This window comes from Scyliorhinus canicula, chromosome 13 (genome assembly GCF_902713615.1).
Source record: "Scyliorhinus canicula chromosome 13, sScyCan1.1, whole genome shotgun sequence".
Lineage (NCBI taxonomy): Eukaryota > Metazoa > Chordata > Chondrichthyes > Carcharhiniformes > Scyliorhinidae > Scyliorhinus > Scyliorhinus canicula.
In genome coordinates this window covers 82,710,805-82,837,143 of record NC_052158.1, presented here as the reverse complement: position 1 = coordinate 82,837,143, position 126,339 = coordinate 82,710,805, and the positions used below count along the sequence as shown (strand labels likewise).

Here is a 126,339-nt window from a genome sequence, read left to right as displayed (position 1 = left end):
TGCCTGGTTGGTTGCATACACTGCAGAGCTTTTGGCCATTGAGGGCACCACACATGACTGTGGCATATAGGGACCAATCAGCACGTTTACACTTGGTGGTGGTCCACAGTGGAGGATCCAGCTTACTGGGCCACGATTGGCTGTGCCATTTGTTGGATTGGCAACATGTCTGCCGCATGTATCCACAAGGCCTGGAAGGAGTGCTGGAGACATTTTCTGGAGTCTTCGCTGAAGGCCTTAATACGATGAAAGTTGCCAAAATCGGTGTGGACAAAAACGCACCCCCCCCCCACCTCCGTTATTTCCGTGCCCACCCAGTGCCAATACCCGCTACTGCCCAGAGCTGGATCATTTGGGCATCATCCATTCCATCCACTTCGCCGATTGTGCGGTGCCAGTGATCCCGGTGTTAAAACCCGATGGGTGTGCGGGGACAGTGAACTGGGTTTCTCGCTTTTCCCATTACCTGGCCCCACATCGAGGACTTGTATGCCAACCTCAGCAGGGAAACGACATTCACAAACCTCGATATGAGCCATGCATATCCTCAGCTGGTCTTACATCTAGGCTTTCGGAGGTTTGTCACAGTCAACACCCACAGAGATAGCATAAATGCTTCACAGCTCCAGGGTCCCAGGTTCAGTTCCCGGCTGGGTCACTGTCTGTGCGGAGTCTGCATGTCCTCCCCGTGTGTGCATGGGTTTCCTCCAGGTGCTCCGGTTTCCTCCCACAGTCCAAAGATGTGCGGGTTAGGTGGATTGGCCATGATAAATTGCCCGTAGTGTCCTAAAAAAAGTAAGGTTGGGGGGGGGGGGGGGGGTTGTTGGGTTATGGGTATAGGGTGGATACGTGGGTTTGAGTAGGGTGATCATTGCTCGGCACAACATTGAGGGCCGAAGGGCCTGTTCTGTGCTGTACTGTTCTATGTTCTATGACTGTACGAATACACCCGGCTGCCATTCGGGGTTTCATCGGTCTGAGATTTTCTAAAGTGTGATGTAAAACATCTGGCCCAGGGTGGCCCTGTACCTAGATGACGTATGACGTACTTCGGATAAAGAACGTTTGGAGAACCTGGCCAAAGTCCTCCGGCATTTTGAACAGGACAGCGTCCATCTCTGCAGAGAAAAGTTTGTTTTTAACACCACTGAGGTCACCTATTTAGGGTACCGGGCAGACAGGCACTGCTTTCACCTGGTGGAAGACAAAGTGCGGGCTATCTGGCAGGCTCCTATCTCTCAAGGTTCGACCGATTTCCACTCTTTCTTAGGGCTCATAAATTACTAAGGGAAATTCATCCCCAACTTAGCCTCGCAGCTTAGCCCACTCCACCAATTATTGAAGAAAGGACACCAGTGGGAATTCCTCCTCTTTCCCCCCCCCCCCCCCCCCCCCCCCACCCCCCTTCACCACATGGCAGAAGGCATTCCAAGAGGTTTTGTTTTCTTCACTTATGGGTTGTGGGCGTCACTGGTCAGGCCAGCATTTATTACCCATCCCCAGTTGCCCTTCAGAAGGTGGTGATGAATTGCCTTCTTGAACCACTGCAATCCTTGAGGTGTAGGCACACCCACTGTGCTATTAGGGAGGGAGTTCCAGGATGTTGTCCCAGTGACCGTGAAGGAGTGGTGATATATTTCCAAGTCAGGGTGGAGAGGAACTTGGTGGGGAACCGCCAGGTGGTGGGGTTCCCAGGTATTTGCTGCTCTTGTCCTTTTTGATGGTCATGGGTTAATATTTCATTACATTCCTGACTTGTGCCTTGTAGATGGTGGACAGGTTTTGGAAGGTCAGGAGTTGAGTTACTCGGCACAGGATTCTTATTCTTTGACCAAGGTTAAGCGGCGGTTCTCATCCGAGAAACTGCTGACACACTTTGACCCAGAAAAACCACTTCTCCTGATGTGCAACGCTTCTCCTTATGGTGCCGGGCGCCATTCATGAACACCGGATGCCCTACTGCCGTAGCGGCCCATAGCTTGCGCATCACTGACACCGAGCGAAACTATGCCCAAGTCAAAAAGGCGGTCCTGGTTGTCGTGTTTGACATGAGGAAGTTAATAATAATAAGTTCTTATTGTCACAAGTATGAAGTTATTGTGAAAAGCCCCTAATCGCCACATTCCAGAGCCTGTTCGGGTAAGCTGGTACGGGAATTGAACCCACGCTGCTGGTCTTCTTCTGCATCAAAAACCAGCTATCTAACTCACTGAGCCAAACCAGCCCGTAATAATCGCAAGTAGGCTTCAATGAAGTAACTGTGAAAAGCCCCTAGTCGCCACATTCCGGCGCCTGTTCGGGGAGGCTGGTATGGAAACTGAACCCGCACTGCTGCCTTGTTCTGCATGCCAAGCCAGCTGGGCATTACAAGCCCACTGTGCTAAACCAGCCCCTTCCAATCCACCAGTATGTCGAAGCCCACGCATTCACGTTCTACACAGACCACAAGCCTCTACTTGGGCTGTTCAAAGAGGATCAAGCGATTCCCCCATTTGCGTCTGCCAGGGTTCAGCCGTGGGCTTTACTCCTTGCGATGTACCAATAAACACTGGAACATGGCCCAAGCACGTGGATCCCGCTTGCCGAAGCATTGGGCCACCTGTCCCTCTCCACTAGGCCACCAACACCCGCCTCGGTCGCACAAGTAATAGCGGCACTCCACTTCATGGACTCTTTGCTAGTCATGGCAGCTCACATGAGTGGACCCAGACGGTCCCACAGTTATCCCGGGGCGGCACATGGTCCAGAAAGGGGGCCAACACAGAGCCCTGCCCGACAAGCCCCCTCCCCCCCCTCTGTGAAACGTGTCTCAATGAGGGCGTCCCATGCGTGCTAGCCCTGTTGATAGCATTGTTTGGCCTCGCGTGCCTGGCCAGGCCCCATGTTCCGCTCATTGTCCCCCTCCTCCTCGTCTGACGAGGCCTGCCCTTCTTCCTCATCCTCCTCGAGCACATCCTCCTTGAGCACATCGCCCCTTTGCTGCGTGATGTTGTGGAGGACGCAGCAGACCACCACAACGTGGGCTATCATCCGGGCTACATACTGGAGGGCCACTCCACAGCAGTCCAGGCTCCTGAAGCGCATCTTCAGGACCCCAAAGCACCACTCTACCGCACCCTTGGTCGCTGCATGGGCATCACTGTAGCGGGTCTCCACGTCGGTCTGCGGCCTGCTTATGGGCGTCATCAGCCACAACCGCAATGAGTAACCCCTGTCTGCCAGCAGCCAGCCCAGCAGCCGGGGTTCTGTCCCTCGAACATGTTGGGAATCACCGAGTGCGCCAAGATGAATGATTCATATACACTGCCCGGTACCGGGCGCAGACGTGCATAATGCGCATCTGATCATCGCACACCACCTGAATGTTCATGGAGTGTTACCCCTTCCTGTTTGTGAACAGCGGCCTGTTATCCGCCAGTGGCCGTCGGGTGACATGCATCCCACCTATCACCCCTCGAGACCCGGGGCATCCCGGCGATGGCAGCAAACCCCTTTGCCCGGACATCCTGGTGCGCACAATCCACAGGGTAGTCCATGTGCTGCTCTGCCTGGGAATACAGGGCTTCCGTGATGGCAAGGATACACTTGTGTGCCGTGCCTGGGACAAGCCGGACAGGTTCCCACTCGGCGACTGTCGTGTAAACGTTCAGCACGGTCGTCACCTTGACGGCCACCGGTAGTGGGTGTCCTCCCCATACCTACAGTGTGCCAGGTGTGCCATCATTTGGCAGATGTGTTGCACTGTCTCCTTGCTCAACCGCACTCTCCTTCTGCATGCCTGGTCTGGAAGGTCCCCAAAGGACATGCGGTTGCGCTTCATGGGTGTCTTCACCTGGCGCCTCCTTGTTGGGCGGCCGGGCCTGCAGCGTGAGCGGCTGTCACCTGCCCTTCTGCAGCCCACTCCTCTGCTACAGCCTCTGTCTCCTCTATGCTGATCCAGCCACAGAGCTTCATGCAGGGCAACGGCTATCGCAACGGCGGCCAGCATCGCAGGTTGATGCCCAAAAGCCATTATTTTCTGCAGGGGGTGAAAGGCAAACATGTTATCATGGCAGACACCTGTGCCCAATCAGGTATCATAGGCTACACGGTGGCCCCAGTGGGCACCGAGCGCTCCAACTACGCATGCGCCCCGGCCCCTTCGACACCCCCGGTCCTGACTCTCGTCCCTGCTGCCAGGGGCACCGTTGGATGGCACTGGCCTCACTGGGGGCTGCCGTCGGTGTGGCCCTGGGCTGTTCCCCGGTAGGTGGCTGCCAGTTGGGTGGGGTGGCACGGGGGCGGGGGGGGGGGGGGGGGGGGGGGGGGTGGGGATCCATACGCCCGTTGTCACTGCATGCACCCAGGGGCCAGCGTGGATGGCCAGCAAGATGGCCGCCGTAATGGCGGTCGGTGTTTGGGCACTGCCCCTGTCCTGTTGAGGGGGGCTCCCCAGCTGCTCAACCTGTACCCTTCCCCTCCCCCCTCCCCCCCGCAGAAAGCATGGCCGGTGTCCGGGCTGGAAGTCCGCAGTCACCCCACGCCACTTCCTACCTCCTCTCCCTGCCGCCACAGTCAGCACGCCAAGTTCACAAATTTTTATAGCACATTAGAAACACGGCATTGGGAATTCAGCCCATCTGAGGCGCTGAATCGCTGAGGCCATGGAGAATCGGTCGTCAGGACCGCTAATGATATGTCCACTGTACTTTCCAGGCGCTGCATTTTTGGGGGGCTGGAGAATGCCGATTTGGCGTGAAACCGCTGTTTGGCTCGATTTTCGGCATCGGAACCAATTCTCTGCCTGATTGCGTTTCGCAATTTAGGCATCAGCTAACCCTAGGGCCGGCGCTGACTCCAGCGTGGGCATTGCAGCCTACACGATAATCAAGGAGGAGAAAGATTATGATGCCGCCATGCTTAAGCTGAATGGACAATTCCTTAAACAAGTCAACAGAGTATTCGCCCAACATCTGCTGGCCACCAGACAACAGCTCCCGGGTGAGTCATTAGACCAATTTTACCAGGCCCTCGCTATCCTGGGGAGGAATTGCTCCTGCCTCGCAGTTTCAGCTACGAAGCACATGGAACTACTGATCAGAGATGCTTACGTGGCTGGGATGCAGTCCACCGCTATCCGCCAGCGGATGCTGGAGAAAGACGACCTCAGCTTAACTGAGGCACGGACTCTCTCCACCTCCCTGGAGGTCGCCGATCAAACCGCCCGCGACTATGTCCCCAGCCGCGCTGCACCATCCTGGGCCTCCTGGCACGCTTCCCCACCGCCATCTGCCGCTCCCGACCCCCATCAGGCCTGCGCCGTGGGACGCCCCGACAAGTCCACGGGGCCCCGCTGCTATTTTTGTGGGTTCGTGAAACACCCTTGCCCGCGTTGCTCAGCCCGCTCCGCCCTCTGTAGGAGCTGCGGGAAGAAGGGCCACCTCCACTGTCTGCCAGGCCAAAACGGTCTCTGCGGTTCCGTGCAGCGACCAGGGATCCCCCCCTCCAGGCCCTTGCTGCCCACTCCTGGATGCCGCGCCGATCTCCCCCCCCCCCCCCCCCCCCCCCCCCCGCCCCCGGGCCCCTGCGCCCGGCCTGCGTGCCTCTCTCTCTCCTCTGGGCCCTTCCGGGCCCCTCCAGCGCACCGCGCAACTCTCCACCCGCCGCCCCCGGGCCCCGGCGCCTGGCCTGCGCGCCTCTCTGCCCCCGCTCACAGCCGCTCCGGTCGGCCCGCCGGCACCGCTAACTCCGCCCCCAGCAACCACGAGGGCCAGATGGGCGCCGCCATCTTGCGGCGCCGACTCCACGTGCGGGTCCTGGGCGCCGCCATCTTGGGCCCTCGACTCCATGTGCGGATCCTGGGCACCACCTTCCGGGACTGGCACGCGAGGTTCTTCCAGCATCTACTCGGACGACGACGACGAATATGGATTTTCTCCATGGCTCGCGGCCATTCAGCTCGACCAGTCATGTCCACGCACGCTCGCCAAAACGACAACGCTCATCTACCTCAACGGCCACGAGACAGGCTGCCTGCTGGATTCCGGGAGCACGGAAAGCTTCATTCACCCTGCCACAGAAAGGCGCTGCGCGCTCCCTATCCAGCCTGTAAAACACAAAATCGGGTTAGCCTCAGGTTCGCACTCCGTCCGCATCACCGGGTGCTGCATCGCGGACCTCACGGTCCAGGGGAAGGTTTTTAAAAATTATAAACTCCTCGTCCTCCCTGACCTTTGTGCACCGGCAGTCCTAGGACTGGACTTCCAGTGCAACCTGCAGACCCTATACCCGCCCTCACTGTCTGCAGCCTCGCGTCCCTCAAAGTGGACCCCCCCTCCTTGTTTGCTAATCGCACCCCCGATTGCAAACCCGTCGCAACACGGAGCAGACGGTACAGCGCCAGGACCGGACCTTCATCAGGTCCGAGGTCCAGAGGCTGCTGATGGAAGGGGTCATCGAGGGCAGCAACAGTCCCTGGCGAGCCCAAGTGCTGGTGGTCCGGACTGGGGAGAAAAACCGGATGGTCATCGACTATAGCCAGACCATCAACCGGTTTATGCAACTGGGCGCGTATCCTCTCCCCCGTATTTCCGCCATGGTAAACGATATCACGAAATACAAGGTCTTCTCCACTGTGGACCTTAAGTCCGCTTACCACCAGCTTCCCCTCTGCGCGAGTGACCGCAAATACACCGCGTTTGAAGCAGATGGGCGCCTCTGCCACTTCCTTATGGTTCCATTTGGTGTCACAAATGGGGTCTCGGTCTTCCAACGGGAGATGGACCGAATGGTCGACAAGTACGGATTACGGGCTACCTTCCCGTATCTTGATAATGTCACCATCTGCGGCCATGATCAGCAGGACCATGACGCCAACCTCCAGAAATTCCTCCAAACCGCAAAACTCCTTAACCTCACATACAATAAGGATAAGTGTGTGTTTAGCACCGACCGTCTAGCCATCCTCGGCTACGTAGTGCGTAAAGGAGTGATAGGCCCCGACCCCGAACGCATGCGCCCCCTGATGGAACTCCCTCTGCCCAATACCCTCAAACGCTGCCTGGGTTTCTTTGCTTACTACGCCCGTCCCCTCATTCAAACCATGACCTTCCCGCCGTCGACAGAGGCCTGCCAGGCCTTTAGCCGCATCAAAGCGGACATCGCAAAGGCCACGATGCGCGCCATCGATGAGTCCCTCCCCTTCCAGGTCTAGAGCGACACATCAAAAGTAGCTCTGGCGGCCACCCTGAACCAAGCGGGCCTTCTTCTCCAGAACCCTCCAGGCTTCCGAACTCCGCCACCCCTCTGTGCAAAAGGAAGCCCAGGCCATAGTCGAAGCTGTGCGACATTGGAGGCACTATTTGGCCGGCAGGAAGTTTACCCTCCTCACAGACCAATGGTCAGTGGCCTTCATGTTTGATAATGCACAGAGGGGCAAGACTAAGAATGACAAGATCTTACGGTGGCGGATCGAGTTGTCCACGTACAACTATGAGATCTTGTATCGTCCTGGGAAGCTCAATGAGCCTCCTGATGCCCTGTCCCGCAGTACCTGCGCCAGCGCGCAGATAGACCGCCTCCGCTCCCTCCACGCGGACCTCTGCCATCCAGGGGTGACCCTTCTCTACCATTTCATTAAGGCCCGCAACCTGCCTTTCTCCATCGCGGAAGTCAGGACAGTAACCCGTGACTGCCACATCTGTGCAGAGTGCAAACCGCACTTCTAGTGCCCCGAACGCGTACACCTGATCAAAGCATCCCGCCCCTTCGAACGTCTCAGCATTGACTTCAAGGGGCCCCTTCCCTCTAACAACCGCAACATTTACTTCCTGGCGGTAATCGACGAATTCCACAGCTTCCCCTTCGCCATTCCCTGCCCCGACATGACCACATCGACTGTCATTAAGTCCCTCCTCTCCATCTTATCCCTGTTCGGCTACCCCGCGTACATACACAGCGATCGGGGGTCCTCCTTTATGAGTGACGAGCTGCGTCAATTCCTGCTCAACAGGGGCATTGCCTCTAGCAGGACGACCAGCTATAACCCCCGGGGTAATGGACAGGTCGAGCGGGAGAATGGTACCATCTGGAAGACCATACTACTGGCCCTCCGGTCCAGAGATCTCCCTATTTCCCGATGGCAAGAGGTTATCCTCGATGCCCTACATTCTATCCGCTCACTCCTCTGTACCGCAACAAATCAGACACCTCATGAACGTCTTCTTGTCTTCCCCAGGAAGTCGTCCTCCGGATCCCCTCTCCCAACGTGGCTGGCCGCCCCCGGACCCATCTTGCTCCGGAAGCATGTGCGGGTGCACAAGTCCGACCCGTTGGTGGAACAAGTCCAGTTACTCCACGCTAACCCGCAGTATGCGTACGTGGAGTACCCCGACGGTCGGCAGGACACGGTCTCCCTCCGGGACCTGGCACCCGCCGGCATGCGGCCTTCCCCCCCTTCACCACAGACCCCCCCTTTTTTTCCCCCCAGCGCCCCACCCAAGTCACCCCTTCCCCATCCATGGCGTCTCCACAGCCAGCTCGGGTGTCGGAGACTGTTCAAGGACTCCAGGACGTCAGCGGAACCACCACCATCGGCTGAACCGACGTCACCTACTCCACTGCGGTGGTCTGCCAGAACGTCACGGGCCACGAAAAGACTGATCGAATCGATTTAAATTTCAACAGCTCCATGGACTTTGTTGGGACTTTGTCTACTACTGCTAATTGTCTGGGCCAGTGGGAAGCCAAAAATCTAATAAAAGAAAAGGAGAGAAAATCTTTGTTCTCCCGGCTGCTACTCATACCACCAGTTCTCTCTCCCCCCCGCCCCCCCCCCCCCCCCCCGCGCCTGGCTCTCTTTGATCCCCCCCGGGCTTCTTTCTCCGCAAGGGGTGAATGTGGTGGTATGATTTGCATAGCTGTCTGCCATTGGTGCAGAACACCGGCTTACCATTGGCCCTGGTTGGTCATGTGCCTCTCGACCGATTGGTTGAGACCAGTCATGTGACGGCTGTCCGATTGGTCGAGAGGCTGAGGTAACCACGTCTCCATACCGAGGTATAAATAGTCAGAACGCCCGGCGGTCGTCCATTTTATTATAGTCGACCGCAGGGCTAAGTTCTAGCTTATTAAAGCCTAACTTTTGTATCGCAACACGTCTCTCGTGCAATTGATGGCTCATCAGTGGCTCTCCTCCATAAGACAACACATCCCCTCACCCTCAACAATTACACGGACGACAAAAATGGTAGGACGTTCTAGCGGCCACAGGGACACCAGGAATTGGGACACCAGGAATTGTAGCAAAAGACAGGAGCGGCGAGCAAGTGGGTCAGCTGGCTACCCCTGAGAGACCGGAAAGTGAGCTTCCAACAACGCCCCCCCCCCTGCCACCGCTATGAAGGAGAACATCAAGACCGAGATGAAGGCGGCAGTCAAGGTGGCGGAGGTGCGGGCCGCCATGCAGTCAGCACGTAACAGCATGGGAAAGAGGCTGAAAGCCCAGCGGAGCATAATACGAGAGCTGGAAAAGGCATCGACTGACCAGGACGACCGAATTGTCTCCTTGGAGGCCGAGATCAAGGGGTTGGTGGTGACCCAGAATAGCCTGACAGGGAAGGTCGACGACCAGGAGAATCGGTCAAGGCGGCAGAATATTCGAATAGTGGGCCTGCTGGACGGGATCGACGGCAGGGGCCCAACTGACTACGTGGCCCAAATGCTGGGCAACCTTGTTTGGAGGGACAGCTTCCCTAAACCGCCGGAGTTTGACGGGGCTCACAGATCGCTCCAACCAAAGCCCAGGGCCAGCCGAGGGCAATAATAGCCATGCTGCACAAATATCAGGACCCGGAAAGGATCCTTCGATGGACTCAACAGCCAAAGACATGCAACTGGAAGGGACATAAAATGGGAGAGACATAAAATCAGAGTGTATCAGGACATTGGGTGGGGGGGGGGGGGGGGGGGGGGGGGGGGTGGAACCTGGCAAAACGCAGGGACAAATTTGACCATGCAAAGTCAGCCCTATATAAGAACAAGGTCAGATTTAGGACGTTATTCCCAGCCAGGCTCTAGGTAACATAGCGGGGCAAAGAATATTATTTTATGGCCCCAGCAGAGGCAGATGAGTTTGTTCATAAGAACGGTCTGGACAGGCAGCAAGAGAGGCAGCCGTGAGGAAGACACAGAGGAGGCGAAGGACAAAAAAGGAAAGTTTTGCGGACTGCATCGCCTCACTGCGAACAGGGAAGCCAGCTCATGGGAGGGAGGGGCGAGGGCAGCAGAGCGCATGAGAGGGTGAGGAGGAGACAGAAGGGACACCAGCAAAGCAGGCATACAAGAGGGTTGGATCAACCCTGAGAGGGGGGCCACCACACTAGCGGGAATGCTAGTGCCAGGAGGTATAAGGGGGGGGGGCCGAGGTGCATCTCCCACCGGGGAGAGAGCGTCTGGCGGAGGGGGGGGGGGGGGAGGAGGCACTGGGGTAGGTAGAAGAGTGGGCAGCAAGGAGGGTAGGGGAGAATCAAAACCACGAGGGGAACAACTTGACAAGATTGGCTCTGGACGAGAACCAAGATGGCACCATAAGCAGCCACTTTGGAGGGTCTGGAAACAAACCGGAATGCAAAGGCGTGCCCACATGGAATACACAGTTGGCGGCCATATTGGATGGCCCCTGGACAAAGGGAAACCCCGGAATGCAGGGACGCGTCTGCAAGATAAGGCTGATCCCGCAGGAAGTTGGGTGGCGGGTACAAAAAACCCCCTCCCATCATAATAGTTACCTGGAACATCAGGGGACTTAAAAGTCCAGTGAAAAGATCCAGAGTCTTTGCCCACCTGAAAGGTATGAAAGCGGACATAGTCTTCCTCCAAGAGACATACATGAGGGAGAAGGACCAACTGCGGATTAGGGAGGGCTGGGTGGGACAGTCCAACCATTCCTGTTACTGAATAACAGCCATGGGGTAGCGATTCTGATAAGTAAGAGGACGGTTTTTACGACGACGGTTATGGACTAAGGGGGGCAGTACATCATGGTCAGCGGTGTCCTGGACAGGGTACCAGTGGACCTGGTGAACGTGTACTCCCAACTGTGATGACGGAGTTTATAAAGAAGACCATGGCGGGAATCCCCGACATTAACACACACCGACTGATCATGTGGTGGGGGGAACTTCAACTGTGTACAGGACTCACGGATGGAGAGATCAAATCCCAGAACGAGGAAAATGGCAGGCATGGCTAGGGAATTTAGAATGTTTATGGAGCAGATGAACCCATGGCAGTTCATGCACCCGGGCAAGAAGGAATTCTCTTTTTTCTTGCCAGTACACACGGTCTATACCTGCATCGACTTCTTAGTGGGGAAATCTGTGCTTCCAGAGATAGAATGGAATACTCCACGATTTTAATCTCCAACCACGTTCCGCATTATATGTATGTGAGGTTAGACACGATCCTCTTTGCCGACAAGGTTTTCTGCCAGAAAATATCACAGGCAATCGGTGAACAACCAGAACGGGGAAGCCTCAACTTCCACCTTCATTCTGGGAGGCACCGAAGGCTGTGATGAGAGCAGAAAGTATTGCCGAAAAGGCTCGCAGAGAGAGAGAGACTAGCTCTTAGCCACATGCTGGAGGTGTGATACTGTAAATACACCCTGACTCACTCTGTAGATGTTCGTCAGTGGAAAGAGGCTGAGTGTGAGTGCCTCGTGCCTTTTATAGTCAGATACCACCACTTAGTGTCCTGCCTGCTCATTGGTCACGTCCTGTTCTCTGTGTTCATTAGCTGCCTGTCTGTGCCTGTCTGTATATCATTATCTGCATGTTCGCATATCATGACACCTCCCCTTTTTTTAAATGTTTTGTTGGCATATGGGAACGTACTTGCATGTGGTGGCATATATTAACATATTTACAATCAGTGGCATATGTGAACGTATTTACATGTGAAGATAGCTGTCTAATGTGCGAAAACAGAACATAGCAAACAAAATAAATGTTCATAAATCTAGTCTCTGGGGCTTGCGCCTGATCCTTTTCGACTGCCGGAGAGGTGGTGGCGGGGATGACGGCGCCTTGACAAGCGGGATGGAAGTCTGACTGGTTGTGCAGACCTGTACAAGGCTGCATTGTGTCCAGGCTTCCCACAGTTTAAACATCACCTGCCTCTTTCAGGGCAGCGTTTCTTTAAGTGGGCGTTGCCGCAGTTCGAGCACGCATGACGTCGGCGTCGTCGCACATACGCAGTGCGGGTGTTGGCCACTTCGTTATCCCGGTTGCATCGCGCATGCGTGGGGGCCTGGGAAAAGCGCGGGTAATGGCCACTTTTATCAATGCTGAGGCGCTGCATCCGGAAGATGGCCTGCACACTCTGTGCCCCATAGGAGGCAAATCTATCATTTTCAGCCGATTTGTACTGGGCATAGCTATTTTTTCTGTGCTCATGCACTGCGCATGTTTCAATCGTGACTGCCAGGGTCATATGCTTGATTTTCAGTAGCTGCTCTCTCAGAGGATCAGAGTGAACTCCAAAAATGATTTGGTCTCTGATCATGGAGTCAGCAATATCACCAAAGTTGCAGGACAGCGTTAGCAGGCGGAGGTTAGTTAAGGAGTTGAAAGGTTCATCTTTACCTTGCAGACGCTGTTTGAATATGTAGCGCTCGAAGATTTCATTGGTGTCCACTTCACAGTGACTGTCAAACTTGTCCAGGATGGTCTGAGACTTTGTCTTGTCCTGGCCTTCGGTGAAGTGAAAAGAATTGAAGAGTTCGATGGCTTGATCACCCGCCGTTGAGAGGAGAAGCCCGATCTTCCTTGCATCAGACACACCCACGAGGTCTGAAGCTTCGATGTACAACAGAAACTTTTCCTTGAATGTCTGCCAGTTGGCACTGAGATTGCCGGAGGTCCTGAGCTGGTGAGGAGCCCAAATCTTCTCCATGGTGCCGGGGTGCATTCGCTGGTCGTCACGGAATGGACTGAGGTAAACCACCTAGATTAAGTAGTCTCCTGGTAGCATGTTGTGTTATGTGCTCTGGGATAACACAGGATTCAACTGGATGCAGCTTTAACCAAAAGATACTTCAGACCTTGAAGTTAGTTCAATCTGATTTATTGAACCTGTCACACAGTTAGCATAGTTCTCTGTGAGTTCGACTCTCTGCTAACCTAAGTGTGGTTACTCTGTCTGACTGAACCAGACTAGCTCTTAGCCACGTGCTGGAGGTGTGATACTGTAAATACACCCTGACTCACTCTGTAGATGTCATCAGTGGAAAGAGGCGGAATGTGAGTGCCTCGTACCTTTTATCGTCAGATACCACCCCTGAGTGTCCTGCCTGCTTATTGGTCATGTCCTGTTCTCTGTGTTCATTAGCTGCCTGTCTGTATATCATTATCTGCGTGTCTGCATATCATGAGAGAGATGGGATGTGCTGTCGCTGTCGCTGGCAGGGTGGGTGCAGACAGTTAAAACGACGGTGCTGCCAAGGCTTCTGATCGTCCCAATCTTCGCAAAAAATTGTTTTTTAAGAAGGTTAATGCACTGATCTCTGGGTTTGTGCGGGCGGGGAAGACCCCACGGGTTAGGAGGCTTTTCTTGGGGAGGGAGGAGGGGGGCTGTCGCTGTCGAACATGATGACCTACTACTCGGCGGTGAACATCGCCATAGTTAGGAAATGGGTTGTGAGCGAAGGTCGGCGTGGGGTTGGATGGAGACGGCATCATGCAGGGGAATGAGTTTCAGGGCTTTGCTGACAGCACCTCTGCCATTCTCGTTAGTCAGATACTCCGTGAACCCAGTGGTGGTGTCGGCCAGAAGGGCATGGGGGAGTGGATGCAGCATTTGGGTCTGGTGCCTCGGTGTAGGCACTGATCTAATAATAATAATAATCGCTTATTGGCACAAGTTGGCTTCAATGAAGTTACTGTGAAAAGCCCCTATTCGCCATATTCCGGTGCCTGTTCGGGAGGCCGGTACGGGAATTGAACCCGCGCTGCTGGCCTTGCTCTGCATTACAAGCCAGCTGTTTGGCCCACTGTGCTAAACCAGCTGATCTGTGACAATGTAGGTTTGTGCCAGTGAGGTTGAACGCGAGGTTTCGGGGATGGCGGTGAGCAGGGATCGAGCAATTCGCCTATCTGTTTATAGGGGGCAAGTTAGGGAGGTTGGAGGACTTGGAGGAAACATACGAGTTGCCCAGGGGAAATGGTTTTAGGTACCTGCAGGTCCGGGATTTCGTTTTCCAGAGAGGTGCCGTCCTTCCCTAAGGTTGCAGAATAAGGTACTGTCGAGGGATCAGATAGGGGAGGGGAAGGTGGCTGTGGTCTACAAGGAGTTGATGGATTGGGAGGGGACCCTTGTGGGGGACATAAAACGTAAGTGGAGGAGTTGTTGGGAGGGAGGGGAGATGGAGGCCAGACGTGGGCAGAGGCTCTGCGGAGCGTCAATGCGTCCTCATTTTATGTGAGGTTAAGCCTCATTCAGTTTAAGGTATTGCATAGGGTGCATCTGATGGTAACAAAGATGAATAGGGTCTTTGAGGGAATAGAGAATAGGTGTGGGCGGGGTGTAGGGAGGCCCACGAAATACGTCCCCATGTTTTGGGCATGTCCGGAGCTGAAGGGATCTGGCGGGGGTTCTTGGAGGTGATGTCCGAGGTTCTGGGGGTTCAGGTGGCCCCGAGTCTAGCAGTGGTGATATTCGGGATGTCGGAAAACCCGGGAGTCCAGGGGGTGAGAGAGACCAATGTTTTGGCCTTTGCCTGCCTAGTAGCCCGGAGACGGATCTTGCTCGAGTGGAGGGACTCAGAGCCACCGAATGCGGGGGTGTGAGTGAGCCTCCTGGCGTATTTCCTGATGCTGGAGAAGGTCAAGTTCGTCATGAGGGAGTTGGTGGATGGGTTCACCCGGATGTGGAAGCTGTATATTGATTTCTTTAGGATGTTTGAGAGGTCCATAAGACCATAAGACATAGGAACACAATTAGGCCACTCGGCTCATCGAGTCTGCTCCGTCATTCAATCATGGCTGATATTTTTCTCATCCCCATTCTCCTGCCTTTTCCCCATAACCCCTGATCCCCTTATTAATCAAGAACCTATCTACCTCTGTCTTAAAGACACTCAGTGATTCGGCCTCCACAGCCTTCCGCGGGAAAGCATTCCACAGGTTCACCACCTTCTGGCTGAAGAAATGTCTCCATTTCTCCTTCCAAAGTGCATAACCTCACACTTTTCCATATTGTATTTCATCTGCCACTTCTTTGCCCACTCTCCTAGCCTGTCCAAGTCCTTCTGCTTCCTCAATACTACCTGTCCCTGTACAGATCTTTGTAGCATCTGCAAACCTAGCAACAGTGCCTTCAATTCCTTCTTCCAGATCATTAATGTATATTGTGAAAAGTTGTGATCCCAGCACAGACCCCTGAGGCACACCACTAGTCACCTGCTGCCATCCTGAAAAAGATCCCTTTATCTGCCTTCTGCCAGTCAGCCAAACCCCTATCCGTGTTAGGATCTTACCCTTAACACATGGGCTCTTAACTTATTTAACAGTCTCCTATGCGGCACCTTGTCAAACGCCTTCTGGAAATCTAAATAAATCACGTCCACTGGTTCTCCTTTGTCTAACTTCCTTGATACTTCCTCAAAAGAACTTTAACAGATTTGTCAGACATGACTTCATCTTGACGAAGCTGGCTAATGCACTTCCAAGTACTCCACGATTTCACCTTTAATAATGGACTCTAAAATCTTACCGATGACCGAAGTCAGGCTAACCGGCCTATAATTTCTCGTCTACTGCCTCCTTCCCTTCTTAAACAACTGTGTTAGATTAGCCACTTTCCAGTCCTCTGAGACCCTTCCTGCATCCAGTGATTCCTGAAAGATCACCACCATTGCCTCCACAATCTCCTCAACTACCTATTTTTCATCATACCGGCCAATTTCAATGTGCGCAACAAGCTCATTTACCTTGTTCCGTATACTGCGCACATTTAGGTACAACACCCTAAATCCTGCACTGACCACCTCCCTTCTCACACTTGTCACCTTTTTTGCTCTTCCTGAGGTTAATGCTGTTCTCTTATTTGGGTTCTCTATTTCCCCTTCAGTTATTACACCTTCTAAGCTAACGCACTGGTTCCCATCCACCTGCCATACTAGTTTAAATCCTCCCGTCAGCAAAGGGGAGAGTGGTGGGGGTGTGAGAGGGTTAAAATGTGGAAGGCAGGGTGGGAGATGGGAGGGGAGTGGGTGTTGGTTGTTATAATGTTGTTTGATTGTTCTTCTGTTTTTGTTTATATGAAAATGCAAGTGCTGCCATGAATTGTTTATAGAAGCTCGCCGTGAACCCATCTGTTCCCAGCGCCTTCCCTGCCTCCATGGAGTTAATGCTCTCCATGACTTCTTCCAATTCTAGTGGTGCTTCCAGCCCACTCCTCCCATCATTCCCCACGACTGGTATGTCCATTCCATTGAGGAACGGTTTCATCTCCGAGTCTCCATGGGGGGGGGGGGGGGTTTCAGAGGTGTACAACCCTCGGTAGAAGGCCTCTAATGCTTCATTTACTTCACTGGTAGGCAAACCTTTTTTTGGTTCGCCTACCAGTTCGTCCTTGCTTTCCTTCACCTGCGCTATCTCCCCCGTGGCTGCCTGCTTTCTCAGCTAGTTTTTTCTCCGTGCTCGCAGAACGTCCCCCGTTTTTGGCAGAGTTGGTGCACTGCTTTAATGGTGGATAGGAGGTTAAAGTCCATTTGTAGCTTTTTCCTCTCCACTAGAAGCTCTATGGTTGGGGCCTCCGAGTATCGTCTGTCTATCTCCAGAATGGAGTCGATCAGTTGTTGCCGAGCAGCCCTCTCTTCCTGTCCTTACATACCTTCGAGATGATAATTTCTCCTCTGACACAGCCTTCAGCGCCTCCCAGAATGTGGAGGGCAAGACCTCCCCATTCCGCTTGTTAGAAATGTACCCGTTAGGGCAGCACGGTGGCGCAGTGGGTTAGCCCTGCTGCCTCACGGCGCCGAGGTCCCTTGTTCGATCCCAGCTCTGGGGCACTGTCCCTGTGGAGTTTTCACATTCTCCCTGTGTCTGCGTGGGTCTCGCCCCCACAACCAAAGATATGCCGGTTAGGTGGATTGGCCACGCTAAATTGCCCCTTAATTGGAAAAAATGAATTGCGTACTCTAAATATATATTAAAAAAAGGAAATGTACTGGTCTAAGGCCTGTGATATTTTCTGTCAGAAGGCTTTGTCAACAAGGAGGGCCGTGTCCAACCTCCATGAGGGGCATTGGACTTGGCCCGTCTCCCCTCTCACATCCATGTAGTATGGAGCGTGGTCGGAGATGACGATCAAGGAGTGTTCCACTCTTACTATGCCTGGAAGCACTGCTTTTCCCCACTACAAAGAAGTCGATATTAGTATAGGCCCCGTGTACTTGCGAAAAAAATGAGAACTCCTTCTCATCCGGGTGCATTAATCTTCATGGTCCACCAGCCCATGTGCTTCATAAATGTCCCTAGCCATATTTGTCTTTTTCCCCTGCCTGTCTGTGAGTGTGTGTGTGTGTGCGCGCGCCTTCCTGCCTGTCTGTGAGTGTGCGCCTTCCTGCCTGTCTGTGAGTGTGCGCCTTCCTGCCTGTCTGTGAGTGTGCGCCTTCCTCAGTGTGTGTGTGTGAGAGTGTGTGTGTGAGAGAGAGAGTGTGTGTAGCTTCCTGCCCGTCTGAGTGTGCAACTTCCTGCCTGTCTGTGAGTGTGCACCTTTCTGCCTATCTGTGTGTGTGCGCCTTCCTGCCTGTCTGTGAGTGTGCGCCTTCCTGCCTATCTGTGTGTGTGCACCTTCCTGCCTGTGAGTGTGCGCCTTCCTGCCTGTCTGTGAGTGTGTGTGTAGCTTCCTGCCCGTCTGCGAGTGTGCGCCTTCCTGCCTGTGTGTGTCTGTGAGTGTGCGCCTTCCTGCCTGTCTGTGTATGTGCACCTTCCTGCCTGTCTGTGAGAGTGTGCCTTCCTGCCTATCTGTGTGTGCGCCTTCCTGCCTGCCTGTGTGTGTGCCTTCCTGCCTGTCTGTGAGTGTGTGCGTTCCTGCCTGTCTGTGAGTGTGCGCCTTCCTGCCTGTCTGTAAGTGTGTGCAGCTTCCTGCCCATCTGTGAGTGTGTGCCTTCCTGCCTGACTGTGTGTGCGCCTTCCTGCCTGTCTGTGTGTGTGTGCCTTCCTGCCTGTCTGTGAGTGTGTGGGAAACCGTCTTTTTAATTTTTCCCTCTGTGGTGGGGGGATGTGACACATGGTCCCAGTGCCGGATGTTGGTGGGCAGTCACCCCGCCTGTCCTGGCGAATTAGGGGGGGGGGGGTGTGTCAGTGGAAGGGGGGGGGCCATGGGGGAGGGCGGCAGCTGTTGAAAGGAATATTGTTTTTCTGAGAATAGACGATATTATCCTTTGGCTCACAATCCTGTTTGTGTGATTTTTCTTTTTTGTATATCGGAGGGAGGGGGGATTATGTGGGTGGAGTAGGAGAGCCAAAGGAGTAAAGAGGGGTGGTATCCTGTCAAAGTGGCGGGTTCTGGCCCTGGTTACTGTAAGGCGGGGCGGGGGGCATCCAGTCCTGCCTCTCGCAGACCCACATAATCCCCCCTCCCTGTACACAATTACAGCCCCCCCCCCCCCCCCCAATCCATAATTATTCTGTGGCTGTCTATGTCCGGGATTTCTACCGTGGTCTTCTTTTTTTTAAATTTAGATTACCCAATTATTTTTTCCGATTAAGGGGCAATTTAGCGTGTCCAATCCACCTACTCTGCACATTTTTGGGTTGTGGGGGCGAAACCCACGCAGACACGGGGAGAATGTGCAAACTCCACACGGACAGTGACCCAGAGCCGGGATCGAACCTGGGACCTCGGCGCCGTGAGGCGGTTGTGCTAACCACTAGGCCACCGTGCTACCCTACCATGGTCTTCTTTACAAATTCCGTGTCGTCCCAGTTGGGAGCATACATGTTCACCAGGACCAATGGTGCCCTGTCTAGGTCACCGCTGGCCCATGACCTTCGGTCTGTAACCATCTTCGTTGTGGTAAATGTCATCCTCTTGCAAAGCTGTATGGCTACTCCCCCCAGCTCTCGTTCAGTAAAATGAATGGCATGTCTGTCCCATCCAGCCCTTTCTTACCCGCAGTCGTTCCTTCTCCCTCAGGTGCGTCTCTTGGAGGAAGACTACTTTTCAGGTGGGCAAAGACTCTGTATCTTTTCACTGGGCCGTTAAGTTCCCTGATGTTCCAGGTGACTATCCTGATGGGTTTTTTTGTTCCACCGCCCTTGCAGGATCAACATTCTTACCTTGTGGATGCGACCCTGCACTCCAGGGTCTCCCGGAGGTCCAGGGACCACCCAATATGGCCACCAATTGTATGTACGCCATATGGGTGAGACGCTGCACTCGCGGATTCCCTTTTTTCAGGGACCCTCCAAAGTGTCTGCTTACAATGCCATCTTGTTCCTTGTTGCCTGTTGAAGCCAGCCCACCCCCCTGTGGTTTTGCTCCCGCCCCCTCCTGCTACCCCCTACCCTACTGTTGCCCCCCCCTTCTATTTCCTCCCCCATTCGCCCCCCTAGTTTTCCACCCTTCGTGGTGTACCACCCTCTCGCCAGGTGCTCTTTCCCCAGCGGGAGATGCGATGCAACCACCACCCCCCCCCCCCCCCCGCCCTCATTCATACCTCCTGCCACTAGTTTACCTGTTAGTGTAGTGGCCCACCTCCTGGGGTTTGCCTGATCCCCTCCTAGGCCCGCTATGTCAGTTTTCTCTGTCTCCTCCTCACCCTCTCCTGCGCTCTGCTGCCCCCTCCTTTCTGCGAACTAGTTCCCCGGTTCAGAACAAAGCGGTACAGTCCCACGCAAATTATCCTTTAATTCTCTCTGTCTCCTATGTGTCCACCTCATCGCTGCCTCCTTTATTGCTTCTCTAGTCTATTTTGTGGATGAACACTTTCATATCTGCAGGAGCAGCAAAATAATGTTCCCTGTTCTAGTATGTTACCCAGAGTCTGGCTGGGTACAGCATCCCAAAATTGCTGTTGTTCTTGTACAGGGCTGACCTTGCCCTCTTAAATTCTGCCTGGCGCTTTGCCCGGTCTGCCCCAATGTCCGAGCATACCCTGGTCCCAGCTGCAGGCCTTCGTTTGTCGGGCTCAGCGTAGGATCTTTTCCTGGACCTGGTACCAGTGTAGTTTGGCGATGATCGTTCTCGGCTGTACCCTCGCCTTGAGTTTTCTCTGGAGCGACCTATGGGACTTCTCCATCTCCGGTCGGTTGGGGAAGCTGTTTCTCCCCACCAGAATAATTTTATCCCTCAGAATGTTTTCCAATGATTTCCCTACCATTGACGTTAGACTCACTGGCCTGTAACTATTTGATTTTTTTCTTCTTGAATAATGGTACCACATTAGCCATCCTCCAAGCTTGTGACACCTCTCCTGTGGCCAGAGAGGATCTGAAAGTTATTGCCAGAGCACCTGCAATCTCCTTTCTTGCCTCACAAAGTAGCCTCGGATACATCTCATCTGCTCCTGGGGATCTATCCATTTTTAAACCCACGAACACTTCTCTCAAGCTAAACTGTTCAGTATCATAGTTCCCCCTCCCTGCTTTCTATATCTACATCATTCTTCTCCATGATGAACACAGATACAAAATACTCTTTTAGTACCTCACCTACATCTTTCAACTCCACACACTGGCTGCCACTTTTGATCCCGAATGGGTCCTACTATTTCCCTGGTTACCCTCTTGCCCTTATTATGCTTATAAAACACCTTGAGATTTTCCTGAATTTCGTCCCCTAGGGTTTTTCCATGCCCCCTCACTATTCTAATTTATTTTTTAAGTACCCCCTGCACTTTCTATACTCCTCGAGGGCATCCACTGTTTTCACCCCTCTGTATCTGCCATAAGCCTTCACTTTTTCCATATCCAATCCTGTATTTCCTTTGACATCCAGAGTTCTCTAGACTTTTTGTTCCCATCTTTTAGCTTTATGGGAGCATCTCGGCTTTCCTTTTTGAATGACTCCACTGCTCTGTGGATTTTTCTACAATAACTGCTCCCTGTCCACTTTGGCCAGATTCTTCTCCCATTAATTGGTCTTCCTCCAATTCAGAACCTTTATTTCTGGTCCAGCTTTGTCCTTTTCCATAACTACCTTAAAACTTACCAAGTTATGGTTGCTATCACCAAAATGCTCCCCACTGGCATTTCTACCACCTACTTGGCTTCATTCCTAAAAATTAGGTCAGGTTCTGCCCCCTCTCTTGTATGACTTTCTACAGGCTGACTCAAAAATCTCTCCTGGATGCACTTGAAGAATTCAGTCCTGTCTAAACCTTTCACACTTTGCCTATCCCAATTAATGTTGCGGAAATTGAAATCCCCGACTGTTATTTACCCTATTGTTTCAAAACTTTGTTTCAACACTTCTGAGATTTGCCTCCATATCTCTCCCTGTTTGGGGGCCTATATAGTACACTCCCAGCAACGTGATTGACACCTTTTTGTTTTTAAGTTCCACCCATATAGCTTCAATTGAGGAGCCTTCTCAGATATCATTCCTCCTCACTGCAGTAACTTCCTTGATTAATATTGCACTTCCACCTCCTCTTTTGCACAAACCCTGCCCCCCCACCCCCCCAGGAAAGGCCACTCTCACCGTTTTCCAACACAGAAAAGCAGTCCTTGAGCGAGATGCACTCTCGGGCTTTCCTGACTACCTGCCTGCCCCCTTTTCTGACTGGTGGTTACCCATTCCCTCTCTGACTCCTTCCTTAAGCTGCGGGGTGACCACATTTACAAATATGCTATCAATGTAATTCTCAGCCTCGGGGAAATTATTTGAACATGAATTAATTTATCTTGGCAGCACATGTCATATGGTTAAAACTTTTTCCTTGTTCCCACCTGCTACTTATTCCCACTGCCTCCTGAGCAATTGGATGGAGGAGGGCCTTCTGCCCAGTTGCAGACACAGCCTGGGCTGCAACCTCCGTTCTGGAGACTAAGTCCCCATGCCGGCGTGAAAACGGTGTAGTTTCACGACGGAAAAATTGTCGTGAAACAGCTGCCGATTCTCCGTTCCGAGGGGGGCTAGCAGCCAGGCAGCGTAGAGCTCCCAGCTCTAGCTACCGATGCGGCTGAAGAATTGCTGGGTCCATGGCCGTGCAGCATGGCGCCAGCCACTCACGGACCCAGCCTGCCATATAGTGCGTCCGCTGAAGACCCCCTTCGCCACCCCCGGATGACCCATTAATGTCCCCAGTCTGTGCCCATGTCCCCCCGCTGTCCGCGGACCAACCTTTCCCCGACTGTGGCAGTGCTGGACTGAGTCCGCAGCTGCCACGCCGAGTTCCCGACCAAAAATAGCACACGTGCCCCACGCCATCGGGAACTCGGCCAGTCGGGGCGGAGCATCGCAGGGCAGGCCTCAGCCAGTGTACACAGGCCCTGGATACGGCATGCGACACCGCCCCCGATTTTGGCATCATCTGGGATTCTCTGCCCTGTTGGCGAACGCAATTTCACCGTCGGGGATCAGAGAATCCAGCTCAGGATATCTCTCCTTTCCATCTCTTCCATTAAGGATGCAGTATGTTAGGGCAGCACGGTGGCCTAGTGGTTAGCACAACCGCCTCACGGCGCTGAGGTCCCAGGTTCGATCCCGGCTCTGGGTCACTGTCCGTGTGGAGTTTGCACGTTCTCCCCGTGTCTGCGTGGGTTTCGCCCCCACAACCCAGAAATGTGCAGAGTAGGTGGATTGGCCACGCTAAATTGCCCCTTAATTGGAAAAAATAATTTGGTAATCTAAATTTTTTTTAAAAAAGGATGCAGTTTGTTGTTTGAAAACCTTGGTGCACTTTCTCTCACATGTTCAGCCATTGTTCAAGGAATTATAGACTAGATTGACTTTTGAAAATCCTCCCACCACATCATACAGCAACATGCATCTCTCCTTTAAATGGTAAAAGCTGTGTTTAAGTCATGCCAGTCATTTGCCATATCAGATCCTTGATGCATACAGCCGTTGAACAGCATAGCTGGCACTGGCTGCAGGCAACGCCACCCACCATTTTGCCTCAACTGGATGACCTCCAGGTTTTGCCTGCAGTTGGTCATTTAGTTATACTTGCAGCCCTCTGCCTGTGTCAAGTCAGCAAACCAACATCCCAGGCCTACTCGGCACTCACTTCCCAAAGTGTTTTCTGAGATTAAACAGCGTTTTGAGCTCATTGTCCACCCCTTGCTATTTACCAACATAGATCTAGTGGATCCAGGGTTGCCCCGCCAGCACCTCTGGACTCGGTTCTCTCCACTGTCAGTGTTGCTTTTTCTCAAAGGAGGGGGAGCTTGAGACTTCAAGGGTGATCTTGGTGGTCACTCCCCACGGTTTGGGGTCAGGTGATTTAAAACATTTAATATACTTGTGCCAAATTTCTTCCCTTCATATCTTTAATTTTAAGAAACCAAACATTACAAAGAAATAGAATACAAGTCAAAGCAATACAATATAAATGCATAAAAGCTCAGATATAAATGGAATTAAAAAACAATTAAAAATTGCCCACTGCCTAACATACTGATAACCATTGATAAATACTCTCAACGCCTCTTTTACAGGACAGTTCACCAATAACCTATTTGCACAGTAATTGCCCTTCAATTTTTTTAATGCTTGGCTTAAAACTTTTAAAATTTAATGTTGATTTTAATAGTTTAAAATTAAGAAACTAACCAAATTAAAAATTTGGGCAGTGCGGTAGCATGGTGGTTAGCATAAATGCTTCACAGCTCCAGGGTCCCAGGTTCGATTCCCGGCTGGGTCACTGTCTGTGTGGAGTCTGCACGTCCTCCCCGTGTGTGCGTGGGTTTCCTCCGGGTGCTCCGGTTTCCTCCCACAGTCCAAAGATGTGCGGGTTAGGTGGATTGGCTATGCTAAATTGCCCGTAGCGTCCTAAAAAGTAAGGTTAAGGGGGGGTGTTCTTGGGTTACGGGTATAGGGTGGATACGTGGGTTTGAGTAGGGTGATCATTGCTCGGCACAACATCGAGGGCCGAAGGGCCTGTTCTGTGCTGTACTGTTCTATGTTAAACAACAGAGTAATTTAGTGCAACTAAATTAAGCATTCATGTGAGAACAATGCAACAGCTGAATCATAGAATCATAGAATTTACAGTGCAGAAGGAAGCCATTCGGCCCATTGAGTCTGCACTGGCAATTACAAAGAATACCCTACTCAAGCCCGTATCCCCATAACCCAGTAACCCCCATCTAACCTTTCTGGACACTAAGGGCAATTTAGCATGGCCAATCCACCTAACCCGCACATCTTTGGACTGTGGGAAGAAACCCACGCAGACACGGGGACTACGTGCAGACTCCGCACAGACAGTGACCCAAGCCGGGAATCAAACCTGGGACCCTTGAGCTGTGAAGCAACTATGCTAACCACTATGCTACCGTGCTGCCCTAAACTCAGAGATGAAAGTATTAGGAAAACATTTTCTTGGAAAAATGAAATTCCAATTCTAATAATTATTTGTTTCCTTCATAACACCTCTAACCAAAGTAGCATCAGAACAAATCATTATATCTTTAGGTTATCAAATCCCTCCTTACAATAATTAGCAAAGTCACATAACACTAATAACATAATTGCCATGCACTTTGATACTAATTGATTTACATGATTAGCCTTTTCATGGAACTTTAGACTCCGATTATTTGCTTAATTTATGAAGGTAGCTAACAGGAAGATTAATCAGAATTTGGATTTCAAGTGCGATTCCACACAGGAATACTTGTTTGCTTTGGAGCCACAGGTTTAGCACAAGCAGCAGAATAGTTAGATGATTTGTCACAAATTTGTTTGGTTTGAAGGCACGCAAAACAAAATTCCACATGACATCTAGTGCAAATAATATATTTGCACATATCTTTATGCTCTATGAGCACCCCGCATGTAGGACATGCACGAATCTTGGGACACTTCTGAATATTGCTGTAGGGTAAAACCTTTGTGTCACAATTTTTTAAGGTATCTATTTGGATGTTGGTGCACCCTTCATTGTCACATCGATCAGAGCGTGGTGCTCGGCCCTTCCATTGCTTCATACATTGCCAGCAGAATTCATAATTCTTTCCTTTCTCGGCCTTACAGATTGTACATCTCACAGACAGGTTTGTCAGATCTTCTCGTTCAACACAACTTTTACATCCAGGACACTTTTAAACAAAAATATGAAAGAAATTAAGTAAATATTGTCATGGAACAGGGTTTAGAGAACCCCAAAGTGTATCATGGAGTTCACCTGACCCACAACGTTTAATAGATGACTTCCGGTTGCGGCTATGCGGAGCTAAGCTGCACGTTCGGCAGCTCCCGCCAGGAACGGACTTTTGGGCTCTTTTTAGGACCCCCAGCGGTACTTATTCGACGATTCCAGACGTGGGAAGGAGTCAGCAGTAGTTCCCCATCGGTATATGGCCTGGACCAGGAGTGGGGCGAGCAAGATAGCGGTGGCAGCGCCAAAGCAAAAGCGAGGGAAGAAGCACAAGATGGCAGCCGGCGGAGACCTATAGGCATGGAGGCAGTGGGCGCAGGAGCAGCAGGAGACTCTCCAGCGCTGCTTTTGGGAGCTCAAAGCGGAGCTGCTAGAGCCGTTGAAGGCTTCCATCGACAAGCTGCTGGAGACTCAGACAGCCCAGGGGGTGGCAATCCGGGAGATCCAACAGCAGGCCTCTGAAAGAGAGGATGAGGCCTCAGCCCTCGCAGTAAAGGTGGAGATGCACGAGGCGTTCCATAAAAAGTGGCAGGAGCGGTTCGAGGAGATGGAGAACTGGTCAAGGCGGAAAAATTTGCGGATCCTGGGCCTCCCGGAGGGGTTGGAGGGGTCAGACCTGGGGGCCTACGTGGTCGTCCTGCTGAATTCGCTGACGGGAGCTGGGTCCTTCCAGGGGTCCCTGGAGGGGGCCCACAGAATACTGGCAAGGAGGCCCAAACCGAATGAGCCGCCACGGGCGGTGCTGGTGCGGTTCCACCGGTTCGTTGACCGGGTGTGTGTACTCAGGTGGGCCAAGAAGGAGCGGAGTAGCAGGTGGGAGAATGCGGTGTTAAGGTGGATAAGCGGAGGGCCGGGTACAACCGGACGAAGGCGGTGCTACACAGAAAAGGAGTGAAGTTTGGCATGTTGCAGCCGGCGCGTTTGTGGGTCACCTACAAGGACCGACACTTTTACTTCGAGTCCCCGGAGGAGGCGTGGGCCTTTGTGCAGGCCGAAAAGTTGGACTCAAACTGAGGGTTGGTTGCGGGGGTCTGTATGTAACAGTGTTATTTTCTGAGAGGGAGCTTTCTGTTTAATGCTGGTTCTGTGTTCTCAAGGCAGGTGGGGCACTGTTTTTTGCATGGGTTTGGTGGATGGGCTCCAGGCGGGGGGTAGACTTGCAGTGTGGGGAGCTGATGGTGGGAAGGGGGCTGGGGCCCGGCGACGGGCTTGGACCGACAATGGGTGCTGCTTTAGAGGAGGTGGGGTCGGGCAGGTGGAAAGCGCAGGCTTTTTCCCACGCTGAGGGTTGATGGGGGCGAGGTCGGAGCTGAGAAGCGCGGGCTTTTTTCCCGCGTGAGAGATGGAGAGGGAGGAGGAGAGCCTGCTGGTGGGCACTGGGGAGGAGGGGTAGCCCCACGCTGGGAGGTGTCGGAGGAGTGGCGGGAGTTGCCGGGGTCAGCAGGAGTCAGCTGGCTTATGGGAGTACTATGGAGGGAGTAACGCGGCTAGGAGGGGTCCTAGCTTGGGGGGGGGAGGGGGGTACCGGATTGCTGCTGAAATGGCCAGGACGGAGCTGGAGTATGCGGGGGGGGTCAAGATGGGGGTTTGCCGCCGTGGGGAACGGGCCAAGCAGGGGGCGCGGGCCAGTGGCGGGCAGAGGAAGGGTTATGGCTTGTCGGCGGGGGAGAGGGGCAGGGAGCCCCCTGATCCGGCTGATAACTTGGAATGTGAGGGGACTGAATGGGCCGGTCAAACGGGCCCGTGTGTTTACACACCTGAAGGGGCTGAAGGCGGACCTGGCCATGCTTCAGGAGATGCACCTGAAGGTGGCGGACCAGGTTAGACTGAGGAAGGGATGGGTAGGCCAAGTGTTTCATTCAGGGCGGGATGCAAAAAATCGGGGGGGGGGGGGGGCGATCCTGGTGGGAAAGAGGGTGTCGTTTGAGGCGTCAAATGTGGTGGCGGGCAGCACGGGTGGTACGTGATGGTGAGCGGCAAGCTGCAGGGGGAGCGGGTGGTGCTGGTGAACGTATACGCCCTGAACTGGGACGATGCGAGTTTTATGCGGCGCATGTTGGGCCGCATTCCAGATTTGGAGACAGGGGGGCCTGATAATTGGGGGGGGGGGGGACTTCAATACAGTGCTGGATCCCCCATTGGATCGATCCAGGTCCAGGACGGGTAGGAGGCCAGTGGCGGCTAAGGTGTTGAGGGGGTTTATGGACCAGATGGGAGAGGTGGATCCTTGGAGGTTTGCGAGGCCGAGGGCCAGGGAGTTTTCATTCTTCTCCCATGTGCATAACGCCTATTCCCGGATCGATTTTTTTATTATGAGCAGGGGGCTGATTTCGAGGGTGGAGGATGCCGAATATTCGGCGATAGTCATTTCGGATCATGCCCCGCACTGGGTGGACCTCGAGCTGGGGGAGGAGAGAGACCAGCGCCCGCTCTGGTGCTTGGAGGTGGGGCTACTGGCAGATGAGGAGGTGGGCGGGCGGGTTCGAGGATGTATTAAGTGGTACCTGGAGGCCAATGACAATGGGGAGGTCTGAGTGGGGACGGTCTGGGAGGCATTGAAGGTGGTGATTAGAGGGGAGTTGATCCCCATCCGGGCCGATAGGGAGAGGAGAGAGCAGAGAGAGAGGGAGAGGCTGGTGGGGGAGTTGGTGAGGGTGGATAGGTGATAAGCGGAGGCTTCGGAGGAGGGATTGCTGGGGGAGCGGCGTAGTCTTCAGGCCAAGTTCAATTTACTGACCACCAGAAAGGCGGAAGCTCAGTGGAGGAAGGCACAGGGAGCTGTGTATGAATACGGGGAGAAGGCGAGTAGGATGCTGGCGCATCAGCTCCGTAAGCGGGATGCGGCCAGGGAGATTGGTGGAGTTAAGGATAGGGGAGGGAATGTGGTGCGAAGGGAATGTGGTGCGAAGGGGGGTAGACATCAATGGGGTCTTCAGGAACTTTTACGGGGAATTGTATCGGTCTGAATCCCCAGCGGAGGGGGGGAAATTGGGAGCTTCTTGGTCCGGCTGAGGTTTCCGAAGGTGGAGGAGGGGCAGGTGGAGGGACTGGGGGCGCCGATTGAGCTGGAGAAGCTGGTCAAAGGAATAGGGAGCATGCAGTCGGGGAAGGCGCCAGGGCCAGATGGGTTCCCGGTCGAATTCTATAAAATGTATGCAGACCTGCTGGGTCCCATGTTGATTAGGACCTTCAACGAGGCAAGGGAGGGGGGGGCTTTGCCCTCGACTATGTCCCGGGCGCTGAGTTCCTTGATCCTTAAGCGGGACAAGGAGCCCCTGCAGTGTGGATCATACAGGCCGATCTCGCTGTTAAATGTAGATACCAAGGTGTTGGCGAAGATCTTGGCCACAAGGATAGAGGACTGTGTGCCGTGGGTCATCCACGAGGATCAGACGGGGTTCGTGACGGGAAGGCAACTGAACACCAACATACGGAGGCTCTTGAATGTTATAATGATGCCGGCGGTAGCGGGGGAAGCGGAGATAGTGGTGGCGCTAGACGCGGAGAAGGCCTTTGATAGGGTTGAGTGGGGGTACTTGTGGGAGGTGCTGGAAAGGTTTGGGTTTGGGGAGGGGTTTGTCAGATGGATGAGGTTATATGAGGCCCCGATGGCGAGCGTAGCGACGAATAGGAGGAGATCGGAGTACCTTCGGTTATACCAAGGGATGAGACAGGGGTGTCCTTTGTCCCCCTTGCTCTTTGCGTTGGCAATCGAACCCCTGGCCATGGCGTTGGGGGAGTCGAGGAACTGGAGGGGACTGGTGCGGGGTGGGGAGGAGCACCGAGTGTCTCTTTATGCAGAGGACTTATTGTTATATGTGGCGGACCCAGTGGGGGGAATGCCGGAGGTGATGAAGATTCTCAGGGAATTTGGGGACTTCTCAGGGTACAAGCTCAACCTGGGTAAGAGCGAGCTGTTCATCGTGCACCCGGGGGATCAGGAGGAGGGGATTGGTAGGCTCCCACTAAAAAGGGCGGAGAGGAGCTTTAGGTACCTGGGAGTCCAGGTGGCCAGGAGCTGGGGGGGCCCTACACAAACTTAACCTTACAAGGCTGGTGGAGCAAATGGAGGAGGAGTTTAAAAGATGGGACATGTCGCCACTGTCGCTGGCGGGCAGGGTGCAGTCAGTCAAGATGACGGTGCTCCCGAGGTTTTTGTTCCTGTTCCAGTGCCTCCCCATCCCTAATCCAAAGGCCTTTTTTAGGAGGGTCAACAGGAGTATTACGGGATTTGTATGGGCGCACGGTGCCCCGAGGGTGAGAAGGGTGTTTTTGGAGCGGGGCAGGGATAGCGGGTGGCTGGCGCTGCCCAACCTCTGTGGGTACTACTGGGCTGCCAACGCAGCGATGGTGCGTAAGTGGGTAATGGACGGGGAAGGGGCAGCATGGAAGAGGATGGAGATGGCGTCCTGTGTGGACATGAGCCTGGAGGCGCTGGTAACGGCACCGTTGCCACTCCCTCCAATGAGGTATACCACGGGCCCGGTGGTGGCGGCTACCCTCAAAATTTGGGGGCAATGGAGACGGCATAGGGGGGAGGTGGTGGTCCCGATGGGGTCCCCGATAAGGGGGAACACCGGTTTGTTCCAGGGAGAATCGATGGCGGGTTCCTGAGTTGGCACAGGGCAGGTGTTAGGAGGTTGAGGGACCTGTTTGTAGATGGGAAGTTTGCGAGCCTGGGTGAGTTAGAGGGGAAGTTCGGGCTCCCCCCAGGGAACATTTTTAGGTACGTTTGCCAGGCAGCAGGTGGCAGGGCTCCCTCTGTTGCCCCCATGTGGGGTCCAGGACAGGGTGCTCTTGGGGGTGTGGGTTGGAGAGGGGAGGATTTCGGACATATACCAAGTGATGCAGGAGGTAGACGAGGCCTCGGTGGAGGAGCTGAAGGGTAAATGGGAAGAGGAGCTGGATGAGGAGATTGAGGAGGGGACATGGGCGGATGCTCTGGAAAGAGTGAACTCCTCTTCTTGTGTGAGGCTTAGTCTCATACAGTTTAAGGTGCTACATAGGTCTCATATGACTGGGACAAGGATGAGTAGGTTCTTTGGGGGAGAAGACAGGTGTATTAGGTGCTCGGGGAGCCCAGCAAACCATGCCCATATGTTCTGGGCATGCCCAGCGCTGGGGGAATTTTGGAAGGGGGTAGCAAGCACGGTGTCGAGGGTGGTAGGATCCAGGGTCAAGCCAGGGTGGGGACTCGCAATATTTGGGGTTGCAGTGGAGCCGGGAGTGCAGGAGGCGAAAGAGGCCACTGCTCTGGCCTTTGCGTCCCTAGTAGCCCGGCGGAGGATTCTTCTTCAGTGGAAAGATGTGAGGTCCCCAAGCGTGGAGGCCTGGATCAATATGGCGGGGTTCATCAAATTGGAGAGGGTGAAATTTGCCCTGAGGGGATCAGAACAGGGTTTATTCAGGCGGTGGCAGCCTTTCCTAGATTTCCTGGCAGAACGGTAGGGAAAGAGGCCAGCAGCACCCCGGGGGGAGTCATTTCGGTGGGTTGGGTTGAAGGGACGTGTACATGTGTTCTTTGTTTATGACGGGTGTTAACCTTTTTTTTTTTTGCATTTACCCGGGGGGGGGGGGGGTTTGCTCTTTCTTGTTTTTCTTAGTTATTAATATTTTTTGTTAATATTTTCTGTTATTGGTATTTTGTGAAAATCTGAATAAAAATTATTTTTTTAAAAACTTTTAATAGATTGTGGTATGGGCAGCACACGACCCACTCTACAGACGTAGTACAGCAAAAATCGAAAAGTATTTTTTAAAGCAAAACAATGTTTGTTCTATGAACTCAAGTTCACCTCTTTAAAACATGCAGTGACCATCTTAGCAACCATCAATTCAAATACAACCCCCAAAGAATACAACACTAAGTAATCCTTAGTAACTTCCCAAACAACATCCAGAAGACAAAGGAAACACCTTAGGTGTTTAGCACATTAGGTTTACATTCACTACTGAGAACATTTATAATTCTGAATTCACCATATGACCCAGAGATAGTCTTTTCATGGTAGAGAGAACAGCAGTACACCTGCTTTGTTTGACTTTAACTCCAACACTGAAAACGAAACTAAAATACACCCTGCAGCAAACAGCCTAAAACGAAAGTAAAAAGCTGACCGACAGCCCAGCTCCACTCACTCTCTGACATCACTGCAGTAATAAACACCCATTTCTTAAAGGTACTCTCACTACAGATATTTATATACACACCCATTTCTTAAACACCCATTTCTTAAAGGTACTCTCACATGATAATATTGAGACAAAAAGTGCATTGAAAACATGTCAACATTCGAAGTATCAATTCATTGGGGCCGATTTTGAGCTAGCACTCACCTTCCTCAGGATCGGCGTCATGGGGCAAAATCTCGCAAGAATCGGGAAACGCACTTCTTGGCTTTTCCCGATTTTCCATGCCCCTCGTCAGCGACTTCACAAAAATCACACCCATAAGGATGTGAACCTCATTTTAATACATTTACATAGATTTCAATATTATTAGCGCCCTCCCCGCCACGTTTCTCCCCTCTCTAAATGTTCATACCTCGCCAACCTTACATCAGCTTTGACCAGATGTGAGGCAGCCGAGGGGATGCCTCCGGGGGTGCAGAGACACGGATAGTCCCCGGGGGTGTGAGGTAGAGAGACATGCCTGGGCAGTGCCCTGGCAGTGCCAAAATGTGCCAGGGGAAGTGCCAGGGGCTGGCCATGGGAGTCCCATTGGGGTAGGGAGATGGTGGTGGGCATTGATATGTGGTGCGGGAAAAGTGATGTTGGTGGGGGAGGGGGGGTAAAATACGTTGAGGATTGTTCAGGGTGGGCGGGAACAGAGTGCCAAGCATTGCCAGGTTTGGGGGGGGGGGGGGGGGGGGAGCGAGTGGAATACCGGGGATTGTCGCGAAAGCCCCAATACTTCAGTGATGCAGACCATTAGGCGGCAGCACGTTGCTCGGGGCACCCTTTAAATATGGCACCCAGATCCCTGAGAGCTGGCTGCCAGCTCTTTGAGGTAGCCCCATCAAAGTGAAGGCATAAACCATGCCCACTCATTTTATTTGTCTAACAGGCTCAAGGTTTGGCACGAAAACTGGTCTGTGCAATTGGAGAGTTGCACGCTTGTTTTCAGAGTGAGCCTGGGACTTTGCCAAATTCTGCCCATTAAGTTTCACAGCATATGTTAAATATTTTCCTTTTTACACAATTGTTCCATTCAGGAGACTAAAAATAGACAGAATAATGAAATAAATACAAATGAGTATGTTGGTGAAAACAGTTGTTTGATAACAAAAACAACTTAGCATTCATATCCACTTCTGCAAAATTATATTTTTGCATCATTCCCCTTTTCCCCTACATTCCCAATTTCAAATCTGCAAAAGTTAAAGGATTGCTGCAATTTGGAGATTAAATTATTATAACAGTATTAGAAACTATGCATAATTTCAACAGAGACAAACAAAACCAAGAAAATCCTCCATAACTTTAACAGGAATAGGGCTATTAAAATAAATAAAAATCATAAAAGATGTAAGCAGCTTTGAAACTAAGGTTGAGCACTCGAGAAAGATTTCCCACCTGGGATGCAATCAGGAAATCGCTGCGAGTCTACAGTTCCAAGTTATTGATAAAATGCATTTGATTAACTACAAATATAAAATATTCCATGAACCAGTGCAATCAGGCAGTTTAAATAAAAACTGTTTATTTTTATATTTTAAAATATTCCTTGATATGCTTAAGAGTGAGAACTGAGTGAGGTTTATTTAACATCAAATATTCTGAACTTCACCTGTCAACAATCTGATTTTAAATCACTTAAATTGACATTTAAAAATACTGTACTGAACCATTTGTTAGTTTAATTAGTGAGCGCCAGTCAGTTTCTTAGATCTTTTTTTAGGGCAGCACGGTAGAGCAGTGGTTAGCACAGTTGCATCACAGCTCCAGGGTCCCAGGTTCGATTCCCGGCTTGGGTCATTGTCTGTGCGGAGTCTGCATGTTCTCCTCGTGTCTGCGTGGGTTTCCTCCGGGTGCTCCGGTTTCCTCCCACAGTCCAAAGATGTGCAGGTTAGGTGGATTGGCCATGATAAATTGCCCTTAGTGTCCAAACAGGTTCGGTGTGGTTACGGGGATAGGGTGGAGGCATGGGCTTAAGTAGGGTGCTTTTTCCAAGGGCCGGTGCAGACTCGATGGGCCGAATGGCCTCCTTCTGCACTGCAGATTCTATGACATATAAAACCTTATAAAACAGCCAGATTTAGAATTTCAAATGCAAATTTTACCGAAAAAAGAATAACAGTGAAATCAGAGAAATTTCAAAATTGTTTGGACATAGTGCAAGTGCAGAATAAGAACCAATGCAACTTAATGTGGATAAGTGCAGGCAGGAAATAAAAATTTCATTGAATTAACTGAGTTTGAAGCTAAATAAGACCTAGAAGTCTGAATTGTCCTGTTTTGGAGCTCAATATATCCAATCAATAGGATAACACACACACAGATTCTACAGAGTTGATTTAAAGTCTCAATGGATGATATCTGTCCCATCCAATGAAGTTGGCAGCTAGTTGGTTTATATTGAAGATGCTGCCTGCCTTGCTTGGCTGGTCATACAAAGGCAGGGCACACACTTTCAAACTGCTGGAAAGAGAAACAGAAGCCACAGATTCTCTTCTCGCTGTTAGAACACATGGGGATGATTTTCAGCCTGCATTCGCCGTAAGAGAGAACAGTGGCATGGGTGGAAAATCAGGAGAGAATCTGGAAGTGCAATTCTCTCCGGAGAGATCGCTGCCGGGATTCTCCACTCCGGCGTCAACGGTCCCCGATAATCAGGAATGCTCCCCTTCCTAGGGGGCTAGGCCGGAGTGGTCCCTGCAGCTACCCTGCAGTAGAACACGCATGAATAAACTCAAATACAGCTTCTTCCCCACTGTCACCAGACTCCTAAATGACCCTCTTATTGACTGACCTCATTAACACTGCACCCTGTATGCTTCATCCGACGCCAGTGCTTATGTAGTTACATTGTATATCTTGTGTTGCCCTATTACGTATTTTTTGTATTTTCTTGAATTTTGTTTAATTCCCTTTTCTTCCCATGTACTGAATGATCTGTTGAGCTGCTTGCAGAAAAATACTTTTCACTGTACCTCGGTACACGTGACAATAAACAAATCCAATCCAATCCAATCCAGCTCCAGCCGCGTGCTACAGCCGGCGTGATTCCGTGCATGCGCGTGGGTTCCCGTCTCCACGCCAGCCCCCAGGAAATATAGCAGAGCCCTACAGGGGCACGGCGCGGAGGAATGTAGGTCCCCACAGAACCAGCCCGCCCGCCAATCAGTAGGCCCCGATCGCGGCCCAGGCCACCATGGAGGCCCCCCGGGGTCGGATTCCCACGGCCCCCCACCTACAGGATGGCCCCCGCAGACATACATTCCAGGTCCCGCCGTGTGGGACCAGAGTAGACTACTCAAACCTCACCAATGTGAAACCTCAGCAAGGTTTACAACAGCACTTCAAAAATTAGATTCATTCGAAAAAAAAGGGGGTCCCTCCAGGGGCACAAAGGCTAAGTATAGCCCCTAGGCGGTTGGGGGGGGGGGGGGGGAGTGAGACATGCCCGGGCACAGGTTGGCACTGCCAGGTTGACAGAACCTTGCAGTGCCAACCTATGGCAAGGTGCAGTGTCATGGGCTCAGACCCTCATAAGAGCCCCATTGGAGGGGGGGGGGGGGGGGGGGGGCTGGAGGGTTCTAGTTATGTGTGGTGGAAAGAGGGGAAGCGTGGGCTGTCAGGGGGAAACTATCAGTCAAGGGGAAAGGGAGCGGGCACTGAAGGTGGGGGAACGCCAGCAATACATCGGTAGTGAGGGATTGACCCCGATGATTGTCCAGGGTGGGGAGGGTGTTCCACTTTAGCTCTGATCAGGGCATCCTTTAAAGATGGCACAATTTAAAAGTTCCCTGATTTAAAATATGTAAGTCTTCTGTTTTATCATTTTAATGGGAGGAAGGATGCTGGACATCGGATTCTAATATCAGATACATGCATCTCTCTCCCTCTCTCCTTTTCACACAAGCACTGATGTCTCACATTCACAAATATGCAAACACCCTCACACATGCCCAAACACCCTCATATATATACACAAACACCCACACACATCCTCACACACACCCATGCAAACACACACTCTCACACATGTGCAAACATCCTCACACACAAGCAACCTGCCACACAAGCATCCTCACACACACACATTCTTATACACAAGCATCCTCTTACACATGCAAACACATAAACACCCTCACACATGCACAATCACACACACACTCCCACACACCCACATCTGCACACTCACATGCTTATGCACACACAAACACACTCACATCTTCACAAACACATACGCGCGCACCTGTTTCCGAGGCCCGAACCTTCCCTTCTTTCCCAAGGCCGAAACGCCATCTCACTCCTTTTCCTAATCCCAAGTCTCCCTGCTTCCTTCTCGAGGCCAGAACCCCACCTGCTTCTTTCCAAAGGCCGTGCCACTGCCTGAAGGCCATGCACTGCCTCTTTTCAGCCCATTTAGTCTCCTTACCTCGGCCTTGCAGTTGATCGTGGGCTATTCTGTCCAGCAACAGTGAGGTGGAATACATTAAATGGGCCAATCACAGAAAGGCCTCTCTGTGCAAGGTAGCCTATCATCATCTATTGCTCCAAGAGATCTTGCACTGATTGGCCCATTTGATTTCTATAATTCTTTTAAATTTTGCACATTCGAACTGGTGTTTACTACTCCTGGAGAGAGAGCATAAGGTGTCCATGGGTACCATTGAGGCCTTTTGTGCCCGATGGGCCCCACAGGGATTGGGGTGCTTTACTGACCTTCTTCATGACACTTTAATTTGACGTTGTAAGTTTCATTTGTGATTTGTTTTTGTTTAAGGCAGTATCCCTTTAAGGGGCTGCCCCTTTTAATTTACCCTTTAGTTTATTTAATTTAGTTTATTTGGTTTCATCAAAATAGTTGGAGATCCTTCACGGACCCCAGTTTGGGAACGCCCGACTGATCCTATAGTTCAACCCACTCAGTAGTCATTTCTGATTTAAAACATGGTTTTTTAACAAAAGCCATTTGACTTGTTGAATGCAAAGCAAAAGAAGCAAACTGATTCCCAGTGTGAAAGATCTGAGTTGCAAGGAAACTCTGAATTAGTTGAATAAGTGTCAGTCTCCTTGATTCAATGAGCAATGTACTTACTGTGCTGTACCTGAAAAACAGCTGATTGGCTCCCCCAGCTGAACGGCGTATTTAAGAGTAAGATTGAAACTAAACAAATCCACTCCACCCCAATGAGCAGATTTATCAACATTGTGAGCACAGATACAAAGTGACCCCATGCACCCCTCCCCACCACACACACACTTTTGCCAAGTAAAGTAGAACACAGAACACTACTGACCATAAATTGGAGTAGGAAGCCACTGAGCACATTAAGAATCAAATTAGTAGCTAAAACTTTAAGGTAACAGAGAAGGATCTAGCATCTGTAGATGGCAATGGCAAATTAACATTAATACTAATTAACTTTAGGGATACTCCAGGGTACATTTCATGGTCCTCAATCAACTGATTCTAATCCTCTTATGAGAAATATCTGTGTGACTCTTAACTTTGTCCATTTTATTGCATTATAAAAATATTTTGCATACTAACTGACACAGTGAGTAGGAGGATAAGACATGGGGAACATTAACCCCAAAAGACACTTTTAAAAAATTCATTCCTATGATGTGGGCATCTGGGCTATTTCAGAGGGCACGTTACTGTGGGTCTGTAATTACATATAGACCAGACAGACCATTACATATTACTGTACTGTACTGTAATTACATATAGACCATGGATGGCAGATTTCTTTTTCCAAAGGACATAAGTGAACCTGATGGATTTTTGCAAAACTCCAGCAGCTACATCGTCACCGCTATTTGTAACAGCACTTTTGTTTAAAGTTTAATTTATTCATTTATCTGGCTGAAATTAAATTCCCCAGCTGCTACAGTGGGATCTGAACTCAAGATTCTGGATTGTTGGATTCTTTAAGGTAGAGGTAGATAGATTCTTGATAAGCAAGGAGGTAAAAGGTTATCCGGGGTAGGCGGGAATGCCGAGTTGAGGATGCAATCAGATCATCTATGATCTTACTGAATGGTGGAACGGGCTTGAGAAGCCAAATGGCCTACACCTGCTCCTAATTCATATGCTCTATGTATGTTTGTATATTCATATGTAATTACTGATCTGTGACCCTCATGATAAAGGTGCATTGCATAGCATGAGACATCTGCTATGTAAAACATAGGATGGAATTTTCTCATCTGGAGATGAAGTACAGTGGAGGTGAGAAATTGGTGCGATTCCTGTTGGGTGGGAGGGCAGCTGAACAAGCACGACCTTTGGCTTCCAGCTTATTAATTATGCATGTACAAGAACACAACAAATTTTGAGTCAGGGTGAGCAGTAAATTCCCTTCCCCACCATTACCTCATGGGATTAAAGGTGCTGGCACCATTTTTAAAGAGCACCTGTACACACACACATTCATACATTGCAGGCCAGGAGTTCCACATTACTCCTCCGGTGTCCTTGTAGCCACAACTTGTACTAGAGAAGCTGGCAACTGTGAGCAGTTACAACCACGGACATACGAAGGCACATCTGCCATTGTCTTTTGCTCATTTCTGGGCAAGAGGACAGCTATGATACACCATGGTCAAGGCCAATGCTCACCATTGTAGTGCTTCATGTGCGCCAGCCTGTTAACCTTGCCTCTTGCTACCCAGGCCCTTGCTTCTCATTGCCCTGTGCTTTCCATATCCTCATCTGGATGAGAACCATTACCAAGACAGGGTGACCTGCAGCCTAGATCATCGTCATCTCAGTGTATGAGTGAGCAAATTGAAATGATAAATTTAGTGAATGAGAGTGTGCTTTGCAGGTTTCTCAATGCCAGCAGACAAGTGCTGAGACCTTCACCTGGCCTCCATATAGACACAGAATCCCTACCTCACCCCTTTCAGTTAAAGGACATCCTGCAGAACAAGAGATGGATGTTCTTCCCATTCATTTATGTATGCATATGAAGACATTGCCCTTTGACCAGGGTGATGAAAGCTATGTGCAAGAAGCTTCACATGGACACTTTTCTGCTTGTCTCCATAACCCTCGGAACTCTATTGAGAGACCATTGCCTTGGCAGAGCAGAAGACATGAACTCTTGACATCCAGGACCATTCACCCTAGAGGATGAAAGTTTGGCGTCACGAGTTGGTTGGCAACCACCGGTCATGCCCTTGGAGGGATCTACCTTGCTCCCCACTTCATCACTGATCTCTGACTGCAGCCGATGGCAAATGGCATAGAATGACTGTCTGCTCTCGACCTTGCTGGGATCTTGATATTCTGAGACCCATGTTTTGGTCACAAATTTCCTTGCATGTGGCAATCACCATAGAATGGAGATCACAACTAAACATTGTTCTTATACAGCTTCCTCATAATTACTAGGTATCCCTCTAGTTAGCCAATTGTATTGACTTTGAACTCCACCTACCTGAAAAGTTCAAGTTCAAGGTATTGCAGTTTTACATTCAATGTGTTGCATTGGTGTGACTGGAAATATGGAGCATATTACTTTCCAGACATGCTCCACAATCTTTTACGATCCCCATCACCCACTAATTTCCAGCCCATTACCATTGACACAGCCAATGTCACTTTTAATCTCCTTTCTGTCAACCTATTACACAGGACCATGTTCCCATCCCCCTCCAAATGCCTTAATTCTCCTCAGAGCCCACAACCATGCCCACTCTGACCCTGTCCCCTCCTGTTATCCTTGCCACCTTACTTCTGCCCCTCTGCAAACCTAGTCCCCAAATTCCAAATTCTGTGCCCCCAAATCCCGCCACTAATGGGAGTGGAAAATTCCATCCACAAGATTTACTTTCCTACATCTCCTTTACTGAAAACCATAATAATTTGCAAGACTTCAATTAGGTCACCTCTCAGACTTCTATTTTCAAACAGAAAAGATCCACAGTCTATTCAATCTTCCTCACCATAAATGAGGAATCTCATCTAATGAAAGATAGCCTTTTTCAATTTTTCCTCAATAAAAGTATTCTTATAAGCAATGCCTGAATCAACCATGCTGATTGCCTTACTCTTCTACAACCTCACACCATCCTGACTTGTCGTAGCTTTCTCCGTTCCTGTATTGTCCCCTATTTTTATTATTAACTATAAAGTAAATTGCTGGCATTGAATTACCCATTTGTATTCACAGTATTTTGCAGCAGCGAGTGTGGCAACCTTCTCTTCAAAATACCGCTGTTCCTCATCAGTCAGCAGTGCATGTCTGCGAACCTCGACGTAAGACCATTCCTTGTTACATTTCTCCACAGGGTTGTCCGGTGGAGCAGGACAGTGGAATGTGAAATGACCCTAGAACAGAATTTGAAAATTATATTTTAAAAATATCACTTTTAATAATCACTAAAAAAATGGATTAATTTTGTCCAAGGCACTGACCTGGTCCATTCGGCTTCGACACCATCCAGTGAGTGAATTGGGATCTACAGCATGTCCGCAGGACATTTCTATTCTTAGAACATCTGGGTCGTCATCTCCTGAAATAGACATCTTTCATTAGAAATTTGAGCAAGAGAATCTATGGTTTTAAATGTACAGGTCAGATTTTCCAGTCAGTTGTGAAAACAGGTAATTTGCTGCTGATCTTAAAGTAAGGGATCCACAAAGATCTAGCAATCTCTTGTGATGTGATTTCCCCCATTACCCCACAGCTGTTTAAATCTAGTGCCAGGCTAAGGGTCTGTCTTGGTGTGCAGCCACAGTGATGTCAGCAGACAGGTGAGCAGCCTATCAAACTTGGCAAATTAGGAATTTAAAAGTATCTACTAACTTTCACTTTTATTTCATGTTTAAATCATAACGTTTGAATTCAGGTAGAAGCTAAAATAAAGTTAAAAATTGCCTCAGGAGAAGCATATGATCACAGGCCTTTAGATTGTCTGATGAATTATGCCGACGTATAGACTCCAGAAGTTAATACAGGTTCATTGGAATAATGAGAGCGAATGCAGTCAGTTTCACAGCCATTTACCACTGCAAAGTATGGCTCAAAGAAAACGCTTCCCAAATATTTAAAAACAAACTTTTTATTTGAATTGTTCAAAGAAACTTGATCTAAATTGGGGAATAAACAGTTAGAAATGTTGGTGATGAAAGGAGCATTATTTCCAATGGCAACATGACTGATAATTCCTTTTTTCCCATTGCTTCCAAACACCTGGGGCGGAGGTTTCCGTTTCTGAGTCTTTGGGAGGAATTCTCCGCTTGCCGACGCCGAAATCGCATTCAGTGATCAGGCGGAAAATGCCATCATTTTGCCGTCGGAACCGATTCTCCACCCAATTGCCTTTCCTGATTTTGGCGTCGGCTAACTGCCCATGATGCAATGATTAACTGGAGTTTATACAGGTATGTCTGTAAATGTTAAGACCATGATGAAACATGAAAACACTAAGGGCCGGATTCTCCGCCGTCGTGATTCTCTGTTTTGCCGTCGCCCAGGGGTTTCCCAACGGTATGGGGCTGCCCGACAATGGGAAACCCCATTGACCGGCCGGCTCAATGGAGAATCCAGCAGCCGGGTCGAGGCTGAAAAGTTGCACGGCAGGGCGGAGAATCCAGCCCTCTGTAACTCTATAGCTTTCCAAAAGCAAAGGAGTATTTTAACTGAAAGCAATCCCCCTTTAAAAATATTAGTATCTCCTAATAGGGGGAATATTGGAGCTGCTTTGGGTGTTTGGGCTTTCTCAGGGTACAAATCAAACTAGACAAGAGTGAGTATTTTGTGGTGTCTTGGCCGGGGGTGGAGGCACGGGTGGGGGGGCTGACATTCCGTAGGGCAGGGACTCACTTTAGGTATCTGGGGGTGCAGGTTGCCCGGGAGTGCGGGAGGCTTTGCAGGTACAACATCTCTAGTTTGGTGGGGAGAGTGAAAGCTGATCTGGCAAGGTGGGATGGTCTCCCTCTGTCACTGGCGAGTCGGGTACAGGCGGTTAAAATGAACGTGTTGCCGCGATTTCTGTTTATTTTCAATGCCTGCCAATTTTCCTGCCAAAGGCTTTTTTCAGAGAGATTGAAGGAATGATTACCTTGTTCATATGGGGAGGGAAGGTGGCCAGAGTTAGAAAGGTGCTGCTACAGAGGGGAAGGCAGGCAGGGGGTTTGGGTCTTCCGAACCTGATGTATTACTACTGGGCGGCGAATGTGGAGAAGGTGCGGAGCTGGGTCAGAGGGGTTGATTCCCAGTAGGTCAGAATGGAGGAGAGTTTGTGCAGGGGGTCGGGATTGAAGGCGTAAGCAACAGCGCTGCTCCTGATGGCCCCGGGGAAATGCTCAGGGAGTCCGGTAATAATAGCTTCATTGAGAATTTGGAGCCAGTTTCACCAACACTTCGGGTTGGGGGCAGGGTCAAGGGAAATGTCGATTCAGGGGAACCACAGATTTGAGCCAGGAAATGGGATGGAAATTTTAGGAAATGGGAGGAGAAGGGGGATTAAGACACTAAAAGATTTATTTCTTGGGGGTCGTTTTGCAGGATTAAAGGAGCTGGAAGCAAAGTATGGGCTGGAGCAGGGGGAAATGTTTAGATACATGCAGGTTCGAGATTTTACCAGAAAGAAGATACAGAGCTTCCCGGTGGAGCCGGCCTCCACATTGCTGGAGGAGGTGCTGATGACAGAGGGACTGGAGAAGAGTGTAGTGTCGGCGGTACACGGAGCTATTTTGGAAGAGGAGAAGGCACCACTGGAAGGGAGCAAAGCAAAGTGGGAGGAAGAGTTGGGAGAGGGTATAGAGGAGGGGTTCTGGTGTGAGGTGCTCCGGAGAGTGAACGCCTCCTTGTGCGTGAGGTTGGGCTGATACAGCTGAAGGTGGTATATAGAGCCCACCTCACAAGGGCGAGGATGAACCAATTCTTTGAAGCGGTAGAAGATGAGTGTGAACGTTGCGGGGCGGGGGCGCTAATCACGTTCATATGTTTTGGTCCTGTCCAAAGCTGGAGGATTACGGGAAGGAGGTTTTTAGGAAAATCTCTAAAAGTGGTGCACATGAAACTGGGCGTCGGATCAGCTGGGGTTGAAACGGTGTGGAGGCAAATATTGTAGCCTTCGTCTCGTTGATCGCCTGAAGGTGGATCCTGATGGGATGGAGAGCAACCTCTCTAACCTGTGCCCTGGCGTGGTGGGGGAACCTGTTGGAATTCTTGACTCTTGAGAAGGTTAAGTTTGAACTGAGGGGAAGGATAGAGGGGGTCTACAATTCATGGGCATTATTCATTATGCACTTTCAAGAACTGGATAGTTGGGGGGTGGTTGGGAGGGTTGGGGGTAGGGGAACTGTGTGTTTTAATGGTGACTATGGGTGATTCCTGATTCCTTTTTGTCATTTGTTTATGTGAACATGTGGGGTAATGTTTGGTGGGAGGATGGGATCGTTGTTATTGATTTGGGGATTGACATTATATTCGTTACTGATTATTGTTTATTGATGGTGGGTGCAAATTTGGGAGAAAATGTGAAAAAGGAGAACAAAAATATATAAAAAGAAAATATTAGTATTAGCTAAAGTCAATGATAATCTTATTTTTCAATTGCAAACACCTCACTTTGACATTGAAAAGGAAACTAATACATCCAAATGGCAGATGAATGCATATTTGAATGGTCCATCTGCTGCTTGATCGGAGAAACTGAGCACTCCAATTCAACTTTAAATTGGATGTTACAATTCTCATCCTTATTTTCTAATCTCTCCATGGTCTCCACCCACCCACTCTATCATCTCCTCCAGCCCTACAACCTTTCCAGGTATCTACTCTAATTCTTGACTCTTGAGCATCCCGAATTTTAATTTAAAGTAAAAAAACTGCGGATGCTGGAAATCTGAAATAAAAACAGAAAATGCTGGATAAACAGCGGGTCTGGCAACATCTGTGGAGTGAGAAACACTGTTAACATTTCAAGTCCATATGTTTCTTCTACAGAACTAAAAATGGATGGAACTATGCTGAATTATATACTTGGAGATGGGTGTGGGGCAGAATGGAAAGTCAGTGATAGGTCGGAACTAAGGACAGATTGACAAAGATGTCACGGACATGAGACAAAGGGGCTGGTAATGGTTCCATTAGGGACTGAAGAGTGTTAATCGTGGTAAAGGTAGGATAGCATAATGTATTTGGGGAATAGAGGTCAGTGCTCAGGGGGAGCAAAACTGAACTACAAGGGACACTAGCCATGTGGGGGAATATTTGGGACAAACCTAGGGGACAGAATGACAGAAAACAAAAGGGGGAGTCAAGATGGAGGGGATAGTTCACAGACTAAAGCTGTTGAACTCAATGTTCAGAAGGCTGTAATGTGCCTAATCGGAAGATTAGGTGTTGTTCTTCCAGTTTGAGTTGGGCATCACTGGAGCATTTCAGCAGGCCAAGAACAGACATGTACACATGAAAACAAAATGCTGAGTTGAAGTGGGAAGCAACAGGAAGGTTGGGGTCAATCTTGTGGACAGACTGAAGATATTCTGCAAGTCTGTTTTTAGTCTCCCCGATGTAGAGGAGGCCACATTGGGAGCAGTGCATACAAGAAAACAAATTGGAGGTTGTGCAAGTGAAACACTGCTTCACCTAAAAGGAGGCTTTAGCACCTTGGATGAGGAGGGAGGATTGGAAAATGTGACTAGTGGTGGCATCAAGCTGGAGTTGGCAGAAATGGCAGAGGTTTATCAAAGAACAAAGACAATTACAGCACAGGAACAGGCCCTTCGGCCCTCCCAGCCTGTGCCGATCCAGATCCTTTATCTAAACCTGTCACCTATTTTCCAAGGATCTACTTCCGTCTGTTCCCCGCCCATTCATATATCTGTCTAGATGCATCTTAAATTATGCTATCGTGCCCACCTCTACCACCTCCGCTGGCAAAGCGTTCCAGGCACCCACCACCCTCTGCGTAAAAAACTTCCCATGCACATCTCCCTTAAACTTTCCCCCTCTCACCTTGAAATCGTGGCCCCTTGTAATTGACACCCCCACTCTTGGAAAAAGCTTGTTGCTATCCACTCTGTCCATACCTCTCATAATTTTGTAGACCTCAATCAGGTCCCCCCTCAACCTCCATCTTTCCAAAGAAAACAATCCTAATCTACTCAACCTTTTTTCATAGCTAGCACCCTCCAAACCAGGCAACATCCTAGTTGTGGTGGTATGAATGTGAGCACTGCCATTGGTGCAGAGCATGGCTCTGGCTGGTCATGTGCCTCTTGTCCGATTGGTTGGGACTAGTCATGTGACTGCTTACCAATTGGTCGAGAGGCAAGTAGACCCCGCCTCCGAGGCGGGTATAAGTACCAGAGTTCCCGGCGGTCAGCCTTTCTCTGTCGTCGACCACCGGGCTAACAACTAGCTGATTAAAGCCACATTTGGATCTTAATCGTGTCTCGAGTCGAATTGATGGTACATCACTGGTGAACCTCCTCTGCACCCTCTCTAAAGCATCCACATTCTTCTGGTAATGTGACAACCAGAACTGCACGCAGTATTCCAAATGTGGCCTAATCAAAGTCCTATACAACTGTGACGTGACCTGCCGACTCTTGTGCTCAATACCCCGTCCGATGAAGGCAGGCATGCTGTATGCCTTCTTGACCACTCTAGCGACCTGCGTTGCCACCTTTCGGGTACAATGGACCTGAACTCCCAGATCGCTCTGTACATCATTATCCTTTGAATGTGGAGGCTGCTGAGGTGAAAAGTGAGAACAAGAGGGACCGTGTCATGTTTCTGGGAGGCAGGAGAGAGCAGAGGTGCGAAAGATGGTTCAGACCCGGTTCACTGCCAATCACAGTGGTGGGGGGGGGGGGGGGGGGGGGGTGGGAGAGGGGAGAGACCGTAGTGGAGAGAAAAGGCTGACACGTCAGAAAGGGTGTTGCGAAGGTGGCATCATCAGAACAGATGCACTGGAGATGGAGAAACTTGCAGATTGTGATGGAGTCCTTACAGGGAGTGGGGTGTGAGGAGCTGTGGGAGTCACTGGGTTTGTAGTGAATATTTGTGGCCAGTCTATCGCTGGAAATGGAGACAGAGAGGTCAAGGAAGGGAAGTGTCTAAGAGATGGACCATGTGAAGGTAAGAGAGGAATGGAAACTAGAAGCAAAATTACTAACTTTTTCCAGGTCCAGGCAAAAACGTGAAGTAGCATTAATAATGTCATCCATGTAAAGGAGGAAGAGTTGTGGGAGCGGGCCTGATAAGACTGGGACAAGGAATGTTCCTCCTTCCCCACAAAAAACAGGTGTAACTGAGGCCTATGAAGATACCAGCAAATTACTGCGGATGCTGGAATCTGAAACAACAGAAAATACTGGACGTTGGCAGCAGGACTGACAGCATCTGTGGGGAGCGAATGGAGCTAATGTTTTGTGTCTGGATGACTCTTTAACAAAGAGCTTTGACAAAGAGTTATCCAGACTCGAAATGTTAGCTCCCTTCTCTCTCCACAGACGCTGTCAGATCTGCTGCCATGCTTCAGTATTTCCTGTTTTTGTTGGCCCATGAAGATACCCATCGCCACACCTTTTATTTGCAGGAAGTGAGACAAGTTAAAGGAGAAATCGTTGAGTGACAGAACCAGTTTCAGCGATCTGAATTCCTGCCCCGTCAGCAGTCTGCATGGGCCCCAAGTTCTCGAATTCCCTAAACTCCTCTGCCTCCTTTACCCCACTTCCTGCCTTTAAGACCCTCCTTAAATCCGACTTATTTGACAAAAGTTTTTTATCTGAACCTAATATTTCTGAAAGTGGCCTGGTATGTTTTGAGAAACCACCTTAAACGCTCTATGCACTTACAATCGATACAAATAAATCTGTGTCTTTATTTTCCAGCTGTAACGCTGCTGCCGCGCACCGATCGGTATTTTACCTGTGATGTCGTCCTTTCTCTTTACAAATTTCAAAGTGGTGTCTTCGGGATCGTAGCGCTTCTCCATTCTTCTCCTTCAGCGCCTCACCACCGGCTTCTGAAAAATAAAATCTCCGATATAGTTTGAGCAAAACCAGTAAAACGAAACGGTGATCCTACGGAGCAATCGCATCAAACCAGCGACTGTTTGCTCTGCCAGACCCAAGTGTTTCAAAGAAGTCGGTGCTTGTTTCGTTTTCATTTTCTTCTGGCTGGGCCCAATGATTTCCTGAAACTGTTGGTTGTTTACCACGTTCTGTGACTTTCCAGCTCTCTCACTTGTTTCCAACCACTCATAAAAAAAAATCCAGTGTTAATTCAGACTGGCTCACAGCACGGAACCACCCTCAACAGAATAATGCGAGAAAAATGTATGTTGCTGTGCTGTTCCATATTGAACAATCTTCTGGTTTAGAGGTTGGTTTAGCACAGGGCTAAAGAGCTGGCTTTGAAAGCAGACCAAAGCAGGCCAGCAGCACGGTTCGATTCCCGTATCAGCCTCCCCGGACAGGCGCCGGAATGTGGTGACTAGGGGCTTTTCACAGTAACTTCATTGAAGCCTACTCATGACAATATGCAATTTTCATTTCATTTCATTTCAGATTAAGTACAGCAATTTTCCTTAGGTAGTATTTTTTATTGGGTTTTGTACATGGCATAACTACAAATATACATACACAAAAACAAAGGAAGAAAAAACAAGTTCATGAGAAAGGGGTTCTCCCCCCCCCCCCCATTTCTTTTTACAAAACAAAACAGGGTGAGAGGGGCACCTGGGGGTGCCCCTGATGCTATTTACACGTTTTGGTTAGCTTCGGCCATGGATCGTTCCTTCTTCCTGTTCTCTCTTTCTCTTTTTGCCTTGCTGTGTTTGTTGTGGCCATTATCCTCCCCTCTGCTTTCCCCCCAGTTTGTGCTCCCTTCTCCTTTCTCCCTTCTGGTTCCCCTCTATTATTTCTCCCCCTTCTTCCCTACTATCCCCTTTCTTGCTGGGTTTGGCTACTCCTTCTTGTTCCCCCCCCCCCGAATCCTCCCTCACTCCCCTCTCTCCTATCATGTCTTGGCTACCTCTTCCCGGCGTCTGGCTACTTAGTTGCTGGCCACAAACAGCTCCCGGAACTATCGGGTGAATGGCTGCCATGTTCTGTGGAAGCCCTCTTCTGACCCACGGATGGCGGATGTGATTTACTCCATTTGGAGAGATTCTGAGAGGTCGGACAGCCAATCTGCAGCTTTGGGTGGTGCTGCTGACTGCCAGCCGAGTAGGATTGTACAGCAGGTGATCAGGGAGACAAAGGCAAGGACGTCCACCCTCATCCCCAGGAAAAGGTCTGGCTGGTCTGATACCCCGATGACCGACACTTTTGGGCATGGCTCCATCCTCATCTTCACCACTTTCAACATTGCCTCGAAGAAGGCTGTCCAGTACCCGGCAAGTCTGGGGCACCTCTGTCCTCTACCTCCGGGAAGAACCAACTCATTCGGGTTCTTGTCAAGTTTTTAGTTGCGTTTGGTTGAGTCTTGCGCACGTGGAGGCGGAGTTGACCCTATGCGGTGCTTCGCTCCAGAATCCCCACCCTATTACAAACCACAGGTCTTCCATTTCCTCCTCGTCGCGTCCAGTACATTGTCAGCCCTCTCTACCAGTCGTTCATACATGTCATTACAGTTCCCTCTGCCTAGAATGCTGCATCCAATAGGTCTTCTAATGGTGTCTGTCGCGGTGGTCATGGGTACGTCCTTGTCTCCTTTCGTAGGGCCAGGATTGAACCCGGGTCCTCGGTGCTGTGGGGCAGCAGTGCTGACCACTGTGCAACCGTGCCACCCCTCCCTTCTCTATTACTGAGTCTACTTTCAGGATTTGATTCCTAGTGCTGACTCTGCTTGATGAATATGAAAAGCATGAGAGGTGCATTTCTCCAAGTTGTGAACAGAAATGAAAGGCAAATGTTGCGATTCAGCGGGCTTGTCGCGTCCGACTTGGTGTTGGGACGAGGCTGTTGAATCTCAGATTACGGAGCTTGAAACATCTCGCAAGATTTAATGGATTCTTGCGAGATGTTGCAATCTGGATCTCACACTCGCTGGGCCCAGATCAACATATTTAAATGAGTCATTAGACTTCAAATATGCGGTCCCCAGATTCTCCTGATGCCCGGAACCTAATGGTCGCGCCTGGGAGACCTCGCCAGGGCACCGTTTAAAACTGATCCACAGAAGCATGGACCAGTCATAATGGCACCTGGAAGTAGGGGGGTCTCCCAGGCCATTAGAGACACCCGGGTGGTTGGGGACAGGCAGGAGGCACCTGGCCACTCACGCTGGCACATGGGTACTTTTGCACTGCCAACCTGGCACCCTGGCACACTGGCAGTGCAATATGGACACCCGGCAGAGGAACTCGAGGATGCTAGGCTGGCAGTTCCAGGGTGTTCAGATGCCAGAGTGGCACTGCCAGGGATCGGGCTTGGAGAGACCATACCAGGTGGAGGGGGGTGAGGGTTTCACAAGATTGGGGAGTAGGGGCAGTCAAAAACAGGGGCTGTACTGGGGCTGGTTTAGCTCAGTTGGCTAAACAGCTGATTTATACGCAGAGCAAGGCCAGCAATGTGGGTTCAATTCTCGTACCAGCTGAGGTTATCAACCTGGTTCCTCGCCTGAGGTGTGGTGATCCTCAGTTTAAATCACTACCAGTCAGCTCCCTCCCTCAAAGCGGAAAGCAGCCTATGGTCATCTGTGACTTTACCTTTTACTGGAATAATAAACCCAGGTCTTACAGATGTTTCAACTCCATTTCAATTTTTGGTGCAGAGCATAAGGCACTGGTTGTGCTCCAAAAAATGTTGGTGTTGCCTCTGGCTCTATGTAGATCTTGGCCTTCACCCCTTTGATTTACCCCGAACTGTCTCTGAAAACCTTGTGGTATTACACAATACTTCCTGGAAAACTCTGTCCTTAATGCTGAATATCTCTAACCAATTAGGCCTGATTTTCTTTAGCCAATCGCGCCCCATGAGGCTTGCTTTGTGTGCTTTAACTACAATTAAGGGCAGCTAGGCGGACTGGTGTTGGTACGATACTGCCATTGATGTCATTTCCACGATCTTCAGTACCTCCCCAGTATAGGTGGCTAAAGTGGCCAATGTAGTGCTAAGATTCAAGGGTAGCAGGCCTCTGTAAATACTTAAATGTTTGCTCTCCTACCACCGTGACAACCGCATCTTTATTGTCCGCCACATTTAATGGACGGCAGTTAACAATAGGGACAATTTAAACCATAAATGCGTTAATAAAATGTTTTTTTTTTAAATAAAAAAAAACAATAAGGACAATTTCAATGGGGAGTGTTTTGCTTAACCTTACCATGTTAAGCTCATAGACGTCAGAGTTCTCTTTCAGATCTTCCTCAAGCTTGTCACTGGAGCCGCAACATTCTTTTGGAATTAGGTGCAGTCTGTCTGACTCCACTGCTTGCATATGGCCTTTTTTATTGCATTTGAAACAAATGAATTCCTAACATTTGCGTGTGTCTTGGGGACGGCCTCCCCACAACGATAACAAACCATTTGACTGCTGGTCACTCTATTTTTTCAAGCTCTGCTGCACCCTCACTTCGAGGTAGGTCCTCTGAGCAACTGTCGTTTCCCGCCATAACTGATTTACCTCATTTGGCATGCCTTGTAGTTTCAAAGTGCCCAGCATTTTCAGTTGTTCGAGCCAACTCAGCCATTTTGTCTCAAGATATTTTAGTTTCTCCGAGCAGCTTTGTTTGAATATTCAAGTTATTGATACCGCAGACCAACTGGTCACATAATATATCACTAAGAGACAGAACAAATTCAGTGTTCCGACATCTGCCAAAACCTGGCGACAAAAGCAGATAGTTTCTCCAGGACCCCTAATGGCTGAATGGAATTTATAGCATTGCATCAGAATGGAGGGTCGGAGAGGGTCCCTCACTAGTTGCACTAATGGATCAAAGGACTTGTGTCTGGAGCCTCTGGAGATGTTAGGCTTCTCACAAGGTTATATACCGGTATTTCTGGGCCGTAGGGCAGCATAGTGGCGCAGTGGTTAGTCCTGTTGCCTCACGGCGCTGAGGTCCCAGGTTCGATCCCGGCTCTGGGTCATTGTCCGTGTGGAGTTTGCACATTCTCCCCGTGTTTGCGTGGGTTTCGCCCCCACAACCCCAAAGATGTGCAGGGTAGGTGGATTGGCCACGCTAAATTCACCTTAATTGGAAAAATGAATTGGGTATCTAAATTTATTTTTAAAAAAGAAAAAATTTCTGGGCCGCAAACTGTGAGTAATATATCCTTTTGCTTACTCTTCTGCTGTGATTTTGTTGGCAGCAAAAAGGTATCGAACCCTTTCCACAAATCTGTCCAGATTTTCAACCTCCGGATCAAATGGATCGATTTTCGCAAATAGTGTCATAGCTATTCAATTGCGATTGCGGTTTTTCCTTTTTGCAGGACACCGTGAGGCCACTCTTACCTATTTCCAAAGGTCGACAACTTTCCGTTCAAGTGGATTGATTTTTTTCTCTTCGCCAATGTTGTAGCCCGAGATAAAATGATGAGGCAATATTAAATCGCAGTGGTGATTTATTAACAAAGGAAGAACTTTATCCTGTAGATCAACACAACTTCAACACAGGACTTGTTCCCTTGACTACCAGGCATACTTTGATTATGCCCTCTACCTGGGTCCACACCCTGACAAACGATAGGCTCAGGTTTTCAAGCTCCGTCCCTATAGGCTCCGGGCAGGTAATCATATCATAGAATCATATGGGGCAGCACGGTGGCGCAGTGGGTTAGCCCTGCAGTCTCACGGCGCCGAGGTCCCAGGTTCGATCCCGGCTCTGGGTCACTGTCCGTGTGGAGTTTGCACATTCTCCCCGTGTTTGCGTGGGTTTTGCCCCCACAACCCCAAAGATGTGCAGGTTAGGTCGATTGGCCATGCTAAATTGGCCCTTAATTGGAAAAATAGAATTGGGTACTCTAAATTTATTTAAAAAAACAAAAATCATGGAATCATGTAATTTACAGTGCAGAATGAGGCCATTCATCCCATCGAGTCTGGACCTGCCCTTGGAAAGAGCACCCTACCTAAGCCAGGGGCAGCATGGCAGCACAGTGGTTAGCACAGTTGATTCACAGCTCCAGGGTCCCAGGCTCGATTCCCAGCTTGGGTCACTGGCTGTGCGGAGTCTGCACGTCCTCCCGTGTCCTCTGGGTGCTCTGGTTTCCTCCAACAGTCCAAAGATGTGCAGGTTAGGTGGATTTACCATGGTAAATTGCCCTTAGTGTCCAAACAATGTTAGGTGAGGTTACTGCGTTACGGGGATGGGGTGGAGGTATGGCCTTAAGTAGGGTGCTCTTTCCAAGGGCCAGTACAGACTTGATGGGCCGAATGGCCTCCTTCTGCATTGTAAATTCTATGATTCTATGACACACCTCCACCCTATCCCCACAACCCATTACCCTCACCTAACCCTTTTTAGGTGTATCCTAATCCACCTACCCCGCACACCATTGGACTGTGGGAGGGAACCAGAGCACCCGGAGGAAACCCACGCTTACACAGGGAGAACATGCAGACTCCGCACAGACAGTGACCTAAGCCCGGAATCGAACCTGGGACCCTGGAGTTGTGAAGCAACTGTACTAACCACTGTGCTACCATACCCTGTGAAGGACTGCCCCTTAAAGCGCTATGCTACCACCATCTCGTTATGGTTACAGACTAGTTAGATATGAAGCTCTGCGTCTTTATTGACCTCACTAGTTAAGACATTGGATACCTTGAAGTGAATATGGGTACAATCCATGATGCACTAAAACTGAGGTAAATTCAATGATGGAGGTAACACCCAACACTGGGCCATGTCTCACACTAAAGAAATATGCTGTCCATCTCCACAGAATGGACAACAGTGAGATGCAGTGGTAAGGACTCATTTTTGAGATGATAGCAAGGTCTCAGTTGATCCTTGGAAGGAGGCAGAAGAGAAGAAGTTCAAAGTCATGGTATCTTTGACAGTAACTGCCAGGGCTTGTGACAAGTGCTGCAAAGTGTAAGTTTTCTGCAATACGGGTACAAATGTCTAATGCTAACTGCATGAAGAGTCAGAGTCTTCTGTGGAATTGGCCCGCAGTAATTTTCAGATAGCTTAGTGTTTGATGGTCAATCCTGCATTGATGGTTTGGTCTACATTGCCTTTCTGCCCTTTTTTCACCTCTCCTTGCCTGCCAGCCTGCCTGATGGCCAGATTTCTGTCCTTTGTGCAAAGGGTGTTGCCCCTCATTATCATGGGCCCCATTGCCTGCTGGAAACTTCCTTTTTTTTTTACAGGATGTTGGCTTCGTTGGCTAGATCAGCATTTATTGCTCATCCCTAGTTGCCTTTCAGAAGGTGGTGGTGAGCTGACTTCTTGAACCATTGCAGTCCCAGTGGTGTCGGTAGATCCACATGCTGTTAAGGAGGGAGTTCCAGGATTTTGACCCACTGACAGTGAAGGAACGGTGATGTAGTTCCACGTCAGGATGGTAAGTAACTTTGAGGAGAACCTTCAGCTGGTGGTGTTCTTCGGCATCTGCTGCCTTTGTCTTTCTAGATGGTAGCTTTATTGCCGTTGGCATCCTTTCCCCCTTTTTTTCTGTACCCTTGAGGCGAGTGGGGCACTGAACACCTTCAAAGTCCAGGTACTGAATGTCCACTCTTCCTGCCACCTGTAAGGCACCTCGGGCACCTTCTAAACTTTATGTCCGGTCCTCCTTTGCTCCACTGAACCTCTTGTGGAGTTGGCATGATGCTCTGGAGCATCCACGACTGGCTTCCCAATGTGTACCCTCCATATAGTTATTCTAAAATAGACTGAAAATTCAGTCCAAAAGGCTTGATTTTTAACAGTTGTCTGGGTTGAAATCAATTCCTGAACACATGTCTGGATTCTGATATCTTCAGGACACACCAAAATTTTCAAATGGAAGACAGGACAGGGGGGCTGAAGAACCCACTCACCTCCAGTTAATGACCTATTCAGCTCCTTGAGGAGCTTCTTACCAGGCCAGTGGGGATGTGAATGTGATTTTTATGACATAGAATTCACGGAACCCAATCTGGTGCCAGTTACTGCACAAGTTTGGGGTTTAATGCGAGGAGAAACAAAGATTTGTTTTTATTCAATTAAACGTATTGGGACACATGGAATCTTGCACCAGGTCATGAACATATCTTTATTTAGGCTGCATGGTCACTTTGTTTATGTTAAGACTGCTGGCCTTGCACGGGGCTGCCTGCTCTCTCCAGCAAGCCCCAACTTGGCTGCATCTGCCTCTGGCACCTGGCAGGAAGCATCTACCTCCTGGAGCGGGTGCCACTAATTAGGCATCCAGCCCATATAGCATATTGACATTTCAAAATACTGTTGAGTAAGTAATGCAGTGGCAATGTGGGGTCAGGACCAAGAAATTATCCAGAATTGAGTACCTGACACCATTTTGAAAGTCAAGCCCTTAGTGTCAAACACCTGTCCATCTATTTTGTTGTCATTGAAGGTATATTTGTCAACTATATGCTGTTCCCACACAAGCACCAGTAAATATGCACCACATATCTCCATATAAATTTGACCAGTGGCCGGTTCGTTCCTGGAGGAGCAATTTGCCAGTCTAGAGGAATTGAAGGAAATGTTCACGCTCCCAGGTTCAGATTTATTCTGATAACTTCAAGTTCGCAACTTTGCGAAACAGATTTTCCCGACGTTCCCTGTGGTGCCGTGAACATCACTAATGGAGAGGGTTATTTCGCTTGCAGGGTCAGAGGAGGGAAGTATTTCCCATATTTATGGACGGATTATGTCGGAGGATTTGGTGTCAGTGGAGGGGGTGTAGGCCAGGTGGGAGGAGGAGTTGGGGCCCATATTAGATGACGAGGGGTAGAGTTAGGCCCTTCACAGAGTGAACCCATCCTCCAAATAGTGGGGAGCATGCCCCTTCTAACAGTTGCCCATACAGGTTCCCTGAGTTTCTCCCACCCAGGTTGCCCACGTTCAACAGTTCCTCAACATTGAATGTCATAACCATTTTTGTACTTGACCAACTAGGGAACAGGTGGGCGGCATAGTAGCACAGCAGTTAGCACTGTTGCTTCACAGCGCCAGGGTCCCTGTTTCGATTCCCGGCTTACGTGCTGTCTGTGCGGAGTCTGCACGTTCTCCCCGTGTACGTGGGTTTCTTCCGTGTGCTCCGGTTTCCTCCCACAAGTCCTGAAATTCATGCTGTTAGGTCATTTGGGCATTCTGGGCGGGATTCGCTGATCCTGAGGCTAAGTGTTGACGGCGTCATAAACGCTATTGCGTTTCACAACGGCGTCAACATGCCCTCAGGAGCAGCGATTCCGAGCCCCTCAGTAGGCCAGCACGGTACTGGAGTGACCCATGCCGCGCCAGCTGCCGATGATGGCGTCAAATGGGCGTCGCTGGTCTGTGCAGGTGCACTGCGACCGGTGCCAATGCACGCATGCGCAGTTCGACCGCCGCAGTTGCGCGAATGGGCGGTGGCTCCCTTCTCCGTGCCGGCCCCAACGCAATATGCCGTAGGGTCACAGGGGCCAGCGTGGAGCAAAAGAGGCCCCAGCCCGAGAGGCCGGCCTGCCGATCGGTAAGCCCCGATCGCGGGCCAGGCCACAGTGGAGCCCACCCCTCCCTGGGGTTGGACCCACCCCCCCCCCCCAAACCAGGCCGCCCCCAGGTGGAAGCACGGCGAGGTTCTGCCAGGTAAGACCACACGTGGACGCCGCCGGTGGGACTCCGATTTATTGCGCGAGCGCTCGGCCCATCCTGGGCGGAAAACCGTGCCAACCGTGCCAGCGCCAATGGTGCCGATTCTCTGCTCTCGGCGGACCGGCGTCGGGGTAGCGTCGTGCGATTCGCGCCCAGCCCGGCGATTCTCCGGCCCGGCGTGGGCTGAGCGAATTTTGGCCTCTGTATTCTCCCTCCCTGTACCCAACTAGGGGCTTTTCACAGTAACCTCATTGCAATGTTAATGTAAGCATACCTGTGACAATAATGATTATTATATTAAATAGACCTCTCCATATTCTCTGTGGAGTGGTCCAGGCAGAGAAGAAGGGATTTAATGTGCGAGGCCATGGGGGAATTTGACAGGAGTAGAATGAGTAGCATCCTGGTCGAGTTTTGGATGGTCTCAAGTTCATGGTAATCGAGGTTTTCAGTAATTAGGGAGGCCTGCCTCGGAAGACAACCGAACGAGAATATTTAAACTGGCTAAACCTTACCGCGTTCCAAACATCGCACTGGAAACCATTGCTCTTACCACAAAGATACACCAACCTGCAAAAGACACTTTCCAAAGTACAAGAGCTATCTATTTCGAATCGCGCATGTAAATGATCACTGGGGTGAAACTGAAACTAAACCGAAATAGTTGTGACTTGCCAAACACCGCCTACACCCCCCCCCCCCCCCCCCCCCCAATATAAATGGTTATGCGGAACTTCAATTCGCTATATCTCCTTTGGTGTGCTGGATCTCAGTTCTGGTGCTTGTTGGACTGTCTTTCTTACTAAACGTAGGATACGTGTTGTGCTGGTGCAGTATGTCAGATTTTGAGCAGGGCAGCGGCAACTTTGATCCCACATCCACTACTTTGGTATTTGTGAATAGAAGGGATGAGATCACAGGTAAGAGAATCTGTTTCAGGTGGCTGTGGAAGGGGAAGCTGTAGGGTGTTTATCCAGGATGAAACTGGCTGTCTGGGGATAGCTGGGAATTAAAGGTGTTTCACTGTAAGAGGGGCTTGTCAGACTGAAAGGTCTCACGGTTGGGTGATGCGTCCTCAAAGTGCGATTGGTCGAGAAATCATTCAGGAGGGCGAGGAGATGTTAACTTCTAGAGCAGGGACCGTGGGCAAACTATGGCCCGCGGGCCGCATGCGGCCCGACAAAGGTTTTTATGCGGCCAGCCAATGAGGTGCCCGGAATCATAACCGGCATTTTTAAATATTATTATTTATTAATAATAAACAAGCCTTATTATTGTTTGTAACCTGGACTCCTATTGGCCACACACCCAACTAAACCGACCAATAAGGCAGCCCCACTCATCCACCCCACTGCGCGCGTTTTTATCGTTGACTCGGCCAGGCTGTGCTTCTGTCAGTGTTAAAGATCAGCACAAGCAACTTGACGCCTGATTTCAATAAACTGGTAAATGACTGCAGTCAGATGCATCATTCTCATTGACATTGTTCTGTTACTTACTGAGTTACTTTGTTTTTCAAATAAATGTGCTTTTTTTTCTTTAAAGACCTTTTATTTTGGCTATTTAAAATATTAATTATTTTACTTAATATACTATGCGGCCCTTTAAAATTGTGAATTTCTGAATGTGGCCCTTGCACGGAAAAGTTTGCCCACCCCTGTTCTAGAGACTCCAGTTTAGTCCTCGAGACGACTTCACGTTATCATTGTTTTTGGTACCTGTGAAGAAATTATTTTGGCCTCAGAAAGTTCCATGAATTATAGCGGCGGAAGTATATGGGGTGGCATGGTGGCACAGTGGTTAGCACAGCGCCAGGGATCCGGGTTCAATTCCAGCCTTGGGTGACTGTGTGAGGTTTGCACTTTCTCCTCGTATCTGTGTGGGTTTCCTCCGGGTGCTCCGGTTTCCTCCCACAGTCCAAAGGTATGCAGATTAGGTGGATTGGCCATGCTAAATTGCCCTTAGTGTTCAAAAGGTTAGGTGGGGTTACTGGATCACAGGAATAGGGTGGGGGCGTGGGGTGAGATAAGGTGCTCTTTCCGAGAGCCAGTGCAGACCCAAAAGGCTGAATGGCCTCTTTCTGCACTGTAGGGATTCTATGATTCTATGAGTACATTGTATTTCCATCTCAGTGTGAGGATCAATATTTATTAAACTATGTAAACGAATGCTTTCCAATAATTAGATTTACCAACAAAGCTTTTAACCGCCCTCTGAAAGAGCCAAGCAAGCCACTCATTTCAAGGACAATTAGCAATGGGCAACAAAAGTGAGATAGTGGAGGGGTTAGGATCCCTCCTCCAGTGTGGGGTGTCTAAAGGCTACCAAATGAGGAGTGTGATGAGTAAAGTGCTCTCTTCGGACTCAGAGGATACGTGTGACACAGGAGGGGTTAACATGGTGGAGGGAGCTGTGGCATTGTTGCCCACTCAGTGGACAACTGAGAAGTTGGTGGAGTTCCTGATGACAGAATTTAGAAAGCAAAGGCAGGCGGTCACAAAGGATCTTGTAAAAGTGACTGAGACAGTTCGGGCAGCTCTGGAGAGGGTGGAACTGTGGCTGGAATGCAGAATTCGGCAATCCAGAAGGGAGAGGAGACGGTCTCAGATCATGAGAATCAGATTGCCTCCTTGGAGGCTGAGGTGATGATGATGGCAGAGGGGCAAAAAATGATGAAGACAAAGATTGATGACCTGGAGAACCACTCCAGACAACAAAATCTGAGGATCGTTGGGCTGCCTGAGGGAATAAAAGAGCAAATACCACTTTTTGGCAAAGATGTTTGGGCAGCTGGTGGGAGAGAGGGTCTCTTCATGCCCTGCTAAAATAAACCAGGCCCATCGTTGGTTGAGGAAAAGGCCCAGACCCGGGCGGCTGGCATACATGATCATAGTCCGACTCCACGGTACTTAGGCAAAGAAAAGATCCTGAGGGAGACAAACTAAACACAAGAGTGCAGTTGGGAGTGCCACACCGATAGAATTCACCAAGGCTTAACCTAGGGAAAAGTGAAGTGTTCCCAGTGAATGGCTGTGTCAGTGAGCCAGCCTGTGGACGTGCCATTCAAGGTGGCCAGAGACAGGTTTAGATACCTGGGGATTCAGGTGGCGAGGGAACGGACGATGTAACATAAATGGAATCTAACAAAGCTGGTGGAGGAGGTCAGGGAGGATCTGAAGAGGTGAGACATGCTGCATTTAACTCTGGCAAGGAGGGTTCAAGTAGTGAAGATGAACGTTTAGCCGAGGTTCCAGTTCATATTCCAAACACCCAATCTTTGTACCTTCTTTCGAAAACTGGATATGATTATCTCAGATTTTGTATGGGCATGGAAGGTGCCAAGCGTTAAAAGGGCACTGTTACAGAGACAGAGGCAGAAGGGAGGGTTGCCGTTGCCGAATCTGCTGCATTTTTACTGGGTGGAGAAAGTGGAGAAGGTGAGGCGGTGGTGGGAAGGAGGGAGGTGTCAGGGATCCAGCTTGGGGGCTATGGTGACGGCGCCGTTGCCAATAGTACCAAGGAAATATGTGAAGAGGCCGGTGATGCAGTCCACAGTAAAGGTCTGGAACAAGCTGAGGAGGCATTTCAGGATAGAAGTGATGTCGGTGTTGGCGCCGCTGTGCGAAAACCACGGTTACGACCTGGGGGTGATAGATGGTGGCCGGGATTCTCTGATATCCTGGCCAAGTGTTGACGCTGGCATCAAAACCAGAGCGAGCGACGCCGGCATCAATGGGCCTCCAGGCCCAGGCATTCATCCCTTCCTGGGAGGCTAGAACAGCGCCGGAGTGGTGTCTGCTGCTCCGGCACCAATAGTCGGCACGCCACGGCCGGTGTGGGTTCACACATGCACGCGCCACAGTCAGCGCAGGTTTGCGCATGCGTGCCACGCCCATCTCCGCGCTGGCCCCCGTGCAATATGGCGGAGCCCTACAAGGGCCCGGCGCGGAGGAACATAGCCCCCCTCCCCAGAATGAGCCTACTCTCCGATCGGTTGCCCCCAATCATGGGCCTGGCAACCGTGGAGGCCCCCCCCCCCTCCCCTCCGGAGTCGGCTCCCCCCGCCCTCCACCAGGACGCCCACGCAGCCAGAGCACTGAGGTCCCGCCGGGTAGCACCATGCGCAAACGATGACGGCGGGACTCAGCGGGCACTTGGCCCGTTGAGCGTGGAGAATCGCCGAGGGGCCGCTTTCAACGGCCCCCGACTGGCGCCGCGCCGGTACGATTGCCATTGATTCTCCGGTCGCCGGAGAATGGGCAGCACGGTGTCGGAGCGGCGTGGCGGGACTCGCGCCGGTATGTATAGGAAGTGGGAAGTGGAGAGAAGTGGGGCTGGAGGCTCCTCTCGGGCTGGAGGAAATTATGAGGTGCATTGGTTCTGTGCAGTCTGGGAAGGCTCCTGAACCAGCCGGATTCCCAGTGAAATTTTATAAAAGATTTGCAACGGAACTGGGGCACTGGGGATGTTTACTGATTTGTTATCTTGGGGGACCACATTGACACAGGCTTCTATCTCTCTAATCTTAAAGCATGATAAGGATCCAGAGGAGTATGGGTCATATTGGCCCATATTTCTATTGAATGCAATGCAAAGTTATTGGCCAAGGTGCTGGCAACTCACTTTGAGGAATATCTGCTGCAGACAGTTGCTGGAGACCTGATGGGGTTGTGAAGGGCTGACAATTGTTGGTCAATATAAGGAGACATGTGGTGATGATGTCCCCATCGGATTCGGAGCAGGAGGTTATAATTTCCATAGAAGTGGAGCAAGCGCTCAACCGGGTAGAATGGGAGTATCGAGATGTTGGAGCGGTTTGGGTTTGGACCTAGGTTTATCTCATGGATAAGATTGTTGTATAAGACCCCCACTACAAGTGTTCGTACCAATGCATTAAGTTCGGGGGAGTTTGACTGTATAGGGGGAAAAGGCAGGAATTTCCACTTTCTCCGTTACTTTTTCATTGGCAATGGAACCACTGGCTGTTGCGCTGAGGTCATCAACAGAGCGGTAGGGTGTAGAGTGGGGGGGTATGGAGCAGCGAGTGTCCCTATATGCGGACGGCTGCTGTTGTATGTAAAAGATCCCCTTTCCAGCGTAGACAAGATTGTGGAGGTGGTTGGTGAGTTTGGGGACACATGGAGGAGGATTCCTGTACGGGGTCATGTTTGACCTAGGGGGTAGAAACAACTTCCCCAAGCTGCCGGAGATCGACAGGGTCCACAGGTCTGTCCAACCAAAACCCAAGGCGGGGGAGCAGCCGAGAGCGGTCATCGCCAAGCTGCAGATACCAGGGCCGGGAAATAAAGTAATACAATAAAGTAATGTTCCTTGCCTTGGTATGTTACCCAGAGTCTGGCTGGGTACAACATCCCGAATTAAATTTTGTTTTTGTACCCCCTAGGTTACCCAGAATTTGGGCCACGTAGTCGGTCGGATCCCTACCCTTGCTTCCTACTCTCATATTCCCACTACTCTCATATTCTGCCGCCTCGACTTATTTTCTTGGTCCTCCACCTTTCCTTTCAGCTTCCCGAGGGTCGCCACCAACATCTTAATTTCAGCCTTCAGGGCGACGATTGACGATTCGGTCACTCTGGCCCATCAAGACTTTCTCCAGTTCCTTTATTCGCTAGGCCAGACAGACAAAGGTTTGCAACTGGGAGAGACACAAAATCAGAGTCTACCAGGGCATTAGTGTGGACCTGGCAAAGCGCAGATAGAAATTTAATCGGGTAAAATCAGCCTGTAGAAAAACAAAATTTAATTCGGGATGTTGTAACCAGCCAGACTCTGGGTAACATACCAAGGCAAGGAACATTACTTTATTGCCCTAGTAGAAGCGAACGAGTTCGTCAAAAAGAACAGTCTAGACAGACAGCAAGGGAGACAGAGATAAAGAAGGCACAGATGAGGCAGAGAAGAATCAATGGACAATTTTGCGCGGAACTCCTCTGACTCATTATTAATGGGGGTTACCAGCTCGCAGAAAGGAGGGGGCGAGTACAGTGGAGCACCAGGAGAGGGTCAGGAGGAGATAGAGAGGACACTAGCAGAGCCAACAAAGGCAGACCAACCCCAGGAGGAGGGCCACCACACTAGTGGGAAAGCTAGTGGCAGGTGGTATGAGTGAGGGGAGGGGGGGTGCACGGTGCATCACCAACCAGGGAGAGACTAGCTGGCAGAGGAGGTGGACACAACACCAAGTGGGGAGAAAGCAGAGGGATAAACAGAAGTGGGAGGGGGGGGGGGATAAGGGGTGTGGGGGAAGCAGGTGTGGAGGGGCAACAAAACGACATGGTGGGGGAGGTCTGGGCTCTAGACTGGCTTCAGAAAGTCACTCTTGGAAACGTGGAACAAGTTGGCACCGCAAGTAGCCACTTTGGAGGGTCCCTGAACAAAGGGAAACCCCTGAGTGCAGGTGCTCATCCACGTGGCATACACAAAGTTGGTGGCAATTTTGGGTGGTCCCTGGGCAAAGGGAAACCCCGGAGCGCAGGGGCACGGCCTCATGGTGAATACGGTGACCGTAGCCATTTTGGATAGCTCTCTAACAAAGGGAAACCCTGGAGTGCAGGGCCGCATCCACAAGGTATGTATGGTTGATCCCACAGGAGTGGGAGACAAAAGCCCCCATCAGAATAGTCATCTGGAATGTCAGGAGACTTAACTGTGCAGTGAAAAGATCCAGGGCGGAATTCTCCGCTCCCCACCCGGCCTGAGAGAATCGTGGGAGGGCCTCCTGACATTTTTTACGACCCCCCCCCCCCGCGATTCTCCCCCTTGCCCACTCGCCGCTCGCCGTATTTCATGGCGAACGGCGATTCTCCGAGCCCGATGGGCCGAGTGGCCGGCCGTTTCCGACCGTTTCACGACGGCGGCAACCACACCTGGTCGCCACCATCGTGAAACGGGCGCCAGAAGCCCGTTTGTGGCTTCTAGGCACCCGATTGGGGAATGAGCACCACGGCCGTGCTCGGGAGGGCACAGGCCCTCGATCGGTACCCACCGATCATCGGGCCTGCGTCCAAAACGGACGCACTATTTTCCCTCCGCCGCCCCGCAAGATCAAGCCGCCACGTCTTGCGGGGCGGCTAAGGGAAAAGATGGCACCGCGCATGCGCGGGTTCGTGCCGTCTGTGTGATGATGTGATCCGCGCATGTGCGGGTTGGAGCCGGCCAACCTGCGCATGCGCGGCTGACGTCATACAGGCACCAGCCAAGCGTCATTCTTGGCGCGCGGCCGAGAACCCAGGGGCCCCGTTCGTAGCCCCGCCCGGGGGGGAGAATCGGGGACCGGGCACCGAAGCCGCCGTGAGAGACGGCCTCTTACACGGCGGCTTTCTTTCCCGATTCTCCGCCGTTGCGGAGAATTGCGCCCCCAGAGTCTTCATCCACCTAAAATGTATGAAAGCTGACATGACACACACCTGAGAGAAAAGTAGGTGATAGGCAGGACAGACAAACCATTCATGTTACAGGACGAGCACCAGCGGGGGGTAGTCATACTGATAAGAGGACAGTGTTTACGGCGATGAAGACGGTTACAAACCAAGGGGGATAGCACATGGTCAGCGGTATCCTAAACGGGGCACCGGTGGTCCTGGTGAACGTGTATGCTCCCAACTGGGATGATACAGAAATTGTAAAGAAGACCATGGCGGAAATTCCCGACATAGATGTGCACCTGATCATGGGGGGGGACTTTAGCTATGTATATGACCCACTGATGGATGGGTCAAATCCCAGAAAGGGGAAAATGACAGGCATGGAAAGACGGCCATGGACTCATGGCAGTTCATGCACCGAGGTGAGAAGAAATTTCTTTTTTAGAACATAGAACATAGAACAGTACAGCACAGAACAGGCCCTTCGGCCCTCAATGTTGTGCCGAGCCATGGTCACCCTACTCAAACCCACGTATCCACCCTATACCCGTAACCCAACAACACCCGCCCTTAACCTTACTTTTTATTAGGACACTACGGGCAATTTTAGCATGGCCAATCCACCTAACCTGCACATCTTTGGACTGTGGGAGGAAACCGGAGCACCCGGAGGAAACCCACGCACACAGGGGGAGGACGTGCAGACTCCACACAGACAGTGACCCAGCCGGGAATCGAACCTGGGACCCTGGAGCTGTGAAGCATTTATGCTAACCACCATGCTACCCTGCTGCCCAAGTACACACGGTCTATACCCGTATTGACTTCTTTGTAGTGGGGAAGTCGGTGCTTCCACAGATAGTAAGAGTGAAGTACTCTGCAATTGTAATCTCCGACCATGCTCCAGACTACGTGGATGTGAGGTTGGAGACGGGCCATGTCCAGCGCACCACATAGATGTTGGACATGACCCTCTTGGCCGACAAGGTCTTCTGCCGGAAAATATCACAGGCCATAGCTGAGTATATTACCAACAACCAGAATGGGGAAGTCTCACCCTCCATGTTCTGGGAGGCACTGAAGGCTGTGATTAGAGGAGAAATTACTGGATATAAGGCACGCAGAGACAGGGAAAAGAGGACGGCTAGGCAGCAACTGATAGACTCCATTCTGGAGGTCAACATAAACTACTCCGAGGCCCTGACCATAGAGCATCCACCAGTAAGGCAGTGCACCAACTCCACCAGGCATGAACACGGAGACAAGACTAGCCGCCTCCTGGCTCACCAGCTGAGAAAGGAGGCAGCCACAAGGGAAACAGCACAGGTGAAGGATAGCAGAGGCAGACTGCTAGGTCCAAAAAAGATGGTCAAACCGTTCGAGGCCTTCTTCTGAGAGCTGTACACCCCTGAGCCCGCTGACAGGGACTCAGGGCTGAAACAGTTCCTCGATGGACTGGACATTGGGGACAATTGGTGGAGAGGGCTGGAAGCACCACTAGGATTGGGAGAGATCATGAAGAGCATCAACTCCATGCAGGTGGGAAAAGTTCCGGATCCGGCGAGGCCCCGGCGGACTTCTATAAAGAACTTGCGATGGCACTGGCCCCGCAAACTTGCTAACGAGGGGCACCCTACCTCCAAAGCCACCATATCGCTGATATCCAAAAAAAAGACAAAGACCCAATGGAATGCAGATCATACAGACCCATTTCGCTGCTCAATGTGGATGTGAAAATCCAGGCTCAGTGGCTGGAGAACTGCAACCCAGAGGTGGTTGCAGAGGACCAGACAGGCTTTGTCAAGGATTGACAGCTAACTGCGAACATCAGACAATTGCTGAAGTGATAATGACCCCATCCGGGGAGAGAACATCTCCCTGGACACAGAAAATGTTTTTCAACAGTCGAGTGGTAGTATGTCACTGAGGTACTAGAGCGTTTGGGCTAGGGATAGGGTTCACCTATACAATGCCCCTAAGGTGGGCGTATAGACCAACACTACCAGCTCTGAAGATTTACAGCTGCACAGAGGCACAAGGCAGGGATGCCCGCTGTCGCTGCTCTTATTCGCCCTGGCAATTGAGCCATTGGTGATCACCCTCAGATCGGCGAGAAGCTGGAAGGGAATCCAAAGAGGAGACAGAGAGCACAGAGTCTCGCTCTATGCGGATGACCTGCTCCTCTACATCTCAGATCCGTAAAGCAGCACAAAAGAGATCATGAAGCTCCTGGGAGAGTTTGAAGCCTTCTCGGTCTACAAGCTCAACCAGAGCAAGAGTGAAGTCTTCCCTGTGAACCCGAGAAAGAGAGGGGCAGAGCTGGAGCAACGACCATGTCATGATACGCAAACATGCAGATAATGATATGCAGACAGGCAGCTAATGAACATATAGAATAGGACACGACCAATGAGCAGTCAGGACACTCAGGGGTGGTATCTCACTATAAAAGGGATGAGGCGCTCGCACCCCGTCTCTTCCCCGCTGGGTCACTGCCTGTGCGGAGTCTGCACGTTCTCCCGTGTCTGCGTGGGTTTCCTCCAGGTGCTCCGGTTGCCTCCCACAGCCCAAAGATGTGCAGGTTAGGTGGATTGGCCATGCTAAATTGCCCTTAGTGTCCTAAAATGTTAGGAGGGGTTATTGGGTTACGGGGATAGGGTGGAAGTGAGGGCTCAAGTGGGTCGGTGCAGACTCGATGAGTCGAATGGCCTCCTTCTGCACTGTATGTTCTATGTTCTAAAAGGTCAGGTTTGCAAAGGGGTTGGGAAAATCCATGTCTTACGGGGCTGAAGGGAGGGTGGGGAACAGGGTGGAGGTGGAAGATTGAGTATTGAATGGAGCTCTGCACTTACAGGGGAAAGGTATCCATAACAACTGCCACTGGTGGTGGGGAGCCGAACATGGCGATTCTCACCAGCCATGACCTGGGACCCTTGAGCTCTAATGTGAGCGAGGAAGAAGGTCCTCAATTCACAGAGCGGCTAGTGTCTCTGTGGAAGGTAAGAGCTCAGTGGCCTGAAGCAAGACAGGTGGGGTGAAAAGAATGTAGGGTCGTTTCATAAGGATTTCAGTGATGCACCAATCACCGAGCCACTGTAATTCCATTGATACCAATACGCTAGGCTGCATATCATGGATATGGATTCTGTGGGATATGACAAATATGACCCAGATTGGGCGATAATGGAAGATGCAGCCGCAGCACTCTCTCAGCACCAATCATCAGCGCAAATACTGACACAACGGTAGACAATAATGCATTGGATCAGTTGGTAATGCACAATGGTGAGAGAACATCATGCTCACTTGAGCAGGCGGTGGAGGCAGCAAGTGCCCAGGGTTCTGGCAGTTGGAGGAGTGCTGGTGATCAGGACCATGCTGAGTCTAAGCAGATGATGAGCCTCTGGAGTCATCAATAAGGCAGCAAATGCTGGATGGCCAGCAGGATGCACAGGGAGATGTGGCAGAGATCCCTGAGGGTTTGCGTGCCATGGTCTCTGTCATGAAGGAGTCCAAGCCAAGCTTGAGCACTGTGTTGACCTTGTTCTCCGAGTGCACAGCCTCATCCATTGAGAGAGTGTTGACTCTCATGGAGCAGCAACAAAATGAGGACTTCCTGCAGAACTATCCAAAGTTAGCAATTTGAATCACTTTGGTCAGATGATTCACAGCCCAGTCCAAATGGAGTTAATACTTCTGAGCAATTGTTGGGTAAACCCTCATATGGGAATGTCCTAGAGGGAATTCCCAGCACGTCATTGAGATACCCCTTAACTGCGACACTGGGGAACCAGGAGGGTTATGGGTTTTTTTTAAAATTCCAATTCTAAATTTAGCATGACCAATCCACCTACCCTGCACATAGAACAGTACAGCACAGAACAGACCCTTCGGCCCTCAATGTTGTGCCGAGCCATGATCACCCTACTCAAACCCACGTATCCACCCTATACCCGTAACCGAACAACCCCCCCCTTAACCTTACTTTTATTAGGACACTACGGGCAATTTAGCATGGCCAATCCACCTAACCCGCACAACTTTGGACTGTTGGAGGAAACCGGAGCACCCGGAGGAAACCCACGCACACAGGGGGAGGACATGCAGACTCCACACAGACAGTGACCCAGCCGGGAATCGAACCTGGGACCCTGGAGCTGTGAAGCATTTATGCTAACCACCATGCTACCCTGCTGCCCCAAAACATCTTTGGGTTTTGTGAGTGAAACCCATGCAGACACAGGGAGAATGTTGAAACTCCACACGGACAATGCTGAATTTAGGTTTGAGTCCCATAGAATAAAAGCAGTTAAAAAGCCATGAATATTTTTGCTTTAAAAATGCATCATTTAAATTTGGAGTGTGATACTGTTAGATTATAAGATTGCCTGTAAATGAAAAGTGTCGATTTTAGGAGATGATGATCCAACTGTTCTGAGAGTGCAAATGTCCTGTGGCCATGCTGTTGACCCCAAATCACTCACTGCCTGGTGTCGGAGCCTCATAGAGCAGGTCAGTGTGACAGTTTTGCACATATTTTCATCTTTTTAAAAATTGCTTTCTCTATTGGTACACATGATATTTTATGGTAATATTCAACCCTAAATATACGAACTCATGTTCACATACTTATCCTTCAGATAATGACTTCCAGTGTTATCTCAAGCTTGGAGATTCCACAACCACCTCATGACATTTGTCAGTAAAATTCCTATTATGTGGTTTGCAATCACTCAATTAGCTCAGTCAATGTGTATGTTTGAAGCAAAGATTGACAGATTTCTGATTAACAATAAAATAAAGTGTTATGGGGATAGAGAAAGTAAAAGACATTGAAGTGTCCGATCAGCCATGATCATATTGAATGGCAGATCAAGCTTGATGGGCTGAAAGGCCTACCCCTGTCCTGTGTTCCTATCCAGAATACCAAGGGCATCTCTAATTCAGTCCTCACTCCCAGCCTAATATGAATGGTTGTTGACACTGAGCTCCATCTCCACCCCATTTGCAACACACGCAGTTCTCTCATCATTTAGAGTAAATTTTGTTTTAAATAATACTTTATGGTGCAATTTTAATAACTATTCTAGAATCATTTCACTTTCCACTGCCCTGCTGCAAAGGAAAACAATACACAGAAGTGTAACAAGATATGGTCCTACTTGGAAGTTCGAAGACATGCGTTGTTGGATGATGAGGAGCAGCAATATTTTGAAGAGAGGGTTTCTACACTTGCTGCTGCAAAATATTGTGAATATAAATGGGTAAACAAACCTCTTGTATTTCATATTTAGGGCTGTGATGATATGCATAAGGCATGTTTGTACGTAATGTTATGCATGACCTCCAACCACGAGGTGGCAGTGTAAACCCATCACTTGACTCGGTGGCACGGGAGTTGGGAGTAGGCCGTGCTGGAGGATAGACTCATTTTACAGTATTTCCACAATAGTTAATTAGTGTTAGTAGTTTATTATTTTATTTATCATAGTTATCTTATCAAGTAATTCTACAATAAATAATTTAAACTAGATGTCCTGTAGTTCACCATTCACTTTGGCCAGTCTACAGAACATGACATGGTACCAGGTTTGATGATTTACTAAGAACTAGAAGATTCTGTATGAGAAAATCCGAACCACTAAAGATAACTTTGAAGGATAAGAAAGAAAATGCATCTTATTTTTTTCAAGTTCCCACTCCAGCAACACCGTCTTCACCAGTGGGGCCCACACAAACGCCAAGATCAATGCATTAATCTTCCATTAAAAAGCCTTTGGAATGAAGATCGGGAGATTCTGGAACATGAATAAAAACCTTGGGTGAACCGTTACCGTCATAGACTGCATCCGTCCCGCCAATGACAGTGGGAGCACGTCCCACCTCTTAAAAGCCCCCTTCATTTGCTCCACTAGTCAAGCCAAATTCAATTTATGTAGCTGCTCCCATCCCCACAACACCTGGATGCCCAGATACCTGAAACTCACCCGCACTATCTTGAACGACAGCTTTGAATAATCTAATCACTTGTAGATGTCCTCGAAAACCCGGTTCACCCCACCGCGTCTAAGGCCCTATTTCCCCTCCAAGCTTTCACCTTTCCGATCTCCCTCGCTGCCTCCTGCTTCCTCAGTAGATGTGCCAAATCCTACTCACCTTTTCCCCATACTCATAGACTGCCCCCCTGGCCCACCACAACTGCCCCACTGCCTTACCTGTAGACACCAGCCCAAACACTATCTGGAATTTCTGTCACTCTTTCAACAGCCCAGCCTCCGGGGCCCCCGAATACCTCCTACCAACCTGCAGGATCTTATCCACCAGACTGGCCATCTCTGCCCACTCCGTCTTGTCCCTATATGCCCAGATCAATATACACTCCCCACTGACCACTGACTTATGCACTTCCCATAGCTTGGCGGTCGAAACCTCACCCATATCATTCAACTCCACGTACCCCGAATAGTGTCCCTCACCCGCTCACACACCTCCCCATCTGCTAATAGTCCCAGGTCTAGCCTCCACTGCGGGTGCTATGCCCCCCCTCCCCCGTCGACTTGCAAGTCCACCCAGTGCGGTATGTGGTCCAATACCACAATCGCTGAATATTCTGATCCGACCACCCCCGCCAACAGAGTCTTATCCATCACGAAGTAGTCGATGCTGGAGTACACCCTGTGTACATGGGAGAAGAACAAAAATTCCTTCGCCCGAGGTATTCCAAACTTCCATGGGTCCACTTCCCCCATGCACTCCATAAACCCTTTCAGCTCCCTCGCCATTGCCGATACCCTCCCTGACCGCGGACTCGACCGGTCCAATTTCGGCTCAATAACCGTATTAAAATGCCGCCCCTATTATCAGCCGGTTCGAGACCAGATCCGGAATCTTCCCCAGCACCCGCCTCATGAATTTGATATCGTCCCAGTTTGGGGCATTCACCAGGACCACTGGCATCCCTTCCAGTTTCCCTTTCACCATCACGAACCTCCACGAATCTGCCACTATATTCCCCATCTCAAATACTACCTGCTTTTTTATTTGGACCTCCACCCCATGCTAACCCTGAATGAAAGATCGGCCCTACCCACCCTTCCCTGGGCCTAGTCTGATCCCCGATCTTCAGGTGCGTTTCCTGTAAAAATTCCACATCCAGCCTTAAGCTCCTCAAATGCGCGAACACGAGTGACCGCTTGACCGGCCCATTCAGTCCTCTCACATTCCATGTGATCAGACTGGTTCCCCTCCCCACTGCCAATCAACCATAGTGCCTCTTGGGCCAGCCTCCAGCCCGTGTCATGTGACCCTCCAGGCCCGCCCTCAGATGTCCACGGTCACCGACCCCTCTCTTATCGCACTTCAACAGCACTGACAGCAGTCCACCCACCGCAGAAAAACACCAAACCCAACACCTTCTAACACTCCAACCACCTGCTCACCCCTCATTGTGCTCATGTGAATTAGCCTGCCCAGCTATCCTGGCAGCCCCTGCCCATGGCGCCAAACATCCTACCCCCCACTAATTCCCCTCCCTCCCCGCGCGCACACTTCCATGGTGCAAACAGCAATAACAATAGGAGAAAAAATAAATGGTGCACTCGCCCAGCATGATCCTCCAGCATCCCACCAAAGAACCCCACAAGAACGGAAAATGACCCCGGAGTGAAAAGAGGTTCCTCTCTGCCCCCCCCCCCCCCAAACAAAACAGAACAATAACAACAATAACAAACCAACAAGGGGGACAGAGAGAACCAACATCACATCACGGCTCCTCCAGAGTTCAATGTCCTCCTTCTCCTGCCATTCTATTGTTTCTTTTTTTTTAACAAACATTTTATGAAGGCATGGTTTTACAACAACAAAAGATACAAATACAAATGGAAACATAATTCAGTGCGCAACACCCCCTCAACCAACAACCATACTCCGCCAACTTGGCTTATACAAGCACTCTCCAAGTCCCCCCATCTCTTCACGCCATACCCGCTTAAACTGAACTGAACTGTGTCATAATATACACACAAGTATATGATGGTGCACAGACAGGCATTGATTGACACACAGGATGACCAATGAACACACAGAACACAGCAGCCAATCACCAGACAGGACACGGCCACTATAAAGCCAGAGGGCATTAGTTTTCCCGCTCTCTTGGGATGCAGCCTCTGAGACAGTCAGAGCCCGTGAGCAACAACTAGAACATCCACCATGTGGTAGTAAGATAGTCTGGTCAGGTTAGCCTCAGGTCTCCAGTCAACTCAGCATAGTGTCAACCCACAGTTAAGAGTTCAATAAAATAGAGTTGCATTTCTTTAAGTGTTGGAAGCCTGTCTTTCTCACTGCTACAGTAAACCCAGTCCTCACAGACCCAGCTTACCCAACACATCAAACTGAACTAACTTCCCCCCCCCCCCTATTGTATCTGCTAAACAGTTTAGTTTTCCCCGAAGAACCCGATAAATGGCTGCCACCTTCGAACGAACCCTAACACTGATCCCCTCGGGGCGAACTTGATTTTCTCAGGCATGAGAAACCCAGCCATGTCGCTCACCCATACCCCCGATTTCGGGGCTCTGCCAATAAGGTCCGTCCATGCCAATAAGATCCATCTCCGGGCTACCAAGGAGGCAAAGGCCAAAACGCCAGGCACTCTCGCCCCCTGGACTCCCGGGTTTTCCGACACTCCAAAGATCGCCTCCTCGGGACTCGGTGCCACCCTCTTTTTTTAGCACCGTAGACATGACATCCGCAAATCCCTGCCAGAATCCCCGAAGCTTCGGACATGCCAAAAACATGTGGACATGATTTGCGGGCCTTCCTGCACACCTCAAACACTTGACCTCTACCCCAAAAAAGCTGCTCATCCTGGCCACTGTCATGTGTGCCCGGTGCACCACCTTGAATTGTATCAGGCTGAGCCTAACACATGATGAGGATGTGTTGACTCTGCTCAGAGTATCCTCACACAGACCTGCCTCTAACACATTTCCTAACTCATCTTCCCACTTGCACTTTACATCGCCTATCTGGATTTCCTCCCACTCCATAAGTTCTTAATAAATTTTTGATACCTTCCCCTCCCCAACCCCGTTCTAGAAACTATCTTATCCTGTATCCTCTATGGCAGTAGAAGCGGAAAGGTCGAAACCTGCCTTCGCACAAAATCCCTCACCTGCAGATAACGAAACCCATTCCCTCCCTGGGCAATTCAAACTCCTCTTCCAGGTCCTCCAACAAAAAAAGCTCCCATCAATAAATAAGATCTCTCAGCCTCTCAATGCCTGCTCTGTGCCGCCTCCGAAACCCACCATCTAGCCTCCCTGGGACAAACCGATGATTAGCACAAATTGGAGCCCACACCGATATTCCCTCCACTCCCATATGCTTCCACCACTGCTCCCAAACTCTCAGAGCCGCCACTACCACCGGGCTTGTAGAGTACCGGGCCAGCGAGAATGGCAGAGGTGCCGTTACCAGTGCTTCTAAGCTTGTGCCCGTACAAGACACCGCCTGTACCCGCTCCCACACCAACCCCTCCCCCACTACCCACTTCATGACCATGGCTATATTTGCCACCAGTAATAGTTCCTGAAGTTTGGTCATTCAACTTTTCATTCAAAAAGTCCACCAACTGCTCCATTGACTGTTGGGCTGGTAGGGCCGATCCCTTGTAAGGTACAGACTTTCTCCACCAGTCCTGCACCCTTTTCCTTCAAAATATCCACCTGTTAATCGGAGAAAAGGACCAAAAAGATCGCCTTGAGCGGGAGCTGCCACATGGTCGCCACCGGAAGTCGAAAACGCATCTTTGCTACTAACCTTGCAAGCTACTGGCATCTGATGATCAACGCGCGGTAAAGTTTCAAAGCCTGGGATGGAAGGCATCAAGGAACCTCAACAGTTTCAGATTACTGGTCATGTAGATGAGAATTGGAGATGTTTAAGCAACAGTTTAAACTCTTATGTTGCAGCCCTTGGTCCGCAGACACAGCCTGACGAGAGGCGTATCACGTTACTGCTCACTGTAGCAGGTCCCCAAGCAATTGAAATCTTCAATACTTTGGGATTTGAAAACGAGGCTGACAGCAAAAGCTTTGAAGAAGTGCTTAAACAATTCGATCGCCATTATTCCCCTAATAAAAATGAAACCTTTGAGCACTATATATTCCGTACACGCACCTAGAACGTGGGGGAGGCATTCAATAGGTTCCTCGCTGATTTGCGATTGAAGACGCAGTCGTGCAACTTCAGCACACCCCAGTCATCAATGATATGAGATCAGATTGTTTTCGGAATCTCCAATGATAAAGTGCATGAGAGGCTTCTGCAGGAAATAGATCTGCAACTTGAAAGTGCGGTTCAAATATGTCACACTATAATAATAATAATATAATAATCTTTATTGTCACAGGTAGGCTTACATTAACACTGCAATGAAGTTACTGGAAAAATCCCCTAGTCGCCACATTCCGGCGCCTGTTCGGGTACACAGAGGGAGAATTCAGAATGTTCAAATTACCGAACAGCACGTCTTTCAGGACTTGTGGGTAGTGAGCTTACTGCAAAGCAGCTCATCATGTTGAATCTCCGCCATTTTGGCACAAAGGCAGAAGTGGCAGCAGGTACCATTAGTGTGGTGACGCAGCTGAATAAGAAACGTGCTCCCAGAGCGGGCGGCCATTTTGAGCGGCTGGCCCGATCCTCCATTTTGTGTCCGCGATGTGGCAAACAGCATTTGCCACGGCAATGCCCTGTTTATGGAAAAACACATATCATCTGTAATGGCAGGAATCATTTTGCAACCCAATGTTATTCAAGGAAAAGTCCTGAACAAACAAAGAGTATCAGCGCTATTGATGAAGTGTGCCTGGAGGACACATTCTTTGTAGACATGATCTCCAGCGAACACGAGGAGACTCAAATCATACCAATATGCAGCAATAGTGAATTGAAGGAAGATAATCATAAAGAAATTTGACAATGCCATTAAAGGTAAACGGCACAGTGATAACAGTCAAGCTCAACACTGGTGTGAGGGCAACCTCATCAACCAATCTGATGTAAAAAAAGTTGTGAATTCAACCATAGATAGTTACCAGAGCGGTATTGTTAAGAGATTACAAATTTTGTCGTTAGGAGCATGTGAGCTTGATGTCGATGTCAAAAACAAATTTACATGCTGAAATTTTCTGTGGTAGCAGCGAACCGTGAGTCTTTATTTGGAGTTGAGGCATGTGAGGAGCTACAGCTCGTCCAATGAGTCTATAGTGCAAACAATGCTGCAACAGGCCCTCATTCCTCAGAAGACTCCATACTGAATGATTTCCCTGGAATTTTCCAAGGTTTTGGTATGATACCATATATGTACAAGATTTAATTAAAGGAGGATGTGAAGCCTGTGATTCAGGCGCCAAGACGTGTGCTTGCCCCATTAAGGGATAAACTAAAGGCAGAGCTAGAGAGAATGACTGCCTTGGGTTTCATTAAGCATTTTGAAGCTCCTACCGACTGGGTTAATTCCATGGTCTGTGTAAAGAAGCATAATGGAGACTTAAGAATCTGCATGGATCCAAATGACTTGAATCTCAATATTAAAAGGGAACTCTCCCCTATGTCAAAAGGGAGGAGATAACGTGTGAAATGACAGGAGCAACCTGTTTCAGCAAATTGGACACATCACAAGGCTTGTGGCAACTGAAACTAGATAAAGAAAGCACTAAAATGTGCACGTTCAACACACCCTTCGGGAGATATTGCTTTTTAAGAATGTAATTTGGCATCATCTCGACTTGAGGGATTTCCGGGGGTCCTTGTGTATGTGGATGACATTATTTGGGGGCCGACTTGGGAAGAGCTTGATAAATGGCTTATCAGGGCCCTAAAAATAATAAAAGAAAACGTCAAGTCAGGGTATATAGCATCACCTTCCTGGGAGACAAGCTGTCCGCATAAGGTGTTCAGCCTGATCAAGACAAGACCACCATCATACTGGTGCCAAAGAAGAACCAGGCAATGTGCCTCAATGACTACCGACGGTGGCCCTGACATCAGTCATAATGAAGTGCTTTGAGAGGTTGGTCATGAAGCGCATCAACTCCATACTCCCAGACGCCTTGATCCACTGCAATTCACATACCACTGCAACCGGGCCACAACAGATGCCATCTCCCTGGCCCTACACTCATCCCTAGAGCATCTCGACAACAAGGACTCTTACATCAGACTCCTATTTATTGACTGCAGCTCCGCCTTCAACACCATAATCCCAGCCAAATTCATATCAAAGCTCAAAAACCTGGGACTTGACTCCTCACTCTGCAACTAGATCCTCGACTTTCTGATGACCCACAGACCACAATCAGTAAGAATAAACGACAACACCTTCTCCACAATAGTCCTCAACACCGGGGCCCCGCAAGGCTGTGTACTTAGCCCCCTACTATACTCCCTGTACACACATGACTGCGTGGCAAAATCTGGTTCCATCTACTGGTTTGCTGATGATATGACCATAGTGGGCCGGATCTCGAATAACGATGAGTCAGAATACAGGAGGGAGATAAAGAACCTAGTGGAGTGTTGCAGCGACAACAATCTATCCCCCAATGCCAGCAAAACTAAAGAGCTGGTCATTGACTTCAGGAAGCAAAGTACTGTACACACCCCTGTCAGCATCAATGGGGCCGAGGTAAAGTTGGGTAGCAGTTTCAAATTCCTAGGCGTACACATCACTAAAAATCTGTCCTGGTCCATCCACGTCGATGCTACCACCAACAAAGCACAACAGTGCCTATACTTCCTTTGGAAACTAAGGAAATTTGGCATGTCCACATTAACTCTTTCCAACTTTTACAGATGCACCATAGATAACATCTATCTGGCTGCATCACAGCCTAGTATAGCAACTGCACTGCCCAAGACCGCAAGAAACTTCAGAGATTCGTGAACACAGCCCAGTCCATCACAGGAACCTACCTCCCATCCATAAACTCCATCTACACCTCCTGCTGCCTGGGGAAAGTGGACAGCATAATCAAAGACCCCGCCCACACTCTTCCAACTTCTTCCATCAGGCAGGAGTTACAAAAGTCTGAGAACATGCATAAATAGATTAAAAAAACAGCTTCTTCCCCGCTATTACCCGACTTCTAAATGACCGTCTTATGGACTGACCTCATTAATACTACACTCCCATATGCTTCACCCAATGCTGGTGTTATGTAGTTACATTGTGTACCTTGTGTTGCCCTATTATGTATTTTCTTTTATTCCCTTTTCTTCCCATATACTTAATGATCTGTTGAGCTGCTCGCAGAAAAATACTTTTCACCAGCAGCGTCCCTAGGGTTGCTGGCGCCCCGGGCAAGCTGAACTTCGGCGCCCTTACAAGTGCCAATTTTAAAGGCCTCCAGCGCTGCGCTCCATCACCTTTCCCCGCTGCGGATAGCCTTTTCCTGCTGCCCTCGGCCCCCTCCTCCCACCGAGGACCCTCCGCGCAGCCACTGCCTCACATAGACACTGAGCAGCCGCCAGCGGCTGAACTGGACCAGCTGCTGTTCTCAGAAGCCACTCATCATTTTGTGCTTCTCCAAGCCAGCAAAAGACAACCCTTGCTCCCAGTCTCCAGACCCACAACTGACTCTTAAATGCACTCTGACGTGGTCTAGCAAGCCACTCAGTTAGTACTGTGGATGCCATGGACTGTAGTGGTTCAAGAAGGCAGCTCACCACCTTCGCAAGGACACTTGAGGATGGCTAATTAATGCTGACTGAGTTATAAAGCCCACATCCCTTGATTGAATATTTTTTTTAAAGGCAAAATAAGTCTCCTTTTACACCATCATGTGTACTGTTTCTCCAGTCCCAAATTAACCCTTTCCGCCCTCAACATATACTGCAGGTATCACACAGGACTCTGTCTGTGCAGTCTGAAATGCCTGCATGTCAAAGAATCCAGCAAAATGGATAAATCCCAGTGCTTTTTCTCTATGATTTTTACCCTCCATGAAGAAGTTAATAAACTGTTGTCTCCTTGTGAACAGTGTTCAGTGACTTGCTGGCTTATTGAGCATAGAGAATGCATAGGGGAGGTTGTGGTGTAGGGGTATTTTCAGTGGACTAGTAACCGGAAACCCAGGGTAATGCTCTGGGGACCAAGGTTCAAATCTCGTCACTGCAGATGGTGAAATTTGAATTCAATAAAAAATCTGTAATTAAAAGCCTAATGATGACCATGAAACCATTGTTGTAAAAATAAACCCACCTGGTTCACTAATGTTCCACCTGGTCTGGCCTAAATGTGACTCCAGACCCACAACAACATGGTTACCTCTCAAATGCCCCCTGAAGGGCAATAAATACTGGCCCAGCCCGAGATGCCCACTTGAGTGAATAAAAAAAACTAACTGGAATTGCTTATGTTACCAGAAGCATTTTGAAATTCCAACGGCATAAAAGTTTAGAACAATGGTGATTTCCACTGCTAAAGGCAGTGCAATATATATGACAATTTTTTTCTTCAACAGGTAAACACAGGTAAGTGACCATTTTCCTTTGAAATGCAGTTGTCTTACTGCACCTCTTAGTAAGCCCATCATGTCAGTCATGTGACTGCTCATATGCAGTCTTGCATGGCCTGGACAGTGTATGAGCTGCAGCTGAAAGACATCATTTAGCCAGAGTTTTATAATTCTCTGGAAATACATTTAAAGTAAACTATGAAAGAAAAAGGTTAGGTCCTGCAAATCCTGATATCTTTTCAATACTTTTTCTATCTGAATAGTTAATTTTTTTTTCAAGTGCCCTGGATGTGAAAGTTGTGTGGAACGAAAGGATCTGACAAGCCTCCATGTGAGATGTACAATCTGTAAGGCCGAGAAAGGAAAGAATTATGAATTCTGCTGGCAATGTATGAAGCAATGGAAGGGAAAAGCACGACGCTCTGATCGATGTGACAATGAAGGATGCACCAACATCCAACTGGAAACCTTACGAAACTGTGTTACAAAGGTTATAATGTATGGCAACTGTGGCATTCAAGACTGTCCTAAAATTCGTGCGTGTCCTACATGTGGGATGCTCATAGAGCATAAAGATATGTGCAAATATGTCATATGCACCAGGTGTCATGTAGAATTCTGCTTTGCATGCCTTGAGACTAAAAAAAATTGTAGCAAATCTTCTGGCTCTTTTGCTGCTTGTACTAAACCTGTGGCTCCAAAGCAAACAGATATTCCTGTGTGGAATCGTAATTCAGATTAACCAGAGTTTTTTGCCAAATGGTTTCATTGTGAGTGTTTTATTGAGTTCCAAGACACATTCCAGTTGGGGGTTGTTCGCACTTTTCAAAAGCAGAGGAGGAGCTTAGTTTGATTGACAGATTTCTTAGCTTGCAATAACTAATTATCTTTTATTGAAGTTGTTATTCAATGCCTGTATTATTCTTTCGACAAGGTTAAGAGGTGTGGATTAGAGGTTTCTTCACTGGCTATATTTGATTGACAGTTTTATGAGATTCCAAGACGGGTATTTTTTTCAAAGGGGATGTTTAATGTCTGATTGTTGCCACCTCAGACCTGCATGGGAGGTGGTGGGCCCGATTTCAGCCAACACCAAACTCCCACAAATTACCAGATGACTAGGCTGCTTTTTAGAATTCAGGATCACAACGTCAGAAAATGGCCCAAATCGGGGGCGGCATGGTGGAATAGTGGTGAGCAGGGCTGCCTCACGGCTCCGAGGACCCAGGTTTGATCCCGGCCTTGGGTCACTGTCTGTGTGTTGTTTGCACATTCTCCCTGTGTCTGCGTTAGTCTCACCCCACAACCCAAATATGAGCAGGTTAGGTTAATTGGCCATGCTAAATTGCCCTTCAATTGGAAAAAAAATGAATGGGGTGCTTTAAATTAAAAAAAAAGAAAATGACCCAAATCGTGGTTCCCAATTGATGAAAATATGGCCCAATGTCATTCTTCAGTTCAGTAGGTTTTAATTCTAAAACATGGGTCAGGATTCTCTGATCCTGAGGCTAAGTGTTGATGTCGTCGAAAACGCCATCGCGTCACCATGGCCTCAGGATCAGCAATTCTGGCCGCTACAGGGGGCCAGCACGGCACTGGAGCGGCCCACGCCGCTCCAGCTGCTGATCCTGGCGTCAACTGGGTGCCGCTGGGTCCGCGCATGCACAGTGGCACCGGTGCCAACACGCGCATGCGCAGTGTCTCCCTTTTCCACACCGAACCCTGACGCAACATGGCTTCGGGCTAAAGGGGCCGGCGCGGAAGAAAGGAGACATCCAGCCCGAGAGGCCGGCCCACCGATTGGTGGGACCCGATTGCGGGCCAGGCCACAACGGAGGCACCCCCCCCCCCCCCCCCGGGGTTGATCCCCTCCCTCTCACCCATAGGCTGCCACCGGACCACTCCACACCGAGGTCCCGCCAGCTGAGAGCAGGTGTGAATGGCGCCGGTGGGTCTTGGGTATTTTGCACCGGCCGCTTGGCCCATCCCGGGCCAAGAATCGGCAGAGGGGGCCGCTGGTGCCGCGCCGACCATGCCGGCGCCAATGCCGCCGATTCTCCACATGTCCCGGTGTCGGGGCGGCATGGCGCAATTCGCACTGGTCGCAGCGATTCTCCGGCCCGGCCCCGGGCTGAGAGAATCCCGCCCAAGCTTTTCTCGTTTCAGCCCTGATCTTAACTTCCCAAAGCATGCTGGGTGAATGTCCAGCTTGAATGTCAACAAAGGGCTTCCCTTATGAAACTTACCCCTTTGGGCTAATTATTATTGGAAAGATTTTGATAAGATAATCACACGATGGTAATAAACAATTGTTAGTGGCATTTCATATTGTTAAGAAAACTATTTCATTATGCCTTCATTTCTGAATTGATATGAACAGCAGTATTTGTTCTTCATAATCTCAGTGTAAGTGACAGACATCGAAGCCTTTTTCTTCTCTTTTTATTTCACTTATATATGGATGTCTGTGAAATTTTATACCTGTTATTTACAGCAGTTCAAATCAAGTGGGGTATAATTTTCAACTATTGTTTTGTACTCATGAATGTTTAATAGACTTATGCAAATTTCCACTCCTTGGTGTTTTTAATGCTAAACCATTTAAAATAAAGATTTAATTTTAAACATATTAAAGTGAAGGGGCATGACTTTACAAATATTCCTAAAAATGCTGTCGCTGCATTTTCCTACAGAAGAAGAGTTGAGAACCGGGTTGCTGCTGGAATGGCCAAGGGGGAGCTGGTGTTTGTAGAGGAGGTCAGGGCGGGGTCTGCCGTTGGGAGGAATGAGAAGTGCGGGGGGCGCAGGCACGTGGCTGGCCTAGGAAGGGTTGTGGCTAGTTGGCTGGGATGGGGGGCTGATAGCCCGCTGATCTGGCTGATAACCTGGAACGTAAGAGGCCTGAACGGGCCGGTCAAGCGGGCCCATGTGTTCGCACAGAGCACAGAGTCTCGCTCTATGCGGATGACCTGCTCCTCTACATCTCAGATCCGTAAAGCAGCACGAAAGAGATCATGAAGCTCCTGGGAGAGTTTGAAGCCTTCTCGGTCTACAAGCTCAACCAGAGCAAGAGTGAAGTCTTCCCTGTGAACCCGAGAAGGAGAGGGGCAGAGCTGGAGCGACTACCATGTCATGATGCGCAAACATGCAGATAATGATATGCAGACAGGCAGCTAATGAACATATAGAATAGGACATGACCAATGAGCAGTCAGGACACTCGGGTGGTATCTCACTATAAAAGGGATGAGGCGCTCGCACCCCGTCTCTTTACACTGACCAACATCTACAGAATGAGACAGGGTGTATCCTCAGCATCACACCCCAGCACGTGGCTTAGAGAAAGGCTGGTTCAATTAGATTGAGTTACTACATTTAGATTAGCAGAGAGTCGAACACATTCAGAACTGTATCAAAGGTTCAATAAAACATATTGAATTTACTTCAAAGTCTGGAGCATCTTTTACTCAAAGCTGCATCAAGTTGCAGCCTGTATTATTCCAGAGTACATAAAGCACATACCATTCAAACTGTCCCAGGGAGAGACTTATTTGACGCAATGTCCAAGGTTCTGGGGGTGAGGGTGGAGCTGTGCCCGAGATGGCAGTCTTCGGGGTATCGGACCAGCCAGAATTATTCATGCGGAAGAGTGCCGATGCCCTTGTCTTTGCTTCTCTAATCGCCCGCCGGAGAAACCTGCTTGGCTGGCAATCAGCAGCACCACCCACAGCAAAGCTACAAAGAACAATTACCCATTATCCCCGCTCTTTGTCGCCTGTCACTCAACCAATCCAAGGCAGAAAGATGTCTGCATCATGGCTGCAAGAGCACCAGAAAGACATTGCAGGCAGGAAGACACTCCCAGATACGCGGATAATTGCCTATGAGCCAATGTGGAGGGCCAGGAGAGACTTTCTGAGGCCGAGGGGTGGAAGGAGGAGACCACCACACCTCACCAAAAAGACCTGGGCAGCGGTTGCAGCTGAGATCAGTGAGCATGACCTGGTCTAGCATAGGTAGATACAGTGCCGGAAAAGGTTCAGTGATCTGCGCTTATCAAGGGTGAGTTCTAAGTTGGCATGTTCAGTGTGTGGAACTGAGGAAAGGTGCCATACCTTGGATGCACTTAATTGTGTGAGGATCAGGGAGACTCTGAACACACCTCTGCTCATGTGTGTTAAAGCTGAAGAATAGATATGAAGCCCTGAGGCCATCAAAAGGGCAGCATGGTAGCACAAGTGGATAGCACTGTGGCTTCACAGCACCAGGGTCCCAGGTTCGATTCCCCGCTGGGTCACTGCCTGTGCGGAGTCTGCACGTTCTCCCGTGTCTGCGTGGGTTTCCTCCAGGTGCTCCGGTTGCCTCCCACAGCCCAAAGATGTGCAGGTTAGGTGGATTGGCCATGCTAAATTGCCCTGAGTGTCCAAAAATGTTAGGAGGGGTTATTGGGTTACGGGGATAGGGTGGAAGTGGGTCGGCGCAGACTCGATGAGTCGAATGGCCTCCTTCTGCACTGTATGTTCTAAAAGGTCAGGTTTGCAAAGGGGTTGGGAAAATCCATGTCTTACGGGGCTGAAGGGAGGGTGGGGAACAGGGTGGAGGTGGAAGATTGAGTATTGAATGGAGCTCTGCACTTACAGGAGAAAGGTATCCATAACAACTGCCACTGGTGGTGGGGAGCCGAACATGGCGATTCTCACCAGCCATGACCTGGGACCCTTGAGCTCTAATGTGAGCGAGGAAGAAGGTCCTCAATTCACAGAGCGGCTAGTGTCTCTGTGGAAGGTAAGAGCTCAGTGGCCTGAAGCAAGACAGGTGGGGTGAAAAGAATGTAGGGTCGTTTCATAAGGATTTCAGTGATGCACCAATCACCGAGCCACTGTAATTCCATTGATACCAATACGCTAGGCTGCATATCATGGATATGGATTCTGTGGGATATGACAAATATGACCCAGATTGGGCGATAATGTAAGATGCAGCCGCAGCACTCTCTCAGCACCAATCATCAGCGCAGATACTGACACAACGGTAGACAATAATGCATTGGATCAGTTGGTAATGCACAATGGTGAGGGAACATCATGCTCACTTGAGCAGGCGGTGGAGGCAGCAAGTGCCCAGGGTTCTGGCAGTTGGAGGAGTGCTGGTGATCAGGACCATGCTGAGTCTAAGCAGATGATGAGCCATTGATGGAGTCATCAATAAGGCAGCAAATGCTGGATGGCCAGCAGGATGCACGGGGAGATGTGGCAGAGATCCCTGAGGGTTTGCGTGCCATGGTCTCTGTCATGAAGGAGTCCAAGCCAAGCTTGAGCACTGTGTTGACCTTGTTCTCCGAGTGCACAGCCTCATCCATTGAGAGAGTGTTGACTCTCATGGAGCAGCAACAAAATGAGGACTTCCTGTGGTTGCGTTCGAACCTGCCAGCCCTCACGCAGGCAATGACCTCAGGTGGTACCGCCAATGTGGGAGATGGATCTGCCACCCAGTCTCTCTGATGGATTCCCATCCATTAATGCTGGGCAGGGACTGCCAGACACACCTCTCAATGATGGGTGAGCTGCATGTCATTTCTGTGGACTCCTCTCACAGCACCCCGGATGAGGGCAACCTCTCCTCTGCCTCTCAGCCAGTCACTGTGCTATCCTCAGAGTTCACGGTGACTGAGGAGTGCCCAGCCACGTATCTGAACACACTCTCAGGGGGAGCCTACTCCAGTCCTGCTGGCCAGAGATCGACAGCCAAGGTAATTTATGCCAAGAGTGGGGGGTAGGGCAATCCGGGAAGGGGTCAGGGATGGGGATGTGTTTTTTGAATAGTTACTCTGGAGGTAGAAGTGTTTTTCAGAGTAACTATCAGGGCAACACTGGCAGAACTATCCAAAGTTAGCAATTTGAATCACTTTGGTCAGATGATTCAGCCCAGTCCAAATGGAGTTAATACTTCTGAGCAATTGTTGGGTAAACCCTCATATGGGAATGTCCTAGAGAGAATTCCCAGCACGTCATTGAGATACCCCTTAACTGCGACACTGGGGAACCAGGAGGGTTATGGATTTTTTTTTAAAATTCCAATTCTAAATTTAGCATGACCAATCCACCTACCCTGCACATCTTTGGGTTGTGTGAGTGAAACCCATGCAGACACAGGGAGAATGTTGAAACTCCACACGGACAATGCTGAATTTAGGTTTGAGTCCCATAGAATGAAAGCAGTTAAAAAGCCATGAATATTTTTGCTTTAAAAATGCATCATTTAAATTTGGAGTGTGATACTGTTAGATTATAAGATTGCCTGTAAATGAAAAGTGTCGATTTTAGGAGATGATGATCCAACTGTTCTGAGAGTGCAAATGTCCTGTGGCCATGCTGTTGACCCCAAATCACTCACTGCCTGGTGTCGGAGCCTCATGGATCAGGTCAGTGTGACAGTTTTGCACATATTTTCATCTTTTTTAAAATTGCTTTCTCTATTGGTACACATGATATTTTATGGTAATATTCAACCCTAAATATACGAACTCATGTTCACATACTTATCCTTCAGATAATGACTTCCAGTGTTATCTCAAGCTTGGAGATTCCACAACCACCTCATGACATTTGTCAGTAAAATTCCTATTATGTGGTTTGCAATCACTCAATTAGCTCAGTCAATGTGTATGTTTGAAGCAAAGATTGACAGATTTCTGATTAACAATAAAATAAAGTGTTATGGGGATAGAGAAAGTAAAAGACATTGAAGTGTCCGATCAGCCATGATCATATTGAATGGCAGATCAGGCTTGATGGGCTGAAAGGCCTACCCCTGTCCTGTGTTCCTATCCAGAATACCAAGGGCATCTCTAATTCAGTCCTCACTCCCAGCCTAATATGAACAGTTCCAAGCTGAATGGTTGTTGACACTGAGCTCCATCTCCACCCCATTTACAACACACGCAGTTCTCTCATCATTTAGAGTAAATTTTGTTTTAAATAATACTTTATGGTGCAATTTTAATAACTATTCTAGAATCATTTCACTTTCCACTGCCCTGCTGCAAAGGAAAACAATACACAGAAGTGTAACAAGATATGGTCCTACTTGGAAGTTCGAAGACATGCGTTGTTGGATGATGAGGAGCAGCAATATTTTGAAGAGAGGGTTTCTACACTTGCTGCTGCAAAATACTGTGAATATAAATGGGTAAACAAACCTCTTGTATTTCATATTTAGGGCTGTGATGATATGAAAAGGCATGTTTGTACGTAATGTTATGCATGACCTCCAACCACGAGGTGGCAGTGTAAACCCATCACTTGACTCGGTGGCACGGGAGTTGGGAGTAGGCCGTGCTGGAGGATAGACTCATTTTACAGTATTTCCACAATAGTTAATTAGTGTTAGTAGTTTATTATTTTATTTATCATAGTTATCTTATCAAGTAGTTCTACAATAAATAATTTAAACTAGATGTTCTGTAGTTCATCATTCACTTTGGCCAGTCTACAGAACATGACATGGTACCAGGTTTGATGATTTACTAAGAACTAGAAGATTCTGTATGAGAAAATCTGAACCACTAAAGATAACTTTGAAGGATAAGAAAGAAAATGCATCTTATTTTTTTCAAGTTCCCACTCCAGCAACACCGTCTTCACCAGTGGGGCCCACGCAAACCCCAAGATCAATGCATTAATCTTCCATTAAAAAGCCTTTGGAATGAAGATCGGGAGATTCTGGAACATGAATAAAAACCTTGGGTGAACCGTTACCGTCATAGACTGCATCCGTCCCGCCAATGACAGTGGGAGCACGTCCCACCTCTTAAAATTCCTCTTCATTTGCTCCACTAGTCAAGCCAAATTCAATTTATGTAGCTGCTCCCATCCCCACAACACCTGGATGCCCAGATACCTGAAACTCACCCGCACTATCTTGACCGACAGCTTTGAATAATCTAATTACTTGTAGATGTCCTCGAAAAGTCGGTTCACCCCACCGCGTCTAAGACCCTATTTCCCCTCCAAGCTTTCACCTTTCCGATCTCCCTCGCCGCCTCCTGCTTCCTCAATAGATGTGCCAATATCCTACTCACCTTTTCCCCATACTCATAGACTGCCCCCCTGGCCCACCACAACTGCCCCACTGCCTTACCTGTAGACACCAGCCCAAACACTATCTGGAATTTCTGTCACTCTTTCAACAGCCCAGCCTCCGGGGCCCCCGAATACCTCCTACCAACCTGCAGGATCTTATCCACCAGACTGGCCATCTCTGCCCACTCCTTCTTGTCCCTATATGCCCAGATCAATATAAACTCCCCACTGACCACTGACTTATGCACTTCCCATAGCTTGGCGGTCGAAACCTCACCCATATCATTCAACTCCACGTACCCCGAATAGCGTCCCTCACCCGCTCACACACCTCCCCATCTGCTAATAGTCCCAGGTCTAGCCTCCACTGCGGGTGCTATGCCCCCCCTCCCCCGTCGACTTGCAAGTCCACCCAGTGCGGTATGTGGTCCAATACCACAATCGCTGAATATTCTGATCCGACCACCCCCGCCAGCAGAGTCTTATCCATCACGAAGTAGTCGATACTGGAGTACACCCTGTGTACATGGGAGAAGAACAAAAAATCCTTCACCGAGGTATTCCAAACTTCCATGGGTCCACTTCCCCCATGCACTCCATAAACCCTTTCAGCTCCCTCGCCATTGCCGATACCCTCCAATTTCGGCTCAATAACCGTATTAAAATGCCGCCCCTATTATCAGCCGGTTTGAGACCAGATCCGGAATCTTCCCCAGCACCTGCCTCATGAATTTGATATTGTCCCAGTTTGGGGCATAGACATTCACCAGGACCACTGGCATCCCTTCCAGTTTCCCTTTCACCATCACGAACCTCCACGAATCTGCCACTATATTCCCCATCTCAAATACTACCTGCTTTTTTATTTGGACCTCCACCCCATGCTAACCCTGAATGAAAGATCGGCCCTACCCACCCTTCCCTGGGCCTAGTCTGATCCCCGATCTTCAGGTGCGTTTCCTGTAAAAATTCCACATCTACCCTTCAGCTCCTCAAATGCGCGAACACGAGTGACCGCTTGACCGGCCCATTCAGTCCTCTCACATTCCATGTGATCAGACTGGTTCCCCTCCCCACTGCCAATCAACCATAGTACCTCTTGGGCCAGCCTCCAGCCCGTGTCATGTGACCCTCCAGGCCTGCCCTCAAATGTCCACGGTCACCGACCCCTCTCTTATCGCACTTCAACAGCACTGACAGCAGTCCGCCCACTGCAGAAAAACAACAATCCCAACACCTTCTAACACTCCAACCACCTGCTCACCCCTCATTGTGCTCATGTGAATTAGCCTGTCCAGCTATCCTGGCAGCCCCTGGGGGGGAAGTACTCCCCACAACGTTATCGCCAGGGCAAACAATCACAGGCATCGCTTTCACTTATTTTGAAGCGGGATAAGGTGAGTTGTGGGTTGGACAGGCCAATCTCGCAGTTGAATTTGGATGCGAAATTGCTGTCAAAGATTATGGCCATGCGCATAGAGGATTGTGTTCCAGGGGTAATGGGGAGGACCAGACAGGATTTGTGAAAGGACAACACCTGATGTCCAACAGGGCAGCACGCTAGCATGGTGGTTAGCATAAATGCTTCACAGCTCCAGGGTCCCAGGTTCGATACCCGGCTGGGTCACTGTCTGTGCGGAGTCTGCACGTCCTCCCCGTGTGTGCGTGGGTTTCCTCCGGGTGCTCCGGTTTCCTCCCACAGTCCAAAGATGTGCGGGTTAGGTGAATTGGCCATGCTAAATTGCCCGTAGTGTCCTAAAAAGTAAGGTTAAGGGGGGGGGTTGTTGAGTTACGGGTATAGGGTGGATACGTGGGTTGAGTAGGGTGATCATTGCTCGGCACAACATTGAGGGCCGAAGGGCCTGTTCTGTGCTGTACTGTTCTATGTTCTATTAGGTGGCTCCTAAATGCAATAATAATGCCTGCGGAGGGGCCGAGGTGGAGGTGGTGGTAGCCATGGATGCAGAAAAGGCTTTGATGGTGTGGAGTGGAAGTACCTGTGGGATGTCTTGCAGAGGTTTGGATTCAGGCAGGGATTTGTGGATTGGGTCCAGTTGCTATATCAGGCACCGGTGGCGAATGTAAGGACCAACCAGGTTCGATCAGAGTATTTTAGTCTGTGCAGGGAGACAAGGCAGGGGTGTCCACTCTCCCCACTACTGTCTGCCCTTGCCATAGAGCCTTTGGCAATGGTGCTGAGGGCATTGAACATTTGGCGCGGGATGGGGGGAAATTGGGTCTCACTTTACGCGGATGATTTACTCCTTTATATAACAGACCCAGGGGGAAATCGCAGGAATTATGGGAATACTGGAGGAATTTGGCCGTTTCTCAGGTTACAAACTGAATGTGGGCAAGAGCGAGGTCTTGGATTGGATTGGATTTGTTTATTGTCACGTATACCGAGGTACAGTGAAAAGTATTTTTATGCAACCAGCTCAACAGATCATTCAGTACATGGGAAGAAAAGGGAATTTAAAAAAATACATAATAGGGCAACACAAGGTATAGAATGTAACTACCGTCATCATAAGCACGGGCATCGGATGAAGCATACAGGGTGTAGTGTTGATGAGGTCAGTCCATAAGAGGGTCATTTAGGAGTCTGGTAACAGCGAGGAAGAAGCTGTTTTTGAGTCTGTTCATGCATGTTCTCAGACTTCTGTATCTCCTGCCCAATGGACTAAGTTGGAAGAGTGTGTAAGCCGGGTGGGAGGGATCCTTGATTATGCTGCCCGCTTTCCCCAGGCAGCGGGAGGTGTAGATGGAATCAATGGATGGGAGGCAGGTTTGTGTGATGGACTGGGCAGTATTCACGACTCTCTGAAGTTCCTTGCAGTCCTGGGCTGAGCAGTTGCCATACCAGGCTGTGATGCAGCCCGATAGGATGCTTTCTATTGTGCATCTGTAAAAGTTGGTAAGGGTTAATGTGGACATGCCGAATTTCCTTAGTTTCATGAAGAAATATAGGCGCTGTTGTGCTTTCTTGTTGGTAGCATCAACGTGGGTGGGTTTTTGGAGATGTGCACCCCTAGGATTTTGAAACTGCTAACCATCTCCACCTCGGCCCCGTTGATGCTGACAGGGGTGTGTACAGTACTTTGCTTCCTGAAGTCAATGACCACCACTTTAGTTTTGCTGGCATTGAGGGAGAGATTGTTGTCGCTGCACCACTCCACTAGGTTCTCTATCTCCCTCCTGTATTCCGACTCATTGTTATTCGAAATCTGGCCCACTATGGTCATACCATCAGCAAGCTTGTAGATGGAGTTGGAACCAAATTTTGCCAAGCAGTCGTGTGTGTACAGGGAGTAGAGTGGGAGGCTAAGTACGCAGCCTTGCGGGACCCCGGTATTGAGGACTATTATGGAGGAGGTGTTGTTCATTCTTGCTGATTGTGGTCTGTAGGTCAGAAAATTGAGGATCCAGTTGCAGAGTGGGGAGCCAAGTCCTAGGTTTTGGAGCTTTGATATGAGTTTGGCTGGGATTATGGTGTTGAAGGCGGAGCTGCAGTCAATAAATAGGAGTCTGATGTAGGAGTCCTTGTTGTCGAGATGCTCTAGGGATGAGTGTAGGGCCAGGGAAATGGCGTCTGCTGTGGATTGGTTGCGACGGTATGCGAATTGTAGTGGATCAAGGTGTTCTGGGAGTATGGAGGTGATGCGCTTCAGGATCAACCTCTCGAAGCACTTCATTACAACTGACGTCAGGGCCACCGGACGGTAGTCTTGAGGCACGTTGCCTCGTTATTCTTTGGCACCGGTATAATGGTGGTCTTCTTGAAGCAGGCGGGAACCTCGGAGTAGAATAAGGACAGGTTAAAGATGTCAGCGAATACCTCTGCCAGCTGGTCTGCGCAGGCTCTGAGTGCACGACCAGGGATCCCGTCCAGGCCTGTCGCCTTCCGAGGGTTCACTTTCAGGAAGGCCGATCTGACTTCGGAAGCTGTGATGGTGGGTATGGGTGAGTTATGGGCTGCTGGGGCACTCAACAGCGGATCGTTGGTTACCTGCTCGAACCGAGCATAGAATGTATTGAATTCATCGGGGAGAGGTACGCTGCTGCTGGAAATACTGCTCGGCTTCGCTTTGTAGCCTGTTATGTTGTTTAGCCCTTGCCACAATTGCCGAGAGTCTGTCTGTGACTCTAGCTCGGTTTGATATTCTCTCTTGGCATCTTGGATGGCTTTGCGGAGGTCGTATCTGGATTTCCTGTACAGGTCAGGGTCGTCTGACTTAAACGCCTCAGATCTGTTCTTCAGTAGGGAGTCAATCTCGTGATTGAGCCATTGGGGCAGGATTCTCCCGTACCCGGCGGGGCAGGGGGTCCCGGCGGGATGGAGTGGCGTGAACCACTCCGGCGTAGATCCGCCCCAAAGGTGTGGAATCCTCCGCACCTTCAGGGGCTAGGCCGGCCGGCGTGGAAGGCCTTTGGTGCCGCGCCAGCCAGGGCCGAAGGGACTCTGCCGGCCGGCGCGGGTCCGCGAATGCTTACTGTCTGCACCCTCCCCAACAGACTGCGGAGGACCCCCTCCCCCACCCCCCACCCCCGGGGAGAAATAGCCTCGCGCCTTTCCCCAGGACCCGGGCCGGTAAGGGACCAACTCTAATTTATGCTGGCGGGATCTGCATAGAACGGGCGGGACTTCGGCCCAAAGCGGGTCGGAGAATTGCCAGGGGGGCCGCATGTGAGCGGCCGCCGACCGGCAAGGCGCGATTCCCGCCCCCGCCAATTCTCCGGTGCTGGAGAATTCGGCGGCCGGCGGGGGCAGGATTCACCCCGCCACCCGGCGATTCTCCGACCCGGCGGGGGGTCGGGGAATCCCGCCCATGGTTTCCGGTTGGGGTACGTACGTACTGCTTTCTTTGGCATGCAGTCAGCCACACATTTGCTGATGAAGTCTGTGACGGTGGTGGCATACTCATTTAAGTTGGTCACTGAGTTCTTAAATATGGACCAGTCCACTGTCTCTTAGCAGTCACGTAAGTCACCCAAGAGGGAGTTGCCGTTTAAAGTGGTGGGAAGGAGTTTTAGGTGCCTGGGGATTCAGGTGGCAAGGGACTGGGATCAGCGTTATAAATTAAATTTGGGCAGGGTGATTAAACAAATGAAAGGGGACTTCAGTAGGTGGGATGTGCTCCCGCTGTCACTGTTGGGGAGGGTGCAGACTGTGAAAATGACAGTCCTCCCGAGGTAACTGTTTGTGTTTCAGTGTCTTCCAATCTTCATCCCCGAGGCATTTTTTAGGAAGCTGAATGCGGCGATCCCGGGTTTTATATGGGCCGGGAAAACCCAGAGGGTGAAGAACGCCCTTCTTGAGTAGGGGCCTGGGAAGGGGGTCTTGGCCCTTCCAAACTTTATTAACTATTACTGTTCATGCCAATATTTTGATGATTAGGAAATGGGTAGTGGAGGAGGGCTCAGTGTGGGAACGAAAGGAGGCGGCATCTTGCAAGGGCTCTGTTAACGGCACCTGTGTCGTTCTTGCCGTTTCGTTACTCCACAAGTCCACTGGTAGTGGCAGCCCTGAGAGTGTGGGGGCAATGGAGGCAGCATATGAGACTGGAGAGAGCGTCAGTGTGGTCACTGATTTGTGATAACCATAGATTCGGTCCGGGGAGGGCTAGACAGGGGCTTAAGGAGGCAGTGCCAAGCTTCCCTCGCCTACCTCTAAGAGGACTAGGGTGATGTCTAAAACAGGGGTTGGGGAGGGGAGGGTCTCGGAAATATATAAGGAACTGATGGAATGGGAAGGGGTCCCAATCAAGGAGGTGAAGAGGAAATGGGTGGAAGAATTGGAAGGGGAGTTGGAAGTCGGGATATGGGAGAAGGCCCTGAGGAGAGTCAATGCATCTTCGTCGTGTGCCAGGCTTAGCCTGATCCAGGTCAAGGTGGTCCACGGGGCTCACTGACTGTGGCCCGGATGAGTACGTTTTTTGAGGAGGTGGAGGACAGGTGTGGGCAGTGCAGGGGTGGGAGGGGGGAAGTCTGGCGAATCATGTACATATGTTTTGGGCGAGTCCGAAGCGGAGGGGATTTTGGCAGGGATTCTCAGATGTCACGTCAGATGTCTTTTTTAAAAAATAATTTTTATTCAAGTTTTTTAATAACAATAACAAATTTTCTCCCCGCAATTTAAAACAAACAAGGCGTGTTTCCACGCCAAAACAAAACAAGAACTCTCCCCAAAATAAATAATAACAAAGAAGAAAATAACATAACAATCCCACCGCCGCAAAAATACACCTCCCAACCATCCCCAAACCTCCCCCCCCCCCCCCCCCCCCCCCGGTCGTTGCAGAGACCGACCACTCTCTATCCGTTCGCCAGGAAATCGAGAAAGGGCTGCCACCGCCGGAAGAACCCCTGTACCGACCCCCTCAGGGCAAATTTCATCCTCTCCAACTTGAACCCAGCCATGTCGTTGATCCAGGCCTCCAAACTCGGGGGCCGCGTATCCCTCCACTGTAACAGAATCCTGCGCTTGGCTACTAGAGATGCAAATGCCAGAATGCCGGCCTCTCTCGCCTCCTGCACTCCCGGCTCCGAAGCTACCCCAAAGATCGCGAGCCCCCAGCCCGGCCTGACCCTAGACCCAACCACTTCTGACAAAATCCCCGCCACCCCCTTCCAAAACCCCTCCAGAGCCGGACATGCCCAAAACATATGGGTGTGGTTTGCCGGGCCACCCGAACACCTCCCACACCTGTCTTCCCCTCCGAAAAACCGGCCCATCCTTGCCCCTGTCATGTGAGCCCTGTGCAGCACCTTCAGCTGAATTAGCCTGAGCCGTGCGCAAGAGGAGGAAGAATTCACCCTCTCCAGGGCGTCCGACCACGTCCCATCCTCAATCTCTTCCCCTAGCTCTTCCTCCCATTTCGCTTTGAGCTCATCTACTGAGGCCTCCTCCTCCTCCTCCTGCATCAGTTGGTAGATAGCCGAGATCTTCCCTTCCCCGACCCACGTCCCCGAAACCACCCTGTCCTGCACCCCCCTTGGCGGCAGCCGCGGAAACTCCTCCACCTGCCTCTTAACAGTCCCTGACCTGCATATACCTAACAGCATTCCATGGGGGGAGGTTCCACTTCCCCACCAGCTCCTCCAGAGTCTCGAACTTCCCATCCAGGAAGAGGTCCCCAAACTGTCTGATGCCTGCCCGGTGCCAACTCACAAATCCCCCACCCGTCCTCCCTGGTGCAAAACGGTGATTGCCCCCTATCGGGGCCCAAACTGAGGCCTTCACTTCCCCCCTATGCCGCCTCCACTGTCCCCAGATTTTGCTAAATTGCCCTTAGTGTCCAAAATTGCCCTTTAGTGTTGGATGGGGTTACTGGGTTATGGGGATAGGGTGGAGGTGTGGGCTTTGGTCGGGTGCTCTTTCAAAGAGCCGGTGTAGACTCTATCGGCAAAATGGCCTCCTTCTGCACTGTAAATGCTATGATTCTACTCTGTTCCTTTCTCGTCACTTAGATATAGGAAAGTTAATTGAAAGGCTTCATGATTTAAAAAAAAAGAAAATTTCAATTTCCCAGCTATTTAGACATACTTCCTAACTTTGGAGAAAGGGACACAAAGCTACAAAACAAGCCAATCAGCTTTCCGCTGATGTTGCAGTTCGGTTTTCTTCCTATTACCAAGGCTCCTTCCAAACCAGCTATAATCTAGAAGCACAAGAACAGCAAACACATGAGAACGCCACCACCTCAAAGTTCCCTTCCAAGCCACTCAACATCCTGACTTGGAAATGAATCATTGTTTGCTGTTGCTGGGTCAAATTCCTGCCACTCCCTCCCAGACAGCACTGTGGGCGTACCCACGCTCCGTGAACTGCAGCAGTTCAACAAGGGTAAACGTGGAAGAGTGGGTACAAGAGATTGTGGGAGGATTGGGGGAAGGCAGTTGCCTCGAGTGGGGGCCACCATGCGAGCGGATAGGTTAGTTAATGGGAACGAAGTGAGGGATAGATATGGTATGGGGGGGGGGTGGTTTTCTTTCTTTGTTAGGGATGGCGGGGGGAGGAATGGGTTGCTGACTTGGACGGAGTTGGTGTGGCGCAGTTGCTTATGGGGATGACGGCAGACATCTTGGGGAGGCCCTAGGACGGCACAGAGCGAGGACCTGGGGTAGCTGGTTAAAGTGGAGATAGGAGACAGGAGGTGGGAAGGGGCAGGGGCCAGGGCCCACTCCCCCACCTGCCCGGCTGATGTCATGGAATGATTGGGGATTAAATAGTCCTGTTAGGAGGTTGCGGGTGTTCACGCATTTGAGGAGTCTGAAGTCGGACATTATATTTTTGCAAGAGACTCATTTGAAGGTGGTGGATCAAACGAAGCTGAGGAAGTGATGTGACGGGCAGGCGTTTCATTCAGGGCTGGCTATGAAGGTGAGGGGAGTGGCGGTGCCGGACCAGACTGGGTTCGTGAAGGGGAGGCAGCTATCGGCCAAAGTTTGGAGACTGCTGAATGTAATAATACTACCCTTGATAGGCCGGACGATGGAGGTGATTGTATCTGAACGCGGAGAAGGTGTTTGACCATGTGGAGTGGCCATACATATTCAAGGTGCTGGGGCAGTTCGGTTTGGGCAGGGGTTTGTTGACTGGGTGAGATTGTTGTGTAGGGCTCGTAAGGCGTGTGTGCGGACCAGTAGAGTCAATTCTGAGTATTTTGAGTTGCACCGGGGGATGAGGCAGGGTTGCCTCTTTCTCCTTTGCTCTCTGCCCTAACGATTGAATCGTTGGCAATGGCACTTAGGGCCTCGAGGGGGTGGCAGGGCATTGAGGGGCGTGGGCGGGGCACCGAGTCTCTTTATAAACTGTTGATCTCTTGTTATATATTGCGAATTCGGTTGAAAGTTTTGACAGGATTATGGGGATCTTGGGGGAGTTCAGTCTTTTGGGGTATAAGCTCAATATGGGGAAAAGTGAAATATTTCCGATCAACAGTCAGGGATAGGGGGAGAGAGTGGAGTTTAAATATGACACCTCTGTTTAAAAAAGGAGATAGGTAGAAAGTGGGTAGTTATAGGCAAGTGAACTTAACTTCGGTAGTGGGGAAGATGCTGGAATCTATCATCAAGGAAGAAATAGCGAGGCATCTGGATGGAAATTATCCCATTGGGCAGACGCAGCATGGGTTTATAAAGAGCAGGATGTGCCTAACTAATTTAGTTGAAATTTTTGAGGACATTACCAGTGCGGTAGATAACGGGGAGCCAATGGATGTGGTATATCTGGATTTCCAGAAAGCTTTTGACAAGGTGCCACACAAAAGGTTGCTGCATAAGATAAAGATGCATGGCATTAAGGGTAAAGTACTAGCATGGATAGAGGATTGGTTAATTACTAGAAAGCAAAGAGTGGAGATTAATGGGTGTTTCTCTGGTTGGCAATCAGTAGCTAGTGGTGTCCCTCAGGGATCAGTGTTGGGCCCACAATTGTTCACAATTTACATAGATGATTTGGAGTTGGGGACCAAGGGCAATATGTCCAAGTTTGCAGACAACACTAAGATGAGTGGTAAAGCAAAAAGTGCAGAGGATACCGGGGGTCTGCAGAGGGATTTGGATAGGTTAAGTGAATGGGCTAGGGTCTGGCAGATGGAATACAATGTTGACAAATGTGAAGTTATCCATTTTGGTAGGAATAACAGCAAAAGGGATTATTATTTAAATGATAAAATATTAAAACATGCTGCTGTGCAGAGAGACCTGGGTGTCCTAGTGCATGAGTCGCAAAAAGTTGGTTTTATAGGTGCAACAGGTGATAAAGAAGGCAAATGGAATGTTGTCCTTCATTGCTAGAGGGATAGAGTTGAAGACTAGGGAGGTTATGCTGCAATTGTATAAAGTGTTAGTGAGGCCACACCTGGAGTATTGTGTTCAGTTTTGGTCTCCTTACCTGAGAAAGGATGTACTGGTGCTGGAGGGTGTGCAGAGGAGATTCACTAGGTTAATCCCAGATCTGAAGGGGTTAGATTATGAGGAGAGGTTGAGTAGACTGGGACTGTACTAGTTGGAATTTAGAAGGATGAGGGGGATCTTATAGAAACATATAAAATTATGAAGGGAATAGATAGGATATATGCGGGCAGGTTGTTTCCACTGGCGGGTGACAGCAGAACTAGGGGACATAGCCTCAAAATAAGAGGAAGTAGGTTTAGGACTGAGTTTAGGAGGAACTTCTTCACCCAAAGGGTTGTGAATCTGGAATTCCTTGCCCAGTGAAGCAGTTGAGGCTCCTTCATTAAATGTTTTTAAGATAAAGATAGATAGTTTTTTGAAGAATAAAGGGATTAAGGGTTATGATGTTCGGGCTGGAAAGTGGAGCTGAGTCCACAAAAGATCAGCCATGATCTCATTGAATGGCGGAGCAGGCTCGAGGGGCCAGATGGCCTACTCCTGCTCCTAGTTCTTATTATGTTCTTAAGGAGGGTGCCGTTTCGGTTGGCAGGGGCTTTTGTCATATTGAGATACATGTGGCACAGCTGGATCCGGCTGCACACGTTGAATCTGGCAAAGCTGGTGGAGTGAATGAAGGACAACTTTAGGAGGTGGGATGTGTTGTCGTCGTTTGGCAGCGACTAGACAGTAATGATGGTGGTGTTGCCGAAGTTTTTGTTCGTCTCTGAATCTCCCAATTTCCGTGCCCAAGTCTTTCTTTTGGTAGCGTGAATCAGATGATACTGGGGTTTGTGTGGGTGGGTAAAGTTCCCCAGACCAGGTGGGTATTTTGGGAAAGGCGGGTGGGGGGAGCTGGTGATGCCGAATCTGCAGAATTATAATTGGGCGGCGATTTTAGCTATGGTTCAAAAGTGAGCGGAGGTGCAACTTAGTGTCTCAAGATCATTGAAATTTAGAAAGGAAACAAAGTATAATGACCATAAAAATGACAGGCTTGTGCCAACCGATTTCAAAACCTTTATAATTCTGTCACCCACACAGTTCTATGGCCCACGGATTGGAGCTCTGTATGCAAGAGGGCCAGGCACGAGCTCACCTGTATACCCAATGTTCTTTGGTGGAGGGCAAGAAAAGAAATTCAGGCCAGGGTAAGTTATCTGTAAAATGCAGAAGACTTAACTTCTCTTTTATCATTGAATGATGATTACTACTGAGTTTAACATTGCATTTCTGATCAAATAAGATCTATAGCTTCAATATCAAGCTCGTTGGGGGTTATGGAGTGAAAGTGATGACTAAGAGTGATCGGGTTCCACTGACCTGACAATCTAAGTAATGTTTACGATTAAACGTTTTAATTAGGTAAATAGACAATCTTGCAACGGGTGGAGGAGTCCAGAACACACAGGCATAACCTTAGGCCTAGAACTCGGAAAGTCCGGGATGAAGTCCAAATGCACTTTTTACAAAAGGGTCGTAGAGTTCAGGAACTCGCCTTCAAGTTGAGACCAGGGGTCAATTGAAAATTTCAAAACAGAACAGCCATGGCCTAGTTGAATTCTGGAATAGGCTTGAAGAGCTGAGTGAGCAACTGGTGTACCAAAGAACGAAGAGGAACACATTTCAGTCTTCAACTGTGATGGACCCCTTTTAATACATATTATAGTGTGGAGAACATAATTTAAGTGCATCATTGCCAGATCAAAAACAAACAATAGTGAATGAGCTACCCGGTCTCGCATGGTTTTACGCTCCATTTAAGCCAATTGAATGCAAGTCACGTGAGGTCTAAATTGGACAGCTAATTCATTGTTGCCCATTTCTCGTCTTGTGATTTAACATCAAAATTTCCCCCATTGTCTTAATAAAACGAACTGTCTGATCCCCTATAGGTGACTTTTCAGTTTGGTTTGGTTTTAGTGAATATATAATTTGTAAATCTAATATGTCACCTCCCTCTTTGTATTGCCATCTCTTTCCAGTACAGAAAACACACCAATGATCGCAGGACTTGGAAAGGTAATAAAACATTTTAAACCTCATCCTCACCATATGATATAGAACAGGCTTCCAATTGTGTAACTTAGCAAGATTTTTCCGAAACAGCCCTCTCTGCAGTTCCCATTCTGCATGCTAAATCTTACCTCTGTCAAGATAAGCTAATCCCTTGCAGTCATTCTAAAACTAGCAGCAGTTATCTTTTCTGGTTCTACATGTGTCTATAGTCACCTTGCCAATACTTCAGGACACAGCATGTTTCTCACTCTCCTCTTCAAAATGCAGTCATATATTTGAACCACTGGGGGTGGCGAGGTGGCGCTGTGGTTAGCACTGGTACATCACGGCGCCGAGGACCAGGGTTCAATCCCGGACCCGGGTCACTGTCCATCTGGAGTTTGCACAGTCTCCCCGTGTCTGCGTGGGTCTCACCCCCACAACCCAAAGATGTGAAGGGTAGCTGGATTGGCCACGCTAAATTGCCCCTTAATTGGAAAAAAAGAATTGGGTACTCTAAATTTTTTTTAAAAATGTAAATGTATTTGAACCACTGAACGTGGGATGTAAATCAAAGTGTTGTTGATACTTTGGTAAGTATGGTGAGCTATGTGCAGTATTATGTACTGGTCCTGCTCACTCTATCAAGACAAAACAAGCAATGTAAAGGATTGACAGACGGTTGAAGGATTTTGAATCATGAGTATTGATGAAACAAAGTCTTTCTCCAACCAAAGAAGAATATGAATAATTCCAAGATTTAGATTCATGAAAAGAATTGATGGACTACAGGGATATTTTATGTGAAAACAGAATAGGAGGAGATGAAGTCATAGCTAAAGGAGCTGAGAGTTAAATCAAACTTACATTTGCCAGTTTGTGAATGAACTGAAGCCTCGGGGACTGGGAATGAAAACGAGGGGAATTAACAGAGAAAAAAGATATGAGTTTAGAATAAGAAAACAGTCAGATCAACTTCTAACACAATCTGAGTGACAGTGAGTTGGATGGACTGAACCACTTTTCTTATTGAATTGTAGAATTATGCAACACAGAAGGGCATTATTCAGCCCATTGTGCTTTTGCCAGCTTTTTGAAAGAGCCATCCAATTATCCCACTTCCCTGTTCTTACCCTTCACTCCCCAATTTCTTCAATTACTTACTCAATTCCCTTTTAAAAGTTAGTATTGAGTCTACTTCCACCGCCCTTTCAGGCAGTGCATTCCAGATCCTAACTTATTAATCATTTTCTTTTCCTCATGTCATCTTTGGCTGATATGACAATTAGCTTAAAATGTTGTCCACTGCTTACATTTCCTTCCATCACTGAACTAGTTTCTCATTTATTCTCAAATCCCTCCCAAGGTTAATCTTCCCTTCAGCTTCTCCATTTCAAGGGGAACAACTGCAGTTTCTATGGTTTCCTCATGTAACTGAAGTCTGTCATCCCTGGTATCAGTTTGGTAAATCTCTGCACCCATTGCAAGGCAGTAACATCCTCCCTGAACCACAATGCTCAGAATTTGACACAATACTCTAGTTGCCCTCCAGTCTGAAAAACATCACCACTACTCTCAATTTTTTGTCCCTTTGCCAGTTTTGTATACTGTTACGACTCTGGGCCAGTGCGTGGCCAATTCCAGCCCCACTTGACCCAGAGTCGCAAGTTGAAATTAACTTTATTTTCACAAGTACCTGAGGTCTGTGACTGCCCAATAACTACAACCTTCCAGTTTGCGAATTTTAAACACAATTAACTTTTTATTATTATTATCAGTAACTATAATTAAATAGGAATCAAATACAACTGGTTAACTGTTATCTAATCTCTAACCCCTCCCCCCCCCCATTTTAACTTGTCTCCCTCTATGTATTAACACACACACACACGAGAAAGAGGGGTGTAAAATAATGATGAAATTAAAGAATAGGAGTCTTTGTTTCTTTTTCAGTCCAGAGTTTCAGATGGATGTTATCTTTTCTTTCAGCTTGAAATGGTTTTCACTGTAGACTCACAGAAATAGCAGGTAGCCAGCATTCGAGAGAGAGGCGGCAGGTTCTTTCACGGTCTAGAAGCTTCTGCCTTCAGACAGTAGACAGCAGAGAGAGAGTTACTCCCATCTTGAGAGTCCAGTGGCTTCTCCTCTGTTCTGTCCAAAAGCCTCACCTGACAGGAACCAATCGCTGTCAGTTGCTGGGCAGAATACTGTCCCTGGCCAATCCATTGGCCACCAGCCAACCAATCAAAACAAACCTCTCCAATCTCTTGGGTGCCATAAAGTCTGGGTTCTTCTTTCCAAAATACAAAACTTTATAACAGTGTACTAATTTGACACTTTGATTTCCTTAGTTCCTATGCTCGCCTCAAAGGTATGTCTCCATTAACAATCCATGAACCAAAAATGATAAAGACAAAATTAAATAAATTGGGACTTTGGGAATCCACAGGAAGGGCCTTACAATACATATAGCCACGATCCTTTTAATCCCATGGATTTCAGTTGTGCTAACAAATCTATAATTTGTTTGGTCAAGCACCATGTTTAGATAACCACATTACTCCCATCCACTCCCTCCATTTCTTCATCAAATAATATGATCTTAAATATACCAGATTCTGTACATGACACATTGAGTATCCTGCTGAATAAGTGGGAACTCTGCATTGCATGCTGAGTAAATTTAAACTGGTTATACAGCAAATCCTTACTCTAACTATCTCTTGTTTATTCAGCAAAATAACATAACAGTTATTGACTGATGGACTTCAACTGCATTTTATTGACTTTTTCCCTCAGGCCGCTGAACTGGTGGTCAGGGAGCTGGAGGTATATGCCAGTCACATGCAAGAAGTGAGGGATTACCTGGAAGAGAAACTGTTGGTATGTGTGATTGTTTAGTAGTGATTAAATTATATTTTAGGGTAGTGTGTATGCATGGAGTATTGTGAGAGTGAGGTGACTTTGGACCAATGGTACCCAATAATAGAGGTTTTCTTCACCATGTCCCTGGGACTGTTGAAATCCAATTGATAAAGGATTGATTCCAATAATTAGTTAACAACTCTATTATTGCTTCATGCGACAACCAGGGCGGTAAAAAAGGTGAACTAAACAATCCTTGGTCTTTCCTTGTCCAGCAATTTCCACATTTCTATGAAATGAAGACACTACAAAACATTTGCGGTGACTTTTTACATGTGAGTTCTTCTGTCATAAAGTGACAACCCTTTTTGCCAGAGGGTGATGGGAGTCTGGAACTCACTGTGGATGCAGAAGTCCTCATAACATTTTAGAAGTATTTAGATGTGCACTTACAATGCCAAGATACACGAGGCTATGTGCGAAGTACTGGAAAATGAGATTAGAATAATTATGTGGTTGTTTTTGACCGGCAAAGACACAATAGGCTGAAAGGCCTTTTCTGTGCTGTAGACCTCTCTGATTATGACTACACAAGAATATAATGACAGTGGTGAAATTGAAAAAAATAGCATAGGTGCCCAGATGGTTTTGTGTGTAAAGTACCACTTAATTCAGCACTAAATTATAACAGACCACTTAAATGTTTTCCTACCTCGAATCCTCTGTTGAATGAACTGGTCACAGTTGAGGTACTGCAGGTAGATTAGGAAGGAGGACTGGTGGTAATATTACCCAGGATTCCCTTCTTAATTTTTATCCAATGATTGCAAATGAAAAATTGCACTTGGGTTAACTGCAGTAGAGGAAAAAGCTAGGGCACGACTGGTTAAGTAGTCTGATGACAACTCTGACTGGACTTGCGGCTAGAAAGCTTCCACTTAAGGTGAGATTCAGAGCAACTCTGATCAGCCTGGAATGTTAGTCCAGCTAGAGTAGGTACCAGTGGAAGAGGAGCGAAGAAAACTTACAAAATTACCCGAGTAGGTAAAATTTCCTTAATGTGTTAGGTTGTCCAATGCGTGTTGTAGAACTGAGAGTTAATGTTTAGAGGGGTTTAAGTGTACTCTGACGTGGACCGTTGGCATGCAGGTACAGAAGGCAAATGGCATATTTGCTTTTATTACAAGGTGATGGCAGTGTCAAGAACAAATAAGTCTTGCTACAGTTGCACAAGGCTTTGGTGAGACCACACATGTGTCCTGTACACAGGTATCCTGTCCTGGTCTCCATGTTTAAGGATGGATATACCGGCATTGGAGGAAGAACAGCAAAAGTTGATTAGCTTGGTTTGTGGGATGAGAGTGTTGGCCTGTGGTGAGAAGCTGACTAAATTGGGTCTATACTCTCCAGAGTTTTGAAGAATGAGAGGTGATCTCATTGAAACATTCAAGATTCTGAAGGGGTTTGACAGGGTAGATCCTGAAGGGTAATTTCTCCTAAATGGGCAAGTCTAGAACACTGGACAAAGCGTGAGAGTAGAGGTCAAACATTTAAGATTGAGATGAGACATTTCTTGGATGAGACAGACAGATTTTGATCTGTCAGGGAATTGAATGAAATGGAACGGGCTGGTAAGTGCACTGGAGGCAGAACATCAATGTGATCATATTGAATGTTAGAGGGGCCATGTGATCTACTCCTACTTTTTACGTTCTTATGTTTTCTCATGGCAGCATTGCTGAATTGTTATAGTTGGATCGAGAGGCAAAGGTGGTCAATGAAATTACGTTGCAAAATTCAGGGCACACTGGCAGACTTTGAAAATAAACAGGTTGTCATTGTCTGCTCTGGCCACTACTTCATTACTTTCAGAGTTGCCAGGGTATGCATACACTAGGATACAGGTTACAATAGGAAGAGTTTAGTCCACTAAAATGTGTGCATTTGGAGGTATGTAAGAAGTGGTTTCATCAGAGAAGTTTGACTCAGCATTGTTATTGAATCTACTATGTATGTTGTTGCTCTGTATTACATGATGGATATGTACATTTTATACATCCAAGAAACTAATTTTATTTTTTTTTCTATTCTTGTTGCAGGCTGCCTTTGGGAAGAACAGAACTTCATTTCAACAGCCACTTTAAGGGCTCAGACAAGTTACCAAACACCTGCAATATGTCCATTCTAGGGCCTAACCTGCAAGGTAATGGCAAAACTATTGTCTTAATCTCAATGTGATGAATGTAGAAAATTGTTATCTATTATATTTATTGCAGTAATGTTATTTAAAACCCTGGTTTAAGATGCACACAGCCAGAATGTCTGCTAAAGCTGTGATTAGGTGGTCATAAAAGTGGGTAATCATTGGTTTTAACCATTTGTTTACAGATAGATGCCTAATGGAACATTTTTTTTCTTTTGGAGTATCCCTAAGGTGTAGATAATTTATGAGGGATGCTACTTAGTTCTGGATAAACAGGTCATGGGATATCTTAGTGGGAGGAGACCGAGGAATGCCTTACGATACAATTAAGGGGTGGAGCCAGGTCTGCCTTTAGTTTTACAGCTTGCCAGTGGGCACAGTATGCAGAATTTTAGTCTGACAAGACAGGGTTTCAGCTGGCTCCTGGAAGGTTCTCTCCAAGGTCTTTGCACAGAGGGAAGTAAGTAAACCTGATTCCAGGTGAAGGGAGTAAGTTAAAGTTTTTCCTTTTAGTTCAGAACTGTTAAGTGTAAAGCTGGTACTTTGTTGCTAATGTGATGGATTCTGTGTTTAAATTAAAGTTTGCTTTAACATAAAAGATGCCTATTGGCCAGTGTTATCACTTCTGGGACGAAGCATCCTTTCCTCACAGTTTTATAAATTGAAAGTTGTTGTGTTTCTCATCTGGGATCCTAACAATATAGTATTATTTGTAAACATACAGAAGCACATGATGAGGAATTTTGTTTAAATCTATAATCACCTATTTGGGCTGGCACGGTGGCACAGTGGTTAATGATGCTGCCTCACAGCGCCAGGGACCCGGGTTCAATTCAGCCTTGCGTAACTGTCAATGTGGAGTTTGCACTTTCTCCCTGTGTCTGCGTGGGTTTCCTCCGCGGAGGTGCTCCAGTTTCGATAGTCCAAGAATGTGCAGATTATGTGGATTGGCCAGGAGACAAGTTGTCCGTTAGTTACAGGAGTGTGCAGGTTCGGTGGGGTTACGGAGATAGGGCGGGAGGGCGGGGCGGGAGTGGGCCTACCTAGGTAGGGTGCTCTTTCAGAGGGTCGGTGCAGACGTGATGGGCCGAATGGCCTTCTGCACTGTAGGGATTCTGTGGATTCTATTCTAAAGAATGTGCTATACCACAATAACTCTTTCATTGTGTGCAGGTCAGAAGCTGTTGCTGCATTGTCGAAGGTTGCTGGCTAGTGTGGGAGCTGCCTGCCATTCGGACAAAGGCAATAGGTAAGAGACCCCAAGATGACTCCTGTGATTCTGGAAGAGACTTCAGAATAGTGTTGGAAATCATTACGCCGACCCACTCTCCTGCTTGTAATTCTCTGGGGTGAGATTGAACATTTAAGAAGGAGTAATACAATTGTGGGATTTTATATATTTTCTAAATGGGAATGCTGCCAGTTAAAACTAACAACAGCCTAGAAAGATCAGTGATTTCTGATACACTAATCCATTGCTTCCTATTTTGCATTTTATTTATTCGCTGCTTGATTTGAAGTAAATATTAGTGAGAAATAATTTTATAACAACGGCAATGTTGCTGTTTTATTAGAGACCACTTTCTATTTTTGGTACTCCGACTCATGGAATTTTAATTATTAGCATACGATGTCAGGATGTAACTATGTAATTGAGCACAACTGCCCACTGTCCCTACTGGTGACGGATGTTGCTACTTACTCTCTTTTAGTTCTCTCTCTGATATGGGAGGTTGGAAGGGTATGCATGCAGCTGTTCATTGCATGTAAAATCTGTATATGTTCTTTAGCTCACTGGGCTAAATCTCTGGCTTTTAGAGCAGACCAAGCAGGCCAGCAGTACGGTTCGATTCCCGTACCAGCCTCCCCGAACAGGCGCCGGAATGTGGCAACTAGGGGCTTTTCACAGTAACTTCATTGAAGCCTACTCGTGACAATAAGCGATTTTCATTTTCATTTTTCATTTCAATAGATTCGGCTTGAGCAGACCAGTGAGCTGGAAATCAAAAGGGCCCTGTGCCATGCCATTCAGGTGCACTGGCGTCAGCCAATGTTGTATGAAGAATAAATTGTGTTTTTGAAAGTAGGTCAGGTCACTGCTCATCAGTGAATTATTTGAAGTGAAGAAGAAGTGTCCATTTAATAATCTTTATCTCTCCTATACTTTATTGCCTGTATTTACCACATCGCTCAGTGCAGTATCATTTCAATATCCTCCAAATACATTACAGTGGTAGCCGAACCCAAGTAGCGAATTAAATACATTATCAGAACCTGAGGTTGAGTGACGTTCCAGAGAAGTGGGTAAATTAGTGATATGTGTAACCTGCCAACAAAAGTAGGGGGGGGGGGGGGCGGGGGCACGGCCACAGTTGTAGTGAAGACACTTGCTTGTAAATATATGTGTTGGTTTTCTTTGGCATGGTTTGTAATTTGTACTTCGTGAATTGTTGGATATTGTTGAAACTTGCTCATATTTAGAAAGCTGACTCGGTTCCACTGCTCTCGTATCTCTTAACTTTTCAGCTTATCGATCTGCTCCATAGCTTCACCTCATTCCTTTTTTAATTTTAAACTCTCCGCCTCTCTCACACAGAATTGCTCCATACAACCAGCGAATGCAATTGCTTTACTCAACTTATAAACCCGTCTGGCTTGTCACTTTTGACACCAAAGATAATCAACCTGCTGTCCAATTCAAAGAACAATTTAGGGTAGTGTAAAGCAGCACAAGTCTGGACCTGTGTATTATTCCCAGAAAGGTAAGTTCTGAAGTACAGTGTTATAAGATTAATCTAACTTGTCACTTACAAAATCAGTCTGATTATCATCCTACGGGTGGCTTTGCGGATTTGGAAGCTGCATTTTGTAGATACAGCCTGCAGTTAACAGCATCCTACAGTACATACCAACCCTTTCTGCCCTGCACTGCACACCATAATTCAATAGGTTCAGCAGATTATTGGGTGGCTTCTGCAATCCGCTGTTTTCCAGACTCTTGCATGAACAGGAGCTAAAAAAAAAAATTGTTCATGCAAAAGCAGACTGTTGGTAACCATCATATCTCCAGGTTTTGAGAGTCAAACTGTGTTTATACGTAACACTTCATTAAAATGCAGGTGGCACAGTGGTTAGCACTGCTGTCTCACAGTACCAGGGACCCAGGTTCAATTCTGGCCTTGGGTGACTGTGTGCAGTTTGCACATTCCCTCTGTGTCTGCGTGGGTGCTTCGGTTTCCTCCCACAGTCTAAAGATGTGCAGGTTAGGTCGATTGGCCTTGCTAAATTACCCCTTAGTGCCCCAAGATGTGCAGATAAAGTGGGGGTGTAGGGATAGTATAGGGGAGCAGGCCTAGGTAGGGGACTCTTTCGGAGGGTTGGTGCAGGCACGGCGGGTGGAATGGCCTCCTTGTGCACTGTCAGGATTCTATGAAAATTTGTTGAGAAAGGGGTTCAGTACATACAGTAAAAATAAGTTACCTCCTATTTTAATATAAAATGGAATATGAAACATGTCTCAGAAACATCCCAATTACTATAAATACGCTGCAATACAGTCATTCCTGTTCAATAACAATTGAGTGCGCATTGCAATGCTGCAGTGCACTGAATAATGATACAGGTTGAGAGAGAAACGACAGCCAGGACACGAGGTGAACACTCTGCTCCTTCTCCAATTGCGCCTTGGGATCTTTCACATACACCACCTCAACAGATAGACTGTATTTAATGCAATTTCAGAAGGATTTGACATTTAACACTGCAGCACTTGCTCATTGCTGTCTGGAGTATCAACCGAGCTTAGAAATCTCAAATATTGGAGGATGGATGGGGAAACGAGTGGGATGTTTATAATATATTTGACTATGTAATTGATGTCATGTCATTAGTTAGCTTAGCCTGGCTAGGAATTGAAGATTAATCTCTGTGTAACCCTGGGGGGAAATCATCATGACATCAAAAAATAAATTAGGGGAGTTTTTGTTTATGTTTTTGTACATTTCTTTTTACAGGATAATAAAAAATGGGGTGGGGGACTGTTTGGTCTAAACATCATCAAATTGAGTAAGGAGCCTTTTTTCTTTCCAATTCTTGTTGAAAGGCAGTGTGTCACAAGGATGGACCCCCCCCCCCCCCCCCCCCCCCCCCCCCCGCCACCGCCCATTTCAGTCACGTACCCACAGTGACCTCGCTGGCCTGTGTGGGAGGGTGAGGATTTGGATGCACGTCCCTTCCTTAGTTTATGCCGCTGTTTAATAAACCATGACCCACAGCCCGAATTCATTTTCATCCCTTCTTCCTCTGACACCCAAACCTATCAGGGGACTGTACTAAATCTGAGGTAAAGAGAAAGGGGATTAATTTCTTCAGTGTGCTTAAGATTCCTAGGCCAAAATGAGAATCAAGGTTAATGGCTGATATGTGTTCAAGGAACATATCAGCCTCCCAAAACATTATAGGTGGGATCTACCGATTGCATTGCACCAGAAAGGCAGCGCAGCGCACGCAACCAGTAGATGCTGGGAGATCGCGATGCGAAAGATCACTTTCTGGCAAATCTGCATATTAAAGTGAGACAGTTAGTTTCACACTAATATGCATTCCCGAGATCTAACCAAGGCATGGGATGCCTCTGAGACCTTGGTCGACGCCATTCAGTACTGGTCTCCGCAAACAGGGAACAGACAAAACGGCACACATGGGGGGGCCTCCCAGGGGATTGGAGGCCCCCAAGTGCATGCCCTCTGGGCAGGGTGATACCCTGGCACAGCTGGTACTATCCTGTCACTGAGCCTGTTACCCTGGGAGTGCCAGCCTGGCACTGCCAAGGTGCCCAGGAGGCACTGCCAGCTGCAGCAACACTGCCAAGCTGCCACTGCCAATATGCCAAACTGGCATTTTTTGCGCAGCGGTGATCGGGCCGGGGTGCCCTGAGCAAGTATGGTTGGGGGTGGGTTCGGGAGTCACGCTGTTAAAAATGGCATCCTGATCTCTCGCTGGACTGAGGAGTTCTAGCGAGTGGTGCTCCTTAGTGCAGAAAATGGGGCGAAGCGTGGCCTCATCAGGGATTCCCCGCTGAGGTCCCCTATCTACCTGGATGGCTGTTAGATAGCGGAGTATTTCTCAGCTCTCTGAGCTCCGGGAAACATCCGGCTAATCTCACGGTACAGGACTCTGTCCCCATTCTGGTAGGTTGTGCCCTGTGTTTCAAATTTGGAAAAGATTGAAATTAATGGTTCTCTTTACTGTTCGCTGATAGAATCTTTTGGGAATCTATATGATGATAGATAACCAGGGGCTAAACCAAATGGCTAGCTTTTTGGGTTGTGTTTCGGTATTGTTAGAGTTTGGTGTTTTATTGTAGCAAAGGTTAAAGTAATGCAATATGTGTTACTCAGGATTAGTTTCAGGTTCTGTCGTCTGGTTGTTAGCTCTTGGAACCATTCAATGCCCTCCAGGCTTCGCTCGGTGCTTGCTTTTCTTGCATTGCTTAAGGGCATCTTTTAAAGCTCCGAGCACAAGATCCGCGTTGGCTTTTGTGCAGTTGATGCCCATCAATCCAATCCGCAAAACCTACAGACCAGGAAATAGATCTATTTAGTCATGTATAGCTTAGAAATATTAACATAAATCAATCAATCTCTCTTTGCAAATGGAGGTACAGGGGTTACACTTGGAGGGACTGGAGCTTTTATGAAAGAATGCTGTAGCTTCACCTTCATCCTGCCATTCAACATCCTGAAGAGTTGTATATTGTTCATCTTGGGGAGTTAACGGTTAATAATTTAACTTGCTTGTACTTTGGAGCAATAGATTTTCCAATATAGACAGAATGGCTTTGAAGGATCTTGACAAGAAAGCATTGCTTGTCTTCTGCTTTCAGTGTCTGAATATGATCACGAAACGAGTGTTCAAAAAATTAAGTGGCAATAATGACATGAACCCTTGGCTGAGTAAAATGTAACTTTGGTGGGCTAGTTTATGAAACGTAGTGATCCATTAACTATGGATAGTGATTTTTAAAGCCTACTCATTAAAGGATTTGACAATAGTTAAGATAGGAAATCTTGATTGAGGGAAATAGCTTTAAACCAAACAACTACAGCTGTTTTACAGGAATGGACTGTTTCAAGGGAATTTGGAATCAGTACCTCGTCTGTGACATGTAATATTGATGTCGGCAAGATATGATGTATAAAGGAGCATGGCTTTTAACAGTTCTCTGGAGGTTTCAAGAGATAGAACTAGAAACCATAAGCCACTCTTTTTGTGCAGTGTAGACGGGTCACCTATACTGGACATCACTAAAGTCTGATCCAATGTACTCTTCTAAAGTGTCTTGGGCTTATTCGGAACATGTTGTGACCCATAACAGGAAGGAGAATTTACCATTGAATGTTAACACCTTTGTCGCTAGAAACACACAAGTAAAGAATAACACACCGGCCCACAGCAGTTCACTTATTCCTACAACTACTTGGCCCAAAGAAATAAAGCCATATTGTGACTTTCTGTGCAAGCTTAACATGTTTGAGGCATTTTCCTCTGTTGATCCTCCTGCAGGGAGATTCTGGCAGTTGTCTGCTAATGTTGCATATAATTGATAGCTGGCTGGCTGGATTGACCTCCATGTCAGATCATTTCTCCATGGCTACTCAGTCAAGACTTTAGTTTGAGCAGGAGAAATGTAAGTAATGTAGGTGAGTGTTTGGAAACAAATATAAGAGGTTCATTAAAGGATTATATCCTTTGACAACCTCCTCCAGATAATATATCCCAAGAGAGTATTAGCAACCATGGACTCCCATTCCATGATTATGCTCGGCAAAGTACTGCAGTGGTTTGCTATTGCCTTCTGCAGTGAGGCTGACCAGGAATATCTTCCATTCTTATCACCCGCCATCAGGTGTAATGGGATATACGGGCTGATAATCAACCTATTCAGCCACGTTAGGACTACACCTTCCATGGCCATGAAGTCCTGGTGTGGAACCAGCCACTCGGAGGTAGGGACACTGCCACTGTGACACAAAACTCCTTTTAAGATGAAACATCAAAAAACACCTCTTTCCCCAGAACCTTATCTATGCTTCATGCCTCCAGGTAATGAAGGTCTGACTACTTGATTATAGCCTTTCATAATTTACCATGGGTAATTTTCTGAGCTGCGTGTGTACACAATCAGCTCCCTGTTACGGTGAACTTGTTCCTGCAAAATGTACAAATAAAATGTTGCACACCATCATTCAATGTATCTGGGATCTTCCCTATGGCTCCACCCCCAATCTCAATCCTACCTTTCCAATAGGTGGATTGGCCATGCTAAATTGCCCGTAGTGTCCTAAAAAGTAAGGTTAAGGGGGAGTTGTTGGGTTACGGGTATAGGGTGGATACGTGAGTTTGAGTGGGGTGATCATTGCTCGGCACAACATCGAGGGCCGAAGGGCCTGTTCTGTGCTGTACTGTTCTAAATAGTGGGCCCCAGTCCCCCGGTGATTTCAATCTGATATTTCTTCATGGTGAAATCAATGATGTCTTTCCACTCATAACCATCTGGTACTGCGATTGTTATAACTGTTGGGAGTCTTGAGGCCTGAAGAATGAAAGACAAACAATTTTAATGTTTTCTCCTTGGTTTGCTTATCCCATTTATATCAATGCATGGTTTTCCTTCAGGACCAGACAATCGGGTCTACACGTTCACGGTGTGTAATGTAGTAAGTGAGATTTAGTTTATCATTTTCTCTTTTTCCCTTCCATTCCCATAAATGGTGTCACAATACTCTGAACATTTTGCCTTGTATCAATGACTTGGATATGAAGACTTCAAGTTTACAAATGACACAAAAATGAGTTCACACCGTAATTTGTGTAGATGGGTGCAAGGAAGTTGTTTAGCTTTGTGGGCTAGACATCTGGTTCGCGATGCAGAACAAGGCCAGCAGTGTTGGTTCAATTCCCATACCGGCTGAGATTATTTATGAAGGCCCTTCCTCTCAACCTTGCCTGAGGTGTGTTGATCCTCAGTTAAACTGCCACTAGTCAGCTCTCCCATGATGGTCATCTGGGACTATGTTGACTTTACCTTACAAGGGGATCTTGTAGATTACGAGTGAACACTTGGCAAGTGTGAGATCATTCAATTTGAATTGAAGAAAGTCTGGTACGCAAATCACTAAAGGTTTGTATAGAAAGGTTAAATCACTACAAATAGAGTGGTTGAAGTGGTTTGCAGACTTGCATTTAAATGGAGAAAGAAAGAAATAGATATGTTAATTGATTCATCATTAGCACGAGGAACCTATAGACATCTCTCTGTGCTCAACACGAGTCTGTGTGCCACTGCCATTCCTCCTTCCATCCAATTTTTGATCTTGTCCACCCATACAATCCTTCTCTGACCTGACCTGTTCTTTTCTCATGTTTCCATTTCTGTTGTCTCCAACACCGGACTCTCAACCTGCCCTTTCCAGTGACTACTTTTTTAATTTCCACTCATACACTTTAGCTAAAAATGAGCAATAAATTAAATGCTGGGACTCAAATTTCCCTGCAGACAGTTTCATTGGTTCCTGGCTCTGTCCATCAGATTCTAAGGACCCTTTGCCAAAGCCGCATTTCAAAAGTTATAATCCTCTTCTTATTCGCCTTATTGAGGGTACAGCTCTCAGCTTCGTACTGCACAATGCTCCACACCAGGGATTTTCAAGTTTTTTTCCAGATGTTCTGCATTCAAAGATCTTACCTGTGTTTGAGTACTTCAAATAATGCTGTTTTCCCAGTGACACAGGCACTCCTCTCTCTCGCTCAACCACTCCATCTCTCTCTCCACCCCCTACCCCTTCTGTCTTCCATCTCACTGTTCCTTCCCTCTCCCATCCACACTACCTTGCTTCTCCCACCCAACCATTGGACACCTGTATTACCTCTGAAGACTATTTATCTTAAGAATATCTTAAGAATAGGGGAGGCAGTGACATAATCACTGGACTAGTAACCAGAGACACAGAGTAATGCTCTGGGAATCTAGGTTCAAATCCCAACACAGCAGATGGTGAAATTTTAATTCAATCGAATGATCTGGAATTAAAAGTCTAATGATAACCATGAAACTGCCGATTGTCGTAAAACCCATCTGGTTCACTAATGTTCTTTAGGGAAGGAAATCTGCTGGCCTTACCTGGTTTGGCCTACGTTTGAATCCAGACCCACAACAATGTGATTGACTCTTAACTGCCCCCTCAAGGGCAATTAGGGATGGGCAATAAATGCCAGCCCAGCCTGTGATGCCCACGTCCCATGAACGAATAAACAAGCTCCCTGACCAACCCCTCAATTTACAGCATGTTCACACTGAAGCACACATGAGCATCACCATGTACACCTCTGTAGTGTGAAATCCTTCTGCTACTGGTGCTTGAATGCGTAACCCCTCAGTTTTCAGATTGCAGTGCTATTCCTTACCTTATCCTTTACAAAGAGTTCTAATCCCAACTCCTGTATCCCTTTGTATAGGTACTCTGCATTCTCCTGGTGAAGCTTCCAGTTTTTCTCCAGGCCCTGTATATAAATAGCACCGACACATTACAAAACATCAAGCTGTAAAAACAAGAATAATTCCCCACCGCTTTTTAAAATACTGAACCACCTGCAGACAGGACACCGGGTTTTTAGTAAAGGACAAGGCTCCGAGGAAACAGTCAGGATGCAGTGTAACAGGCAGCAGTTGTCAAAGCAGTCAAACACCAATCAGGTCTTGCATTCTGTAGAAAATTAAGCAGGGGTCCTGTAGTTGTTGCAATCTGGAAGGCCTGATTATTGAATGAGAACAGTATCAGCTGTGACTAGGATGACCCTTCTATTCAACAATGTGGCATTAGGGACAGCTATGAAGAATGACCAGCTGGGGTAAACAGAATTTTCGCTGCACTTTGCCCATATTTCAGGAAAATGGAGGGGAGAAACAGTGGTATTGGGGGAGGGGGGGGGGGGGGGGGGGGGGGGGGGAGGGGAGTGAGTGGGGGTGATGGGAGACTACAACATTAGTACTGATGGGTCTTAGATATTGTCCTGCGAAGTGGTGCAGTTAATCATATAGTATCCAGGGATTGCGGGCTGGGGTTGTGGCTGCTGTGATTGCAGTCTGATACTGTCCTGCGATGGGGGTGCAGTGAGTTAGATACTGTCCTGAAGGGATGTGCAATGAGTACTGACTGCTTTATGTGTTATTATGCTGACTCTAATTTGTGCTGATTTGGGACTACCTCTAGCTTGCACTGCATGAAAAATATGGAAAAACTATCCATTGCAATAACGTCATGTTCAGAAACTAAACAATACTCACTTCTTCTGCAAGAATTGCCAGCGCCTCTCTCAATGCAAAAAAGGCCAGTGATGGGGGTTGTATGGTGGTATCTGTAAAAACAGCAACATTTGTCAATTTTCATTTCCGCGTGTTTTGCATTGGCCACTTGGGCCCATGAAATCTGTTCAAGTCTACCAAAAGCATTTTCCCAATTGTTTTTGGTAGTATTTCAACATCAGTTAAACATCTGTCTGAAAGAAGATAAATAGATCCAAACTTCTGCAATACCGAAAGCGCTGGAAAAGTGACTCCATTACACAGTCTCTGGACTGAGATAATGTTGTGAACACATATGTCATACTTAAGGAGCCTATGAACCATTCAAGATCCACTTAAACATTAATTTGAAACTAATAGCCTAAATATTTACTAAGTTTGAATTGCTTGATTACATCACATTACAACTACTGTTCAAGATACAAACCAGTGCATAAACTAAGGCCCCTGAGTGAGTAGGTGACATGCAGGTACTCCCTCCCTCTCCCAGCTCCTTCCCTCTCTCACCTGCACCTTCTTCCCACTCCAAGCTATTACTTGACCCCAGCCCCTTTCTTCCCCACCACCCACCCAACTGATTCATCCCCATTCCCAACCATTCCTCCCTTCCCACCATTTCCTCCTTCCCCATGACCTGCCCACTCTTAATTGCTGCTGCACATCCACCCCTTAACGTTCCACCTGCCATCTCCTTCCCTCCGTCTCCAATCCCCTCCCTTCTCTGCACCCACCCTACTGCTCTTTCCCCACTCCCATTCCTTAATTCCCGTCACTCACTCCTTTCGCCCACCCAATTGCTCCTTCCCTCTCCCTCCTAACCTTTCCTACACCTCCAGCCACCCTCTCCTTCCCTTCCTCATCCATCCTCTCCTTCCTTCCACCTGTCAAGCTGCTCCCACCGCCTCTTTTTTCCCAAGCCACCCTCCCCTTCTTATCCCCTACAACCAAAACGCTCCTTAAAACTGATAATTTCCCACATGCCCAGGCATTTCCTGATCTCTTGAACATTTTCGTCAATGAATGAATAGAACTCTATCCTACTTTCTTGGGCTCCCATCACAGCCCCAGAGGTTTGAGAGCCAACTCATGCCAAGGTACAGCGTAGTTGGCTTCGTCTTTCGATTAAATATTTTCTGGCTGTAATAAAAACACACACACCTCACATTTGAAAATGAACTTTCAGAAACGGATGTAAATTATTTGTGAAAAGCTGTAGTTGTTATGTTCTATGACTTTTATGGAGATCCTGGTGATTGGAATCACTTGCAGACTGCTGGGAATTTTTACAGGTGCCAAGTCATCGAGATGTCTTTGACACAGATCGAGTGAGGAGGAGAGGTTGGCTGATCGTGGGAGAAAGTGAAAAGACAAATGTCATGTGGTAACAAATGGAATATTCATCCTCCTGCCGTCTTTCTCAATCCCTGACTGAGGATTCAGTAAATTGTTGGATTCAGTGTTATTTATTGGGAATATTGAATTTTTATGTTTTACCGGAACACAAATGGGAACTTGAAACATCGAGAGGAGCCTGCACCTGTTGGGCATGGATATTGCTGGGTATTCAGCTATGGCACTCTGAGCTGTCACTGATTCCCCCTGATTCCTGCCACTTTAAACCATCTGCTCAACCTTTAAGAAGTGAACATAGTCTGAGGGCCAGAATTTACCGGCCACCCTGTGGCATGTGTTCCGGCAGCGGAGACAGCTCTGTGTTGGTCACAAGTAGAATTTTCCAATCCCGCCAATGTCTACAGTGTTATGCCTTCTCACCATCTCCATTGATGAGCTGTCCTTTGGTGACGCCAGGCGTGATTCAACTAAATGGGAACAAAGTCCCATTGTTTGCACGTTTAGCCGTGTTATTCTTGGTGCAACCCCTGACCCACCCAAGCCCCAACACACTATGGAATTAAACGTGGCCCCCCTCCACACTCCCCCAACACCCACACAGGGCACCCCCAGCCCGATCACCAGCACATAAAAAATGCCAGCTTGGCACTTGGCATGCCAACCTGGCACCATCCCTGCCAGATGGCAATGCCCAGGTGGAACCAGCAATGCCCCAAAAGGCACACACCTGGAGGTCTCCGACACCGTGGGAGACTCCCATGAGTGCCGTTCCATCTGGTTGCCATTTGTGGAGACCAGCACTGAATGGCACACACCCAAGCTCTCCGTTGCGAAGGAGGATCATTCCCACACCTTGGGTAACTCAGGAATCGGCACAATAAAGTGAAACTAGCCGTCTCGCTCTAATATGCAGATTCGCCAAAACATGACCCTGCCCACAATTGGTGGGATTTACATCGCGACGATCTCGCGAGGCGTTGTGAGCTGGGTAGACGCCGGGGACGGGGTCTCACAGCTTTTTTTTTAATAAACAATTTTATTGAGGTAGTTTTTGGCTTTGTAAACAGTTACAGACATCAACAGAAGGAAGGCAAAAATGTGCAAACATCCACATACATTCAATACTTCAATCGTAACATACTGCACAAGCCCGCTCCTCTCCCACCGGTACTACCCGCCATTTTATCCCTCCTACTCTACTCTAACCCCCCACCCCCACCCCCTGCTGATGCTCACTCTCCCGCAAAGAAATCAATAAATGGTTGCCACCTCCGGGTGAACCCCTGTACAGATCCCCCCAAGGCGAACTTAATTTTTCCATACCCAGGAAACTCGACATGTCCGCAAGCCACAACTCAGTCTTCAGGGGCTTTGAGTCCCTCCACGCGATAGTATTCATCGCCGGGTTATCAGGGAAGCAAAGGCCAAAACATCGGCCTCTTTCTCCCCCTGGACTCCCGGGTCTTCCGAAACCCCAAAAATTGCCACCCCCGGACCCATCGCCACCCTTGTTTTTAGCACCCGGGACATGACGCTCGCAAATCCCTCCCAGTACCCCCTAAGCTTAGGGCATGCCCAAAACATGTGAACATGGTTCGCTGGTTCTCCCGCGCACCTAGCGCATTTGTCCTCTATCCCAAAGAATTTGCTCATCTGAGCCACCGTCGTGGGCCCGGTGAACGACCTTATATTGGATCAGCCCGAGCCTGGCATATTTCGTGGTTGAATTTACCCTACTCAGGGCCTCTGCCCACAGCCCGTTCTCCATTTCCCTGCCTAGCTCATCTTCCCATTTAGGTTTCAGTTCCTCCGTCTGGGACCCTTCCTCCCTCATGAGCACCTTATAAATAACAGAGACTCTACCCTCCCCTTCTTCCCCCCCTAGAGACTATTCTGTCTTGGATCCCCATTGGCGGGAGGCGTGGGAAAGATGGGACCTGTCTACGAACAAAGTTCCGCAACTGTAGGTACCTAAAATAATTTCCCCTTAACAACCCAAATTTCTCCTCAAACTCGCAAAACTCACTTCCAGGAACATATCGCCCACTCTTCCCACCCCCGCCCGCCGCCATACTCGAAACACCCCATCCATACTCCCGGGGGCAAACCGATGGTTGTCGCAGATTGGCGCCCAAACCAACGCCCCCGTCTCCCCTACATGCCTCCTCCACTGGCCCCATATCCGTAGGGTCGCCACCACTACCGGGCTGGTGGAGTACCTGGCCGGCAGTAGTGGTAGAGGAGCCGTGACCAGGGCTGCCAAGCTGGAGCCCCTGCACGAAGCCGCCTCCACCCGCTCCCAGATAGACCCCATACCCACCATCCACTTCCTTATCATAGCGATGTTGGCCGCCCAGTAATAATTATCAGACTCGGCAAAGCCAGCCCTCCCTCGCTGCGGTTCCTCTCCAGCATCGCCGGTCTCACAGCTTTTATCGGCCACGCTGCACCACGGTGAGCTGCTTTTTGGTCGCAGTGCCGTTGGATCACTCCCGTCATCTGTCTGTGGACAGTCACTTTCAAAGTGCACACTGACAACATCTAGCTCACCTTCTCCTCCATCATACTGAACTTGCCAACTTCTATACTTCTTATCGAATAGAAAACAATATATGAGCCAGAATCTCCTTCAACTGACCATCTGGAAGACGTAAGATTGAACCAAAAACTCCATATCCCTGCACCGGATTTCCTTTCTTTTGCCAGCCTCTCTTGCAAACTTTCTGTCTGATTCAATCCCAAGTGACGTTTTAAGCCATTGTGTGCTGTGCACCGTCAAAATCACATCTCTATCTCTACAACTTGGTCCACCTCCCCCTTACCTCCTGCACCACAATTCATCAGATAAGGGAGGGAAATGAAAAGCCTGTGGAACTAAATCTGAGATGATTGCTTGCTTTTTGAAGGAATAAGCAGGAAAAAAGAAAAGAACATTTATTGTAGGAATCTGGAATGCGTTATATCTTGACAGTGACCTGTGGTCCAGCAAGAATCAGGAAGGGATGACAAATCTGTAACTGCATCTGTAAATCTGCATTTGTGCCTACAATATATTCAATGGTCATCCTGGTGGTAGCAAGACACAGATCTGTGACCATGCTTAGGATCCTAAAGTAGCAGAGTGGGTGTGCGAAGGGATAAACAATAGCATACCAGGCTTTGTCATTGAAGGATAGCGGTGCTGTTCCAGGAGGGTAGTTGAGGACCTTCTGGGATCCCGAGTAAAGAATGTCAATACCTAAATGGAGAAAAATGGCTGCATCTGTCTGGCACAGAAAACTAGATACCCAGCCAAGTATTAAAATTGGCTTTGAAATTGACTTTAGCTGTTGCAAATCATTTATCTGGGGTTGAGGAGATGGGGAACATTGGACTTCTTACACTTGAGTAAGCTTGCTGATCTTGGTATCATGCAGTACACTAGTAGTTGTAAATGTGCAAGAGGACCTATAGAACTTGTGTCTAATGAAACCAAATCCAGTGATTAAAATTAGACTCTGCAGAATGGCTTTCAAGTTCTTAAGCAAAAAATAGTGCTATAATGCAGATATGGAAATCAGGTTTGTAGCCTTGTTTCCACCCAATGCGCCCTTTGAGCACAGGAATTTACCCTGTCAGCTCCTGATCTGACTTACTTTAAACATTGGAGTGCTTTTCACCAATGTCCCAACTGCTGGTGTTGGCGACACTTATTGTCATCAAATTGAACAAACATTTCCCAGGCAAGGAAAGAATGCAGGGAAGAAAATAATGTGAATCCAGGATCAACCAAGGGGGAAAATGGGCTAAATTCTGCTCTACCAGGAAAAGTGCCATGAAAGAGAACCCTTTCCACCTGTAACCATCATCAGAGGCCCTGATCTAAATCGTGGGAATAAATAATACTATGGGCACATGAATGGGAATAACAAAGGTCTCCAACCCAAAAGCTAGCAGGAAAATCGGAGCAGCACCCACACCATACCACTCTGATGAGGCATGTAAAAGAGTGCAAACAGTTTTTTAAATTCCTAAGAGAGGAAACAGCCATTGTTTTGAAAAGATTATCAATTTTCTCTGGACTGAACTATGCTCAACAACATCCAGTTTCTACCTGTAGTCTCAAAACAGGAATTAAAGGATCAAGAGAGGTAGGCAGGTTAGATGGTCTCATCATGTTAAGAATCAAATAGGTTTGTTTTGAATCACTAGCTTTTGGAGCACAGCTCCTTCCTCATGGTGTTGTAAGACTTCTTACTATGCCTGCCCTGGTCCAACGCCGGCACCTCCACATCATGTTAAGAATGTTAGGCATAATACATACCCTGCTTATCCATGTAGAGAGGAACCCCTCCCAGAGAGGCAACAGAATCAACCAGCAGCAAACAGTTATGCCTAGAAAGAAGTAGACCAACATTAGAGATGTGTGGAAAGGAGGTGTCCAAGTAGCATATATCAGTTAATTGATACATTATAGGTGGGGAAGTGGTGGAGCTCCAGAAAATACCAAGAAATCAGAGAAGGTTCAGTGATATTTTCAATTTGAGGCATTCTTCTATTCTCCATCCCTGAGCATGGTGAATTATTTACAGTTTTACATCAACAGTTTTACTTTTTTAAAATTAATTTAGAGTACCCGTTTCTTTTCTCTTCCAATTAAGGGGCAATTTAGTGTGGCCAATCCACCTACCCTGCACATCTTTGGGTTGTGGGAGTGAGACCCACCCAGACACGGGGAGAATGTGCAGACTCCACACGGACAGTGACCCGGGACCGTGATCAAAGCTGGGTCCTCTGAGGACACTAATACCATTCCTATAGGAATGGGCAATTCAGAGGTAATAGAAAGGGAGGAACTTAGAAAAATCATCATCAATAGGGAAAAAGTACTAAACAAACTATTGAGATTGAAGGCAGACAAGTCCCCAGGGCCTGATGGCCTACATCCTCGGGTCTTAAAGGAAGTGGCAGTAGCGATAGTGGACTCATTGGTTATAATCCCAAATTCCCTGGATGCGGGAAAGGTTGCAGTGGATTGGAAAAATGCTAATGTAACGGCCTTATTCAAAAAGGGAGGGAAGTAGAAAGTAGGAAACTATCTAACATCTGTCATTGGGAAATTGTCCCATCCATTACAGTAGTCCCCCTTTATAACGCGGGTGTTGGGGTCCAAGACAGCCACCCGCGTTGCAACCGAGCCGCGGATATCCACGATGGGGGTTTTAAATTTATTTAAAAATCTATGCTAGCGCTTCCCATTGAGAGTCTACGGGGGGCGGGGGGAGAGGTCAGACCCCCGTAGACTCACAATGGGAAGCGCTAGCATAGATTTTTAAATAAATTTAAAACCCCCATCGTGGATCTAATTAAAACAGTGTCAATTTCAGCGGCCGGCTCACTTTGATCCGGAGAGGGAAGCTGCTCTCTCACTGAAACAATCAGCCGGCCGCTGAAATTGACACTGCCCGCTGCTCTCTCCCTCCAATCCAACTTTTAAGTTTTAATTTCTGATTGGAGGGAGAGAGCAGCCGGCAGTGTCAATTTCAGCGGCCGGCTGATTGTTTCAGTGAGAGAGCAGCTTCCTTCTCCGGATCAAAGTGAGCCGGCCGCTGAAATTGACACTGCTGGCTGCTCTCTCCCTCCAATCAGAAACATTAAAACTTAAAAGTTGGATTGGAGGGAGAGAGCAGCGGGCAGTGTCAATTTCAGCGGCCGGCTCACTTTGATCCGGAGAGGGAAGCTGCTCTCTCACTGAAGCAATCAGCCGGCCGCTGAAATTGACACAACTGACAGTTGGGGTCCATAAGCCCCCCCGCGGTATATCGCGAACCGCGGTATTGCGGAGCGCGGTATAACGGGGGACTACTGTACTAAGGAATTAATAACAGGACATTTGCATCTACCATAGCAGATGGTGGAATTTAAACTCAATAAAATATATGGATTTAAAAGTCCAATGATAACCATGAAACTGACAATTGTCATAAAAGCCCATCTGGTTCACTAATGCCCGTTAGGGAAGGAAATCTGCCATCCTTGTCTAGCCTACATATGACTCCAGACCCACAGAAAATGCACTCTGAAATGGAAATGCTCACTGAAATGGCCTAGCCAGCTACTCAGTTGTATTCAATTGCCAGGAAAACACAAGAAAGGATTAAAACTATCATCATTCCTGGGTATGTCCTGAGTTGCCCTGGGAATCCTCAATACCGACTCATGGCTTCAGGTTAAACATAAGCAAGGAAATATCCTGCTGGTACGTATCAGCCACCATCAGCTGATGAATCAGTACTCCTCCATGTTGAACACCACTTGGAGGAAACACTCCAAGGGCGCAGAATATGCTCTGGGTGGGGAACTTCAATGTCCATCACCAAGAGTGGCTCGGTAGTACCAACACAGGCCAAGCTGGCTGGGACCTAAAGGACAGAGCTGCTAGATTGAGACTGCAGCAGGTGGGGAGGGAACCAACAAGAGTGAAAAATATATTTGACCTTGTCCTCACCAACCTGCCTGCTGCTGATGAATTGTCCATGACAATATCGGAGATGTGAGAGTCCTTGTGGAGACAAAGCCCCATCTTCACACTGAGGCGATCCTCCATCTTGCTGTGTAGCACTACCACCATGTTAATGGGATAAACTTCAAACAGATGTAGCAACTCAAGACTGGGCATCCAAGAGGTGCTGTGGGCCATCAGCAGCAGCAGAATTGTATTCAACCACAACCTCAATCTGCAACCTCATGGCCCGGCATATCCCCCACTCTACCATTACCACCAAGCCAGGAGACCAAACCTGGTTCAATGAAGAGTGCAGAAGAGCATGCCAGGAGCAACATCAGGCATACCTAATAATGAGATAGCAACATGGTGAAGCTACAGCACAGGACTACTTGTGTGCCAAACAGCATAAACAGACAGAGCTAAGCGATTGCACAACAAGCGCATCAGATCTAAGCTCTGCAGCCCTGCCACATCCAGCCGTGAATGGTGGTGGACAATTAAAAACTCACTGGAAGAGGAGGCTCCACAAATGATGGAAGAGCCCAGCACATCTGTGCAAAAGACAAGGCTGAAGCATTCGCAACAATCTTCAGCCAGAAATGCCAAGTGGATGGTCCATCTCAGTCTCTCTGGAGGGCCCCACCAGCACAGAGGTCAGTCTTCAGCTAATATGATTCACTCCACATGATATCAAAAAATGGCTAAAGGCACTGGTACTGCAAAGGCTATGGGTCCTGACAATATTCCAGCAATAGTACTGAAGACTTGTGCCCCAGACCTTGCTGCACCCCTGGCCAAGCTGTTCCAGTACAGCTACAACACTGGCAATGTGGAAATTGTCCAGGTGTGTCATGTACACAAAAAAACAGGACAAATCCAATCCAGCCAATTACCACTCTATCAGTCTACTCTCCATCAACAGCAAAGTGATGGAAGGAGTCAGCAAAAGTGCGCGACACTTACTCAGCAATATCCAGCTCACGGGCGCTCAGTTTGGGTTCGTCAGGGTCACTCAGCTCCTGACCTCAGTACAGCTTTGGTTCAGACATGGACAAAACAGCTGAATGCCAGAGGTGAGGTGAGAATGACTGCCCTTGACATCAAGGCAGCATTTGACCAAGTATGGCATCAAGGAGCCCTAGCAAATCTGGAGTCAATGGAAATTAGGGGGAAAACTCTCCACTGGTTGGAGTCATACCTAGCACAAAGGCAGATGGTTGTGGTGGTTGGAGGTCAATCATCTCAGCTTCAGGACATCACTGCAGGAATTCCTCAGGGTAGTGTCCTCGGCCCAACCATCTTCAGACGCTGCATCAATGACCTCCCATGCATCATAAGATCAGAAGTGGGGATGTTTGCGGATGGCTGCACGGTGTTCAGCACCATTCACAACTCCTCAGATAATGAAGCAGTCCTTTTCCAAATGCAGCAAGACCTGGATAATATCCAGGCTTGGGCTGAGAAGTGGCAAGTTATATTCACACCACACAAGTGCCAGGTGATGATCATCTCCTGCAAGAGATGATCTAACCATCGCCCCTTGACATTCAATGGCATTACCATCGCTGAATCCCCCACAATCAACATCCTGGGGATTGCCATTGATCAGAAACTGAACTGGTCTTGCCATATTAATACTGTGGCTACCAAAACAGGGCAAAGGCTAGGAATCCTACAGCGAGTAACTCAACTCCTGACCTCACCCCCAACCCCGCCCCTCCCCCACCCCCTTCCAAAGCCTACATAGATACATAGAAGATAGGAGTAGAAAGAGGCCTTTTGCCCTTCGAGACTGCTTCTCCATTCATCACGATCATGGCTGATCATCCAACTCAATAGCCTAATCGTGCTTTCTCCCCATAGCCTTTGATCCCATTCTGCCCAAGTGCTATATTCAGTCGCCTCTTGAATATATTCAAAGTTTTAGCATCAACTACTTCCTGTGGTAATGAATTCCACAGGCTCACCACACTTTGTGTGAAGAAATGTCTCCTTATCTCTGTCCAAAATGGTATACCCTGAATCCTACGGCTGTGACCCCTGATTCTGGCACACCCATCATTGGTAACATCTTCCCTGCATCTACACTGTCTAGTCCTGTTAGAATTTTATAAGTCTCTATGAGATCCACCTCATTCTTCTGAACTCCAGTGAGAACAATCCCAACCTAGTCAATCTCTCCTCATTTGACAGTCACGCCATCCATGGATTCAGTCTGGTAAACCTTCACTGCACTCCCTCGAGAGCAAGAACATCCTTCCTCCGAGAAGGAGACCAAAACTGCACACAATGCTCCAAGTGTTGCCTCACCAAGGCCCTGTACAATTGCAGCAACACATCCCTGCTTCTATACTCGAAACCTCTTACAATGAAGGCCAACATATCATTCACCTTCTTTACCGCCTGCTGCACCTGCATGCTTACCTTCAGCGAATGGTGCAAAGGACTCCCAGGTCCTGCTGCACACTCCCCTCTCCCAATTTACAACCATTCAGGTAGTAATCTGCCTTCCTGTTTTTGTTTCCAAAATAAATAACCTCACACTTATCCAAATTATACTGCATCTACCATTGATTTTCCCACTCGCACAACCTGTCCAGATCTTGCTGTAGGATCCCTGCATCCTCGTCATAATTCACCCTCCCACCTAATTTGGTATCATCTGCAAAGTTGGAGATGTTACATTTTGTTCCCTTATCCAAATCATTAATATATATTGTGAATAGCTGGGGTCCCAGCACCAATCCCTGTCCACCATCTGCAAGGCACAAGTCAGGAGTGTAATGGAATACTCTCCACTTGCCAGGATGAGTTCAGCTCCAACAACACTCAAAAGGTCGACACCATCCAGGACAAAACGCCCGCTTGATTTCTCCCCCTTCCACAAACACTCAGTCCCTCCTTTACCGGTAACGGAGCAGTGTGTACCATCTACAAGATGCACTGCAGGAACTCGCCAAAGTTCCTTAGACGGCACCTTCCAAACCCATGATCACTACCATCTCCACTACCACCTAGAAGGACAAGAGCAGCAGATCCCTGGAAACTGCGATTTGGAGGTTCCCCTCCAAGTCACTCACCACCCTGACTTGGAAATATATTACCATTCCTTCATGGTCACTGGGTCAAAATCCTGGAACCCCTCCCTAACACCTCAGGGGCTGCAGTTATTCAAGGAGGCAACTCACCACCACTTTCTGAAGGGCAACTAGGGGTGGCAATAAATGCTGGCCTAACCTTGACGCCCAAATCCGGTAAATTATTATTTTTTTTAATTGATGAGGTGCTGCACAATAGGTTAAGACACAAAGTGTGATCACATGGGATTAGAGGTAATTTATTAGCTTGGATAGAAGACAGGCTAGCTGACAGAAGGCAGAGGTTGGCAAGATGTGATTAGTGCCACAGGATTTGGTCCTCGACCCCCAACTATTTACAATATACATTAATGACTTGGATGTCGGGATGGAAGGTACCACAGCCAAATTTGCAATGAGGAAATAAGAAATTTATAGATAGGTTGGGTGAGTGGGCCAAAATTTGGCAGATTGGAATTAACGTGGATAAATTTGAGATTATTCATTTTGGACGGAAAAATGGAAAGTCAACTTATCATCTAAATGGAGAGAAACTACAGAGTTCTTTGGTGCAAAGGAATCTGGGTGTCTTCATGCATGGATCGCAGAAAACTAATATTCAGGTATCGCAGGTAATAAGGAAGGAAAATTGAATTCTGGCCTTTATAGCTAAAGGATTGGAATATACCAATAGGGAAATGTTGTTGCAACTGTACAAGGCATTGGTGAGACCACACCTGAAGTACTGTCTACAGTTTCATTAGTCATTAAGCATCAATGTTTCATTATAGCAGAGTCATGGTTTTAGAATCATAGAATTTACAGTACAGAAGGAGTCCATTCGGCCCATCGAGTCTGCACCGGCTCTTGGAAAGAGCACCCTACCCAGGGTTAGGGTTTCAAACCCTATCCCCATAACCCAGTAACCCCACCCAATTCTAAGGGAAATTTAGGACACTAAGGGCAATTTAGCATGGCCAATCCACCTAACCTGCACATCTTTGGACTGTGGGAGGAAACCGGAGCAACCGGAGGAAACCCACGCACACATGGGGAGAACGTGCAAACTCCACACAGACAGTGACCCAAGCCGGGAATCGAACCTGGGACTCTGGAGCTGTGAAGTTATTGTGGTAACCACTTGTGGTGAATGTGATTCACATCCGATTATTATCTGTATATACATGTGTCTATATTGTAAGTGCAGTTGCACTACCTGACCATCAGGGGGAGTAGCTCTGGGAATGCTCAAGAGTTGTACTGGGCTTCTCCCTTGGCTCCGCCCAGGACTCCTCCCCCGGGAGCTGCTGTATAAAGATCAGTGCCACAGGGTCAGCCGGCCAGTTCACCGAAAGTTCAACGGCTAACAGGCTGGCTCTGTTGTAAGTATATTAAAACCGCTATTCTAATCCTACAAGCACGTGTCCGTAGAATTGTTGGTTCCAACAATTTAATATACTTAGGAAACAGTCGAAGAAATCATGGAAGCAGCCCTCAAGCCCGGACGCCTAGAACTCGACCCACAGGATGCAGAGGCTAAGGAAATTTTTTTCCCACTGGCTGAGATGTTTTAAAGCCTACCTGGCAGAAGCCAGCACCGCCGGAATAACGGAGGAACAAAAACTCAGCCTACTGCACGCGAGGGTAAGCCACAGAATCTCCACACAGCTAAATCCGGCCGGTTCTTACACCGCAGCGCTGGCAATATTGGACTGAGGGGGCTCCTCACTGTCAGAGGGTCAGTACTGAGAGAATGCTGCACTATCAGAGGGTCAGAGGTTATGTTTTATTATCTCAGTGACTTAATTGAATAAAAAGTTCGAATCCAACATTGTCAGCAGTTCCCAATCCCTCGATCCTGTATGACAGTATCTCCTATAAATCCAAGAAAGACCAAACCTTTCCTGCATCCATCATCCCCCACCGATTTTATACCTCGTGCTTCCATTCCTCCTATATCATGAATGCCATATGTTTCCATGCGTTCTAGCCAGTGCAGGCCAAGCAGAAATGTGGATTTTCTGTTCTAATGGCTGAATACTGTGTGATGCCTTTATTCACTGAGCCAGAGGAGAGTTCGAAAAGCGTTTCAAAGTTTCGAAGGCATCGGACATAAAGATAAATCTAGATGCCTTTTTCTTCATGCGGTTAATTTGGAGAAAGCATTGATGAACAAGTAGGATTCTGACTTACTGCGACTCATTGACTGCTTGTTATTCTTTGCAGAGAATTTGTAATGAATGTTGAGCTTGGTGAAGGTGCTCACCAAGGCTGTTGTATGAAATGAAAAAATGAAAATCGCTTATTGTCACGAGTAGGCTTCAAATGAAGTTACTGTGAAAAGCCCCTAGTCACCACATTCCGGCGCCTGTTCGGGGAGGCTGTTACGGGAATCGAACCGTGCTGCTGGCTTGCCTTGGTCTGCTTTCAAAGCCAGCGATTTAGCCCAGTGAGCTAAAGTGAGATTAAGGCGCAGTTACCCCAAGGACTCTATGTGGATCCATTTGAGCTTGCATCACTACGAGAGCATAAAGGTGAAGAGGTATGACTGCTTTACTTATCAGTAACAAGGGCAGAAAGAAGTAGGAGTATTGTTACCTTGCTTTTGGTCACTTTGTCACTGTGAGGGAGCAGGATATGTTTTTCACAATGCTAGTGTTACAACCCATCTCTCCTAGAGATAATGGAGGAGTTGAGAGAGGTGGTGGTGAGGTAAAACATGAGTGTCCTGAGCATACTTGTGGACACTGACACTTTTTTGGATGATGTCACTGAGGACAGCACGTAAATTGGAAATACGAGGGAGCCAAGGATAGACCATTGTGGAGCACCAGAGCAGGAAGACGAGCCATTAATGGTGATTCTCTGGTTAAAATTAAATAAGAA

At 48.6% G+C, this 126,339-nt stretch overlaps 2 protein-coding genes and 1 pseudogene across 5 annotated transcripts; 1 reads left to right on the top strand and 2 right to left on the bottom strand.

Annotated features, from left to right (window-relative positions):
• Positions 1 to 24,051: 24,051 nt before the first annotated feature.
• si:ch211-212k18.15 (uncharacterized protein DDB_G0292642) lies at positions 24,052 to 55,831 on the bottom strand. 2 transcript variants are annotated; one of them, XM_038816952.1, is made up of 5 exons: positions 55,790 to 55,831; positions 46,390 to 46,486; positions 39,915 to 40,012; positions 39,654 to 39,827; positions 24,052 to 25,256 (listed from the first exon to the last, which is right to left on the bottom strand). In XM_038816952.1, the coding sequence occupies exons 2-5, from the start codon at positions 46,454 to 46,456 to the stop codon at positions 24,807 to 24,809; spliced, it is 789 nt and encodes a 262-aa protein (XP_038672880.1). In that variant the 5' UTR covers positions 46,457 to 46,486; positions 55,790 to 55,831; the 3' UTR covers positions 24,052 to 24,806. The 2 variants fall into 2 exon arrangements, with proteins under 2 accessions (XP_038672880.1, XP_038672878.1); XM_038816950.1 differs by lacking the exon at positions 55,790 to 55,831 and having other exon boundaries at positions 46,390 to 46,877.
• A 156-nt stretch (positions 55,832 to 55,987) lies between these two features.
• Positions 55,988 to 104,306, top strand: LOC119976365 (probable E3 ubiquitin-protein ligase ARI5). 3 transcript variants are annotated; one of them, XM_038816853.1, is made up of 9 exons: positions 55,988 to 56,139; positions 83,453 to 83,550; positions 84,144 to 84,317; positions 96,152 to 96,258; positions 97,093 to 97,129; positions 99,905 to 99,988; positions 102,070 to 102,173; positions 103,347 to 103,422; positions 104,146 to 104,306. In XM_038816853.1, the coding sequence occupies exons 1-7, from the start codon at positions 56,055 to 56,057 to the stop codon at positions 102,112 to 102,114; spliced, it is 630 nt and encodes a 209-aa protein (XP_038672781.1). In that variant the 5' UTR covers positions 55,988 to 56,054; the 3' UTR covers positions 102,115 to 102,173; positions 103,347 to 103,422; positions 104,146 to 104,306. The 3 variants fall into 3 exon arrangements, with proteins under 3 accessions (XP_038672781.1, XP_038672780.1, XP_038672778.1); XM_038816852.1 differs by having other exon boundaries at positions 103,347 to 104,306; XM_038816850.1 differs by lacking the exons at positions 83,453 to 83,550; positions 84,144 to 84,317; positions 96,152 to 96,258; ... (3 more) ...; positions 103,347 to 103,422; positions 104,146 to 104,306 and adding exons at positions 67,022 to 67,119; positions 67,698 to 67,871; positions 77,410 to 78,391.
• Positions 104,307 to 107,140: 2,834 nt separating this feature from the next.
• Positions 107,141 to 120,499, bottom strand: LOC119975621 (annotated as a pseudogene).
• Positions 120,500 to 126,339: the final 5,840 nt, after the last annotated feature.

What these genes read in the sequence shown, in the direction of transcription:
- si:ch211-212k18.15 (XM_038816952.1), bottom strand. Translation starts at nt 46,456, where the DNA reads ATGGAGAAGCGCTACGATCCCGAAGACACCACTTTGAAATTTGTAAAG. An exon ending in GAGAAAGGACGACATCACAG is followed by an intron (nt 40,013 to 46,389) that starts GTAAAATACCGA and finishes TGTCTATTTCAG; the next exon opens with GAGATGACGACCCAGATGTT. An exon ending in GTCGAAGCCGAATGGACCAG is followed by an intron (nt 39,828 to 39,914) that starts GTCAGTGCCTTG and finishes ATTCTGTTCTAG; the next exon opens with GGTCATTTCACATTCCACTG.
- LOC119976365 (XM_038816850.1), top strand. Translation starts at nt 56,055, where the DNA reads ATGTCAGATTTTGAGCAGGGCAGCGGCAACTTTGATCCCACATCCACT. An exon ending in TAGAAGGGATGAGATCACAG is followed by an intron (nt 56,140 to 67,021) that starts GTAAGAGAATCT and finishes TGTCGATTTTAG; the next exon opens with GAGATGATGATCCAACTGTT. An exon ending in AATATTGTGAATATAAATGG is followed by an intron (nt 67,872 to 77,409) that starts GTAAACAAACCT and finishes TTTTTTTTCAAG; the next exon opens with TGCCCTGGATGTGAAAGTTG.